This window comes from Staurois parvus, unplaced genomic scaffold (assembly GCF_062004578.1).
Source record: "Staurois parvus isolate SC_StPar_1 unplaced genomic scaffold, SC_StPar_1.0 ptg000227l, whole genome shotgun sequence".
In the NCBI taxonomy this organism is placed as follows: Eukaryota; Metazoa; Chordata; class Amphibia; order Anura; family Ranidae; genus Staurois; species Staurois parvus.
In genome coordinates, this window is record NW_028318023.1 from 1,282,927 (window position 1) to 1,427,105 (window position 144,179).

The window sequence follows — 144,179 nt, forward strand, 5'->3', positions numbered from 1 at the left end:
TAGCAGGAGAGAGGTCATAGACCGCATATTAGAAATGGGCTTCCATGCCGCAGATATTTTTGCGTTTATTGCTCCGGTTGGTACTGGAGAATATGACGTGTCCTTCATGCGGCCAGAATTGTTGGACCTCTTTTGGCAGAGGTATGAGGCCACCTTTGTCACCAGCGCTAGGTGGGTGGGCCTAACCCCGAGGCTCGTCTCTCGCCAGTCCCTGATTAAAAAAATAACGGTGCTGGTGAGAAATGAATCCATCCCTGCATCAGATATTGTGGTCTGGCTAAGCAGATATGGGGATGTGATGGGGCCCCTTGGGAAGATCAAGGATGAGAGGGGAATATGGACAGGTGGGTGGACGACCACCGTCCGCTTAAAGGTGGTTGGAAATGTGCTCCAGCACATTCCCTCTTCCGCTTTTCTAGGGAAGGACCGCCTGATAATTTTTTATGCGGGTCAGCCGAGGGTCTGCCACCGGTGTGGGGGCAAGGGGCATTTTGCGGCCACCTGCCCCGTCATTAGATGTTCCCTGTGTCAGGAAATAGGACACCTGGCCAGGGACTGCAATGTTGTCCGATGCAATCTCTGCGGGGAGCTTGGGCATTCATACAACCAGTGCCCGGAGGCCCTCCACAACCTTCCGGTGGGGGAGCTTGAAGCAGAGTTGGATCGGGTAGATGCTGAAGAGGCGGAGGCGGCATTGGAGAGAGCGGCTTCGGTTGCTGTGGCGGCCCTTGTGAGGGAAGGGGAGGTTTCTGTGGCCCCTCCTGTCTCTGTCCCCCCTGTTTCGTCTACCCCTTTGGAGTCCCCTGTTGTTCCCCCTTGTGTGCCGGTTCCTCCTCCCAGGACTAAGAAACAGCTGAGGGAGGCTGCTAAAGGGGCCGGGATGGTTGAGGCTAGGTCTAGTCCCTCAGTGTCTGCTCCCCCCTTGCTCTTGCCGCTGCGGCGGAGTAGGAGGTCCGGTAGGGAGTCCCGTGAGTCCCAAGGTTCTGCTCCGGTAGGGGCTCGGGTGGAGGAGGGGTGGTCCCTGGTGGGTAGGCGGAGTAAGCCAGTTTTGTCCTCAGCAGGGTCGGTGTCCTCTTTAGAGGCGGGGGAGGTGGCCCTGGGGAATAGGTTTGGGGCTTTGTCGGGGGAGGAGGAGGGGTCAAGTGATCCCGCTTCCCCGATGGAGGACGAGGATGCTGGGGGGTCTCTTAAGAGAGTGAGGGACCCTGCCAAGAAAGTCAAGAGGAGGATTAAGAAACGTCCCTCTCAATTATCTTAATGGCAGTTCCCGCTCCGATAAAGGTGGCAACCATTAATGTTGCCAGCATAAAGTCTGTAAGTGCTAGAGAAACAGCCTTATTTTTGATCAGTGGGATGGAAGCTGATATTTTCTTTTTGCAGGAGACCAGGTTGCCCACCTTGGCTGATGTCCATCTGGCCAAGCGTGAGTGGAGGCGTGGGCCCTCCTACTGGTCTCTTGCGGCTGAGCTTTACAGCGGAGTTGCGGTGCTTTTTACCGGCATGGTAACGTGTCGGCGGATAATTGAGGTAGAGATCGGAAGATGTCTGATTCTGGATGTTCTCGTAAGGGGGCATGAGCTCCGTCTCATTAATATCTATGGCCCACAGTCCAAGTGGGACAGGAAGAACCTCTTTGCGAGGATTAAACCTTACCTCTTTACATCCCGGCTGGTAGTCTTTGGAGGTGATTTTAACACCATTACTAGGCCCAAGGACAGGAGAGGCTTCACTGACGGGCTGGGATATGATAGCAATTTTCTAAATGCTATAGTCAGGGAGGCAGGTCTGGTTGACGCTTGGATTCAAAGTGTCCCAGACGGCACGGGTTTCACCTTTAGGAGAGGTAATAGCCAGAGTAGGATAGACAGGTTTTTTTTGAAGGAGAACTCTGCCTTCTCGGCACCTGAGTGTCAGGCGGTGGAGTTTTCCGATCACCTTATGCTATCTGTCACCTTGAATATTTCAGACACGCCGCTGAGAGGAAAGGGCATCTGGAGGATGAATTTGTCTCTGCTGGAGGACGAGGAGGTGAGACGATCTTTCGAGGAGTTCTTTCAGGCGCAGGAGACGGTGCTGGATTTCTGCGGCAGTAAGTCTGAGTGGTGGGAGCTCACCAAAGTGCGGATCAGCAGGTTTTTCAAGGCTATTGGTAAGAGACGGCAGTTTAAACAGTATAACGCCTACCAGCGGTTGCGGAGGAAGCTCGACCGTCTTGTTTCTAGCGGTGGAGATTCGGGGGCAATCTCGGAGGTGAAGCTTCTCCTTAGGGAACTCCAGTATGATCGGCGTGCCTCTTTGGTTCTGGAGAGGGATTATGGGAAATACCACTCGCCTGACCCTTTCCAGAATTGCAAACAGAGTGCAGCAGTTAAGACGATCTCTGCTCTGAGGGATAGTACAGGGTCCCTGGCTAAATCCAGGTCAGGGATTCTGGAGGTCTCCAGGTCCTTTTATGCGGATTTACTGAGTGAGAAACACCTTGACCGGACAGGGATGTCGAGCTTTTTGGAATCCACGCCTGGTCTGGACAGTGATGTCCCTCTGGCGAGTTTGACTGGGGAGATTACTGCAGAAGAGGTGTCCAGAGCGATTGATAGTCTGGCCATTAAAAAGACTCCTGGGCCAGACGGTCTGACTGCCGAATTTTTTAAGGCTTTTAAATCCCGCCTGGCACCTCGTCTCGCGGAAGTGTATAACAGCTGTCTGGATGAGGGATCTCTCCCTCCTTCCATGAGACAGTCTGCAGTTATTCTCCTGTCAAAGGGTAAAGATCCTTCGGCTATTGAGAACTGGCGCCCCATCAGCCTCCTCAATGTCGATAGAAAGGTTCTGGCGAAGATCTTGTTCTGGCGCTTGTCGTCAGTGGCAGACAGTTTGCTTTCTAGTCAGCAGCATTGCTCGGTCCGGGGCAGGAGTACCTTCACAGCGGTGTTAGCTGTCCGGGAGGCTCTGGAGCGATGTAAGGCTGAAGGATGGGGAAAGTACTTGCTAGCGGTGGATCAGGCAAAGGCCTTTGATCGAGTTGATCACAAGTACCTCTGGCATCTCCTGGACCGGTATGGTTTGGAGGGGAGGTTCATCGGCTGGTTGAAGACATTGTACCAAGGGGCGGAGAGCTTCATGTTGGTGAATGGTTGGGTTGGGCAGCCCTTTGAGGTTGGATCTGGGGTGCGCCAGGGGTGCCCGCTGAGTCCCTTGCTCTATGCCTTTGCCATTGACCCCTTCGTCAGGAGGCTAGATGGCGGGGCGGTGAGTGGGGTGCTGGTGGGTGCCACTGGAGATCCGCCTTTGAGAGTTGTGGCTTATGCTGATGACGTTTCTGTTTTCATTTCTGGACCGGAGGAGGCGCAGGAGGTGGTTTCAGTAATGGATCAGTATGCCGAGGCATCAGGTTCCAAGGTCAATCAGGACAAATGTGAAGTTCTCTGGATGGGTAGGGAGGGTGAGAGCTTCTCACTCCCGGACGCCTTCCCGGTGCCTCAGCCGAACATCAAAGTGTTGGGCATCAATTTTGGCTCTGCTGATTACAGCAAGCAAAATTGGGAATCCAAGCTGTCGGATGCCGAGGTCAAAGTGAGATGTTGGAAGGGGTGGCGGCTCTCCTTGAGGGAAAGGGTTGATTTGATCAAGACTTTCCTGCTCCCAGTCTTTTTGTACGTCAGCTTTGTTTGCCTCTTGCCAGAATCGCTCTATACGAGGATCTATAGCTGTTTCTTCCAGATGTTATGGGGGAATCGGCTGAACCTCGTCAAGAGGGACGTGACTTACTCATCCAGGCGGGAGGGTGGCCTAGGTATGGTCAACCCGGTGGTCTTTTTCTCTCTGATGTTCTTGAAACATAACTTTGGTAATATGCTGGCAGAGAGACCGCCTGCATGGGTAGGACTGTTCCGGATCTGGTTTGGACCCTTTCTGCACAGTTGGGAGAGTGGCGGGCCAGTGAGAAGCCTGCGGGTCAAGCATGGTAAGCTCCCGGCTTATGTGGCCCTGTGCCTGAAGTTACTCCGGCGGTGGCATGTGACTGCGGAGGAGGTCCGGTCCCTCCCCAGGAGGCTCCTGGGTGAGAGGATTGTGGCATCTGCTTTCCATGCGCCGCTGGCCTTGAGAGATTGCCCGGGCCATGTTATGAGGGAGGGTTTGCGGTTGATAAATCTGGAGCGGATCCCCCTGAAGTTGCGGGACCAGGCCTGGCTCGCCTTCCATGGCAGGCTCTACGTGAGGGGTAACCTGAAGTACCGTCCTGCGGATGACCGTGGTTGTCCGAGGTCGGAGTGTGGGGGTGAAGTGGAGACTATGGACCACTTCTTGCTTCAGTGCCCCTTTAACGTAGAGGTGTATAAACAGGTGGGAGGGGCTCTGGGTGTTCCTTTCCTCCATCGCATGTCGTATGCGGAGTGGGTGTACGGAGCATTCGAGAGTCGCATGGGTTTTAATTTGGACACCCTGTTTTTAGTCAGCTTAGTTGTCCGTTATTACACTTGGATGGCACGGTGTCAGGTCTCCATTCGGCAGAAGGTCCTCCCTGTTCAGGTGGTGGCGAGTGACATCCTTGGTGAGGTGGGGAAAATTCGGGGTCTTGAGAAAGACAGGCTGCGACGCAGAGCTTGGATGGAGGCGTGGAGGAACATCAAGCCTGTTGCTGCGGTCTGTTGATCTCGGGTGGTGGGATCTGTCCCTAGTTTCTGCCTTCAGCACTCCCTAGATTTTTGCGTTCGGATCTTTTTGGTAGCCTTTTGCATGGTAGGTTGTAGGGGTCAGACGTGGAAGATTTGCGGGTTCCTTAGCCCTCCCCTGTGGTGTATATAATAGTATGGTTAGGTCCTTTGTATATAGTTTAGGCCATATAGGCCGTAAGCAGCAGGTTTGAATATGGAAATTGCATATGGTTTATGTTTTTGTCTGAGCCATAAAGGCTCTTAGTCATGTGGTCTCGGCCATAAAGGCCTTGTACTGTAAATATTGTATATAGTTTCCGTTTTTTTTTCCTTTCAGGTTATGGACTTTTATTTATGAGCTGTTCAGGCTATGTTTGAGTTTTGTTTTTGTTTTTTTTTTTTGTTTTTTTTATTGTTTTTTTTCCCCAGGGACTGTTGGGACATTTTAGTTTCCTTTCTGTTGAGTTTTGTATTTATTTATTTATTTATTTATTTATATTTATACTTTTATGCATAAGTCTGATGGATATGTATGACATCAATACATAATAAAAAATCTCCATTCCTGACAGACGGCTGGGCAGCAAGTAGTTAAAAACACTCAGAAAGTGCTTCAAAAGCGCAATAAAAACACCTATGCATTTTGCTGTGTTTTTGCAGCGGATCAGTGTGAAAGTAGCCTAAGGAAAACATTTTTGGTGCCCATGCAGTTGGTTAAGTGGATGTTTTAGGCCTCATGCACACTGGATATTTTAAACGCTGCTCCTTTGGCATTTTTTCTACCTCTAAGCCCCCCTGCATGTTAGCCAGTGTGTCCAGACACCCATAGGCATTTAAAGGCAGGGACGTTTAGAAGCAGAAAAAAAACACTTTTCTAGCACATCCAGCAGCAGTGGCATTTTGGCAGAAAAAATGCCTGACACCTGTAAACATGTCTAAACACGCATTCATGCTAGGTGCGTTTAGTGCTTGAGCGTTAATTCATTTAAAAGGGCAGAATAAATTATTATTAAGGCCAATTAAATAAATTAAGCCAAAGTGCTTGATGTGCCTAAATGCATTATGTGTGTTTACAGGGCGCCAAGTGTTTTTTCTGCCAAAATGCCGCTGGCAGGAGGAAATGCAACTAGGAGAAACAGCAAAATGTCCAGGGGTATAAGGCCTTATACATAGACCCCTAGCCAGATGGTCTTGCTCACACCACCTACATTGGGATGCATTGGTCAACACAGTCCCAACGCATAGCCAAGGCAAAAAGCGTCAGTTCGCACCAATGCAGCACTGAAAAAAAAAAAAACTCAAATCAAATGAAATTTTTATGCAGCGAAGCACAGTACAATGCAACAGAGAGATGCACTGCAGTACATATTGGGCTCGGTTCACCCTAATGCGGGCCGTGTGGCCGGTGTTTGCTCAGGCACGGCAGCCCATTCATTTGAATGGGCTGCTGTGCCACATGAACCACAGAAAAAAGGTGCATGTACCTTTTTAAAAACGCGGCTGAAGGGGAACTGCATACCCCCCAACTTTTAAACTTCAGAATGAGGGACAATTGAGGGAGGAAGTGAGCTGCAGCGCATTTAGCGCCCCGCTACAAGATGTGGGTGTGGCCAAAGTCTTAACGGTGGGAGGGGGTAAGGTACATGGGTTAACAAAACCCAAGCTTGCTTGTGCCTATAAAATATGCTTTCATTGCTTTGTCTGAGCCTAACTTAACCCCTAAGCGTAAAACAAATCTAAATGCCTAAGCACAATTTTGCAACGTTGACACGTGTTATAAATCCGTACATATCATCACAACTATTTTGTACAGGTGAATTATACCGCGTTTATTTTCAGGACAAATTGGGCTTTCATTGGGTGGTAAATGGTAATGGTATCTCCTGATTTTTTTATTATCAAAGCTCTCTTACTAATGTCCCCCCAGCTCTCTCACCAATGCCCCCCCAGCTCTCTCACCAATGTCTCCCCAGCTCTCTCACCAATGACCCCCCCCCAGCTCTCTCACCAATGCCCCCCCCCCGAGCTCTCTCACCAATGTCTCCCCAGCTCTCTCACCAATGGCCCCCCCAGCTCACTCAACAGGCGGGAGCTGCTGAGAGGTAGGAAGAGGGAGCTGAAGTCGGGGGTGGAGCTGGGAGGTGGCCAGCAAAGTGTGCCATTGGTTGCTAGGACTCCGGCGTTCCTAGCAACCAATGACTGCAATGAAGATTGAGGAGGAAAGGAGGGGGGGAGCAGATATTGCCAGCAATCTCTTCTGACAGGAATCCTGACTTAGTGCTGTACGCAAGAGCACACATTGCACCCATCAAGGATACCACTATTGAATGGAGCCCAGTACTGGAACTTCTTCCAGCACTAGGCCCCAGGACTGCAGCACAGATCTGCGGGATCTTACACGACATCTCGAGACCCACGGAATCCAGGATGGTTGGGAGGTTTCCCTGCAGTTCCCATACCCACGATCGCACTGTGGGCTGAGATGCATGGGGATGCCATTCAAAATTAATGGCAGCCACTCACATCTCGCAAGAGCAGCGGCATTCGGCTGTGGGTCCGGGAATCGCAACCAGAACGCAGTGTGGGCTAGTATGAACCTAGCCTAAAAAATGGATTGCATTACAACAGAATGTAAAATCGCACATTCTCTATGGTTTGGATGAGTTGTAATTCTCAGGTTAATGTTTTTTGTATTTGAAAGTAACACTTATCACTCTTTAAGCTCTGCTTCTTACACATTTAGAGCTCACCATACAGGTTACAATCTGATGTACCTTTCTCGTACATGGGCAGGCTTGCTTGACAAAGGAGGCAGAGCTTCTGAAACACGTTGCAGCCCTGCCCACCAGCCATACATGGCACCTGTCACAGTACCTGTCAACCTCTCCACTGCCTGGTGGGAATTTTGAACAATCATCGCTGAGTTTGCTAGCTGCTCCCTGCTTGGTCCCGCTGCTATCACTGATCCATCCATCAGAGTGCATCAAGAGCCCCTGTTCTTCTAAACCACATGCTGACAGAAGGAGTTTTAGCTGTAAGTCTTCTGCAATAAAGCTTTTTACAGTTTTTTACTCATTCTCACCTGGTGCCCTCCTTTTCTTCTGATTTTCACGGCACCTGTCATGGCACCTGTCAACCTCTCCCTTGCCAGGCGGGAATTTTGACCACAGATCGCTGCGTTTGCAAGCGGCTCCCTGCATGGTCTTGTTGCTGTTACCGATCCATCCATCAGAGTGAATCACGATCCCGCTCCTCTGCTTGTCTTTCTACTCCACATGCCGACTGAAAGAGCTTTAGATGTAAGTCTTCTGTTTTAAAGTTTTTCACTGTTTTTACTCATACTGGCACCCTCCTTTTCTTCTGCTTACAATCTGATTTTACAATGTGCAGAAAAAACACTGTGTTTGGATGGTTTGGATGCACACAGCGTATAAGTTTTCTTTTATTTATAAATAGCATTTTTATTTTATACAATAACTTGTATAGCACTCTGTAGCAGGGGTGGACTGACAACCCATGGGGCCCCCAGGCAATAGGGGATCATGGGGCCCCTGTGTCCTTGCCCACACTTAAAGCACATCCAGAAAAGCCTATAAAAGGTACAAGGGGCATTTCATGGAGCCCCCTACTGACCCCGGGCCCTCGGGCAGTGCCCGGGTGCTCGAATGGTCAGTCCGCCCCTGCTCTGTAGTACCAAGATGGGTCAGAAAGTATTTGTTTTACAGAGGAAATAACACCTTCAAAACCATTATGTAAGCTCCAATGTCTATCGAGTAATATCAATGGTGAATTTAAAAAAACAAACAAACACCACATTGGGGAAAAGCAATACTCAGAGCTTCCACATGCATAGCATACAGTAGTAAGCGTTTAGTTTTGTGCGCACCAAAACGCAGCACTATAGCAATCAATGAGCCCATACACTCAGCTGTATCTACATGCAAAAATAAGTGCTGTATTAAAGTGCTTATATTTACTAAAATAATTGCACTTCCATGTTCTGTGTACTGTGGGGGACCAGATATAATGAATGCAGGGTCCTGGGTTTAGTAACACTTTAAGTGCCTCCCGCCAGCCATATAAGGAAATGACGGGCACAAGACGGTCCTCTCGTTCTGGGAGGACGTCATATGACGTCCTCCCACTGTAACTGCGTGTGCATTCCCAGAGGGTGCGCAGTGCGGCAATTAGTGGTGCATTGTGTCCCTGGGACACAGCTGATCTCCAATCAATGGAAAGAGCCGAAGACGTCGGCTCTGTCATGTGGTCAGCTGTGTCCAATCACAGCTGATCGCATGTAAATAAGGAAATGCTGGTTACACTGTTCAACAGGTAAAAAGTTTTGGGCATAAAATTAGCTAATCTTACATAATTTTGGGGTGCTGAAAATGAAAATGACCCTAAAAAATGTTGATTGGCTCTAGTTTCCATGATATATTCACCCATCTAATGACGTAAGCCATTCAAAATTATGATGCAACTTCAGCTGCATATTGCGCAATTGATACTGGTGACCAATAGAAAATTGCATGTGTACTGAGATGATGCAATATTAGCCTTTAATTGCATCACTTCACTGCATAAAAGCTGCAGTATCTGTAGCTGATTGTAGTTGGACAGCGTCTTTACATTTCGTTTTATGCTTATATAGGCTACTCAGTAATGCCTCGAACTTGTGTGAATAAAGCAGATAATTTCTGCTATATCTGCGGTGAAATAACTTTTATCTCACAAAAAAGGAGGATAACAGGAATGATTAAGAAAGCCTACAACTTGTATTTTGGCTGCAAGATAGGAGACCAGGACAAGAGCTGGGCACCACATATATGCTGCAATTCTTGTGGGACGGCACTGGAGCAATGGTTGAATGGAAAAAAGGCATCTATGCCTTTCGCTGTGCCAATGATTTGGAGAGAGCCAACAGATCATGTTAGTAATTGTTACTTTTGTATGGTGCCTCCAATTGTAAAAGGGCTAAATAAGAAGAAAAAGTTATCTGTGCACTATCCAAATATTCCATCGGCAATACGTCCAGTTCCTCATGGAGAGGGGCTACCAATTCCTAAAGCACCAGAATCCTTCGTGGTTGAGTCAAGTGAGGAAGAACCTGAAGCGTGTAGTCACGTGCAGTTGTAAGAGATAGCCCTTTCCTCGAATACAAGAGAAAAGCCAAGAGAAGCAAAACCGACACAAACTGAAGACAGAACTAGTGAGAATCCTAAGTATTAAAATGATTCAACTTAGCTTATGGCTATAATTTTTCTTGGTAATCCTATGCAATATATTATGCCATTTAGGCGTTGTTATGTAGTCAATATCACTTGCTTTATATTTGTGGAAAGACCTCTATCTATATAATTATTGTGCATTATGTAGTCATTACGCCTATAGCAGAAAACTTTCCGTTTACAGAAAAACTAGAGCCAATTGACAAATTTCATTGTTATATTTGAACTCAGAATGTGAAATTCATTAAGAAATGGATCCTTTTGTTTCCAAAACTGGCAAAAAATAAAAATTTGTTGAACAGTGTTATCGGCATTTCTATCCTCACGAGCTGTCACGTGAGGATCAGTGTGCCCTGATGATCAGTGTAACCCCCATCAGTGCCACCTGTCAGTGCCCATCAATGCCACCTGTCAGTGCCCATCAGTGCCACATCAATGCCACATATCAGTGCCTACCAGTGCATATCAATGCCACATATCTGTGCCCATCTGAGCTGCCCTTCAGTGCCACCTATTAGTGCCAGTCAGTGCCACCTATCAATGCCACTCAGTGCCACCTATCAGTGCTGCCAATCAGTGCTGCCTATCAGTGCCAGTCAGTGCCACCTATCAGTGCCAGTCAGTGCCGCCTATCAGTGCCCATCAGTGCTGCCTATCAGTGCGGCCTAACAGTGCCAGTCAATGCCACCTAAGAGTGCTAGTCAGTACCACCTATCAGTGCCAGTCAGTGCTGCCTATCAGTGTCACCTATCAGTGTCATATATGACTGCTGCTTTTCAGTGCCCATCAGTGATGCCTGTCAATGCCCATCAGTGCCACCTACCAGTGCCTCCTCATCAGTGCCCATCAGTGCCGCCTATCAGTGCCCATCAGTACAGCCTCATTAACGCACATCAGGGAAGGAGAAAAATTACTTATTTACAAAAACAGAAACTAAGAAAAAACTTTTTTTTCCAACATTTTTGGTTGTTTTTTGTTTGTTTAGCAAAAAATTAAAATCCCAGAGGTGATTAAATACCACCAAAAGAAAGCTCTATCTGTCTAAAAAAAATGATAAAAATTTCATCTGGGTACAGTGTTGCATGACCGCGCAATTGTTATTCAAAGTGTGACAGCGCTGAAAGCTGAAAATTGGGCTGGGCAGGAAGGGGGTATAAATGCCCTGTAGGCAAGTGGTTAAGTGTTGCAAAAAAAAAAAAAGTAAGGACTCACAGATTTGCAGATTTTAGGAATGTATGCACATTTTTTTTTGCAGCCCGGACTGCTTGGTTATCACCCTAAAACCATTCTCCCAGCTAGACATCTCTATGTGTGTCATTTTTAAAGTGTTACTAAACCCACAACAGTAAAATCAGTCTTTATATGCAGTAAAGCATGCTTGATATACTCACTGTGGAACCTAAGGGGTTAATCCTCTGCATTGTGTAAAAATGTTGTTTGCTCCTGTCTTCTCTGATCCTCCCCTTCTTCCAGTGCCCCCCTCTTATTTATTTATGGTACTTATATAGCGCTGTCAATTTACACAGCACTTTACATATATATTGTACATTCACATCAGTCCCTAACCCTTGAGGGGTGTACAATTTAAGGTCCCTAACTCACATACATACACATACTAGGGCCGATTTAGACAGGAGCCAATTAACCTACCAGTATGTCTTTGGAGTGTGGGAGGAAACCCACGTAGGCACAGGGAGAACATGCAAACACTCCAGGCAGGTGGTGTGACGAACGCGGCGTCAGACCCCTGACCTTCTCACCAAACTCGTGACCGAAGGACTAGCCAATCTAAAACCGCGATGTCATGTGCGTAACAATGCCACGCCCAGCTGCGCCCTACACAACGATTTTCCAGCTAATTGGACCACAATCTATGTACCGGCAGCCTGGGAGCGATTGTTACTGGGTCAGGTTAATTACGCAATTAACCCTTCACACTGTGTCAAGGATCCGGATATGACCAGAGATGTGTGGACTGACACAGGGAATAGCAGGCTTCAGGAGGGATGTAATAATATAATTTATTAAGAGCTATACAAGTATACAAAAACGCACAGTGCAAACAAAAACCAAACCTTCAACTAATATCTGTATGTTCAGAAACACAGGCGTAGTCAGGGCTGGAGAGGTAGAGTGGTCAGGCAGGCCGGGTCAGGAACAAAGGTGAGATCCAGGCTGCTGAAAGGCACCTGCTGGTAAGTCCCAGTACTGCAACCATAGAGCAGGTGAGCCACAGCACCACCAGCGATGAGTCCTTTCCTGACACACTGCCACCACCTCCTTTTTGTACAGAGAAAGAGGAAACTCGGCGATATCAGCTATAACACTATAATGGTTGAGATAATCTTCTGTATAACACGGTTACCACAGACTGGTTATACAGAGGGTTAAACAAACACAGTAGCGCTCTTTTTAGGGACAGGAATTCAGAAATTGCAATAAAGAGCTATAGAAACAGTTCAACGCTTTCAGAAGAAAAGATTGATTACTAAAAGGTCAAAGGGGTGCAATAAAAATATTTACAGAAAAAAGATGTAACCAATATATATATAAATATACAGAGAACAACAGCACAGCAAAGAGATAACAGAGAGAAGTTAGAGGGTTAAAGTACTTGCCAAAGTCCTGGGTTAGCAGATCAAGTTTCAGAGCGAAAGGGCACGGATCTCCCAAGTTGGTTCTGATGTTAAACGGGAGAATTCTTCAACTTAGCTTTCTTAGGCCTGACAACCCATTTTGTAGTTCCCCAGCAGGGGGTGTCTCTGAAGTCAAGGACCAATACCCCGTTTAGGGAGGGATCGTCTGGGTGTAGGCCTAAACTAGAGCCAAAATCTCTTATAGTTCATATTTTGGCTCATAACGTTCCCTGTGCACAAGTGACAGTCCGCCCGTGGGTAGATTATTATGCAGACACATCTGAAGAATGATTAGTTATGAAATTATACACTGAATGGTTCAAGAGATCTACTTTTCTGCTTTCCTATGTATTCCAGCCAAGGAGAGTGACCTATCAAACTGTTTGTCTCCTCGTGGCCAATTTGAAGTTATGCCTGGCTTTTATGTAAGGCTCTCATATTCCAAGATATGAGACATAGGGAAAAATGGATTTTAAAAGTGTTATCTGGTTCTGTCACATACGCTGAGTTAGGTTTATTAGCATAGTTATGTGTGCTTCCTTGGAATGTCTTTGAACTTCTGGGAAGGCTTGCGTTATCTTTTATGAGGTGTTATATTGCACAGCTCTCTTAGACAACCAGGCACTTTGGGGCTCCCTGCTGTGCTCTGGCCTGCCTGCTACTCTTCCAACACCCACACCAACCAGATGACACTGTGGCTCTCAGAGAAAGAGGGGGGATAATGCGGGGAGACATGGAGAATTCTTGACAAAATGGAGGGCCGTGTCTGTCTCTGATGTGCACGATTGCGACAGGTGGTGCTGTGGTTGGGATTTGAATGAACAACCCTTGTACTGCCAGGCAGAAGTGCTAACCATTTAGCCACTGTGTTGCCCTGTATAAGACAGTTTAGTGTGTATTGCTGGAGAGGTTTTATTTTCCTTGTGAGGTTGCATGTGATCAGCACAGGGCTAATCAGCACTGTCCAGACAGAGGTCAGGGGTTCTGCATTCTCCTAGAATGAAAACTCCTCCTACAAGCTTTAACATGTGCTCTGCTGGACACTGATAGAAGTCACAAGACTGCTCTAACTGCTGATGAGAAAAGGTATTTAGCAGTTTCTATTTACTAAAATAGTTGCATTTCTATGTTCTGCTGCTCTGCATGTCCATTAACATACACACAGCCTCAGCTCGGCCCTGCCCCCTTCCTCTCCTGATTGGCTTACTGGCTGTGATTCACAGCAGTGGGAGCCAATAGCTCCCTCTGCTCCCTCAGCCAATCATGAGATTTCCCAGGAGAACTGAGGCTCTCGTGGACATTGCTTGATCAAGTGGGGGCTCAGGTAAGTGTTAGGGGTGGCTGGGGGGGCTGCTACACACAAAAGGATTTTTTTGCCTTCATGCACAGAATGCATGAATGTAAAAAAACCTTGAGACTTTAGAACCACGTGCTACTAAACCCACAACAGGAAAATCAGTCTGTATATGCAGTAAAGCATGCTTGTTATACTCATTGCGGAACCTAAGGCTCCATGTACACAGGGCATTTAGAAAACACTTCTGAAGGATGGAAACTGACTAGTGGAAAACGTAGGTTAAAAAACGTCTGTTTAGCTGCGTTTGCATACCGTGTTTATGCGCGTTTATGAGCGTTTATGTTTAGAAGCGTTTTTTAAAGATAACCTCAGGAGGCCTTCCAAAATGCCCAGAACTCAATGAAAAACAGTAAAAACTGTACTATTTCAGACATTTTGAGGGAAATAGAGAGAGCAGAAGCAGAGAGAGCAGTATTTGTTGAGATTAGCTGTCTTTTTTTTTTTTGTGGTGTTTGGATGTGTTCCAGCTCATATCTGTGCAGGAATTATTGTAGCAGTGTCTAACATATTTTCTTTTCATGCGAAACCTCAAAGTGTGGTGTTCCAGTTCCATTTGAGTACCGGGAAAAAGCTTTGCATGCATTTTTCATGATAAAAAAAGGCTCTGCACAGCATCTGGAAATGGAAGAGTTAAAAAAAAATTTCCAAACGCAAACGCTTACGCTTATAAACGTGGTTAGCCGCATTTACAAGTGTTTGGCGTTTGAAACGCCAATAAAATCTACTCCTGAACGCAAGTTCGGTGCGTTCAAAAAAATGACTGTAAACTCAACTGCCTGTAAAAGACTGTAAACGACATAGTGTACATGGACACATAGGAAAACATTAGGGAGAGTTCAGGGGCTGCTGAAAAAACACACAGAAAAGCTCCTAAACGTGAGTTTATCAGTTGCAGTGTACATGGAGCCTAAAGCAGGCCATAGATGGGTCGAAAACCGTCCGTTTTTTAAAAAAAAAAAGAAGAAAAATCGGTAGTTCAATCGGCCCACGTTACCACCATTGGTAAAAAAAAAAATCGGCTGATTTTCATCCCGTTTACGGCCGGCAAATATAATAGTGGAGTGTCCCTGCAGAGAGCTCGGATACAGATGTTTCTATTCGGATACAAATAGATACAATGTTGCAACCGCTATACTTTTAAATGTCAAATATACAGTAATAGCGGAGCTCTCTGCAGGGACACTCCACTATTCTATTTGACATTTAAAAGTTGCGGTTGCAACATTGTATCTATTTGTATTCGTATAGAAACATCTGTATCCGAAATAGATACAAATAGATACAGATGTTCTTCTTTTTCTTTGTCTTCATCTTCTTCTGTTTCTTCTTTTTCTTCTTCTTGCAGGTCACAGCTCATGCGCATTTTTTTAATCGGTAAAAAGATCGGCCGATTTGCCCATCATTGCTGTGAAAATTGGCCGATCGACAAAATCGGCTGTTTTTTTTCCAACATAACTGATTAAAAAAATGTGTCAAAATCATGAAAAATGGCAGACAAATTCACCAACGATCCGAAAATCAACCGAATTTTTGGACGATTTTCGACCCATCTATGGACTGCTTAAGGGGTCATTCCTTTGCATTGTATAATAAAGCTGTTTGATCCTGTCTTCTTCCACAGTCCCCAATACATCTGCTGATAGCACAAAGTCCTAGGAGGCACTCTGCATGTGCTCAGTTTGGTGTTTATTGCTAGCAAGTTTTTTTTTCTTGGGAGGGTGCAGTCATGCCTCATAGGACAGTCAGAGGGGAAAGAAAACTCCTCCTACAAGCTTAAACCAGTGCTCAGCCTGACACTGATAGAAGTCACAAGACTGCTCTAACTACTGCTGAGAAAAGGTATTTAACAGTATATATTTACTAAAATAATTGCATTTCCATGTTCTGCACTGTGGGAGAGCAGATATAGTGAATGCAGGGTTCTGAGTTTAGTATCACTTTAACTAGTTGCCGACCGCAGATAGCCAAATGATGGCTGCACTGCGGCTGGCCAGTTCTGGGAGGGCGTCATATGACGTCCTCCCAGAACGCGTCTCCTTCGCGCCCCCTGGGGTGTGCACACAGTGATCTCCGTGATCGCTGTGTCCTACGGACCAGGGGTGGACTGACAACTTATGGGGCCCCTATATCCTTGCCCACACTCAATCCACACCCAGAAAAGCCAATGAAAGGAACCAGGGGCATCTCATGGGGCTCCCTACTGACCCTGGGCCCTCGGGCAGTGCCCGAGTTCCCAAATGGTCAGTCCGCCCCTGCTACGGACACAGCTGATTACGTGATGTGGTAAAAGGCCAATCACAGCTGCCTTTTACCACATGATCAGCCGTGTCCAATGGCACGCTGATCACCGGAAAAAGCAATTGCCGGTTCTCAGCTGCACTTTCCTCATGCTGTCAGAGCGTGAGGAAAGTACTGCCGAGAACCGGCAGTTGTCAGAGCAGGGATCGGCACCGATCATCAGGGCACTGATGATCAGTGCCGTGATGATCGGTGCCCAGCAGTGCCACCCACCTGTGCCCAGCAGGGCCACTCACCTGTGCCCAGCAGTGCCACCCACCTGTGCCCAGAAGTACCACCCACCTGTGCCCAGCAGTGCCGCCAGTCAGTGCCCAGCAGTGCCGCCAGTCAGTGCCCAGCAGTGCCGCCAGTGCCCAGCAGTACCCATCATCAGTGCCACTTCATCAGTGCCACCTATCAAAGCCACCTTTCAGTGCCACCTAATTAGTGCCGCATATCAGTGCCACCTCATCAATGCACATCAGTGAAGAAGAAAAGTACCTGTTTGCAAAATTTTATAATAGAAACAAAGAAACTTTTTTTTTTTCAAATTTTTTGCTTATAGCGCAAAAGGTAAAAAAACCCAGTGGCAAGTAAATACCAAAAGAAAGCTCTATTTGTGAGAAAAAAAATTATTGAAATTTCATATGGCTATAATGTTGCATGACCGCACAATTGTCATTCAAAGTGTGGGAGCGCTGAAACCTGAAAATTGGCCTGCGCAGGAAGGGGGTATAAGTGCCCGGTAGGCAAGTGGTTAATTAATGATGTTAGGTAACCAAACAAATCTACCAGTTTAGCAGGTTTTTTGTTTTAATGTTGTGTGTACTGTGGTAGATCAGATATATAGTGAATGCAGGGTCCTGGGTTTAGTAACACTGTAAGTATAGTATGTTTTATGCTCTTTTGATTCTTGTAAAAAGATAGCTGCACTCATGTTTGAAAATAAACTGGGGATTGAAGAAAATGTCAAAGGCAAACTTAGAAAATTGGAACATCTAAAAGGCAAGGCGGAGTATGGGAGGTGATCTGTACTGTTGCAGTTGTACTGTGTAAATAAAGTTATTGAGAAAAAAAGGCAGTCTGCAGCGTGTGGTTCACACCCCCATCTCCCTGGCAGAAGGATCTCATCTGCTGTGTGGAGTGGACTGTCACCTCGTTCGGCCGGCTGCTGTCCCTGCTGTCAGCTCAGCGAGGAGATGAGCTTCTTGTTGTGAGTGTCCCTGGGGCTGGCATTGCCTCTCTCATCCCTTCCTAGTTTAGTTGTGATCTGTCATCACTGCCTTCCTTCCTCCTACAATCTGTCATCTTCTCTATTGTCGCAGGGCGATGTGCCCACTGTCCCCCCACAGTTTAGCCGGTTAGCACCGATTCTGCCCTTTGTGTGTCTGGACATACAGCCGCCCTGTGACCGCAGCCTCCCTACACTGATCCCTGCATGCTTCTTGCTGGTCAGCACAGCCCACGGTGTTTTTGTTTCCCTGGCTGCAGCTGTCTTGGGTAGAAGGATCACAGAGGTGCTCCTGGGAAACTTTTCATGGCACCTAGGCCTGCCTTGACAACCATTCCCATTCCTAAAGCATTCTAAGGTTGGCTGCTTCATGCTAATTCTTCATAGATGCAGCAACACTGGAGCACTCAGGGGAGGTAGAGCAACAAAAAAAAAAAAACAGTTGTCAAGAAAGTCAAGTGTTGTCACATATTGGAGGTGTATAGGGAGCTGTCAAGTATTGGAGGTGTACAGGGAGCTGTCAAGTATTGGAGGTGTATAGGGAGCTGTCAAGTATTGGAGGTGTACAGGGAGCTGTCATATATTGGAGATGTACGGGGAGGTGTACAGGGAGCTGTCATATATTGGAGATGTACGGGGAGGTGTACAGGGAGCTGTCAAGTATTGGAGGTGTACAGGGAGCTGTCATGTATTGGAGGTGTACAGGGAGCTGTCATGTATTGGAGGTGTACAGGGAGCTGTCATGTATTGGAGGTGTACAGGGAGCTGTCATGTATTGGAGGTGTACAGGGAGCTGTCAAGTATTGGAGGTGTACAGGGAGCTGTCATGTATTGGAGGTGTACAGGGAGCTGTCATGTATTGGAGGTGTACAGGGAGCTGTCATGTATTGGAGGTGTACAGGGAGCTGTCAAGTATTGGAGGTGTACAGGGAGCTGTCATGTATTGGAGGTGTACAGGGAGCTGTCATGTATTGGAGGTGTACAGGGAGCTGTCATGTATTGGAGGTGTACAGGGAGCTGTCATGTATTGGAGGTGTACAGGGAGCTGTCATGTATTGGAGGTGTATAGGGAGCTGTCAAGTATTGGAGGTGTACAGGGAGCTGTCATGTATTGGAGATGTACGGGGAGCTGTCAAGTATTGGAGGTGTACGGGGAGCTGTCATGTATTGGAGATGTATGGGGAGCTGTCAAGTATTGGAGGTGTATAGAGAGCTGTTACGTATTGGAGATGTATGGGGAGCTGTCACGGAGGTGTATACAGAGCTGTTACGTATTGGAGGTGTACGGGGAGCTGTCACGGAGGTGTATAGGGAGCTGCCGCATATTGGAGGCGTACGGGGAGCTGCCGCGTATTGGAGGCGTACGGGGAGCTGTCGCGTATTGGAGGCGTACGGGGAGCTGTCGCGTATTGGAGGCGTACGGGGAGCTGTCGCGTATTGGAGGCGTACGGGGAGCTGTCGCGTATTGGAGGCGTACGGGGAGCTGTCGCGTATTGGAGGCGTACGGGGAGCTGTCGCGTATTGGAGGCGTACTGGGAGCTGTCGCGTATTGGAGGCGTACGGGGAGCTGTCGCGTATTGGAGGCGTACGGGGAGCTGCCGCGTATTGGAGGCGTACGGGGAGCTGCCGCGTATTGGAGGCGTACGGGGAGCTGCCGCGTATTGGAGGCGCACGGGGAGCTGCCGCGTATTGGAGGCGCACGGGGAGCTGCCGCGTATTGGAGGCGCACGGGGAGCTGCCGCGTATTGGAGGCGCACGGGGAGCTGCCGCGTATTGGAGGCGCACGGGGAGCTGCTGCGTATTGGAGGCGTATAGGGACCTGACAACTCTGGCAGACGTCATCAGATAAGAGATTCTATAGCAATGCTGTGTAACCTACTAAATATGTTTTTTTTTATTCTGTCAATACAATGTACACAGCTAATTATGTTGTTTTTATTATAGCAATCCAATATAAATAGCTAAATATGTTTTCAATATTATTTATTTCAGGTACTTATATAGCGCTGTTTTCGCAGTGCTTTACATATATTGTACATTGACATCAGTCCTTAACCTTCAAGGGGTGTACAATCTAAGATTCCTAAGGCTGGCCATACATTATACAATTTTCTTGAGATTTTTGGTTTAGATTTACCAAAAACCATATAATAGGAGGTCAAACCTGACAAAACTTTAAATTGTATCCAATTAGGCAGGCTCTTGCGCTACATAGTTGAAGGTAAATCTAAATAAATTGGGTAGAAAATTGTATAGTGTATGTCCAGCCTTACTCACTAGGGCCAATTTAGACAGGAGCCAATTCACCTACCAGCATGTCTTTAGGAGTGTGGGAGGAAACTGGAGTACCTGAAGGAAACCCATGCAGGCACAGGGAGAACATGCAGACTCCAGGCAGGTGGTGCTGTGGTTGGGATTTGAACCAACAACACTAGTACTGCCAGGTGGAAGTGCTAACCATCTAGCTCCTAGATTGTAAACTCGAAAGAGCAGGGCCCTCTAACCCCTCGTGGATTGTTTTGTTACTGTACTGTCTCGTGTACTGTCTCCCATTATAATGTATAGCGCTGAGCAAACCTTTTGGCGCTATATAAATACTGTATAATAATAATAATTTAGCCACTGTGCAATGTAAACAGCTAAATATGTACATATGCACTCTAATACATTTTCATTAAGAAAGGAGAATACAAGTATTGTGTATGTGATTATCTGTGAAAGGATTCACCAAGGTGGAGGTGTGTTCTGCTTGCACATTCTTGCAGCACTTACCCAGGAGTGATATCTATATATATATATATATATATATATATATCTCCAGTTGTATAGGACTGCTACATTCATGATTATATGGACTTGCTGTTTTATTGTTTATGATTGATTGTTTTTTTTTTTATCTTTCTGTATATTTGATGATTGCTGAAAACACATAGAACACCAGATTACAGACATTGGTTATTACTCAGAGATACATTATTGGTGATAGCGCATTTTACTCTTTTATATATGAAAATAAAAGTAGACATGTAGCAGGTACATGTCAATAAATACTTTATATACGGTGTATATATAAATATATACTGTGTGTAAAAAAAAAAAAAAAAAAAAAAAAAAAAAAAAATATATATATATATTATAGACATGCACTCGCTACACTTGAGATATTATATATATATATATATATATATATATATATATATATATATATATATATATGTGAGAGAGAGATTACATTTGTGCGCTGAATTTTTTTTCTGTGTTGCGTTTTAATACACATTTGTCACGCATTTTTAGGTGCACTGCCCCTAATTAGAACACACATTTTCAAGAAATGTGTGACCAGCTATGATGGTGTTTTCTCTTTTAGCAATAGAAATAGATTTACATCTGAAATCAGTTTTCTGAGTTCACACTGATACAATGCAGGGAACCGCATTTGATTCTCACAGGAATCGCATCACAATCCTGTTCAAATCACATGCAGTTCTGAGAGGTGCGACTTGAGCCCATTCATTTTGTGTGGTCAAATCGCATTGCATTTTGCACAAAAAAGGTGCAGACACCTTTTTTTTTTTTTTTTTTTTTTTTTTTTTTTTTTTTTTTTTTGTCACACTACAATTGGATCCATGGGTGTTCAAACCTATGCGATCCGATTCAGGCACTTGCACTATGTTTTGCAATCTGTTTTTGGGATGTTAACTTAAAATGTTACTAAACCCACAACAGTAAAATCAGTCTGAATATGCAGTAAAGCTTGCTTGTTATACTCACTGTGGAACCTAAGGGGTTAATTTTCTGCATTGTGTAAAAAGGCTGTTTGATTCTCTGCCCCTCCTCTTGTTGAAATGACCACCCGATACAGACTGAACCCGTGGTCAGATGCACATGCTCAGTTTGGTGTGTATTGCTAAAGAGGATTAACCTAAGGGGTTAATCCTCCGCATTGTGTAAAAAGGCTGTTTTATCCCGTCTTCTCTGATCCTCTCCTTCTTCCAGTGTCCCTTTCTTATCTCCTGATAAGACACATCATATGGAGAGATTCTGCACATGCTCAGTTTGGTGTGTATTGCTAGAGCTGGTTTTTTTCTCTTTGGAGGGTGTATGTGATTAGCACAGGACCAAACAGCACTGTCCAGACAGATATCAGGGGTTCTACATCCTTCTAGAGCAGAATGAAAACTCCTCCTACAAGCTTTAACATGTGCTTGGCTGGACACTGTTAGAAGTCACATGACTGCTATATATTGCTGATAAGAAAAGGTATTTAGCAGTTTATATTTACTAAAATAATTGCATTTCCATGTTGCGTGTACTGTGGGAGACCAGATAGAGTGAATGCGGGGTCCTGGGTTTAACACTGACACCCACAGCAGATCGCAGGAAATGCACAGGAATCGCTGCGAATCCTGCACTCACATGGCACCTATGCCATGATACAACTGTATCTTTCTTAAGTCTAGAGCTTCTGCTGAAATAATAAAATGAACTTTGGGTTTGACCACAAAAAAGAGACACGAGTGTGTACTAGACTTTGTATGTAGTCAGTCTGTTGTCTACCAGCCAGCAGTACAAAAGCCATCTGATTGAATGTTACAGTAGAAACAAAGTTTGAATCCATCTAATGTAGATTATTGATATTTTAGGAGAAATTGAGTCTGAATAAAATTCAGCAGTTAATTTGAAATGTACCTTTTTTTTTATACAATTTTAGCAAGAGTAGTCAGAGGTTAGAACCTCTGTTGGGTTTTTATTGCTGTGAGTGTTACCTCTGCAAAGATTCACTCCATCTGTGGGCCCTGGTGTTGCCGCAAAGATTGGCAAAGACAAAGTTGCTTTAAAATATAACTAAAGACAAATTTTGTTTTAGTTTTGGATAGAATTGAGATGGATTAGAACACCTGACAGTTTTTATTGCTGTCTGTGCCCCTATTAGGGAGATCCATCCTCTCTATATATTGAAAGTAAAGGAAAATCCCAAATTTTGGACTTATGAAAATAATTGAGGGGAAATCTTCCAATGGGGACACTAGTTCTGGTGGCCTGGAGAACCCCAAGGGATTCCCTTAATTTGTAGAGGTTTTCCTGTATGGCTATGGGACAGGAAGTAAAGGTAAATCTCCTGAATGGGACACTGCAAAAAAAAAAAAATAATAATCTGACGGTTTATAACCCTCCCTTACTCCATCCAAAATGAAAAAAAGTTTTGACTATAATTCTTTTTTAACAAGTATTTACCTATGGCATTTTAGCCGGACTAAAACACTCCAAAGTTTAGAGCTGTTACCAGAAAAGCAATTAAGAGGAAAACAAAGAAAAAGATTTTTTGACTTTAACTTCTTCCCATCCGCCCATTGCTGATAGATGGCGAACAGGGAAGCTTTGCCGATGCGGGCTAACGTACCTGCACGTGAGCCTTCACCAGTGGCTCCTGTGATGCTCACCTGGGACACAGCAGATCATATTACCAGGCGATTACCATGTGATTGCTGTGACCAATCAAACACTGAAAGTAAAGATCAGTTCTCTCTGCTCTCACTGTGAGAGCAGACAGAAGCGATGCAGCAGCTTGTGAGTGTACAGCAGCCTACGAGGCTGGCATCAGAACAAGTGTCTCTAATGGAAGATTTCTCTTTTTTGACTGGATTCACAAATGTGCGGGGCCGGTTTCAGTGTGATTTGTAAAAGAAGTCTGGTGCGGTTTCATTTAGCGATTCAGGTGTAAATTTTTAATCACACCTGAACCAGACTGAAAATTGTACCTGTATCTTTTTAAAATCACTGCTGGCCCACACATATGTGAACCGGCTCCATAGAAAGTCAGTTTGGCTCACATGTCATGCGAATCAGATGCAGTTCTGAATGCATATGTGTGAATCAGGGCTCATTTCTCTTCTCTACCTGCAAAAAAATGTGCATTTATTATTTTTGTCCAAAAGGTGAACTTTATCCCATCCGCCCTATAGCAGAAGTAGTGCTACAGGGCGGCCTGGGTGCGCCAAATCACGTATATATACGTGATTTTGCATTTCAGAGCAGGGGATGCACGCGCCCTACCTGTGCTGCCATTCACGGCCAAAGCTGTCAATCACCAGGTGCCGACCGGTGATTGCCGAGAATCTCCAACAGGGGAGGGGAGAGACCGGTTTGTAAATAAAACCGTTCTCTCCCCTTTCAGCTCCTGCACACTGCTTTTCATGTGCCATGCAGTGGCAAACACACAGCTTACAGTGAGGCACAAACACAGCACACAGTTATAAATGGCACACAGCTCACAGTTAACCCTTTGATCGCCCCACATGTTAACCCCTTCCTGCCCAGTGCCATTAGTACAGTGTCAGTGCTTTTTGTTAGCATTGATCACTATATTGGTGTCACTGGGGATGTCAGTGACACCAAGTCAATCCCCCCCAGTGTCAGAATGCCCACAGCAGTCCCGCTATAAGTCGCTGGTTGCCGCCATTACTAGTAAAAATTAAAAAAATTAAAAATCCCAGTATATATACCACCATTTGTAAATGCTATAACTTTCACGTAAACCAATTAATTTACACGTATTGGGATTTTTTTTAGCAAAGACATTTAAATAAATTTATGACATTTTAATAGCAAAAAGTTAAAAATATTGTTTTATTCTAAAAATTGTCTGTTTTTTTTGTAGTGAAAAAAATAAAAAACGCACAGGCGATAAAATACTACCAAAAGAAAGCTCTATTTGTGGGAAAAAAGGACATAAATTTCATTTGGGCACAGCATTGCATGACTGTGCAATTGTCAGTTAAAGTAACGCAGCGCCATAATGCAAAAATGGTCTGGTCAGGAAGGGGGGTAAATTGTTAGGAGGGCAAGTGGTTAGAGCAATTCTGAAATTTGCTCAGGTGGAAATGGGTAACACAACTCTGCTCTAGTCTGTCCCAGAGGCCTAAGTCCAAAGGTTCACATACTTTTTCCTCCCTGCACTGTGAATGTTTACATGTTATGTGCAATTAAACCATGGCAACATGTTTGTGTAGTATTATGTTCAGCAGACTGAGTTCTTCTATTGTTGTGACCTTAGATGACGTTCAGAGCACATTTTATGCCCAATTCATGCAAAACTCCACGTAATCCCAAGGGGTTCACATACTTTTTCTTGCAACTGTATATCAGCAGCCAGGGGGAGTGGTTAGATGCAATCTTAGGCGTTGACTTGCAACAAAGTCAACATTTGCATAGCAAATGCTAAATCTGCGTGTTTTTACATAAGAAGAAGTGGAAGAGAAACAGTAGATTACGAGGGTGCCACTATGTTTGCGTACTTAGTGAGTTTCACTTTAATGTAGTCAAACCTGCAGAAAGGTTGTTGAAGGTGAAGGAAAGAGAGATGTGTTTGCATTGAAAACAAATCTTCAAACACAATGCATTTATAGGTTGTCCAGACAGCTTTGTCATAAGCTCCTTACTAAAACCTGTAATGAGTAATCACTGTGGGTATTAGTCAGGTGTGACATGAATGTAACAAATGCCTACCTTCAATATGTTGGAAGCTATACAAGTACCATATAGAAGTGATTATACCTGTATGATTGTACAGTGCCCCAACTGTGTGCAACTAATCTCTACTGCATTCTACTTGTGGGCAGTTATTAGTGGTTGATACCCTTCGAACCACTGAGCTACTTTAAATGGCATGTAGCCATTTGAAAGAAAAAGTTATGTGATCATATTACTGTTTCTGAATAGTATGAATTGATAGACATTTCCTGAAGGGAAACTCTCTGTGAAAGAAAACTGTTGTCTGTTCTTTATCTATTTTTACTGCTGTAATGGCGCATTGGGGTTTATTTACTAAAGCTGGAGAGTGCAAAATTAGGATCAATTCTGCAGAGAAACCAATCAGCTTCTAACCTCAGTTTGTTCAACTATGCTTTGGCAATAAAACCTCAAAGCTGATTGGTTTCTATGCAGAAGTGAGCCTGATTTTGCACTCTCTCCAGCTTTAGTAAATAAACCCCATAGAGTTCTGTAAATAAGGAGCTTCTTTCGGGACAGGTAAATGTAATACAGTGCTTCATTTCTGAAAATCAGACTAGATCTTCTCTTGCTGGCTGGAAAAACGCTAAATAATAATAATAATATATAGGATTTATATAGTGCAGCACTTTACCATCTAAAGGAAGACAGTGCAGTTACAATTCAATAAAATACAAGAGAATTCGGATATTAAAGTGGAATTAAATCAAATTTTTTTTCTCTTGTTATTTATATTGCTTATGTCAGTACTTACACCTTTCTAAGGCTAGGTTCATATCTGTGCGGGTGGTGCCAATGCGAATCCGCACAAAAATCCGTGCAGCCGCACCACCCGCACAGAGGAATGCGGACCCGCAGGTGGGTGCCATTAGTTCTAATGGCACGCCGCCCACACTGGAAAACACAACTGTACTGGGAACTGAGGTTCTCGTGCGGGCAGCATTTTCAGAAGTGCAGGGACTTCTTCCCTGCATGTCACGGGCACGGGAGTCCATTCAGATGAATGGGCTCTCGCAGGGGCGGACTGACAACTCATGGGGCCCCTGGGCAATAAGGGATCATGAGGCCCCTGTGTCCTTGCCCAAACTCAAAAAAGTCTATGAAAAAGGTACCAGGGGCATCTCACGGGGCCCCCTACTGACCCCGGGCCCTTGGGCAGTGCGCAAGTTTCCAAATGGTCAGTCCGCCCCTGCACCAGTGGCTGTCAACTTGTGAGCTAAAAGGGGCCTCAAATGCAGCCCCTAACATTACAGAAGGGCTGCACATTAATGTTCAATATATGTAACGTTTGAGAGGACAGAGTCAGTCTCGGTTCACACTACTACGACCTGAAAGTCACGCGACTTATAGTGCGACTTTGCCAGGCGACTTTGAGTGCTAGTTTGAAGAGACTCTGAAGCGACTTTCAGGGAATGCCTGGGTAATCTTCCTGTAATGTTGGATCCAAATCACATCAATATAGATGAGGATCCAACTTGGAGGCGACTTCTATTAAAGTCTATGGGCACAAGTTGGATAGAAGTCTCCCTGAAGTAGTACAGGAATCTTTTCTAAAGTCGAAGCGACTTTAGTAGTGCTAATTAAGACAGCTCTCATTGACTAACATGGTATTTCACATGTCATGCGACTTGGGGTCTTACAAGTCGCAGTGTGAACCAAGCCTTAGAAACTGCAGACCTAATAGAGAAAATGAGAGTCTGAGAGCGTGGCTATGCTACATTTTTGGCTGAGGATATGCTGCAGAAGGCAATATGAAACTGGAAACATGTTACATGAGACTAGTAGCGATCAGTACTATTACCCTAATCAATGTAACCCCTACAAACTGCTGAGGTCCGAGGGCCACAAATTTGTATACAAAACCGAAAAAGAAAAGTGCTACAACCCAATTAGAAGTCCATACCAGCGACCCGGCAGGTCCATGATCCGCAGATGCTTGTCTGTTGAAGAACTCGGTGAAAAAAACCGATCCGCACTACCGCCACTGCACTAAAATCTTTGTTGTATCGACCCCCCAGAGTTATGACTAAGGCTGTGTAGCCGAAACACGTCAACCTACTGTATCTTTGATGTAATTTTTGTGTGGTCGATACAATAAAGATGATTTTAGCGCAGTGCCTGTAGTGCAGACCACTTTTTTCCGCAAATTGTATACCAGAGGGCTGTAGGTTAGGCACCAGGGACTTGCACTACATGCTGCTTTTCAATCTTGTGAGATCTTGCTTTTTCCTACCGCAGATGTTTCTTTTAGCGCTGTTCATTGTTGGTTGCCTCCTTTCCCTTGCAGGACCATATGGAGCCACCCTTGCATGTGTGCTTCTGCTTGGGACTACCACAGCAGAAACACTACTTGTGCGCACAACTTTGCTTCTCCTCCAATGTATGACTAAAGCTCGGTCTAGAAGGATGTTGCATAGTGATAGGGTGATGGAATATGTAGTTAAATAAAGATGAATATGTAACCTGCTCAGTTCAGGAAAGTGCTGCTGAGCAATCTGTATCGAATGGCTATGATCAGTGATATTTGTGCTTTCAAAAAATAATAGGGATTTTTGGAATACTGGTTAATGATCTATTACAGGGGTCTCCAGACTTTTTAAACAAAGGGCCAGTTTACGGTCCTTCTGACTTTAGGAGGGCCAGACTTTGGCCATTGGGAGTAGAAAATGTGCCAGCATCAGTGGGAGTAAACAATGCCCCAGCTTTGGTGTCATTGGGTCCCATTGTTGGTGTCATTAGGAGGAATTGTCACCCATTGATGTCATTGGGAGGAAATTGTGCCCCTTTGTTGGTGTCAATGGGGGGGAATTGTGCCCCATTGTTGATGTCAGTGGATAAAATATTGTCCCAAGGGCCAGATAAAAGCAAACAAAGGGCCACATCTGGCCCCCAGGCTGCAGTTTGGAGACTACTGATCTATTAGAATGGAAAAAACTGGGACTTTAGTACTACTTTTAATATGCAATGTTTAGCAAACAAAAAAAAGTTCTGCCCATAAAACAAGTATAAAATCCGTATATATTCCCTGTAAGTAAAATGAGCTGTGTCAGGATTTTCCCTTCAACATGTTTTGTCCTTTCCTCAATGACATCCTATTGATTCCCGTGAATGGTGAAGAAGCAGATTTCAGCTAACAAAGCAGACTCTTGAGCACATATTAAGGGCCAGGCTAATAAAACATAATTTATTGGACACTACATTGCTGTTAGAACATGCAGCCTTGGTCTGTCCTTTGTGCATGCAGACAGAATGGGCCAGGAAGGAGGTCTGAAGATAGACATATATTGCCTGCTTGTGTTTTGTACATACTTGGGTTGGTTAATTAAAACTGTACAAAGGAAGGGTTCCATGTACGTGTTCACGTTACAAAGTAATGCTAATAACTGATTGGTAGCTGTCATCCTATAATTCCTCCTGTTTTTATAAATCAGACCCAAAAAGTGAAACTCAAACTCAATATCCTTCTCCCCCCCCCAAAATAAATATACACATCCACTACTTAATGGCCCTGTAATCTGTTTTTCATTAAATCATTTCTAAGGCTAGGTTCATATCTGTGCGGGTGGTGCCAATGCAGATCTGCACAAAAATCCGTGCAGCCGCACTACCCGCACAAAGAAATGCGGACCCGCAGGTGGATGCTATTAGTTCTAATGGCACGCAGCCCACACTGGAAAACACAACTGTACTGGGAACGGAGGTTCTCGTGCGGGCTGCATTTTCAGAAGTGCAGGGACTTCTTCCCTGCATGTCACGGGCACGGGAGTCCATTCAGATGAATGGGCTCTCGCAGGGGCGGACTGACAACTCATGGGGCCCCTGTGTCCTTGCTTAAACTCAAAAAAGCCTATGAAAAAGGTACCAGGGGCATCTCATGGGGCCCCCTACTGACCAGGGCCCTCGGGCAATGCCCGAGTTTCCAAATAGTCAGTCCGCCCCTGGGCTCTCATGTGCGCGCAAAACACGGCCTGCACGGCAGTATATATGTGGACCAGGGCTTAGTATTTTTCTGCCTCCATGCAATGACTTCCATGAGCTCCACATCACATCCTTTTCTCCCTTACATCCGTTTGTTTGGAATGAGCAGTGTGCATTAGTTGTGGTCTTGTGCACTGCTCTATGCTGCTACAAATTCCATAGTCCATCTCAGGAGCAAGCAAGAAAGGGTGGTTATGATCCTAGGAATGTAGTCCCCCTCATAGGCCTTAGCACAACAGAGTAAAAAAAACAGTACGTTAGAAAATTTTACATTTGAATAATTTCCGCGTATATTTATTTTAGGTACTTCTATAGCGCCATCAGTTTACGCAGTGCTTTACATATACAGTCAGGTCCATAAATATTGGGACATCGACACAATTCTAACATTTTTGGCTCTATACACCACCACAATGGATTTGAAATGAAACAAACAAGATGTGCTTTAACTACAGACTGTCAGCTTTAATTTGAGGGTATTTACATCCAAATCAGGTGAACGGTGTAGGAATTACAACAGTTTGCATATGTGCCTCCCACTTGTTAAGGGACCAAAAGTAATGGGACAATTTGCTACTCAGCTGTTCCATGGCCAGGTGTGTGTTATTCCCTCATTATCCTAATTACAATGAGCAGATAAAAGGTCTAGAGTTCATTTCAAGTGTGCTATTTGCATTTGGAATCTGTTGCTGACAACTCTCAATATGAGATCCAAAGAGCTGTCACTATCAGTGAAGCAAGCCATCCTTAGGCTGAAAAAACAAAACAAACCCATCAGAGAGATAGCAAAAACATTAGGTGAGGCCAAAACAACTGTTTGGAACATTCTTAAAAAGAAGGAACGCACCGGTGAGCTCAGCAACACCAAAAGACCCGGAAGACCACGGAAAACAACTGTGGTGGATGACCGAAGAATTCTTTCCCTGGTGAAGAAAACACCCTTCACAACAGTTGGCCAGATCAAGAACACTCTCCAGGAGGTAGGTGTATGTGTGTCCAAGTCAACAATCAAGAGAAGACTTCACCAGAGTGAATTCAGAGGGTTAACCACAAGATGTAAACCATTGGTGAGCCTCAAAAACAGGAAGGCCAGATTAGAGTTTGCCAAACGACATCTAAAAAAGCCTTCACAGTTCTGGAACAACATCCTATGGACAGATGAGACCAAGATCAACTTGTACCAGAGTGATGGGAAGAGAAGAGTATGGAGAAGGAAAGGAACTGCTCATGATCCTAAGCATACCACCTCATCAGTGAAGCATGGTGGTGGTAGTGTCATGGCGTGGGCATGTATGGCTGCCAATGGAACTGGTTCTCTTGTATTTATTGATGATGTGACTGCTGACAAAAGCAGCAGGATGAATTCTGAAGTGTTTCGGGCAATATTATCTGCTCATATTCAGCCAAATGCTTCACAACTCATTGGACGCTTCACAGTGCAGATGGACAATGACCCAAAGCATACTGCAAAAGCAACCAAAGAGTTTTTTAAGTGGAATGTTATGCAATGGCCACGTCAATCACCTGACCTGAATCCGACTGAGCATGCATTTCACTTGCTGAAGACAAAACTGAAGGGAAAATGCCCCAAGAACAATCAGGAACTGAAGACAGTTGCAGTAGAGGCCTGGCAGAGCATCACCAGGGATGAAACCCAGCGTCTGGTGATGTCTATGCGTTCCAGACTTCAGGCTGTAATTGACTGCAAAGGATTTGCAACCAAGTATTAAAATGTGAAAGTTTGATTTATGATTATTATTCTGTCCCATTACTTTTGGTCCCTTAACAAGTGGGAGGCACATATGCAAACTGTTGTACTTCCTACACCGTTCACCTGATTTGGATGTAAATACCCTCAAATTAAAGCTGACAGTCTGCAGTTAAAGCACATCTTGTTCATTTCATTTCAAATCCATTGTGGTGGTGTATAGAGCCAAAAATGTTAGAATTGTGTCGATGTCCCAATATTTATGGACCTGACTGTATATTGTACATTCACATCAGTCCCTAACCCTCAAGGGGCATACAATCTAAGGTCCCTAACTTACATTCATACATACTAGGGCCAATTTAGACAGGATCCAATTAACCTACCAGCATGTCTTTGGAGTGTGGGAGGAAACCGGAGTACCCAGAGGAAACCCACGCAGTCACAGGGAGAACATGCAAACTCCAGGCAGGTGGTGCTGGGGTTGTGATTAGAACCAGCGACCCTAGTACTGCCAGGCGGAAGTGCTACCCATTTAGCCACTGTGTATATGCGTCTTTGCGTGTCTATAAGCCCTCATGCACACTTGACATTTTTACAGCTGCTGTTTTTGGCGTTTGACATTTTTTCTAGTCCATAAACTCCCCAGCATGTTCTCCTATGTGTCCATGCACACATAGGCTGCAATCAATGTTTTTTGGCTGGGACGTTTTTTAGCTGTAAAAAAACCCAGAACTAGTGGGTTCCTGGAAGAGTTTTTTAGTTGTAAAAACACTCTAATGCTAAAAAACGTTGTGAAACGCAGCAAACCAGAGTCTTTGTACTTTTTTTTTTTTTACACCCCCCCCCCCCCCAAAAAAAATTTCTTTTGAGTAAAAAAAAACTGCTAAAAAACACAAACATGGAAAAACGCGGGAAACTACCGCTAAACGCTAATGCAAAACCACAAAAAAAAAAAGCTGCAAAACTCAAGTTTTTAATGTGACTTTACACAGCTAATGTTACCAGTGTTATCAAAACGTCAAGTGTGCCTGAGGACTAGGCATGTTTACGTGTGTATAAATGTGTATATTACAGCACTGGCAATGAAGAAGAATTTTACTTGTCTATATATGCACCTTTGCGCACCTATTCACGTGTTTACACAAGGTCTTTATATTTAACTCAGGATTTGTCAACAAGATCCTGAATATAAACATCAGTAAATTATTACGCCTGTGTGCAACAGAAAGTTGGATGACAGCCGCAAAAAAAAAAAAAAAAAAAAAAGATTTGCAGGAGCCTGAGCGCAATAATCATTTTAAGGTCTACTGCTCATAGCTGCCTGAAAACACTCAGTTTTCATACACAGGCATTTTTTCTTTAATGATCTAGCTGCAGCCCATTGTTTTGAATGTGTCTGTACACACAGGAGTGTGAGCATGCTCTGCATATTAATCGGTAAGAAAAAAAATACAGAAATCAGAGTTACTGGTCGGTACTTTTGTGTGTATACTCGCAAATACGCATAAATGTCATGTTTCCTGCTTGTGTGTGCATGCTCGCAGATATTCTCAAGTGATTTACAGCCCATCCTTCTGTTTTTTCTGCCAGGAGTGTCTGATGATTCTAGATCAGTACAGTGTGTAAGAGGCCTTAGGAGTATATACTTGAATAGAATATATTTATTTCTAAACTAGAGATTAGGGTCACTTTAAGATTTCTGAGTCTTTTTTGCAGCACTGGGGTAGGTATGCAGTGACACCAGTGGCAGCGCCCTGTACGGGTACACACTCCTCTCTCGACTTCCATTCATGTCAGTTCACTCATTACGTGCATTAACATGCTTTGTGTTAACCTGTGTTTATTCAGATAGATAATAGAATACCCAGATGTATTATGGGCCTAACCTATAGAAGATGCGTGTTGATTCATGTTTAAATTTAGCAAAACAATGATAACATCTCATTCATATTTCTGCATAGAAGCACACTTACATAATACATGTTACTGCAACTTCAATTTCATATTCTATTTCCTAATGTGATTCAGGGAGTCATTTGTGTTCGTAATTGCTCAGACTCTGAACTGCTTTAGGCTAGGTTCACATCTGTGCGGGTGGTGCCGCTGCGAATCCGCACGAAAATCCATGCAGCCGCACCACCCGCACGCCACCCGCACGCCACCCGCACTAGAAAACGCAACCGTACTGGGAACTGGGGGTTCCCATGTGGGTTACATTTTCAAAAAAAGTGCAGGGACTTCTTCCCTGTGTGTCATGGAGCATGGGAGTCCATTCAATTGAATGGGCTCTCGTATCCGCACAGAACGCGGCCCATACGGCCGCATGTATTTGAACCAGGGCTGCAAGTGGAGTTACACTCGAAAGTGGAAGATCTGCTTATTTGCCATTTCCCCCCCCCCCCCCTTTTCCAATGCCATATTTGGCACCTTTTGGGGGGGAGCGGTTACCTGGTTTTGACAGGTACCCGCTCCCACTTCTGGCTCAGTTCACAGTGGCAAAGTGAGCCGGAAGTTCGGTCCACTCCTCCCTCCCTCAGTCTCCTGGGAACCTTCACAGGTCCCAGAAGACTGCCAGACCAATCGGGAGGCACAGCACAACTCGCACATGCGCAGTGGGCACTCGGCTGTGAAATCTGTCACAGCCTGGTACCCACAGTTGAGATGCCAGCGCCATGGAGAGAAGAAGAAGAGAAGGGACGGAGCAGGTGAGCACATCCCTGGACCCTGGGACAGGTAAGTGTTTGTTTATTAAAAGTCAGCTGCTGACTTTTAATAAACACAAAAACGACTGGAGCTCCACTTTAACTACTTTGGCTGTCATATCTGTTCACCCCCAATGGACCAGAGCAATTTGTACATTCCTGCTATGGGCCTGTTTATTCAGCTATAACTTTGTCATTACTTACGTAATATCCATAAGATAAAAAATTGCAGCGCTAATTGATTAGAAAATTTCCCATTCACAAAAATGGCAATAAATATATATAAATGACATGTGGGATTCCCATATATGAAAGCAGAAACTGGTGCATAGGAAAGAGAGTTCCAATCCAAGGAGGAGACTGTCACCTTCCACCCAAATAAATTGGCCTTTTACCAGAAATATTGACTGCCCAGCGGGTTGGCCAACATGAGCAGTGTAATAAATCCAGCTAGTACTGCAACTGGTCTTGCATGGAAAACACTCCGAGCAATCTGGGATATTTCTACAAATAAAACTTCAGATAGCAAGCTTTCCATCAGGCAACCACAACACCACACAAAAAGAATTGCCAGCTCATAGTGTAGTAAGTTAATTGCTCCAAACAATTTATTCGAATTGCACTTACATAGCAAGCATTTGAAACAGCATAACGATAACACTGTGGTAAGTTTCAAACCAACAAGATGGCCGCTGTTCCTCTAGAGCCGCCCCAAAAGTCAGGACTCTGCAGCTAGCCCAGCAATGGGCAAACTACGGCCCGGCGGACCTTTTAATCCGGCCCGCGGAGCGTGGCAAACATTGGCTGTCAGGATGTAGGCGGGGCAGCGTGACGAACTCCTCTCCTCTCACAGTCCGCCCTGAAGACCGGAACGGCGCGGGAACACGGCGAGAGGAACGCGCGGAGCAAAGGTAAGTGAATTGACACAATATGGGGAATGAATTACTATAGGGGGGATGAATTACTATATGGGGGATGAATTACTATATGGGGGATGAATTACTATATGGGGGATGAATTACCATGGGGGATGAATTACTATATGGGGGATGTATTTTCAGTTTTAAAAATGTGGCTCTCAAAATAAATTTCAATCGTGGTTTTGGCTCAGTTGAAAAAAAAGGTTGCCCACCACTGCTCTAGAGCATGATGACGTCACATGGCATGGCTCCACCCTATGCGTTTCGTCATCAAAAGACGTTATTGTGTGTGGTCAGTGCGACACATCGCTCGATATAAATAGGACTGGGAGGGACACTCCCCCGCATTGAAGAGCGTTCCATTGATGGGAAGTGCTAGCTCAAAGGAGACAAAGCTAAAAAGGAATTAAAAGGAACACTTCCACATACCGAGGTACATTACTTACGTAATACATATTTTTTTTTATGGACAAACCAGGCTTTCTTTTCGTGAATATTGTCTTGTAACAATGATTTTTTTCATCTCAATCCTTAAAATGAATGTAACAAAACGCTCTTTTTCTTTATTTCATCAGTGTTAGTGTTACTGCACATAAAAATTGTCCATTTTATTTTGTAATTTGTTTTGTTTAACCGCTTCCCAACCGCCCTAGAGCAGATATACTGCTACAGGGTGGCATGGGTGCACAAAATCACGTGTATATATACTTAATTTTGCATTTCTGGATAGGGGCACGACGCCATTCACGGCCACCGCTGTCAATCACCGGTCCCGGGTGGTGATTACTTGCCGACACCCGGTGATTACTTGCCGACACCCGGTGATTGCTGTCAGCTCGTGCACACTGCTTTGGATGGCTGTGTGATTATAGTGAAGCACAGACACAAGTAAAACAGCACACAGTTAACCCTTTGATCGCCCCTCATGTTAGCCCCTTCCTGCCCTGTACAGTGTCGGTGCTTTTTTTTTTTTTTTTTTTTTTTTAGCACTTTCCTCACTGTATTGGTGTCACTGGGGATGTCAGTGACACCAAGTCAATTCCCCCTAGTCTCAGAATGCCCCCCATAGTCCCGCTATAAATCGCTGTTCGCTGCCATTACTAGTAAAAATAAAAAATTCCAGTTTCTATACCGCCATTTGTAAACGCTAAACCTTTCAAGTAAACTATTTAATTTACACGTATTGGGATTTTGTTTATTTTGTTAAGACGTAGCAGAATACATTTCGGCCTAAATTTATGACAAAATTTGATTTTTTAAAATTTTTTTACTGGACATGTTTAGTAGCAAAAAGTAAAAAATACTGTTTCATTCTCAAAATTTAGTCTTTTTTTATAGCGCAAAAAATTAAAAATGCACAGGCAATCAAATACCGCTGAAAGCCTAATTCATGGGAAAAAAAGGACGTAAATTTCATTTTAGTGCAGCGTTGCATGACTGCGCAATTGTCCTTTACAGTAACGCAAAAAATGGCCTGGTCAGGAAGGGGGGCAAATCCTCTGGAGGACAAGTGGGGAAAATGACACTAAAATTATAATTCTGGTACAAAGCATTACAAAGTTATTCACAAATGAAATAAAGTGGGTTTTTTTTTTCAATTTTGCTCTTTTTTTTAAATGTGAAATTTGTAAATAAATGATAAAGGAGTAAAAATATTAACAAACAAAAAAAAGTTTAAAAATAATCAGTTAATAAAATAGATACTAACAATAAAAAAATCAGCAGGAAAATATTAATTGAATGGGGAGGGAGAATAAGGAGTTAATTAGGCCTGATTAGCATAAACTAAGGGTTAATAAGGGGTTAAGCGGAGGAACATTTAAAAAAAAAAACTAAACTTTTTTTTTTTTTTTAACTTATGTTGCTTTAACTGACTTCATCTGCAGATTGAAGTTTGTCCCTTTTGATTTGTAGATGAATAAACAGATAGAAAATGAAACAATGTTTCTTTTGATCAATGTTGTTGATAAACATTGCCAGACTGTTTTCTTTGACAAACGGCTTTAGCTGTCAGACCTTTCTCTGTGTACTCAGCAATGCGGCTTTGATGAATCAGAGCTGAATTGCCTTTGGACAGGGAAGGTCCTGATAGCAGGGCAGAAGGACTGGACATATTATACACACCCTATGTACAATGATAACATTTGTTATTTGCTATTGAGTCTGCAAATGGTTCTCTAAAGCTGAGCTCCAGATAACAGCTAACTAGTCTGCTTTAAATAAACCTGTCTGTGTGAAGTGTGAACTGTCCTATCTGTCAAAGATCTGTAATTCTGTTCAGCTAGTTTTGTGATTTATACACCTCTGTTAGACAGCACAGGCAGGAGGGTAAAACTACTTTCTTTCTTAGCTCTCATTCACATAGCGTGCAATTATTTTTTTTTTTAATCTGCGGTGGTGCGCAAAAACATGTGAGAAAACACACAAAAAAGTGCACATCAGGGTGTGTCTCTAGTCCACCTCCCGATGAAATAGGATTTTACCCTGCCCTCTTGAGGCGCAAGACTCGTGATGGGGCAAGGCTCAACATGGTCCACCTAGCCAAAAGGCCAAGTAGACCCTTCTATTCATGGTCAGTCGTAGCTGACCACTAAGTTCTAGGTGAGGGGCTCTCCTGAAAAGAGACCCCCCCCCTGGTTCAGGGGAGGATGGACCCTAATAGCTGTACATCCTCTCTCTAGACTTGAGGGTAGACCTGAGGACCACACCCTCCATCCAAGTGAAAAAAAACAGACAAAAGAGCGTAGTGAGAAACGCATGGAGAGTAAAAGAATGTAAATGAATACGTGCCAGTACAAGTGCATTGGCTAGGCTTTGCAGCCTGCTAACAAAAATTGGCCCAAACTTAGTCAAAAGGTCTTGCTTAAGCTTGTGTAGAAAAAGCAAAAGGTGACGAGGCCAAGTGCTCCTTCTCACCGTAGGTTTCCTGTTCAGCCGCTACAGGCATGCACAGGCAGGGTAGTGGCCCCCAATGCACACTGCTGACCGTACCTGTCAACTTGGGGTGAGCAGCTGTGTCTGTACAGCCACTGCATCCCATACAGTTACATAAACCTGCTGCACGCAGCTCCAGCCACATAAACAGATGGCCAGTTTAAGTTCAGGGGCGTATTTGCCGTGCAGCAAACAAGGCATTTGCCTTGGGTGGCATTTTTCAGGGGGGTGGCACTGCTCTCCGGAAGAAGGGACATCAGTGATATGTCACTTACTACAGAAGACCCCACACTGAGGGATACAGTGAGGACCAGGGGCGGACTGACAACTCATGGGGCCCCCTGGGCAATAGGGGATTGTGGAGCCCCTGTGTCCTTGCCCAAACTCAAAAGAGCCTATGAAAAAGGTATCAGGGCATCTCATGGGACCCCTACTGACCCCGGGCCCTTGGGCAGTGCCCGAGTTTCCAAATGGTCAGTCCGCCCCTGGTGAGGACTGGGTGTATCAGGCTTCCCCGATGACAATGCCATCCTCCGGGATCATCACCCAGCTCCCCACCACCAAACCCGGCAGAGAGCTCTGGGAGTACCAACCCTCAGAGCTGGCAACAGCCTGGCCGGGCGCACTGCGTGCTGGGAGTTGTAGTCCTTCCCCTGCCTCCGACCCGCTGCCTCCACAGGAGAGAACTACAATCCCAGCAGGCTGTGCAGGGCCGGGGCTCAGTCACCTCTGCTGTCACAGAGATGGAAGAGGGATGGGAAAAGCAGCTGTGAGGAGGATACATATCAGCAGTACATGGCTCCCCCCCCCTCACTCCATCAGGCCTGGTGAGTCATCTCCATCCTACTACTGTGCATACTATGTATACTATGTAGGGGGAGCTGACAGATTCTGACCGGAGACTGCAAGGTGACTGGCTCATATCACTGACTGCCACCTTCACACCACTCCTACTATTGACTGGCACCTTCACACCGCTCATACCATCGACTGCCACCTTCACACCACTCATACCACTGACTGCCACCTTCACACCGCTCATACCACTGACTGCCACCTTCACGCAGCTCATACCACTGACTGGCTCCTTCACGCCGCTCATACCACTAACTGACACTTTCACGCCGCTCATACCACTGACTGGCACCTTCACACCACTCATACCATTGACTGGCACCTTCATACCACTGACTGGCACCTTCACACCGCTCATACCACTGACTGGCACCTTCACACCGCTCATACCACTGACTGCCACCTTCACACCGCTCATACCACTGACTGGCACCTTCACACCGCTCATACCACTGACTGGCACCTTCACGCAGCTCATACCACTGACTGGCACCTTCACGCCGCTCATACCACTGACTGGCACCTTCACGCCGCTCATACCACTGACTGGCACCTTCACGCCGCTCATACCACTGACTGGCACCTTCACGCCGCTCATACCACTGACTGCCACCTTCACACCGCTCATACCACTGACTGCCACCTTCACACCGCTCATACCACTGACTGCCACCTTCACACCGCTCATACCACTGACTGCCACCTTCACACCGCTCATACCACTGACTGGCACCTTCACGCAGCTCATACCACTGACTGGCACCTTCACGCAGCTCATACCACTGACTGGCACCTTCACGCCGCTCATACCACTGACTGGCACCTTCACGCCGCTCATACCACTGACTGGCACCTTCACGCCGCTCATACCACTGACTGGCACCTTCACGCCGCTCATACCACTGACTGGCACCTTCACGCCGCTCATACCACTGACTGGCACCTTCACGCCGCTCATACCACTGACTGGCACCTTCACGCCGGTGGGAGGCTTGGTGCCAGTGGGAGGCATGGTGCCCCATCATTTGGTGCCAGTGGGGGGAACAGTTCCCTCATCATTGGTGTCAGTGGGAGGAACGGTGCCCCATCATTGGTGTCAGTGGGAGGAACGGTGCCCCATCATTGGTGCCAGTGGGAGCAACGGTGCCCCATCATTGGTGCCAGTGGGAGGAACGGTGCCCCATCATTGGTGCCAGTGGGAGGAACGGTGCCCCATCATTGGTGCCAGTGGGAGCAACGGTGCCCCATCAGTGGTGCCAGTGGGAGGAACGGTGCCCCATCAGTGGTGCCAGTGGGAGGAACGGTGCCCCATCAGTGGTGCCAGTGGGAGGAACGGTGCCCCATCAGTGGTGCCAGTGGGAGGAACGGTGCCCCATCAGTGGTGCCAGTGGGAGGAACGGTGCCCCATCAGTGGTGCCAGTGGGAGGAACGGTGCCCCATCAGTGGTGCCAGTGGGAGGAACGGTGCCCCATCATTGGTGCCAATGGGAGGAACGGTTCCCTCATCATTGGTGCCAGCGGATGAAATGGTGTCCCAAGGGCCATATATAGGCAAGTAAAGGGCCACATCCATCCCACGGGCCGCAGTTTGGAGACCACTGGCTTATGTGATGATCACTGTTATGAGCAACCATTTGAACTGTCATGAATAGATTTCATCCTTGACTTTGTGTTTACTATTGTGATGTTGTGGTGGGTCACATGTGTTCACTCACAATGGGGTTTATTTACTAAAACTGGAGAGTGCAAAATCAGGCGCACTTATGCATAGAAACCAATCAGCTTCCAGATTTTATTGCCAAAGCCTAATTGAACAAGCTGAGATTAGAAGTTGATTGGCTACCATGTACAGGTGCACCAGATTCTGAGTGAATCTGTTTTAGTAAATCTCCCCTAGTGTTCTCTGATTGGCCCAGGTATCGTGATCACTTGCGGTGACCAATCACACCATCACAACAGTAAGCAAAATGTCATGAATGAAAGTGTTCATGACAGTTAGTTTACAAGTTATCATGTGAGCGCTACAATTGGATGATTGGCAGCAAGTGGTTAAAGCAAACATTTTTTCATTTTGGGTAGAGTAAGGGAGGATTATAACCCCTGTCAGGTTTTCATTCTAGAGGTTTGGAAGTGAGAAGAAATCCCTCCAAATTGAGGGAATGCCTGGTAGTCATCAGGGTCACAAGAAGAAGAGTGTCCCCATTGGATGATTTGCCCTCTAATCATGTCCTGGTGACCTTTCAAAATTTGGGATTTTTTTCACTTTTGATTATAATGGTAAAGAGGACAACTAGAGAGGGTGAATCTCCTTAAAGGGGGCACACACGGCAATAAAAACCTGACAGGTGTTCCGATCCCTCTCCACTCTAAAACGAACATAAAAGTTTTGCCTTCAGTTATACTATAATATTTATTTGCCTGTTTGTGTTTAGTTTTGTGTGCACTAGTAGTAAGGAAAGGTTCAACTTCCATGTAGGCTTATAGCAGGAAATATTTATTTATTTCAGGTACTTATATAGTGCCATCAATTTACGCAGCACTTTACATATATATTGTACATTCACATCAGTCCCTAACCCTCAAGGGGTGTACAATCTAAGGTCCCTAACTCACATTCATACATACACATACAAGGGCCAATTTTAGACAGGATCCAATTAACCTACCAGCATGTCTTTGGAGTGTGGGAGGAAACCGGAGTACCCAGAGGAAACCCACTCAGGCACAGGGAGAACATGCAAACTCCAAGCAGGTGGTGCCATGGTTGGGATTCGAACCAACGACCCTAGTACTGCCAGGCAGAAGTGCTAACCATTTATCCACTGTGCTGCCCAAATAAAAGTGAGACTAAACAATATCCTTGTTCTCCAAAAATATTCCATACACATTCACTACTTAATGGTCCTGTAATCTGTTGCCTTGTAACATCCTCTGTGAGCTCCCCAACCTCTCCTTTCCCCCCCTTGCACTATTTAATTCATTACTGTACTAACAATCAGATTATCGTATGATCGCTTCGAAAACTGTATTTTTTCGTCCGATTTTCTAATCATGTATACTAGGCTTTAGCCACATCAGTATTTTTTTGCAGCCCATACTGCTTGGTTATCGCCTGATAAGCCATTCTCCCAGCTAGACATCTCTATGTGTGGAATTTTGAAAGTGTTACTAAACCCACAACAGTACAATCAGTGTATATATGCAGTAAAGCATGCTTGTTATACTCACTGTGGAACTTAAGGGGTTAATCCTCTGCGTTGTGTAAAAATGCTGTTTGTTCATCCCCTTCTTCCAGTGTCCCCCTCTTATCTCCTGATAAGACACGTTGTGTGGAGTCACTCTGCACATGCTCAGTGTGTCAAAGACGAATTCTCCTGCGCTCTAGGACTCAGACAGGTGGCGAATAGATGGAACCAGGCCTGGAGGGATCGTTCACCAATGCATAAAGGGCTGTGCGGCTCCAAAACAAGGCTGGGGAAGCCCAATCAACACTGCAGAATGAAATGAAAACGAGAAGCGCACCAACCGCTCAGTGTGTATTGCTAGAGAGGTTTTTTTTTTTTTCTTTGGAGAGTGCACGTGATCAGCACAGGGCCAATCAGCACTGTCCAGACAGAGGTCAGGGGTCCTGCATCTTCCTACAGCTGAATGAAAACTCCTCCTACAAACTTTAACGTGCTCGGCCGGACACTGATAGAAGTCACAAGACTGCTCCAAATGCTGATGAGAATAGGTATTTAGCAGTTTATATTTACTAAAATAATTGCACTTCTATGTTCTGTGTATTGTGGGAGACTAGATCGAGTGAATGCAGGGTCCTGGGGTTTAGTAACACTTTAATATTCAAAGCAAACTCCCCCATCCATCCATGCCTTCTTTGAAAAACACCCCCTAGCATTTCTGGATGTGGCCTTCTTAAGTAAAGGCAGTTGATTCATGTAGCAAATACGACCTGGAATCCATCTGCTCTTAGCTCAGGCATGCAGGCAGGGGGGTGTGCTTAGCTGAGAAAACCCCTACTCCCCCCTTGAAGACTCCTGGGATGTATGACATCATTTGCCTAGGCATGAAAACCAGGAAGTAACAGTTTACAACAAGTAAATACAATATACTTTCCTATCTATTAATACTATCCGCAAAAGGATTCAGAATAGTCAATGTTGATTGAGAGAGTGAATTTCAAATTTAGGTCAGGTTCACACCTATGCAGTTTGCGTTTGATCCGTTTCTGCAGTGCAGTCCATTTTGCGTTTTGCACATGCGTTTTTGACGCGTTTTTTTTCTTGCTAGGCAGATTAAAACGAAAATTGCATCAAAAACGCACTACATGCTTTTCTGCAGCATTTCCATTGACGTCTATAGAACCAAAAATGCAACTTTTTGTGTTTAACCACTTGCTTACTGGGTACTTTTATCTCCTTCTTGCCCAGGCCAATTTTGAGCTTTCAGCGCTGTCGCACTTTGAATGACAATTGCGCGGTCATAGAACACTGTAACCAAACAAAATTGTTATCATTTTTTTGAGACAGAGCTTTCTGTTGGTGGTATTTAACCACCACTGGGGTTTTTTGCTAAACAAACTAAAAAAGGCTGAAAATTTTGAAAAAAAAAAAAGTTTTTTCTTAGTTTCTGTTATAAGATTTTGTAAATAAGTAATTTTTCTCCTTCACTGATGTGCACTAGAGAGGCTGCAGTGATGGGCACTGATAGGCTGCACTGATGAGGAGGCACTGGTAGGTGGCACTGATGGGCATTGACAGGCATCACTTGTGGGCATTGATTGGCATCACTGATGGGCACTGAAAGGGAGCACTCATATATGGCACTGATGGGTGGCACTGACGGGCACTGATAGGTGGCACTGACGGGCACTGATAGGTGGCACTAACTGGCACTGATAGGCGGCAGTGACTGGCACTGATAGTTGGTACTGAAAGGCAGCTTTGATGGGCACAGATGTGGCATTGATGTGCACTGATGGGCACTAGTATGTGGCACTGATGAGCTTTTACAGGTGGCATTGATGGACACTAATGGGGCTACACTGATCATTGGTGGACTGATCAGTGCACTGATGATCAGTGTAGATGTCCCCACTGAGGAATGCCAATTACCGGCTCTCCTCTCCTCACACGCTGTCAGCATGAGGAGAGGACTGCCGATAACCGGCATTTCCTATTTACATACTATCAGCTGTGATTGGACACAGCTGATCCCATGACAGAGCCGACGTCATCTGCTCTTTATTCTGATTGGTGATCCACTGTTTCCCAGGGACACAGCGCACCACCGCTCGCCACAACACACACCCCGGGGTCATATGACGTCCTCCCAGAATGAGAGGGAGGCGGTTAACCCTTTGAGGACCAAGGGACGTATTTGTCCCATGTTTTTAATTGCGTGTATCATCTGATTAAGAACTTAAAACTCGTTTTTTTTTGTTGGTTTGAGTCAAAATATTAGTTCTTATCAACAAACAACAAATGGATCTAGCTTTTTGCCAATTTGTTCATGAAATGGCTTAGTTACAGCAACTGAAGTGTACGAACTTTAAAAACAAAAAAATTGATTCTTTTGGCGTTCCAAAATCTTACGGTCTTCAAAGGGTTAAAAAAGTCCCTGACCCTTTCCAAAAAACGCACCAGGTGAAAACGCGGAGATGTGAACGTGTCCCATAGGAAATCATGTTAAATGAACTGTAGTGCGTTTCTGCAAAATGCTGTGGAAAACGCTTAGGTGTGAACCTAGGGTTAGATAGATTTTTATGATTTCAGTTTAATGTCACTGTAATGGCCCAAACTAGCCATTGCATACAGTGCAATTCTATCCAGCAGTGAATGTACATAATATTGATCAAATAAAATAAATAAATATGGAATTTTGGCATGTACTGTATATAGTTACATATATAATGCTGCATTTATATAATGGAATCACTGTCACTGTTGACTGGGCGAGTTTAACTCCCTTGAGCTCAGGATTTGGCATGTATCACAAAGGGCCATAAATGTACCTCCGGCTACATATGCCTGGGGTCTTGGTGTGCAAGTGTTCCTTGACTTTAAGATCTTCTTTGTCGCTCATGGATACTGGGATCTGTGCTGTAGGCGAGAACAGCTGGGCCCCTCGCTTTCTTTTATTTCCCTTCCCACGTGCATTGTATGTGTGCTCAGCAAAGGCCATGTGTTTCCATTATTCATGCTTGTCATGCACGCTACAAAAGCAGGCTAGTTGTGACATATATCTGCTCTGACCAAATGCATTTGTGAATTAGTCAGTGGGGAAATGTAGATCGCTTGAATAGATTGTACCCAGCGAGGCTCATTTAAAACCCATGTGTGTGTGCGTGCGCCTCCCTGGTAATGCTCGATGAAATCACCCTTATGTCAGTATTTATAGTATGCCGACGTCAGGGTCATTCTTCTTTCTAATGGGGCTCATGTGCGTTTCATTTGGTGTCACTGGTGTGTGCTGTGTATTCAATCATTATATAACACCCTTCTGCTCATGTTATCTAAAATCTAACCAATCAAAAAGAGTACGTCATTGAAGCCTTCTAGATATTCTAACATAAAGCTGTGCCTGGGTCCTCATGGTCTTAATTGCCTTGGCTTCATTACACCCAGGTATTATATCATTGTGCTGTTCACAGCATTTTATTTACCATATGCCCTCCAGGGGTATGGCTTAGTTTGATAATGAGAGATGATTAATATTTAAAGTGCAATAAGTTTCCATTTTCATCTTACTGCAATTTTCATTTTATATCTGTTTCCCTGGATATGCATTTTGTGCTAACATTTTACAATTATCTCCAAGGATACATTGTTACCAAAGTAATATATCCAAAGTAGATTGCAATGTCACACCCCAGCACACTACAATCCCATTATGACATATTGATAAATACTTTTTTTTTGGTATATTGAAATTGCCATTTTGGAAATATTTGTGCTATATTCAGAAAATCTATTTGCTTTACCTTGGTTTACATTTTTTATAATTCGGCCACAGTAAGTCCTCATTCACACTTGACGTTTTTACAGCTGCTGTTTTTGGCTTTTGACCTTTTTTTTTTTTTTAAACCCCCCAGCATGTTATCCTATGTGCCCATGGCTGGGATGTTTTTTGGCTTGGAAAAAAACCCATGACTAGTGGGTTTCTAGAGGAGTTTTTAAGCTGTAAAAATGCTCTAATGCTGAAAAACGTGGTAAAACACAGCAAACTTGCAAAATTCCGCTAAACGCTAATGCAAAAACGCTTAAAAAAGCTGAAAACTCAAGTTTTTAATGTGAGTTTACACAGCTAATGTTACTGGCATTATCAAAACATTTTTCTCCTTTCCTCCTGGCAGTGGTGTTTTGGCAGAAAAAAAAACCTCTTGACGCTTGTAAATGTGTCTAAAGCTTTTAGGTGCACCAAGTGCTTGGGCGTTAATTTATGTCATTGACCAGAATAATAATTTATATTGGCCATTGAACTGAATTAAAGAAGTTGTAAAGGCTGAATGTTTTTTACTTTATGCATGAAGGTAAAAAACCTTCTGTGTGCAGCAATGCCCCAAGCCCCCTCAATACTCACCTGAGCCTCATCGCAATCCAGTGATGTGAATGACATCCTCAGCTGTCCCAGGTCTCTGCCTCTTCATTGGCTGAGACAGCAAGTGGGAGCCATTGGCTCCCACTGCTGTCCATCACAGCCAGTCAGCCAATGAAAGAGAGGGGTGGGCCAGACTGCAGCTTCGTATGTGAATTGACACATGGAGCAGCGGGTGCCCCCATAGCAAGCTGCTTGCTGTGGGGGCACCTTACAGACAGGAGGAGCCAGGAGAGCCTGCTGGGGACCCGAGAAGAGGAGGATCCAGGCTGCTCTGTGCAAAACCACTGCACACTGTAGGTAAGTATAGACACACACAAAAAAAATGAACCCTTAGAATTGCTTTAAATGTCAAGTTCTAATTGTGCTTATCGCTTAAGCGCTTTTAGATTCACTTACAGGCATCCTGAGATTTCCCTGCTAAAAAGCCACTGCTCCTGAGCACACTGGCAATGTTTTTTTTTTTTTTCTCTGCTTTTAAACATCCCTGCTGCCAAATTCCAAAAGCCTACGTGTGCTAGGACACATAGTGGTTAATTTACTAAAGCTTTAGAATGCAAAATCTGGTGCACTTGTGCATGGTAGCCAGTTGGCTTCTAACTTCAGCTTGTTTAATTAAGCTTTGACTAAAACCCTGGAAGCTGATTGGTTTCTATGCAGTTTTAGGAAATCAACCCCATGGGCATAATATGCAGTGACTGTTAGAGGCCTAATAAGAAACGTCAGACGGCCCTAAGAGGAGTGTCAAAAACGTCCAGTGTGCATGAGGCCTAAAACACCTATGCTAGGAACTGCAACCATTGATAGTCATTGGAGTTGATTTCCTGAAGGCAAATAGATTGTGCACTCTGCAAGTACAGTTGCTCCAGAGCTTAGTAAATGAGGGGGAGCTCTGCTGACTTCAATCCTACAATCATGTACAAGCAAAAATGCTTTTCTTTTATATTCCTTGCATTTTATTGGGTATTCTTTGTAAAGTGAAGCTGCATCTCATTTACTAAGCTCTGGAGCACTTGCAAAGTGCACAATCTATTTGCCTTTAGTAAATCTATCCCATTGTGTGCTACCTGACTGCCATCCCCAGTTTTGCTGCTAGTGCAACGAAAGACGCTATGCGGCCCAGCTACCAAAGGTACTGTGTGACCCAGCTTCCTGCATACTAGCTACGAATGTGCAAGCAAGGACACTATGGGGTTGATTTACTAAAGGCAAATAGGCTGTGCACCATACAAGGTGCAGTTGCACTCTGCAAGTGCAATTGCTCCAGAGCTTTGTAAATTAGATAAAAATTCACTTTGCAAGGAATAACCAATCACGTGCAATGAAAATTGGGAAAAAAAAACCCACTTTGATTTGCACATGATTGGATGATGGAAGTCAGCAGAGCTTCTGCTCATTTATTAAGCTCTGGAGCAACTGCTCTTGCAGAGTGCAACTGCACTTTGCAAAGGGCACAGTTTGTTTGCTTTTAGTAAATCAACCCCTATGCGGCCTGTCCGCCTGCATCCTAGCAGCCAAAGATGATGCGCTATCCAGTCGCCTACATCCTAGCAACCGGTAAAAAGACAAAGGAGATCAAACAGGGAACTTGGTGGGAAGCCTGTATCTGATTTTCCCCCTCTCTCAATGAATAGGAGGCAGTGGCAACTGAGCCCAAGGTTAGTAATGCACATAAATTGAGCTTCTAACAGGGAAGGAGCTGAGAAGCAAGGAATAAACAAGTGTTTGTCTTCACATTTTCATATTGTGTCATTGCAAAAGCTTATACAGGTACAGCGGATATAAAAAGCCTACACACCCTTGTTAAAATGTCAGGTTCTGTGATGTAAAAAAACGAGACAAAGATAAATCATTTCATCACTTTTTCCACCTTGAAAGTGACCTATAAACTGTACAACTCAATTGAAAAACAAACTGAAATCTCTTAGAGGGGAAGTAAACATAAAAAACTAAAATAATGCGGTTGCATAAGTGTGCACACTCTCTTATAACTGGGGATGTAGCTGTGTTCAGAATGAATAAATCACATTCAAAATCTTGTTAAATAGGAGCCAGTACACACCTGCCATCATTTAACCCCAAATAAAGTTCAGCTGTCTAGTAGGTCTTCTGACATTTTCTTAGTCGCATCCTACAGCAAAAGCCATGCTCCGCAGAGAGCTTCCAAAGCATCAGAGGGATCTCATTGTTAAAAGGTATCCGTCAGGAGAAGGGTACAAAAGAATTGCCAAGGCATTATATATACCATGGAACACAGTGTAGACAGTCATCATCAAGTGGAGAAAATATGGCCCAACAGTGACATTACCAAGAACTGGACGTCCCTCAAAAATTGATGAAAAGCTGAGAAGAAAACTGGTCTGGGAAGCTGCCAAGAGGCCTACAGCAACATTAAAGGAGCTGCAGGAATATCTGGCAAGTACTGGCTGTGTGGTACATGTGACAACAATCTCCTGTATTCTTCATATGTCTGGGCTGTGGGGTAGAGTGGCAAGACGGAAACCTTTTCTTATGAAGAAAAACATCCAAGCCCGGCTAGATCTTGCAAAAACACATCTGAAGTCTTCCAAAAGCATGTGGGAAAATGTGTTATAGTCTGATGAAACCAAGGTTGAATTTCTTGGCCATAATTCCAAAAGATATGTTTGGTGCAAAAACAACACTGCACATCACCAAAAGAACACCATACCAACAGTGAAGCATGGTGGTGGCAGCATCATGCTTTGGGGCGGTTTTTCTTCAGCTGGAACTGGGACCTTAGTCAAGGTAGAGAGAATTATGAACCTTACATGAAAGTGCACAGTGCCTAGGGCAGCTGTCCCTCCTCCCACCCCTTGTCCTGGCCTTGATGGAGGACGTCCATAAGCAACAATTTCATGAAAAAGAGATTACAGGACCAATATGAAGTGATTGTGTATGGATTATTTTTGGATAATAACTATAGGCTCCATGTACACTGCAGCTGATAAACTCACGTTTAGGAGCTTTTCTGCATTTTTTTTCATCAGCCCCTGAACTCTCTCTTTGTTTTCCTATGTGTCCATGTACACTATGTCATTTACAGGCAGTTGAGTTTACAGTTGTTTTTTTGAACGCACCAAACTTGCGTTCAGAAGTAGATTTTATCAGCGTTTCAAACGCCAAATGCTTGTAAACACTGCTAACCGCGTTTATAAGTGTTTGCGTTTGGAAGATTTTTTTTAACTCTCCCATTTCCAGATGCTGTCCAGAGCCTTTTTTCATCATAAAAGATGCATGCAAAGCATTTTCCATTTAAAATGGACCTGGTACACCATACTTTGAGGTTTTGCATGAAAGAAAATATGTTCGACACTGCTGCAATAATTTCTGCATAGAAATGAGCTGGAACACATCCAAACACCACAAAAAAAAGACAGCTAATCTCAACAAATACTGCTTTCTCTGCTTCTGCTCTCTCTATTTCTCTCAAAATGTCTGAAATAGTTAATTTTTTACTGTTTTTCAGTGCATTCTGGGCATTTTGAAGGGTCTCCTGAGGTTATCTTTAAAAAACACTTCTAAATGTAAATGCTCATAAACGCGGTATGCAAATGCGGCTAAACAGACTTTTTTAACCTACGTTTTCCAGCAGTCAGTTTCCATCGATCAAAAGTGTTTTACAAATGTCCCGTGTACATGGAGCTTTTTCCATAGTGTAAGTTTAGCAATTTTGGATGCGCGTAAGCCAATGCGACAGGACCTTCCTGTGATATTCCAAAGAGACCTTGTCACCAACTTAAAAAATTGCAGGTAAAAGCACAGAAAAAACAGTGTGTATATGCCTCTGAATGTGCTAGCGAATTTGACTACTACATATCGCCTTTAAGTCACCTGTCGACCATCTTCTGAAAAGCGATCCACTGTGGATTGCTTTTTAGAGGGGTGGCAAGGGCTTCTGCTGGTCTGCTCTCTTATGGAGATATATTCCCAAACAGTCATTATTTCTTTGTACATAGATCACAGTCATTCCAGTCATTTTCTCTTTGTGTACATTTTGTGTCCTACTGATAAGAATAAATAAAGTCCATTGTTTATAGGAATATACAGTAAAGGCTTGCATTCATTTTCTGAACGATCTTCATAAGAATGTGTCCATTTGCAAGGATTATTTTATGTCTGTGTTTTCTCTTAGCTGCCTTATCTCATTTTAGTTCTGCACTTCTACCATCAAGCTGAGGTTTTACGCAGATGATGCAGCGGCTGTCTGAATGCAGTTGCATACGACGTGCACTGCACAGCTAAACTTTGAGTTATTCCAGGTCAGGCAACGTGCGGCTCTACCTGACGGTATAAATATGTATGCAAGGGAGGGCAGTGCACTGAGCATCATCTAAAGGTTCAGGAAGACTGTACCATTTGACAGCAGTCACATTTTTTTACTTCCTTGCTGTTCCATGTTTTGATTTTTTTTTTTTTAATCTAATTATCACAAATCATCATATTTGTAAATGTTCCATTCTTAAGCTGCTCACATATTCCTATGCTGTCTTCAAAAAAAAATCTGAAGAGCTGAACAGTGATCCCCTGCTTAAGATGTATGTCAAGTCAAAGCTGGATAGAGATGGGAAGGATATAAACCCCTGCTAGGTTTTCCTGCTATCCAGGCTCAATTAAATAGACTGCTCCATGCTTAAAGTGACACTAAAAAAAATCAATTTGCTCAAGTATGTATTCTTAAAGCCGTTCTAAAGTCTAAATGTTGTTATACCTTAAATTGATACTAAAATCTTGTTTTTTTGTTTTATTTTTCTTAAAAAAAGTGTAGTGGTTTTACACAGAGCAGCCCGGGTCCTCCTCTTCTCGGGTCCCCTGCTTGTGCTCCTGGCTCCTCCCTCCTGTTGGGTGCCTCCAGAGCAAACAGCTTGCTATAGGGGCAACCGAATAAGCGCACTCTTGAGCCGCTGCTCTGGGCGTCCATTCACACACACAGCCATGGCTCAACCCTGGCGGCTCCCTCTCCTGATTGGCTTACTGGCTGTGATTGACAGTAGCGGGAGCCAATAGCTCCCACTGCTGCCTCAACTAATCATGAGTGAGAGTTCCCAGAGAACCGATGCTCTCATGAACATCGCTTGATCAAGTGGGGGCTCAGGTAAGTGTTGGGGAAGGCTGGGGGGGTTGCTGCACACACAAGGTTTTTTACTTTTATGCACAGGTAAAAAACCTTGAGACTTTAGAACCCCTTTAAAGTGTTACTATACCCACAACAGTAAAATCAGTCTGTATATGCAGTAAAGCATGCTTGTTATACTCACTGTGGAACCTAAGGGGTAATTTCACCGCATTGTGTAAAAAGGCTGTTTGATCCTGTCTTTTCTGATCCTCCCCTTCTTCCACAGTCCCCAATCCATCTGCTAATAGTACAAAGCCCTTGGAGGCACTCTGGACAGTTTGGTGTGCATTGCTAGCGAGGTTTTTTGTTTGCTTTTTTGGGAGGGTGCACGTGAGCGGCACAGGGCCAATCAGGGCTGTCCAGACAGAGGATCAGGGGTCATGCCTCATAGGACAGTCAGAGGACAATGAAAACTCCTCCTACAAGCTTTAACCAGTGCTCAGTCGGACACTGATAGAAGGCACAAGACTGCTATATACTGCTGAAGAGAAAAGGTATTTAGCAGTTTAGCAGTCCATGTTCTGTGTACTGTTGAAGACCAGATATGGTGAATTCAGGGTCCTGGGTTTAGTAACACTTTAATGCATTCCCTGCGTTAATTGAAAAAGCATCCTACTATCTGTTCTACTGTCCATCCCTAAACATTTACCTGGCTCCTCTCACTGCTGTCTTAGCTGCGGTATTGCTTCTCTCTCTTCCTGGTCTCACATTAGACACTGAGGGCAGATGAAGTCATAGGCTCCTGTTGCTATTAGTCAACTTCTGTGAAGAGGAAGTGGGGGCATGGTCTTCTGGTGCTGTGTGTATCTATGGATGCACAAAGCCCACGTCAGGAGTGCACACACATGGTTTCCTCCATAGCACTTGGCTTGCTAAGGAGGCATCTAAAGGAGGAAGAAGAGGACAGCTCTGGTGGGGGACTGCCAAAGAGGAAGTAAGGGACCGTTCTGAGTTTTGGTATGTCATCTTTTTATTTTTTTATCCTTTAGTATCACTTTCAGGCAAAAAAGTACTTGCTTCCAGCCTCTTCCAAATCTACAAATTACTTTTTCTTTTGTCTGCTGCTGTGATCTGACTTCCTTTTAGAGGGTGGTTATGTTCGTTCTCCATAGTCCTATTGTATGTAGGAACATAGCTACCTTCTCTTGCTTGTTTCCTAGATGCACTAGGGACTGTGGACTATGGGAAGTGTAGTGTGCATACATCAGTGCACATAACCACAACTAGTGTGCAGTGCTCATTGCAAACAAATAAATGAGGGAAGGAGAAGTTCTGGAGCTCATAAAAAACATTACAACGAGGCAAGAAACTAGTGAAAATAGATTACAGGGCCATGATGTAGTGAATGTGTCACTCTAAGCTGGCCATATACCATTATAACTTCATTTGAATTTTTTTTTTTCTTTAGAACTTTCATTTGAATTTCTAATGCTTATCAGGGTCAAATCGTCTTTCGTGTTCCACCGAAATGATGAAAAAAATGAGGAGCAGGAAGGAAACATTTTTTTAAGCACACAAAATTTTGAGATTGTGGTTTTTGTTCATCAAAAATTAGTGGTGCACTGAAATGAAAATTCTGGTGCTGAAACCGATACCGAAAATTCAGAATGCATAAGGTCAAAAACTGAACTGAAACTGAAATGTCTGCGTATGTGGGGGTGGGGAGGCTCCAATTTTGTTTATATTTTTTTTCTACTTTCATGTATATTTTTATTTTATTTTTCTAACTTATGATTTTATTGCTATCACATAGGGGACCAATAGGGATAGCATATGAGTGGCAGGCCACCTTTGTAGTGGGGAGGGACAGTATGTGCAAGGAGGGGCAGGAGAGGAGCAGGGTATACAGTGAGGGAGCAGAGTATACAGAGCGGCTCTCTCACTGGCTGTCACGATATGTCAGTGCCAGTTTTTAAATGCAATTGCTGGGTTTTTTTTTCTTCACTATAGCTCAGATAATGAGCTGTCACTTTCCCCGGAGCTAAAGGAAACTTTGTTTCTTTTAGCTCGGGAAAAAAACTAAAAAGAAATGTTTCTTTTAGCTCGGGGAGAGTGACATCTCATTCTCTGAGCTATAGTGAAGAAAAAAAAAGCCGGTAATTACATTTAAAAACCGGCACTGACATATAGTGCCAGTCAGTCACTGTATACACTGCTGCTCCCCTGCCTTTCTCCGCCGCGCTCCCCCCCCCCCCCATACACATCTGCAGTACACACAGTGCCCTGTATCGGCAGCTGTATCGGGTACATTTTTCCTATCGGCAAAATGTCGATAAGGCTTTTTTTGGCCGATATGTTTTGGTGGCCGAAATTTCAGTGCATCCTGTTTTAATATGTCTGGGATACCATTCAAGTAGCAGAGCTTGTAAGGACTAGCAGGTCACTGCAACTGCATGGACACAGCCGCTGCTCCCAATTTGACAGCCGCAGTGTGCATTTGGGAACTCGCATGCACCCACACCTGCATGAATGTCTCATTTGTCTTCATGTTACCCTTGTAGCTTATATGTCTGTATGTGCAGGGCCCGCACTCACATGGCTGTCAAATCGGGAGCTGCTGCTGTGTCTGTACAGCCTCTGAGTCCCAATTGACATCAATGGAACTGCCTACACAGGGATGCACAGAACACCTGTGCAGGCCTGTGCATACAAACTCAGCCTTGGCATTGACTTGGTGATGGTAAAGCCTTACATAATGTATAGCGAGTGAAGTGAATAGCCTCAGGTAATACACAGATATTAAACAAATCCTAATACATAAGAAGTACCTGTTTATATGCAGACTTTTTTTTTTTACATCTGTTCAAAATGCTGAATTTTTAAAGCTTGTCTGAGAGTTCAGTAAAAAGAGGGCGGAGGGCTGAAATTACACTCAGCGGAGCTCAGGGAGGAGAGCTCTGAGAGCTGATTGGAGGGAAGAGGCACACCCCTTATACACTGCTCAAAGGAACAGAGCTGAGGCTGTCAATTTGCTGGAGTTCCCTCCCCGTCACCATCTTTCTGTTGGTGTCAGGAAAACCTGTCAGAAGTGACTCATGCTGTAGTAGAGAAGAGAAGCAGCAGACAGAAATTACACTTGGCGCTTCTAATTGAGACAAGTACACACTATAGAGGGATATACTTTGTTCATGTTTTATGCCTGAGGTTTACAACCACTTTAAGTACGCCCATGTGAACAAGGCCTAAAACATATTATTATTATACAGTATTTATAAAGCGCCAATAGTTCGCTCAGCGCTGTACATTACAAAGGGGGACAGAACATGTGACAGAACAGTAACAATACAATGCAAAACATGGGGGGATCGAGGGCCCTGCTCTTTCGAGCTTACAATCTAGGAGGGAGGGGATGGTGGCACAGGAGGAGATAGCTGTGGGGGATAGAGTGGTAGGAAGAGTGGAGGTTGTCGGCAAGTTAGCAGGGGGTGGGGTAGGCTTCCCTGAAGAGGTGGGTTTTCAGGGTGTGCCTAAAGGAGAAGAGAGTAGGTGATAATCTGATGGGTTGGGGCAGGGAGTTCCAGAGGATGGGTGACACCCTGGAGAAGTCCTGGAGGCGGGCATGGGAGGAGGAGACCAGGGAACTAGAGAGAAGGAGGTCTTGTGAGGAGCGGAGTGTGCGTGTTGGGTGGTACTTGGATATTAGGTCAGTGATGTAGTTCGGGGCAGTATAGTGGACGGCTTTGTATGTCAGTGTTAGGATTTTGAATTTGATCCGTTGCGCAATCGGAAGCCAGTGGAGGGATTGGCAGAGGGGGGTGGCGGAGATGGAGCGGTTGGAAAGGTGAATGAGTCTGGCAGCCGTATTCAGGATCGACTGAAGCGGGGATAGCCAGTGGCGAGACAGGCCAGTAAGGAGGGAGTTGCAGTAGTCAAGTCGTGATATGATGAGGGAGTGGATGAGCTGTTTAGTGGTTTCTGGGGTTAGGAACGTGCGGATTTTGGCGATATTGCGGAAGTGGAGTCTGCATGAGTTTGTTAAAGATTGGACTTGGGGCTGGAAGGATAGGTTGGAGTCCAGAATGACACCAAGTACTCTGGCCTTCGGGGCGGGTTTGATGGTGGCATTGTTGGACATGGAGAAGTTAATGGGGGGTGGGGTCCGGGCTGGGGCCCATTCACACCTATGCATTGCGGTACCTTTTATTTTAGCTGAACGCATTAATACAACACAATGCACAGCATTGGCTGTTCTTACGCAACACATTTTAATATGCAACGCAACACAGCACATATATGTAAATGAGCCCTTAGCCTTATACAGGTATATGTACAGTAGAGCTAACTATTATCTATTATAACAATTGTGCTGTCAACCAGAATTACAGCCAGGTCATGCAGGTTGTATGTTGAATTTGCAGAACTTGTGGTGATGTACTAAATAGATGTCTGTTAAGCACTATTGCCTATGGCAGGGATGTCAACACTGCTGCATGTAAGCACTTGAAAGGAAAAGTATTTTTGGCTCACTACAATATAAAGGATTTCCTGACCTCTTGTGCTTACTCCTTTCAATTCACTGTCTGGGCCAAAAATACATCAAAATGTTTATGTAAGGAAACAGTATGGGACTGTATTGTTCTAATGATGATAAAACCGACATGTGGACCCACAGGGGGTAACCTGAAGACTAATGAGCATGTATCAAATTGGGGAATCCATGTCAATTCAGTGCAAGATTTCAGTTATTTAAAAAGGGGTTAAATACTTAATTGAAATACATATATTAGAGCTGATTTACCGGCAAAACTATTTGTGTCTATTCCGTCTTGAGATTTACACAGTACAGCCAGCATGGTGACCTGATCTTTCTATACTGCAGTTAAAGCAGGGTATAGATGGACTTAAAATTGCCTGGTTCTACAGGAACTGTCAAGTTTTGGTTCATATGTACCACTGACTGTTCAGTATACTGGCTTCTGTTGAATGGTCATGCTGGAAAACCGGCATTCAATCAGGGCTTTCAGCCAATGGCTGCAGCGCCGATCAGTGTATTTCGTTCAAAGCCCCAGTTGAACAAAATTAACTGAACAGCTAGGTCACCAACCTGCCCCCAGTCTATGACTAGACATTGAAGAAACAACAGCAGACTGATGAAGACATCCCCCTGCTCTCTTCTTCTGTAAGCATGTTCCTAGCACATGTGCTTGCAGGACACCTAATTGACTCCTAGTGCTGCCCCCTTATCTCCCAGTTTGAAAGCTATTATAAAGGAGATGAGAAGAAGCTGAAAGTAAATTCAGTTTTCTGGAGCATTTTAAAACCATTTTCCAGTCCAATGTTAAAACTATGGGGGGGCTGGATGTAAAATGACTTGCATCTGTTTACATCACACTACCTTAGATTTGTCCTGTTTATGTCCAAAAATACAGACAAGGATGCAGACCTTTTCCATTTTTCTTTCTGGATCTCGACAGATTCAGAGTTAAGCCATATGGAAATGCACACAGGTCCATTTTACATCCACTAGCCCACAAACTTAATTAATGTTTCCGATAAGGTCTGCCTGAATATCTGGCAAGAGGACCAGTGAAGTCGCACGATTTCAAAATCGGGTGACCTGCCGATTTTAGTTGCGATTTGCAAGACATCTGACGCAGATGTCTTTGAAAATTGCAACAAAAGTTGTGCATGTACTACTTTAGAAATTGTTGTGGCTCCGACCCAGTTGAAACCGCACCGATATAACTCTCTAATAGCGGACAATAGGGTGCAACGTGGCATCCGATTTGCCAGTCGCATGGCATGCAAATTGCATGCCAAGTCGCACCCAATGTGACTAGAGTGTTAAGCTCACCAGACAGGTTACAATCTGATTGTACAATCTCCTTTTAGACCGACCAATAGCTACAGGAGTTGGGCAAAAAAATGGAAACTCTACATGATTTGCAGGTGTGAAAGTGATGACATGTTGAAAGCGGACGTGATGTAACATTCTTTAACGTCCGCTGTGTGATGAGACACCTAGCTAACAGGTAGGAAGCCTCACATTCGTCATTCAATGCGTGTGATGCAAGTAATAAGGAATCATATCAGAGCTTACTGAGCTTTAAAGAGGGCAAATTGTTTGTGTCCGCTTAGCTGGTGCCTCTGTGACTGAAGTTGCCAATTTATTTGCCATGTCATGAGGTGCAGTATCAAAGGTTATGGTGGCATATACAGTTTCTGGGAAAATGTTGTCTGATAAGAATAAATGCAGTCGACTTGGTCAACTGACCGAAAGAGACAAAAGAATATTGTGCAGGATTGGGACCCGTAATAAGAAAACAACTGCTGCAAAAGTGACTGCAGAGCTCAATCTCAGTCTTCACAGGACTCGGTTTTCACAGGACTGAGATTGAGCTCTGCAGTCACTTTTGCAGCAGTTTTCATATTCCTCTTATGAGGCAGTATTGCCAACCCTCAACACCTTTTTTTTTTTAATTAATAAAACTTGTAAAATTTACTGGCAGAGCACATTTTTTACTAACAACCTGAAGTATCTTAAAAACATAAACCAATAGATATTTGAAATGTATAAACAATATGTTAAAACTCATAACAAGTATCCTGCCTGGTTTCACAGGTATAAAATCAAATCAAGCAAAATCCTGTCTTGTATTAAGAGGTATAGACTCCAGAGAGAGAGATATCATATTACCCCTGTGCAAATCATTAGTAACACCTCATCTGGAATATGCAGTTCAGTTTTAGGCACCAATTCACAAAAAGAACATTGGGGAACTGGAGAAAGTACAGAGAAGGGCAACCAAACTGATAAGAGGCATGGAGGAGCTCAGCTATGAGGAAAGATTAGAGGAACTGAATTAATTCTTGAGAAGAGGAGATTAAGGGGGGATATGATCGACATGTATAAATACATCAGTGGTTCATATAGTGAACTCGGTGTAGAGTTATTCACCCTGAGGTCATCACAGAGGACAAGGAGGCACTCTTTATGTCTGGAGGAAAATAAATGTAACACGGAAAGGTTTCTTCACAGTGAGAGCTGTGAAAATGTGGAATAGACTCCCTCAAGAGTTGGTTCTGGCCAGCTCAGTGGATTGCTTCAAAAAAGGCCTGGATTCTTTCCTATATACACAGAATATAACTGGATACTAACATTTTATAGGTAAACTTGATCCAGGGAATATCCGATAGCCTCTCGGGGGATCAGGAAAGATTTTTTTCCCCTGCAGGAGCAAATTGGATCATTCTCTGGATCAACTGTGGGTATATGATTATAACTTTTTTTTTTTTTTTTTAATGGTTGGACTGGATGGACTTTTTTGTCTTTTTTTCAGCCAGACTAACTATGTAACTATGTAAATCAGTGTACCAAAGGCCTTATTTAGTCAGACGCTGACACCTGTACTGCATGCTGGCTGCCTTTGTCTTGGCGTCTACATGAGCCCCAAGCTGCATGCAGGCTTATAGAAGTGGATGCAGTGGCTGCATGGACATATACACATGTTGAAATTTGACAGCCAGGCAGGATCAGGTGTAAGACCTGAATGCACACTGTCAACATTTAGGGCTGTGCAACCAGTCCTGCACAGTTGTCAAATTTGGATATGCGGCTGTGTACATACAGCCACTGATTCCGAAATGAAGAAAAAGGTTTGGTTTTCAAAATTGTCTAGCACAAAATAAAAAAAAAAACCAGCGGCGATTAAAATACCATTAAAAAAAAGATAAAAATTTCATTTGGGTATAGTGTTGCATGACCGTGCAATTGTCAAAGTCCAACATTGCTGAAAGCTGAAAAATGGGCTGGGCAGGAAGGTAGTGAAAGTGCCCAGTAGGCAAGTGGTTAAACCAGCAACTGTTGAGAAATAGAAAGAGAGGATTAAAGAGAGGGATAGGAGGGTTTGGGAGAGAGGGAAAGAAAGCAAGAATGATAGAGGATGGAGAAAAGAGAAGGAGAGGGGTATAGAGTGAAAGTGAGAGGAATGGGGAAGGGAGGTGAAATAAAGGGGGGAAAGCTGAAGGGATGGAGAGAGAGAATGAAAGTGCGGTGGAGGGGATGGAGCAGGAGGGGAAGGAGGTGTGGGTGGAGGGAGCGTGTCCCCATCAGAAAATCTTTAGTGCAGCTGAGCCTGGAGTCCCCACAGCACTAGAAGTTCTGCAGCAGGAAGAGGACAGGGCAGCATTACAGTGAAGATTTTACAGAACCCAGCAGCTTGCATATTGTGGGACATACTTTATTACAGGTAAGTAGTGTAACTAAAGCTGTAGAGAAAAAAATGACGTGAACTGGACACCATATAGGCAAGTTTGGCTCTAGCTGTTTTTGTAGGGAAACAACTGTCACTCCCCCCCACTCCTTGCTGTTTAGAAATCAATAACTGCCAATTTTCTGATTTGAAATATATTCTCAGTGGAATTATTGTGTAAATACTGTCTTTAACTGAGGAGTTGCAAGCGATACCTTGTAAGAACTAAATCTGCCTTATTTTAGAAACGAACCACAGGTATTACATGTATGTACTGTATGATATATGTCACTAAATTTCCAATATATAAGGATCACCCTACTGGCAATGTAGCAAGGGGTTAACATGTGGAACACATGCTCTACAATAACTGCTAGCTGTCTTTTCACTCATTTCATCCTATTCAACAGTCAACGTTCCAAAGAATCGCTCACATTTTTCCATAGCAGAAAATATATGCAAATGGAATTACATACTGCAGCAAGCTATTATTAGGTTTCTGTGTATGTAAAAGAAGCATTACCTTGGCTCATGCTGACAGAATTTGATCTCAAGTCATTTGTATATTTTTTAAGCTTTAGTGAAGGTTTTATGTATTATAAAAGTCTAGTGCAGATAGGCAGCAAAAAAAGAAAAGAGTCAAGCAAAATGATTACTGGAAGCTGGAAAGCAAGATGGAAGGGTAAAGAGTTTGGTACAATTCATATATATATAATATATTAAAATTTTATATATATATATATATATATATATATATATATATACAGTCAGATCCATAAATATTGGGACATCGACACAATTCTAACATTTTTGTCTCTATACACCACCACAATGGATTTGAAATGAAACAAACAAGATGTGCTTTAACTACAGACTGTCAGCTTTAATTTGAGGGTATTTACATCCAAATCAGGTGAACAGTGTACGACAGTTTGCATATGTGCCTCCCACTTGTTAAGGGACCAAAAGTAATGGGACAGAATAATAATCATAAATCAAACTTTCACTTTTTAATACTTGGTTGCAAATCCTTTGCAGTCAATTACAGCCTGAAGTCTGGAACGCATAGACATCACCAGACGCTGGGTTTCATCCCTGGTGATGCTCTGCCAGGCCTCTACTGCAACTGTCTTCAGTTCCTGATTGTTCTTGGGGCATTTTCCCTTCAGTTTTGTCTTCAGTAAGTGAAATGCATGCTCAGTCGGATTCAGGTCAGGTGATTGACTTGGCCATTGCATAACATTCCACTTCTTTCCCTTAAACTCTTTGGTTGCTTTTGCAGTCTGCTTTGGGTCATTATCCATCTGCACTGTGAAGCGACGTCCAATGAGTTCTGAAGCATTTGGCTGAATATGAGCAGATAATATTGCCCGAAACACTTCAGAATTCATCCTGCTGCTTTTGTCAGCAGTCACATCATCAATAAATACAAGAGAACCAGTTCCATTGGCAGCCATACATGCCCACGCCATGACACTACCACCACCATGCTTCACTGATGAGGTGGTATGCTTAGGATCATGAGCAGTTCCTTTCCTTCTCCATACTCTTCTCTTCCCATCACTCCGGTACAAGTTGATCTTGGTCTCATCTGTCCATAGGATGTTGTTCCAGAACTGTGAAGGCTTTTTTAGATGTCGTTTGGCAAACTCTAATCTGGCCTTCCTGTTTTTGAGGCTCACCAATGGTTTACATCTTGTGGTGAACCCTCTGTATTCACTCTGGTGAAGTCTTCTCTTGATTATTGAATTTGACACACATGCACCTACCTCCTGGAGAGTGTTCTTGATCTGGCCAACTGTTGTGAAGGGTGTTTTCTTCACCAGGGAAAGAATTCTTCGGTCATCCACCACAGTTGTTTTCCGTGGTCTTCCGGGTCTTTTGGTGTTGCTGAGCTCACTGGTGCATTCCTTCTTTTTAAGAATGTTCCAAACAGTTGTTTTGGCCACGCCTAATGTTTTTGCTATCTCTCTGATGGGTTTGTTTTGTTTTTTCAGCCTAATGATGGCTTGCTTCACTGATAGTGACAGCTCTTTGGATCTCATCTTGAGAGTTGACAGCAACAGATTCCAAATGCAAATAGCACACTTGAAATGAACTCTGGACCTTTTATCTGCTCATTGTAATTGGGATATGAGGGAATAACACACACCTGGCCATGGAACAGCTGAGAAGCCAATTGTCCCATTACTTTTGGTCCCTTAACAAGTGGGAGGCACATATGCAAACTGTTGTAATTCCTACACCGTTCACCTGATTTGGATGTAAATACCCTCAAATTAAAGCTGAAAGTCTGCAGTTAAAGCGCATCTTGTTCGTTTCATTTCTAATCCATTGTGGTGGTGTATAGAGCCAAAAATGTTAGAATTGTGTCGATGTCACAATATTTATGGACCTGACTGAAAATATATTGCTCAAAAAAATTAAAGGAACACTTTTTTAATCAGAGTATAGCATCAAGTCCATGAAACTACTAGGATATTGATCTGGTCAGTTGAATAGCAGAGGAGGTTGTTAATCAGTTTCAGCTGCTTTTGGTGTTAATAAAATTAACAGGTGCAATAGATGGCCAACAATGAGATAATCCCCAAAACAGGAATGGTTTTACAGGTGGAGGCCACTGACATTTTTTTCCCTAATCATCTTTTCTGACTGTTTTTCATTTGGCTAAGGTCACTGTCACTACTGCATGAGGTGATACTTGGACCCTACAGAGGTTGCACAGGCAGTCCAACTCTTCCGGTAGGGCACATCAATGCGTGCCATTGCTTGAAGGTTTGCTGTGTCTCCCAGCACAGTCTCAAGAGCATGGAGGAGATTCCAGCAGACAGGCAGATAGTCTAGGAGAGCTGGACAGGGCCGTAAAAGGTCCTTAACCTATCAGTAGGACCCGTATCTGCTCCTTTGTGCAAGGAGGAACAGGATGAGCACTGCCAGAGCCCTACAAAATTACCTCCAGCAGGCCACTGGTGTGAATGTCTCTGACCAAACAATCAGAAACAGACTTCATGAGGGTGGCCTGAGGACCTGACGTCCTCTAGTGGGCCCTGTGGTCACCGGCACCATAGAGCTCGATTGGCATTTGCCATTGAACACCAGAATTGGCAGGTCTGCCATTGGGGTCTGTGCTTTTCACAGATGAGAGCAGGTTCACCCTGAGCACATGTGACAGACGTGAAAGGGTCTGGAGAAGCCATGGAGAATGTTATGCTGCCTGTAACATCGTTCAGCATGACTGTTTTGGTGGTGGGTCAGTGATGGTTTGAGGAGGCATATCTATGGAGGGACACACAGACCTCTACAGGCTAGACAATGGCACCCTACCTGCCATTAGGTATTGGGATGAAATCCTTGGACCCATTGTCAGACCCTACACTGGTGCAGTGGGTCCTAGGTTCCTCCAGGTACACAACAATGCCCGGCCTCATGTGGTGAGAGTATGCAGGCAGTTCCAGGAGGATGAAGGAATTGATACCATTGAATGGCCCCCACGCTCGCCTGACCTTAATCCTATAGAACACCTCTAGGATATCATGTTTAGGTCCATCTGAAACCACCAGGTTGCACCTTAAACTGTCCAGGAGCTCAGTGATGTCCTGGTCCAGATCTGGGAGGAAATTCTCCAGGGCACCATCCATCGTCATTGTCAGGCATACATACAAGCATGTGGGGGCCATACAAACTACTGAGTACCATTTTGAGTTGCTGCAGTGAAATTTCAGCAAAATGGAGTAGGCTGCGGCTTAATTTTTTCACTTTGATTTCCAGAGTATCTTTGAATTCAGTCCTCTGTAGGTTGATAATTTTCATTTACATCAAACAATGGGGCATCCTTCCGTTCCTAACAAATTACCCAGTTCATATCAGTTTAGATATCCAGCATATTTTTCCCCATTGAGATCTGATGTGTTTTAAATTGTTCCTTTAATTTTTTTGAGCAGTGTATTTGCAGTATTATAGGACTATACAGCTCACCAATGCATCATTTTATGGTTCATACAGCTAAAGAGGGTGAGACCTTAAAGCAGACCTATATTCTTAGCTCCTGTTCACACCAATTTAATTTGTCCTGCGATTTGACAATTCATAATCTCATGTAGCACCCTATTTATGCCTATGGAACTATTCAAATCAGTGCAACTCCAACCTGACTGACATTGAAAGGTTCCTTCACTATTTTGGATGAATTCATGTGCGACTTGCATAGACATCTGTGCATGAAGTCGCACAGATGTGGGCAAACTGCACATGAAATCGCGCTGATTGGCGGCTTTGAAATTGCACAACTTCAGCTGATGTAGTGTGATTTCAAAGCTGCATTCGGTGTGAACCGGGGCTAAAGTTTGGTTCTCTACTTGAATGTACACTACCACAGATTGCTTAATTCAGGGTATTATGACAGTGGCTGTCAGAATACAATAGCGACAGTGGGATATTCATTCATCCACACTGTTTAGTGCGGATGGAGAAATTTTATTGGTGTATAGACAGCTTAAAACTTACTATCAAATTGGCTTATTTTATGACATGGCCACTACTCCGTACTATTCATTGGATCCTGTCTAAATTGGCCCTAGTATGTGTATGTATAAATGTGAGTTAGGGACCTTAGATTGTACGCCCCTTGAGGGTTAGGGACTGATGTGAATGTACAATATATATATATATATATATATATATATATATATATAAAAGCGCTGCATAAATTGATGGCGCTATATAAGTACCTGAAATAAATAATAAATAAATTACTACTTGACCTCTCCATGGGTTTTGATACAGTTGACCATCCCCTCCTCCTCAAAAACTCCACTCTCTTGGCTTCCGAGACTCTGCTCTCTCCTGGTCCTCATCCTATCTATCGCAGCGCTCCTTCTGTGTTACCTATAACTCTGGCTCCTCCTCTCCACTCCCTCTTTCTGTAGGGGTCCCTCAAGGTTCTGTCCTTGGACCCCTACTCTTCTCCGTCTACACCTCCTCCGTTGCACTTATCCACCTTACTAACCGTTCTGTATCTGCCACCCCTCTCTGCCAGTCCCTCCACTGGCTTCCCATTGCCCATTGGATAAAATTCAAAACATTAACAATAACATATAAAGCCATTTATAACTCTGCCCCAAATTAGATCATCAACCTTGTATTCAAATATCACCCAAACCATACTCTCTGCTCCTGGCACGACCTCCTGCTCTCTAGCTCCCTTGTCTCCTCCTTCCATGCTCGTCTCCAGGACTTCTCCAGACCTTCCCCCATCCTCTGGAACTCTCTACCCCAATTTATCAGACTATCGCCTACTCTGCTCACTTTTAGGTGATCTCTGAAAACCTATCTCTTCAGGGAAGCCTATCCTGCCCTCAGCTAATAATGGAATCTTCTACTCCTCCTACCAGTCCATCCCCCACAGTTATTACCTTTTGTACCACTAGCCCCTCCTTCTTAGATTGTAAGCTCCAAAGAGCAGGGCCCTCCTAACCCTCTTGTATTGAACTGTATTGTTGCTGTATTGTCTCCTGTTATATTGTAAAGCGCTGAGCAAACTGTTGGCGCTATATAAATCCTGTATAATAATAATAATAATTCCTAGTTCCTTTTAGAATATACAAACCTTTCCTCAACAGTTACCCTGTATTGCTTTTAGGGTTGCACAGAATTGGGTAAAATATGGCACACTAGGGTGGTCCTGCAGGTACAATGTAAATCCGGAAGAAAATCTAGCCTATAACCATACCTTCCAACCTTCTGAAATACACAGAGTATGTAGGCAAAGGAAATGTCCCTTTCACGGACCACAAACATCTAATATGCAGAAAATAATTGGCTATACCACACAAACGCATTTAGACCTCTGTTTTTCCTTTATATAGAACCAATCACATTTGCTCATATATTTGTGCTGGTCTGTGATGATGTTTTTTTAAAAATAATGCCTGCTGAAGTGCTGATGGTGGTTTTACTGTGGTGATGAAGACAGAAATGTGCAAAAAAGCGTATCAATGTATTTGAATAGGAGCTTTGGCTGTTCATGTTGCCCCGGGATATCCAGGGTAACAACATGCCTGTGCATCGTATCATGGATACAAAACTGCATTTAACTTAAATGCTGAATGCCAGAAGAAGTACATGAGAACACCAATGTTAATAGAATCAGTTATTGCAGCTGAATAATCTCCCATGTCAGCCATATACATGGCAAAATTGAACAACCACTTAAAGGATCAATCTAACTTAACAACACCAGTTTCTATCAATCAAAAAAAGGGAAACAGTTGGTGGTTTAATGCCTTGACCTTTTTTTGCAAACAAATGCTGATTGAAAATGGTTGATATTGCCATGAAAATTGTCCCTTGTGTGCTTTTGGTAGGCATTTCTAAAACTATCTTAAGCACAAGGATGGTTCTTTAGGGCCTCGTGCACACTGGACGTTTTTAATGCTGCTGTTAGGGGCATCTGGTGTTTTTTTTTTTTTCTGCCTCTAAATGCCCCTGCTGCATGTTAGCCTGTGCACACATACGCGTTTAGAGGCAGAAAAAAAAGCCCCCAAAGCCAACTCGTCCAGGAGCAGCAGCGTTTTGGCAGAAAAAAACGTTTGGTGCATGTAAACGGTCATTATTGTTAGACGCACTTCACTTGAGCGTTAATTTCAATGGCCAGAATTAATTATTATTTTGACCAATGAAATGAATTTATACCCAAGTGCTTGAGGTGCCTAAATGCACCTAAACGCATTACATACATTTAGTAGCATCTAGGAGAGATTAGCAAAAGTCCTGGGTTCATGAGGCCTACCACTGCTTTCCTTGGTTCTGTTTCTTTAATGTGTTGTGTTATGGTGCATTAAACATTTTTTTATTGTTGCAGTTCTAATCTTTCATAGGAATATATGATACTGCATGTATAGAAGAAAATGCTCCTCTATGGAAAGCACACACAGGAAGCATGTGTTAAAACACATGCAAGAGACTAATGGTGGACATACATTCTTTGATAAAGAACCAAATTCTTTTACAATCGATCTTCTTTAATAAGAATAATCAATCTATAGTCAACAACCCATTCAATCAATATGCCACACTCGGGGAAGTGAATTTCAATCAATAGTTAGAATATGATCAAAACTTACGATCTTAAAGTGTTACTAGACCACGGACCCTGCATTCACTATATCTGCTCTCCCACAGTACAGAACATGGAAATGCAATTATTTTAGTAAATATAAACTGCTAAATACCTTGTCTCATCAGCAGTTAGAGCAGTCTTGTGACTTCAACAGAACACTGGTTAACCACTTATACCCCCTTCCTGCCCAGGTCAATTTTCAGCTTTCAGCACTGTCGCACTTTGAATGACAATTGTGCAGTCATGCAACACTGTACCCATATGAAATTTTTATCATTTTTTCACACAAATAGAGCTTTCTTTTGGTGGTATTTACTCACTGCTGGGTGTTTTATTTTTTGTGCTCTAAAAAAAAAAAAAAAAGCAAAAAATTTGAAAAAAGAAAAAAGGTTTTCTTTGTTTCTATTTTAAAATTTTGCAAACAGGTCATTTTTCTCCTTCACTGATGTGCGTTGATGAGGCTTCACTGATAGGCAGCACTGATGGGCACTGATGAGGTGGCACGGATGGGCAGCACTGATAGGAGACACTGATAGGTGGCATTGATAGGTGCACTGATAGGCGCCACTGCTGGGCAGCACTGATGGGTGGCAATGTTGGGCACAGGTGGGTGGCAATGATGTAATACATAAAGTGCAGTGCTGCACTTTATTTATTTATTACAATTTTGAGGTTACTGTGGTTTCCTTGAGTGCTTCAGCTGCTACCTTTTTAAGAGCGCTCACTATATTACCATTATCTCTGGGTGGTAATGATGGGCACAGGTGGGTAGCACTGCACGGCACAAGTGGGTAGCACTGATGGGTATAGGGGGGAGGCACTGATGGGCACAGGTGGGTGGCACTGATGGGCACTGGTCAACAGTGCCCTGATGATCACTGCCAATCACTTCTCTGACAATTGTTATCAGCAGTACCTTCCTCATGCTGTGACGAAAGTGCAGCTGATAAACGGCAACTGTATTTACCCTGTGATCTGCTGTGTCATTGGACACAGTTGATCACGTGGTAAAAGGCTGCTGTGATTGGCCGTTTACCGTATTACGTAATCAGTTGTGTCCGTAGCCATCTTTCGGCTATAGCGCGGTAGGGAAGGGAAGATCTAAACTGAGTGTTAATTGATCAGAAGGGAAATTATGGCTATTCATAAAAAAATGTGTGTGTGGCAACCATTACCCCTACATACATACTCTTAGATTGTAAGCTCCAAGGAGCAGGGCCCTCCTAACCCTCTTGTATTGAACTGTATTGTTGCTGTATTGTCCCCCTTTATATTGTAAAGCGCTGAGCAAATTGTTGGCGCTATATAAATCCTGTATTATAATAATAACTAGAAAAGCTACAATTTCTGGGGAAATTGTGTGAAGTGTTCTTGCCTCCACCAGAAGTCTACAACTGGAGTGGGTGAAGTAACTGGGTGGAGTGGCTTGAGTAACTGTTGTGTGGTTGGAGTAACTGTGAAAAGGTTGGACTGGGCAGAGTAACTTTATGGAGTGGGCAGAGTAACTTTATGGAGTGGGCAGAGTAACTTTATGGAGTGGGCAGAGTAACTGTGTGGAGTGCTTGGAGTGAGTAAAGATAGAAAACATTACACTAACCATTTGATCAAATTTAAAAAGTGCACATGGCAAGCTTGATAGAGTGAGAAATGCATTTCAACTTTTAATTATTTATATAGCACATTTAATTGCAATGTTGTTGCCCAAAGTGCTTCACAGTTACATTAAAACATACATTTAAAAAAACATTAGCAGCATTATCACCTCAAATACTCTCTACTGTAGAAAACTTATTTCCAAACCTTTAACCAGAAGCCGGCCAAACTGTCATGAATTCAAAATTAGATTTCAAATAGGGCAGAGAAGAGCGGTTAAAAACAAACTGCTCCAAATTGCTTACTTCACTGGCATCTTCAAATGGTCGTAGTTTTAAAAACTAAGAATCCTACAGCGAAGAGCTTTATATTGTGAGAATCACAAGACCCAGACCTACATTTTGATGCATAGTATGTCTCTGAAATATTAAAAATGAAGGCACAGTCGCAGTTTAGAAATTGCCCTTCAAGTTTGAGGTGGCTAGAGTGGAGTTTCAATGAATGTCAATGGGCGGTGTGAGTTGCAAACAAATGGTCATATTGTGAAAACTATCAGGACTATGACTTAGCCGTGGACATTTTTAGTGGCACCAGGGATAGCTGAACGTTTTGATATAAGATTTGTGTAGGTGGGCTTGAAAATGAGGGAGTGATGGCAGTTTAGAAATCATGTCCTGATTTTTCAGCTCACACTCTAGCTTTTGTCAGCTCCCACTCTAGTTTTGAACATTCCGCCATTCATTCCTAGGGGACCAATTTCACCACAAAAACGCAGATATTTCCTGAACCATTCGGCGAAATGTTCCACAAAGTAATAGCACACCAATCGGGAACAATCCGCACGTTTTGGTATATTACTGTCTATGTAGTGTAAAAACTGTGGGAGGAGTTAGGGTGGTAAATTTGGCTATAATAATAAGAATATATATGTGAGATAACAGTAAGTGGTCTTGCCATGCAAGAACACTTAATAATACATTCATCAAATGGACAGGATTGCATGGAAGAACTAATCTTAAAAATGCACTTTAGTCTAGAGGAGGACTTGTGGGAATATCTAGAACAAGTTTGATTCAGTGAATTGATAGGAACAGTGGACAAATGAATCCAATTTAAATTTCATTGTCGGCTTGGTTATACTCTGGCCAAGCTTTAAATTCTTCATAGTAATGCCTGTAACTGCTGTTCCAACACTACTGCCGATATGCTTAGCATGTTCTGGGCCTTTCAACAAATTCCTACTGGAAGCATTGTACTTTTTTGTTCCGTGTAGATAGTGTGCATGTGTGTTGTATTTCTTTGTTGTGTATTAAAAAAGAATGGCAAAATAAATACACTTTTGTAGGCATTTAGATATGAAGGGGCCTTTGCGGTAATCTAATGTTACTGTTTATAGAAGGCCAAGAGTTCTGCAGCTGGGACAGTACACACTAGGTCACATTTTCCTGTTTTTGTCACCATTATCTCTCATTTCCTTATTGATTTTGAACAATATGCATCTGCTGTGAGAAGCCAAATAGTATTTCCTTGATAACCTCATCTTGATTCTTGTTGTTTCCCTTCTTAGGTTAGGGTATTTGGAAATCGTGGCAAAGAACTCGCAGTTAGTATGACTAAGAAGGATAATCTCAAAGAAATAGACTTCATATCTACGTCTGCACAAAATTAAAATAAAGCACATTTAGTACATTCAGAACAGCTCTGCAGTGCCATTCCCTGTTTGATAATCCTTTAACCCTTTGAGGACCATAAGATTACGGAACGCCAAAAGAATTAATTTGTTGTTTTTAAAGTTCGTACACTTCAGTTGCTGTAACTAAGCCATTTCATGAAATAATTGGCAAAAAGCTAGATCCATTTGTTAAGAACTAATATTTTGACTCAAATAAAAAAAAAAAAGTATTTTAAGTTCTTAATCAGATGATGCAGGCAATTAAAAAAATGGGACAAATACGTCCCTTGGTCCTCAAAGGGTTAAAAATGATGCAAGTACAGAAAAATATTTGTAATTCTGCCAGAAATTCAATAAACTGTTGACTTCCCGTTGAGCTGACAACACTGCTGCTGCACTGAAATCCCAGGAAATTTGGAATGAGATTTGGTGATGTCACTATTGTGCTGATCATTGTTTTCTTTGCTGGAGGCTCTGACATAAATAGGGAAAAATTCCTCTATCAAGATGGCTGACTAAACAAACAGACACCGTGTAGACTAAGGCACGGACAGATGTCTGTTTACATCTGGCTGCCCATAGACCTAACATGGGTCTGTTAGACTCCAGATGGAAAATACTGAACGAACAAAGTGAGTGAGATCTGTACTGTTTGGCTCTGATTCAATAGGCAATCTGTGCACAAATCTTCTGCTGATCCAAAAGCAGGATGCCCGTGTGAAAGGGGTCTTACTGTACGAACCCTACTACAAAAATACACAATCGGGGGTTTATCTCTCTATCCAGCAGTGGATTCAAGAGATTCTTGACTGCAAGTGCTTATTTAGGCAGTTGTGAATTATCTGAGTTCTCATAGAAACAAAACCTTTTTTTTTCTTTTTTAATTCCCCATCATTTTGTATTGCTGTGCTGGCCTGGTAAACATGGTACAGTGAGGAACAGAAGTATTTGAATACCCTGCAATTTTGCAAGTTCTCCCACTTAGAAATCATGGAGGGGTCTGAAATTCACATAGTAGGTGCATTCCCACTCTGAGAGACATAATTAAAAAAAAAAAATCAGGAAATCACATTGTATGCTATGAATGGGGAAAGGGGCTGGAAAAAGTGGGCATAGTTAGGTACTCTTGGTGATTGCCTGTCATAGCTCTGCTGGATCTCTTAACCCTCACTTCATTGGTAAAGTATGATGGTAAAGTACCTGCTTTGTGCAATGGTTTTGGACGGAGCAGCTCCAATTCTCCTCTTCTCAAGACCCCGCTGGTGCTTCTGGCCCCTCCCCTGTGCCAAATACCCCCAGAGCAAGCACTTTGTTCTGGGGGCATTTGTGTGTGCTCACTCCTGAGCCACCTCTGTGTGTCTATGGGATACAGAGCATGGGCCAGCCCCACCCCCCGCTCCCTCCTCACAGGCTGTGATTGACAGCAGAGGGAGTGATTGACATTGACCAATGAATATCAATGTTGTGTCAGCCAATGTGGAGAGTGACCATAAAATTGATCCACACCACTGTTGCTGCTCTTAAAATCTTGTTTATTGTAGAAACCATGGTGTACAAGCCAAAAACAGGGTGAGTTGACACATTTCAGCCTACAGAGCTTTTAGTCAATGAGGACTGAGAGACCTGGGAGAGCCTCAGCTCTTGTGCACATTGCTGAATTGGGATCAGGCTTGGGTAAGTATTAGGGCTGCGGGGGGAGCTGCACACTGAAGGCTTTTTACCTTCATGCCTAGAATGCATTACAGTAGAAACCCTTCAGCCCTTATAACCACTTTAAGCTTTACCAATAAATGGTACAGCTTTCCATGATGTTTGCATATTTTGATATACACTTTACTGCCAAAAGTATTGGGAGGCCTGCCTTTACATGCACATGAGCTTTAATGGCATCCCAGTTTAGTCCGTAGGGTTCAGTATTGAGTTGTCCCACCCTTTGCAGCTAAAACAGCTTCAACTCTTCTGGGAAGGCTGTCCACAAGGTTTAGTAGTGTGTCTATGTGAATATTTGACCATTCTTCCAGAAGCACATTTGTGAGGTCTGCCACTGATATCGGACTAGAAGGCCTGGCTCACAGTCTCTGCTCTAATTCACCCAAAGGTGTTCTATTGGGTTGTGGTCAGGACTCTGTGCAAGCTAGTCAAGTTTCTCGACACCAAACTCGCTCATCCATGTCTTTATGGACCTTGTTTTGTGCACTGGTACGCAATCATGTTGGAATAGCAAGGGGCCATCCCCAAACTGTTCCCACAAAGTTGGAAGCATGAAATTGTCCAAAATGTCTTGGTATGCTGACTCCTTAAGAGTTCCCTTCACTGGAACTAAGGGGCCAAGACCAACCCCTGAAAAACAACCCCACGCTAGAATCCCTACTCCACCAAACCTTACACTTGGCACAATGCAGTCAGGCAAGTACCGTTCTCCTGGCAACCAGCAAACCCAGACACGTCCATCGTATTGCCAGACAGAGAAGCGTGATTCGTCACTCCAGAGAACATGTCTCCACTGCTCTAGAGTCCAGTGGTGGTGTGCTTTACACCACTGTATCTGACACTTTGCATTGCACTTGGTGATGTAAGGCTTGGATGCAGCTGCTCGGCCATGGAAACCCATTCTATGAAGTTCTCTATGCATTGTTGGCCATGGAAACCCACTTCATGAAGCTCTCTCTACGCACTGTTGTTGTGCTAATCTGAAGGCCACACAGAGTTTGGAGGTCTTTGGCTATTGACTCTGCAGACAATTGCCAACTTCTGCTCACAGTACTCTTCAGCATGCACTGACCTTACTCTGTCATTTTACATGGCCCACCACTTTGTGGCTGAGTTTCTGTTGTTCCCAGTTGCTTCCACTTTGTTATAATACCACTAACAGTTGATCGTGGAATATTTAGGAGTAAGGAAATTTCACGGATGGACATATTGCACAGGTGGCAACCTGTCACGGTACCAAGCTTGAATTCACTGAGCTCCTGAGAGCGACCCATTCTTTCATAAATGTTTTTAGAAGCAGTCTGCATGCCTAGGTGCTTGATTTTATACACCTTTGGCCATGGAGGTGATTGGAACACCTGAATCCAATGATTTGGAGGGGTATCCCAATACTTTTGGCAATATAGTGTATATTATTACTACAAACTAAAGCTACCTTGGAGGAGAAATTGGCTTAGTGGTATCAGTGATGTTTATATATAGAGACAAGGAGTGGGTGTATATGCATATTAATAGCAGACTAGAATTCCTGTCTGACAGCTCAAACTAAAGCAAACACCCATCTTATATTATCAACAGGTTTCCGGAGCATTCATACACAAGGCTAGATTTCCTGCTTTCACACAACTCCTGACCTACACATGCATACGTGTATGTGTTGGGTATTACTGCAGTATACACTGATACAGAATCCTTTGACACACGTGTGTGTGTGTTCATACATGCGGTAACAAGCATTACGATGTGCAGTATATGTGTATTGTCATTTATTATAAATGGCACCTTAACTCACTTATTCACTGTAAAGCAATGCACAGAGCATTCACAATACACAGATGTGTATGTACTGTACATTGCAGTGCACTGTTTTAAAAAAAAAAAAAGGTCAGATGTGCTTTTTTATGCATTGATGGTTTTTGGGCCAATTGAAAGTGAATGGGTGTTCAATCCATGAAAAATATATGCATAAATGTGGCCAAAGCCCTCATTCACACAATTATTATTATTATTATTATACAGGTTTTATGTAGCGCCAACAATTTGAGAAGCGCTTTACAATGGCCCGTGTGTTGAAACTCTGCTTCTTCTATGCTCTCAGGCAGCTGTATATATTCCACACTTCCAGGTATATGGACTACCTGTTTCCCCTACCACAGGCAGTGGTTTCTCATCCATCTCTGCATATAAGTAAACTCTTGGATATGTGGTGACCATTGTACAGTTGCAGCCTGTTACTGATTTTCATAGACGGCTGTAAGCAAATGCCTGTTTTTCATAGTGTATAACTCTTTTCACCCATGTGAGTGAGCCCTAAAAGCCTTATTCCAGCCAAAATTGTTTGTATTTTAGTTTTGGATATAGTGGAGTAGGGTTAATCCCTGGTTCACACTGGTGTGACTTGGCATGCGATTTGCGACACTTGGGGGTTGATTTACTAAAACTGGAGAGTGCAAAATCTGGTGCAGCTGTGAATGGTAGCCAGTCAGCTCCTAACTTCAGCTTGTTCACTTAAGCTTTGTCAAAAGAACCTGGAATCTGATTGGTTTCTGTGCAGAGCTTCACCAGATTTTGCACTCTTCAGATTTAGTAAATCGACCCCATAGAGTTGCATGACGTGGCGTGAAGTGAAGACATTCATTTCAATGCTGGCCATTTCAATCAATGTGACTCCAGTGACTTTTAAAAATGTTCCTGCACTACATTGATGTAACTTAGAATCCCATATACTCTAGTGTCACATGAAAGACACAAGTAAACCACACTGCATAGTTGCACTGGAAATCGCACGACAATGGAGTCGCAGCAGTGAACTGAGGCTTAAACTTGTTTTTTGTTTCTGTCTGTAACACCATAGGGAGATTTCCTCTTCCCTACTGTGAATGTGATATCAATAATGCAGACAGCTATAAAAATTTGTAATACCAAAAATGTGTATTTTGCTTAGTTTTTGCTCCATTAGAGCTGTTTCCCATCACTTCCTGTCTAGAGGCTCCTACCAAAAGTTAAAGCAGACCTTATATAATGCAATGTCAGCTTATTAGGTGCAGGCCCTTCCTCCTGTACATATTGCTTGTATATGCCCCCAAGCGGTTGGAGGTAGTCATGACCAAGACTTGTGGTACCACTCTTATAGGACGCATTATAGTCTTCCAGCCAGTTTGCGAGGCATGGAACCAGCTCCCTCTCATATGCATTTTAAGAGGAGAAGCTCAAGCCCTACTACTCTCTCTTCACATACTCTCTCTTCACATATACAGAGTCCATGGAACCTTTAGATCATAAGGCAAGGCAGACACACACTACTATGGATACTTGAAATTATAACAGTTCAACAGAACATATTCTGCTCCCAGGTTGCTACAGCCTGCTTTCCAAATTAAACGAGAAGGGGTGCTGGGGTGTTTGTGTTTTCAGTAGTAGTGAAAAGCGGTACACAAGCTCTTCCAAGCTGTACAAGTCTATGGCTGAACAGTGAGCCAGAAGTGACCTACACTCTGGAGCCTTGTCACTTCATGAGCTAGACTTGTGTAGAGGACCTTATATGGGGACGCTACCACCACTTTACATTGCATATTAGTATTTCAGTCCGTGTGTGAAGGTTGGAATTGGCTCCCTCTCACTTTTCATTTCAGGAGGAGAAGCTCAAGCCCTCCTACCATTTGTCTTTACATACACAGTCCATGGCAGCTTTAAAATGGTTCTAAAGGCTTAAGATTTTTTACCTTCATGCATTCTATGGAGTGAGACGGAGCCGCGGTTCCGTGTGTGAATGGACTCACGGAGCAGCGGGTGCCCCCATAGCAAGCTGCTTGCTGTGGGGGCACTTGACAGGAAAGAGGGGCCAGGAAATCTTGCGGGGGACCCGAGAAGAGGAGGATCCAGGCTGCTCTGTGCAAAACCACTGCTCACAGCAGGTAAAGTATTGACATATTTTTTATTTTCTCTTTAAAAAAAAAAAATCCTTTAGAATCACTTTAAATGATAAGGCAAGGCAGACACAAATTACTATGGACAGTTGCAAGGCCTTGCTGTATCGTGGGTCCCAGACTGTGCTCTCTGATGCAGCCCAGAACCGATTACAGCAGCCCAGCTGCTAGGAGAGATGACCCTATAAACCTCTTCCTCAAAACCCTCTGGCACCTGACCACCACCGCTCCGGCCCTGAGCTGGCTGCTCACTATAACTTCATCCTCTTTTTAGTACTATAGGCTGTTCTTTGGCTTAAGGCGGAGCTTCACTCTCCCAATCAACATGGACTATTTGTAATCCTTATGCTCATAGCATTAGTAAATAGATAGGAAAGTGTATCATATTTACTTGTTTCAAACTATTGTTTTTTACATTACTTCAGTTACTTCCTGCTTTCCATGCCTAGGCAAATGACACCATACATCCCAGCAGTCTTCAGGAGGGGAGGGAAAGTTCTCAGCTCAGCCTATGCCTGAGCTAAGGACAGAAAGTAAAGTAAAGGAAGTAAATGATACATGAATGATCTGCCCTTACTCAAGATGGCCACTGCCAGAAATGCCAGGGGGTGTTTTTCAAAATTATTTCTCAGCAAAATAAAGCATGGAGACATGGATGGATGGGGAAGTTTGCTTTGAATATTAAAAATGAAGTAAATAGCATTTTTGGTTTGTGGTGCTCAGATGTAGTGCACTTCAACTTTATTGTGGCCCACTTACATAACTGTGCAACACAGAAAGAAGACAGTATAATGCAAGAGGTACATTATATTCACTTGACTTTCACTTTATAGTACAAACAGTGAAATCATGGCATTTATAACAGTTTAAAAGAACATAGCCTACTCCCAGGATGCTACAGCCTTCTTTCCAAATTAAATGTGCTCGCATGCTGAAGTGCTTATGTTTTCAGTAGTAAATGGTGATACACTAGCTCTTCCATACTGTACAAGTCTATGGCTAAACAGTCCCCCCAAAAGTGGCCTACACTCAGGAGCCTTCTCACTCCACGTGCCTGTTCTCAGGTACTCCCACTAAATGTCCTTGGCATGCCTATTGTAGGTACACTATATTGCCAAATGTATTGAGACACCCCTCAAAATCATTGGATTCGGGAGTTTCAATCACCTCCATGGCCACAGGTCTATAAAATCAAGCACCTAGGCATGCAGACTAGTTCTTTAAACATTTGTGAAAGAATTGATTGCTCTCAGGAGCTCAGTGAATTCAAGCGTGGTACCATGATAGGTTGCCACCTGTGCAATAAGTCCATCTGTGAAATTTCCTTGCTACTAAATATTCCAAGGTCAACTGGGAACAACATCAACTCAACGAAGTGGTAGGCCACGTAAAATGACAGAGCGGGGTCAGCACATGCTGAAGCGCACAGTGCACAGAAGTCACCAACTGTCTGTAGAGTCAATAGCTAAAGACCTCCAAACTTCATGTGGCCTTCAGATTAGCACAACAGTGCGTAGAGAGATGAATCACGCTTCTCTCTCTGGCAATCCAATGGACATTGTCTGGGTTTGGCGGTTGCCAGGAGAACAGTACTTGCCTGACAGCATTGTGCCAAGTGTAAAGTTTGGTGGACAGGGAATTCTGGTGTGGGGTCGTTTTTCAGGGGCTGGGCTTGGCCCCTTAGTTCCAGTGAAGGGAACTCTTAAGGCATCAACATACCAAGACATTTTGGACAATTTCATGCTCCCAACTTTGTGGGAACAGTTTGGGGATGGCCCCTTCCTATTCCAACATGACTGCGTACCAGTGCACAAAGCAAGGTCCATAAAGACATGGATGAGCGAGTTTGGGGTGGAGGAACTTGACTGGCCTGCACAGAGTCCTGACCTCAACCCGATAGAATACCTTTGGGATTGATTAGAGTGGAGACTGCGAGCCAGGCCTTCTAGTTCAACATCAGTGCCTGACCTCACAAATGCACTTCTGGAAGAATGGTCAAATATTCCCATAGACACACTTATAAACCTTGTGGACAGCCTTCCCAGAAGAGTTGAAACTGTTATAGCTGCAAAGGGTGGGTCAACTCAATATTGAACCCTATGGACTAAGACTCGGATGCCATTAACGTTCATGTGCGTGTCAAGGCAGGCGTCCCAATATTTTTGGGCAATATAGTATCTGTTTCAGGGCAATGACTAGCCAACCCCACTTGGAGCCTATTGAAAACTGCAGACTGCACATGATGTTGTCCTTTCTCTCTCGCATTCAGGACTCCACTCAAAAGGCATGGCACATGATAAATATCCCTACCATACCAAAATGGCTTCCCAAATATAGCGGGATTTCATTGCAAATAGTAGGCGCTGGATTCCCAAAGATGGCTTCTGAAGCCTAGTACAGAGGACAAATCAGTGCTTCACTTTGCTTCCATACTGCGTAGAGAATAGCAGAGGTCATGTTTACTGCATTGTGCTCCATAGAGTAACACCTTTTTTTTTTAAAGGGGAGACCCCGTAAGTGCACGCTATACAGCATAGGTCACAATCAAGGAAATAACCAATCAGAACAGCTTTGTGTTTACCGTGAACCAATTACAATGATTACAAGGGTAAACGCTGGCTGCGATTAGCAGCCAGCCCTCTCCTTTCTTTCTGTCTGTGTAAGAGGAAGGAGGATTGTTAAAGCATTTTGTGTTATTCGGAAGACACACTCTGTCCCCATCTCCCAGTTTCTTCCTATGGCCAAATGTCTCTCTCAAAACAACTTTCACATAGGCATGGTCCACTGTTGTCACCATCAGCAAACCCATTGCATGGATTCCATCAGGAATTGTCATATAGCCAGCCATCACTGGCAGGAGATAAGCAGCAATGAGATATACCAAAAGGATAAAAAAAAGTATAAACAAGTATGTTATTTAACACAGCACTTTAACAAATTAAGTTTAATTCAGTAAGAATTTACATTTATTTTAATAACAAAATTCTGGTTGAAGTTAGGCTTTTAGGGCTTACATGTTCTGTAAGGCAATCATGACACCTGGTGCTGTTGACGTAGATGGATCAATTGTACTACCAGGGGACTGATATTTCAGATAGAGGTTTGCTTCAAGAAACTACAATATACAGAAGCTATTGAGTACAGTGATTGCAGGGAGACACTTATGTGACTTAATCCTGAACAAATGTGGCAGCTGGAAAGAACCTTGCTATCCTGCTATATTCAGTGTAACTGAACCGCAGTATTCAAAAGGGCCTAAAATTAAATTTCCTCTTTAAGATGATGTAGCTGCAAATGTTCCATACTGTACATTAGGAAGAATATCTCCATTCACATTCTGTATTGTTCTTTTATTCTGAACCGGTAAGGCACCTTTCACACAGGCATGTCAGCAGTGATTACATGGATCAATAACAGACCGCGGTGTTTTTCTACAGGTGGTCAGATGTAAGTCGACATGGATCTACATACAGTCATGGCCAAAAATATTGTCACCCCTGCATTTCTGCCAGATAATGCACCACAAATGTTGCAATTACAAATGTTTAGGCATTCTTGTGTTTATTTCTTTTGTTCGTATTGGTTTGACACAAAAAAGTGGAGAAACAAAGACACATTGCACGCAAAAATCCCCAAAATGGACTGGATAAAATTATTGGCACCCTTAACTTAATATTTGGTAGCACACCCCTTGGAAAAAATAACTAAAAATCAATTGCTTCCTGTAACCATCAATGAGTTTCTTACACCTCTCTACTGCAATTTTGGACCACTCTTCTTTCGCCAGCTGCTCCAGGTCTCTCAGATTGGAAGGATTCCTTTTCCCAACTGCTGTTTTGAGATCTCTCCACAGGTGCTTTATGGGATTGAGATCTGGACTCATTGCTGGCTAGTTCAGTGCTCTCCAGCGTTTTGTCTGAAAACATTTCTGGGTGCTTTTTGACGTGTGCTTTGGGTCATTGTCCTGCTGTAAGATCTCTGACGGAGACCTAACTTTCTAATACTGGGCTCTACATTGCACCCCAGAATTCTTTTGGTAGTCTTTAGATTTCATAATGCCATGCACACCGTCAAGACATCCAGTGCCTGAAACAGCAAAGCAACCATCATCAGTGAACCTCCACCATGTTTGACTGTAGGGACTGTATTCTTTTCTTTAAAGGTCTTATTGCTTTTTCTGAAAACAGTAGAATGATGGGCTTTACCAAAAAGCTGTCATTTTGTTTCGTCTGCCCACAGCACATTCTCCCAAAAGGATTTTGCCAAACTCCAATCTGGCTTTTTTATGTTTCTGTGTCAGCAGTGTGGTTCTCCTGGGTCTCCTGCCATAGTGTCCTTTTTTTATTCAGTTGGCAACATGTAGTGCAAGCTGACACAATTGTACCCTGTGCCTGAAGGTCAGCTTGAATTTGTCTGGAAGCTGATCGAGGTGCTTTATTACCATTCAGACAATCCTGTTGCAATCTTTGATCAATCTTTCTCTTTCGTTCACATTCAAGGAGATTCACTACAGTGCCATGGCCTGTAAACTTCCTGTGTCCACTGTGCACAACATTGTCAAGAACATTAATATATCTGGAGATAGACTTGTAACCTTGAGATTGTCCATGCTTTTCCACAATTTTGGTTCTCAAATCCTTGGTATGCAATTATTTCTTACAATTTTAAGAAGGTGCCAATCATTTTGTCCAGTCCATTTTTGGAGTTTTGCATGGAATGTGTCAGATATGGCTTTTTGTTTCTCCACTTTTTGGGTCATACCAATACAAATAAAATGATAAACATGAGAATGACTAAACATTTGTAATTGCAACAGTTTTCTGGGTGAAGTGGTGCATTATTTGACAGAAATGCAGGGGTGCCAATATTTTTGGCCATGACTGTATCTCCACCCACATCAAGATCCATCATCAGTCTGAACACAATAAGTATGCGTCCGGGTTTGCTTTTATTGACCTTACTGGATGTGGGTGGAAATAGGTGGATGCGTGTCTGCTTATATCTAGCCACCGATAGGAATAACATGAGTACCCTTGTCCTCCATCACAAGATGAAAAAATCGCAACCAACATGGATGTCACAAATGTGGCATCCATTTCTGTTCTGATCCGATCACTCTAGGATCTCCTCTTGGGACAGAACAGTCAGTGCTTGTGAATTGCGGTGTAATTGTAAGGTTTTATATGGTTTAGTAAAGTCAGCTGCTTTGCACAATGCACATTTTCCCTGATACTGTTTTTTGAGTGGCGGTGTATTGCATTGGAAGGAATCGCATCCTGGCACATGTGAATGGTCAAGTTGGTGACAAGGTACATAGTGGGTTCAACAAAAAAAGTGCAGTGAGAACTATCTAGTAATAGAAGGTCCATCCATTGTGGTGAGTGCAGATCCATGTGGGGGTCACCTGGAGCACCTAGAAGTGGTCAGCTGTTTATCTGTTACTAATGGCACCAGCACCTCTTCACCTATCTTTTGTTTTTTAAGCAGCTAATATTTGAATGGGACTTATTGATACATTTGAAATTAGTTGCATTTTCAGATGTTGTTCATTTATTTATCTTTTTTGCACTTTTACATGTAGCAAACTGTTTAGTGATCTTGATTCACATTTTTGGCAGTGTAGTCTATATACGCAATATAACAATTGTTATTGTTAAATTTGAAAATATTTCTTGTCCCCCAAAAAGTGAAATTTCATATTTTTGGGAGGTCGTGGGTAAATCACTCATTGGCTTCTTACACTAGGACACAACATTTTCTTGTCATGTGAATAAATCAGTAACCAGAGAGAAACTCTGTAAGGGCTCATTCATACTGGCTCGCATGGTAAAACGCAGGATTTTACTTAGCAGGTAGCTGACAGTGTTTGGGATTGGAGGGGGTGGTGAGATGCACATTTAAGTGCATCACTCTGTGCTTTTATTTTCTTCTAATTCTTTTTAAATGTCAAAATCGCATATCATTCCTTTCTATCCACTGCAGCTTGACTGAAGTGCATAGAAACAGATGGCATATGGAGCCTTCAGGTGAGTTCCAGTACACTGCAGAAAATTCATACAGTATGCATGTTTCTGCACTGCACTGCTTGGCACTTACGGGCTCTGTTGCAGTCTGAACGGGGCACATAGAAATTGTTTTCTGTGTGCTCATTCTAATGTAGGTCTATGCACAAGTATGAATAAGCACTTAGAGGTGGAGCAATGACACTAGTAATGCTGTACTGTACAGAAAGGGCTGAAAATTATTTAAATCTCTAGACTCCTAAGGTCCTGTTCATGCCTGTGCGCTTTTAACCCAGATTTATAATATAATGCTGACAGGTAATTTAAAGTGGAAGTAAAAAGCTACTATAATTTAGGCTGAAAATGTTGCTTCCCCTCCTTACCATCCGGCAGACTGTTCGTAAAAGAGTTCAGTGTATATAACCATTTTATTTATTCTTGTTCAACGTGGTATGAGCAGGGGGAAATCAATGCTTTAAACTTGAATTATACACTGTTCATAAAAATTAAAAGAACACTTTGAACACATCAGATCTCAGTTGGGATTTTGCACCATGCAGTTTTAGTAAATAATCCCTGTGTCTATTTGAACTGCAGTGGGACAACAAAAACGTCACAGGAGGCATAGAAGCGGACAGTCAACAGCATTGTCAATGTAAATCCCAACCAAAACACTACCTGCACAGAGTTTACATGTTCTCTCTGTGCCTGTGTGGGTTTCCTCCCACACTCCAAAGACATGCTGGTAGGTTATTTGGCTCCTGTCTAAAATATCCCTGATGTGAACATACTAAATATATATTTATATATGTGTGTAAAACGCTGCATAAATTGACAGCGCTATATAAGTACCTGCAATAAATAAATAGTCACTGCTGATTTACAAGCCTGTAACTTGTCAATCAGCACCTGGCCACACTGGATTTGGAACTAGTTTAGAGTGTACTTTAAGAGAAAGGCAGCACTATGTAAATGGCATTTTTAGATCAAATGTTATATATGGGAATATTGTCTACAGTACTGTATAGTATAATATGAATGCTGCATAAATATTATCTCAATATTATCTCATTAAGAAAGTAACAATAAAATAACAAACATTACATTTGCGCGTTATTATTTTTAAATAAGGGGTCTGGAAATTGCACATTAAATATGTGTATTTCAGACTGGGTGGTTTCCTTTTAAAACCTGATTAAATTCATGTTCTTATTGTTATTATACAGCCAAGCTGCGTAACAGATTGAGAATGTGGAGTTTTTAGTAATATATTATTTATTATTTTTTCTTTTTTTTAGGTACTTATATAGTGCTGTCAATTTACGCAGAGCTTTACATGTATATTGTACATTCACATCAGTCACTAACCCTCAAGGGGCGTACAATCTAAGGTCCCTAATTTACATTCATACATACACATACTAGGGCCAATTTTGACAGGAGCTAATTAACCTTCCAGCATGTCTTTGGAGTGTGGGAGGAAACCACAGTACCCGGAGGAAACCCACGCAGGCACAGTGAGAAATTGCTAACTCCAAGTAGGTGGTGCCATGGTTGGGATTCAAACCAATGACCCTAGTACTGCCAGGCAGAAGTGCTAACCATTTAGCCATTGGGCTGCCCATTATGTGTTAATTTTTAGAACTATACTGTATGAAGTTGCTTTGTGCCAGCAGTACAATGTAGACCTGGACCCTTGTTCTTGCATAGAGCCCATTGGTCAGGTCTCCAGTGGTCTGACACCCCCCCTTATACTGTGCTTACAAAATAATAATGGTAAAACCTATGGCTTGATTTTTTATATACAGCGTGTGTGTGTGTGTGTGTGTATATATATATATATACATATATGTATGTATATATATGTACAGTGAAGGAAATAAGTATTTGATCCCCTGCTGATTTTGCCCACTCACAAAGGAATGATCAGTCTAAAAATCAAATGGTAGGTGTATTGTAACACTTAGAGACAGAATAGCAACAAAAAATTCAAAAGAAATGCATGTCTAACAAATTATGCACTGATTTGCATGTTCATGAGGGAAATAAGTATTTGATCCCCTTCACAAAACATGACTTAGTACTTGGTAGCAAATCCCTTGTTGGCAATCACAGAGGTCAGACATTTCCTATAGTTGGCCACCAGGTTTACACACATCTCAGGAGGGATTTTTGCCCATTCCTCTTGGCAGATTCTCTCCAAGTCTTTAAGGTTTGGTGGTTGACATTTGGCAACTCGAACTTTCAGCTCCCTCCACAGATTTTCAATGCGGATTAAGGTCTAGATACTGGCTAGGCCACTCCAGGATCTTAATGTTCTTCTTCTTGAGCCACTCCTTTGTTACCTTGGCCGTTTGTTTTGGGTTATTGTCATGCTGGAACACCCATCCACGACCCATTTCCAATGCCCTGGCTGAGGGAAGAAGGTTTTCACCCAAGATTTGACAGTAGATTGCCCTGTCCATCGTCCCTTTGATGCAGTGCAGTTGTCCTGTCCCCTTAGCAGAAAAACACCCCCAAGGCAGAATGATTCCACCACCATGTTTGACAGTTGGGATGGTGTTCTTGGGGTCATAGGCAGCATTCCTCCTCCTCCAAACACAACGAGTTGAGTTGATGCCAAAGAGCTCGATTTTGGTCTCATCTGACCACAACACTTTCAACCAGTCCTCCTCTGCATCATTCAGATGTCTAGTGGCAAACTTCAGACAGGCCTGGACATGTGCTTTCTTGAGCAGAGGGACCTTGTGGGCACTGCTGGATTTCAATCCTTGTAGCGTAGTGTGTTACCAATTGTTTTCTTGGTGACTGTGGTCCCAGCTGCCTGGAGATCATTGACAACGTCCTCACGTGTAGTTCTGGGATGATTCCTCACTGTTCTCATGATCATTGACACTCCACAAGGTGACATCTTGCATGGTGCACCAGACTTAGGGAGACTGACAGTTGTTTTGTGTTTCTTCCATTTGCGAATGATTGCACCAACTGTTTAATTGGTTTTCAATGCATTCCTATGGGAAACCGTGTTTCGGTTTACAAATTTTTCGCAATACGAAAAGTTCTGCAGAGCGCATTAAATTTGTAAACCGAGGTACGCCTGTATTTTGTTTGGTTTTTTTGTTCACTTTTTGTTTTAAATTGCCAATCTGCAGTTTTACATTGCAGGACTGAAGCGTTTGCCTTGCAGCTGTGGTGCTGGCCCATTGCACCCAGAGTTAAAATGCCACAGCTGCAAAGCATGGCATCGTGGCTGCAGAATGTGTACAGCCTAATATGGCTGTATTGTTACAATTATTGTGGCTGGACAGGGGGGTGTTTTGGCAGTAAAACCGCTGTTTTTACTGCTTTATGCCTCGTACACACTGTAAGAAAATTGTCCGAAAATTTTCGTATGAGGACCAATTTTTCGATAATCGGATCGTCAGTACACAGCTTTCGAGAGCCGATCACGACAATATCCGAAGGGACAAGTGCAAAAAATTTCTCGTACAACACCAGATTGCACGATTTTCGTTTAATCAGTACAGTAGTCATCTGAAAATACAATACAAATGCCACGCAATACATGACATCACTTTCGAATTTCTTTTCTTTCAAAGGAGAATTTTTGTATCTTTAGTAACCTTTTCCCTTTTCGATGTGAGACTAGCAGGCGAAAAAAAACGGCCGATCGTTTGTCCGATATTCTCATCGTGTGTACGGGGCATTAGGCTGTCCTTCTGAAAGAGCCTGAAGGTTTTCTTTTTGTTTGTTTTTTTGCAGATGGTAGTAGTAGAAATAGCATTTGGCTGTAAATGTTATTCCTTTTCTCCAGCTTTTATACATAAAGCGCACTGCAAATCCTTTTAGCATTTGTATGGTAGATTTAGCTGGAGTTATTCCTTAATACAAAGTGGAGAAATGTCAAACACGCAGCAAACTCTTTTTTATATATAGATTTCTAGGAATAAATTGGGTGAGGAAGGACATCACTTACATCTCTGAGATCTTCTGAGAGCAGGACCAAATGCTGCCCTTTGCACAGTGCTGTGTTCTATAAAGAGAAACTCATCTAGTGCCAGTTCATCAAGTAATAACAGTGTTTTGTGTGTTCACACAGCTGGAAATATTCAGGAACTAGTGTGCCAAAATGTGAGCTTAATATTGGATTGTCAGAGAGGGAGAGCTGCTAAATTCTAGCTATTCTGCTGTTGTGCCGCCTCGTGCCCACATATAGTTGCCAGGTTTCTGACTCACCACGATCTCTAGCTTCCGCAGAAACCAACATAGAGTTTTGTGCGTATATTATGAAGTTTGCATGTTCTCCCTGTGCCTGCGTGGGTTTCCTCCGGGTACTCCGATTTCCTCCCACACTCCAAAGACATGCTGGTAGGTGAATTGGATCCTGTCTAAATTGGCCCTAGTATGTGTATGTATGAATGTAAGTTAGGGACCTTAGACTGTACGCCCTTTGAGGGTTAGGGACTGATGTGAATATATAATATATATGTAAAGTGCTGCGTAAATTGATGGCACTATATACAGTTGTGTTCAAAATAATGACAGTGTGTTGAAAAAAGTGAATAAAGCTCAAAATCCTTCTAATAGCTTTTATTTCCATACACACAAATGCATTGGGAACACTACACATTCTATTCCAAATCAAAACATGAAGAAAAATATATCAAATTGGTGTTGTTCCTCTAACAAAATTGAAGAAAAGTGAATATTAGACTGTTCAAAAAAATAGCAGTGTTTGTATTCTTCTTTACAAACTCAAACATTCACTATATAAACTGAAAAATGTTTGAAGATTTTGCTTTCCTTTGAATCACTTAATTAATATTTAGTTGTATAAGCACTGTTTCTGAGAACTGCTGTACATCTGTGTTGCATGGAGTCAACCAACTTCTGGCCCCTGTGAACAGGTATTCCAGCCCAGGATGATTGGACTACATTCCACAGTTCTTCTCTATTTCTTGGTTTTGCCTCAGAAACTGCATTTTTGATGTCACCCCACAAGTTTTCTATTGAATTAAGATCCGGGGATTGGGCTGGCCACTCCATAACGTCAATCTTGTTGGTCTGGAACCAAGATGTTGCACGTTTACTGGTGTGTTTGGGGTCGTTGTCTTGTTGGAACACCCATTTCAAGGGCATTTCCTCTTCAGCATAAGGCAGCATGACCTCTTCAAGTATTCTGATGTATTCAAACTGATCCATGATCCCTGGTATGCGATAAATAGGCCCAACACCGTAGTATGAGAAACATCCCCATATCATGATGCTTGCGCAACCATGCTTCACTGTCTTCACAGTGTACTGTGGCTTGAATTCAGTGTTTGGGGGTCGTCTGACAAACTGTCTCCGGCCACTAGACCCAAAAAGAACAATCTTAATTTCATCAGTCCACAAAATGTTGCGCCATTTCTCTTTAGGCCAGTCAATGTGCTCTTTGGCAAATTGTAACCTCTTCAGCACATGTCTTTTTTTCAACAGTGGGACTTTGCGGGGGCTTCTTGCAGATAGCTTGGCTTCACATAGGCGTCTTCTAATTGTAACAGTACTCACAGGGAACTTTAGACCTTCTTTGATCTTCCTGGAGCTGATTGTTGGCTGAGTCCTTGCCATTTTGGCTATTCTTCTATCCATTCGATTGGTAGTTTTTTGCTTTCTTCCACGTCTTTCAGGTTTTGGTTGCCATTTTAAAGCATTTGCGATCATTTTAGCTGAGCATTTTCTGCACTTCTTTATATGATTTCCCCTCTCCAATCAACTTTTTAATCAAGGTACGCTGTTCTTCTGAACAATGTCTGGAATGACCCATTTTCCTCAGAATTTCAGAGAGAAATGCACTGGAACCAGCATGTACAACATTTGCTGCCTTCCTTCCTTAAATAAGGGCAATAATTGCCACCTGTTTTTCAAAGAATGAATGACCTCACTAATAGAACTCCACACTGCTATTATTTTGAACATGCCCCTTTCAATTAGCGATTCAATTACACAGAATCAGCAGCATGTATGTCATGACTGTTGGGTCTGTTGGATTTCTATTACTCTACTACACCTGCTAGGAAATTATTTGCCATGTAGAAATATCATTTCTACCAAAAACAGTGATTGATCAGGTTAGTGATGTCTGACTGCTTTTATTTTGAACACAACTGTAAGTACCAGTAATAAATAATAAATGTGGCGCTGCAAGTGTACATTTTTATAGGGTAGTTTATCAAGCAACTCAAGCAACAAAATACAGAATACAGGTAAACTGCAATTGGTATTTAGCAAGATAGATTAAGTTGCAAACCTCTGAGATAGATTTACCACTGTAGATGAGACAGAAGAAGAGGTAATGGACAGGTGTTGTGTTGTTACAGTGGAACTTCAGAGCAGCAGAGGGAAGAATTTATTAATCCAGCTGTAATCTGGATAGTAAATTTGTTTTATAATCGAGGCTTGGAAAGAGATATAGATATATAGTAGATGTCACAATGCTCTTTAACCCCTTCTTGTCCAGCATGTGACCACTGTGATTGTCATTGCTAGAGACCTGGAGCTGTCTATGACAGCTCAGTCACTGTGTAGTAAATGCACTCACTACAGAAGCCTTGGCCATCCAATAGACACATTTATGCAGCGTGTTCATGTTTAAGCCCATTATCTTTGCTGCCGTACATGTGTCATGTGGGTGGCAGGGGGATAAAGCTGAAGATATGGCTAATTTTGCATAGTTACATTGGTCTAGCTCGGACCAATGTAACTATGATTATGCCATGCCTGGCCGATCCCCATGGAAGCTGATAATCACTGCAGTTGGCTTCATTACTATAGCGATTGCTGCTGGCATTTAGGTCCTGTTATTGCTATTTTTCTTTGCCGTGAACACAGAAGGTTGCATGGGTGCCATTTAGAGAATGCTTTACATTTTCTGAATGGATGCAAAGCATTCTCTGATTGTATTAGGTGGAGATGAAGACATCACCACCTCGCCTATTCATATCATCCAATCCTAAAACGCTTTGGAGTTGATTTGAGAGTGCAAAATCTGGTGCCGCTGTACATGGCATCCAATCCGCTTCTAACTTCCGCTTGTTCAATTAAGCTTTGACAATAAAACCTGGAAGCTGATTGGTTTCTGTGCAGAACTGCACAAGATTGTGCACTCTCCAGTTTTAGTAAATCAAACCCATTGTATTCATTGAGAATAAATAAACTGCAAGGTGATCAGTGAATGGTGAGCTGGAAGCCAGCTTCCAAGAGGATTGGCTAGGTATGGCACATGCATGGTTACATGGTCCAAGGTGGACTAATGTAACTATACCAAAATAAATGTCCCTGGAATTTACTCTTGATGACAATTGAGGCTAACTATAAACTATATTTGCCACAGGCACTTCTCTCAACATTTGGTGGCACTAAACTCTTCGTTTACTAGTTTGTTTGTTTGCTTTACTCTTTGTTTACTACTTTGCTCGTGTTCTAGGCAAAGATCAGCCATACATTATACATATTTCTTGTTCAGTTTTCTTTAGATTTACATTCAACTATTTCGTGCTAGGGCTGAAAATTTGCATACAAATTGAAAGTGTTTAGGCATTACCTCATATTATCTGGTATTGGTAAATCTAAAGGAAAATTGTACAAAAACATTGTGTAATGTATGGCCATCCTAAGCCCTACTCAAGCTAAAACCAGAGGAATGAAAATATAAGTTTACATTTTAAAATGTCACTGCAAACGGATCTTAGCCAAGGTCTAGCAAAATGTCATGATACCTTATTATTGAGAAGTATACCAAACCTTTTGTAGGATCATAGGAGTACACTTATTTTTGTTCTCCTATGACCCATAGTCCGCTTATAGCACGCTGTTGCCTGCTATCAGCTGATGGAGCAGAGCCACACCAAGCTCAGGATGGATCTTGAAAATATTGTCCGGATTCTCCCAGATGCCCAATCGACAGATACCAATGCCTTTCAGAGCCAGAGCCAGTTGTGTCTCCCAAGCCTAGCGTTCCAGTGAGCACTGGAGGAGAAGAGCAATAAGCAGTGACTAACAGTCACTGTTCTCCACTGCGAGCTCAGCAGTTACACTATGTGATCGCTCAGTTCTTAGTCTTAGAGCTGGTGTGGGACACACCAATGCAGCATGGAGGTTAGTATGTAAGTTTGTTTTTTGTGTTAACGCCTCCTTCAGTGAAAAACATTAAAATAAGCCATTCTACACTAATCAATTAAACATTTAGGATGGACTGGCCCCCAAGATGGAACTTGAAATGCTACACTGTTTTTTGACATTATTTTATATGAGAAAAATAGAGATGAAACAGAGGAAAAACTTGTGGATTTAGCTTAACTATTTCACTCACCAATATCTTTAAGGACCTTGCTTTGTGCACTGGTGCGCAGTTATGTTGGAAGAGGAAGGGGCCATTCCCAAACTGATCCCACAAAGTTGGGAGTATGAAATTGTCCAAAATGTCTTGGTATGCTGATCCCTTTAGAGTTCCCTTCACTGGAGCTAAGGGGCCAAGCCCAACCCCTGAAAAAAACCCCACACCATAACCTCCCCCCCACCAAACTTTACACTTGGCACAATGCAGTCAGGCAAGTACCATTCTCCTGGCAACTGGCAAACCCAGAGACATCCATTGGATTACCAGACAGAGAAGCGTGATCTGTCACTCCAGAAAACATGTCTCCACTACTCTAGAATCCAGTGGCGGCAGGCTTAACACTACTGCATCTGACGTTTGGCATCGCACTTCGTAATGTAAGGCTTGGATGCAGCTCTCTACACACTGCTGTTGTGCTAATCTGAAGGCCACACGAAGTTTGGAGATCTTTAGCTATTGACTCTTCAGACAGTTGGTGACTTCTGCGAACTGTGCACTTAAGCACGTGCTGTCCCCGCTCTGTCTTTTTACATGGCCTACCACTTTGTGGATGAGTTGTTGTTGTTCCCAGGTGTTTCCACTTTGTTATAATACCACTAACAGTTGACTGTGGAATATTTAGAAGCAAGGATATTTCACAGATGGACTTATTGCACAGGGGGCAACCTATCACGGTACCACGCTTGAATCCACTGAGCTCCTGAGAGCGACCCATTCTTTCACAAATGTTTGTAGAAGCAGTCTGCATGCCTAGGTGCTTGATTATATACACCTGTAACCATGGAGGTGATTGGAACATCTGAATCCAATGATTTGGAGGGGTGTCCCAATACTTTTGGCAATATAATGTATTTCAAGCATTTCTTTCTTTTAATTTTGATGATTATGGCTTACAACTAGTAAGAACCCCAAACTCAATAACTCAGAAAATTAGAATATTACCTTAGACTAATAGAAAGAAAAAAAGATTTTTAATACCGAAATCTTGTCTTACAGACAAGTATGTCAATGTACAGTATAGTGTGTACTCAATACTTGGTCAGGGCTCCTTTTGGATTAATTACTGCATCAATGCAGCATGGCATGGAGGCGATCAGCCTGTGGCACTGCTGAAGTGGTAAGGAAACCCAAGTTGCTTTGATAGCAGCCTTCAGCTCATCTGCATAGTTGGGTCTGGTGTCATTCATCTTTCTTTTGACAATACCCCACAGATTCTCTGTAGTGTTTAGGTCAGGTACATTTGCTGGCCAATCAAGCACAGTGATACCATGACTGTTAAAGCAGGTATTGGTACTTTTTACAGTGTGGGCAGTTACCAAGTCCTGCTGGAAAATTAAATCGGCATCTCCATAACACTGGTCAGCAGAGGAAAGCATGAAGAGCTCTAGAATTTCCTGGTAGAGGGCTGCATTGACTTTGGATTTGATAAAACACAGTGGACCAGCACCATCAGATGACATGGATCCCCAAATCATCAATGACTGTGGAAACTTCACACTGGACCTCATGCAACTTGGATTCTGTGCCTCTCCACTCTCCCTCTAGACTCTAGGACCTTGATTTCCAAATGAAATGCAAAATTTACTTTAATCCAAAAAGAGGACTTTGGACCATTCAGCAACAGTCCAGTCCTTGTTCTCTTTAGCCTAGGTATAATGCTTCTGACATTGTCTCTGGTTCAGGAGTGACTTGACACAAGGAATGTGACAGTTGTAGCCCATGTCCTGGATACGTCTGTATGTGGTGGCTCTTGAAGCACTGACACCAGCTGTAGTCTACTCCATGTGAATCTCCCCCAAATTCTTGAATGGCCTTTGCTTCACAATCCTCTCAAGGCTGCAGTTATCCCTGTTGCTTGTGCAACTTTTTCTACCACACTTTTTCCTTCCACTCAACTCTCCATTAATATGCTTGGATTCTGCATTCTGTGAACAGCCAGCTTCTTTAGCAATGACCTTTTGTGACTTACCCTCCTTGTGGAGGGTATCAATGACTATCCTCTGGACAACTGTCAAGTCAGCAGTCTTCCCTTTGATTTTGTAAGCTACTGAACCAGACTGAGAGATCATTTTAAAGGCTTGAGAAACCTTTACCGGTGTTTTGAGTTAGCTGATTGGAGTGTGACACCATGAGTCTAGAACAGTGGTTCTTAACCTTGTTGGAGGTACTGAACCCCACCAGTTTCATATGCGCATTCACCGAACCCTTCTTAATTGGAAAAATAAAATATGATTTTTAAAATTCAAAACATAGGTATATATTTATACATAGGTGCACAAAATGAACAAAACCGTTAAGAACAAAGAACAAAACCATTAAAACATGATTTTCACACAAAAACAAAAACATAATAATGAATATTTACTGCACGAATCATATGAGTCGGGTGTGGGTCTTCACCTCTGCCGAACCCGCGAGACTGACTCACTTAACCCCTGGGGTTCGATCGAACCCAGGTTAAGAACCACTGTTTTATAGTAATTCATCCCCCATAGTAATTCATCCCCCATATAGTAATTCATCCCCCATAGTAATTCATCCCCCCTATAGTAATTCATCCCCCATATAGTAATTCATCCCCCATAGTAATACATCCCCCATATAGTAATTCATTCCCTATAGTAATTCATCCCCCATAGTAATTCATCCCCCATAGTAATTCATCCCCCATAGTAATACATCCCCCATATAGTAATTCATCCCCCATATAGTAATTCATCCCCCATATAGTAATACATCCCCCATATAGTAATTCATCCCCCATATAGTAATTCATCCCCCCTATAGTAATTCATCCCCCATATTAATTCATCCCTCATATAGTAGTAGTAAGTAAGTAGCAAGTAGTAAGCCAAGTCCCCCCTGTGTCAATTCACTTACCTTTGCTCCGCGCGTTCCTCTCGCCGTATTCCCGCGCCGTTCCGGTCTTCAGGGCGGACTGTGAGAGGAGCCTAGCTCCTCTCACGTTCGTCACGCTGCCCCGCCTACACACATCCTGACAGCCAATCACTGGCTATCAGGATGTGAGTGGCAGCGAGACTGGCCAATCATTGCATTTGAGCGCGCTGTCCTGGCTGTTTTTTTTTTTTTGGATCACGCTGCAGAGTCCCTGCCGCCCGAGAGGAGGGAGGGGAGCGGGCGCCCGGCACACAAGAGCCGCATTAAAGCGTGTAAAGAGCCGCATGTGGCTCGTGAGCCACGGCTTGCCGACCACTGGGCTAAGCGATGTTGCGTGACCACCTGCAGCCAATGATGGACAAGCGGGGCATGTCATCACGAATCATATGAGTCGGGTGTGGGTCTTCACCTCCGCCGAACCCACGAGACTGACTCACCGAACCCCTGGGGTTCGATCGAACCCAGGTTAAGAACCACTGGTCTAGAATATTGAGCTTTTTCACAATATTCTAAAATACTTTTCTGAGATACTGAATTTTGGGTTTTCACTAGCTGTAAGCCATAATCCTCAAAATTAAAATAAAGAAATACTTGAAATATATCACTTGGTGTAATGAATCTATAAAATAGATTTTATTTACTGAAATAAATGAACTTTTTGATGATATTCTAATTTATTGGGATGCACCTGTATATGCATATCTGCTGTACATTTACATGTTGAAATGGTATTTTTTTTTTTTTTTTTATATAATGGTATATTCCTATTCTGTAGCATGTTATTATACACTAATTTTTTAAGAATTTTGTCACCATGCAGTGGTAACCTAAAACACTAACTTACTCTTTTTCTTCTTTGTGGTTATTTCACATGTAGTGGCAATCGCTCTTCGAAGACCTTCAAACCAAAGAAGAGTATTCCTGAAGGCTCCCACCAGTATGAGCTGCTCAAACATGCAGAAGCCACTCTGGGCAGTGGAAACCTCCGCATGGCTGTCATGTTACCAGAAGGGGAGGACCTCAATGAATGGGTGGCTGTGAATAGTAAGCACTGATATGTTCTAAAATCTAAATGAAATATCCTAGAAGGTTTTTCCTTTAAAACACTGTATCGCTATAAAGCGTACAGGAGCTCTGTTTGAACATAGCGTTTTTATATTAAAGCTCAACACCAAAAAAAATATATCAAATGATGTTTAAGTTCAGCAGTTGGTGTGTTAGAAGTTTTGTAATCTAATGGTTCAGTTGGTAAAATCAAATTAGGGAAGAAAGCAAACAAGCGGAAGGGCAACCATAGTGTAGTATTCAAAACAAACACTGTATTAAAAAATTGTAAGTTGCACAAGAGCAAGTAGGTGACAGGCAGAAGTGATAATAATCGCAGCACCAGGGATCAGCCTCTGGTCAAGAGGTGACAGCCAGGTGTTGCTGTATAGAAGCCGGGACTCATCCGTCCAATTGAGAAGTGACCACGATTGCAGCAAACTTCCTCCTCTGCCTGGTACCGACATCACTTCAAGGAGCATGCATAGTCAATGGACGCAAAAATCAAATTACATGAACTGCATTTTAATTCACTAAACCACAAGTAAACAACTACTGCAGGAAAACAAGTATGGTTCGGCCTTTAAAGGTTTTCTCCATTCAAACAGCATAGCACACAGGAGAAATACCATGTTTTTGTATGTGTATATTATATATATACTATAAATGTATATATACAGTGTGCAGGTTTAATGTTTCACCTTCCAATTAAGGTGCAATGCAGTTATAGTGATGCAGACATACCTACCAGATAGTACAACCATGTCCTGGACCTCTCCACATGCTACACTACCATTAAGTAATGCAGCTTGGTCCAAGAACCACTAAAGCCTGTAACTGGACACTTAAGGAGCACATGCTGATGTCAGCTGGCCTTTTGGCTAAGATCAAGTGTAGTATCTGTTCATATCAGTGTCCAGAAGAGGTGCTCCGCCATCGGTCTTGCCTTTTGGTGAGAATGGCTGGCTGTATTGTACCTCTTCTAGTATGATGGGGGCTCTGAAGGCTGATACTGGCTGGAAGAGAAACTGAGGTGCCCACAGCCTGTTGGGGCCAGAGAGTAATTCCCCTGGGAAAACCAGATGGGCCCAGTTCTGCCTGGTTTGAATGAGTCTACCTTGTCTAGCCAGGAGCTGGGAAGCCAGGAGCTGGGAAGGCAGAGATGGTCACGGATGCCAAACACTTTTTTTGCACTGCCCCTTTTTAGGGCTAGGCCTTTTGGCTAAGTCCGGGGCAGTTTTTGCTACCAGGCCCCAGGGCCTAGTCAGCTTACTATTGTACAGTCACTATTTATGCGATTTATTTTATCCCCACTGTTTTGTCACTTTCACTTATGTTTGTGTTTTGTTTTTACTTTTACAGTATGGAGGTTGTGGGTCCCCAGGACTACCCTGAAGTCTAGGGGAGGATGTGTGGCCCTTAGGTTCCCTCCTCCCCTGATCCCGGGGGGCGGTCTCTCTTTGGGAGAGCCCCTCGACCTAGTAATCGGTGGTCGGCCTCAACTGTCCACGAGGAGAGGGGTCACCCAGGCCTTTTGTCTAGGCGAAAACCTTTTCCCTGTCAGGAGCTTAGCACCCCGGGGGGTCAGGGTAGAGAACCGACCCCTTTCGGGGGGGTAGACAAAGCACACCGCTAAGTGCACTTTTTGTGTGGTGTCTTGGCACTTCCACATTTTTTTGTACACTTACTGGGTTTTAGTTTTTTTCACACCACCGTGGACTTTGAAAAAGCGCTCTCTTTCCTTATAAGCATTTTGGTTGTAAGCAGTGCCAGGACAAGGTCATTGAGTGCCTGGGACCAATGCAAAGATGCCAGACTACAGAAGAAAGCTTGGTGGCATAGGGTAGACACAGCATGGCAGACAAAGGAGTGCAGAATAGGTTATGTGCAATATAGCAAACAGAATGAGGAGGTGCAGAATAGAGAATGTACAGCACCGCATATGGAATAAGGGGGTGCAGAATAGAGAATGTACAGCACTGCACATGGAATGAGGGGGTACAGAATGTACAGCACTGCATTTGGAATGAAGAGGTGCAGAATAGAGAATGTACAGCACTGCATATGGAATGAGGAGGTGCAGAATACAGAATGTACAGCACCGCATATGGAATGAGGGAGTGCAGAATAGAGAATGTACAGCACCGCATATGGAATGAGGGGGTGCAGAATACAGAATGTACAGCACCTCATATGGAACGAGGGGGTGCAGAATAGAGAATGTACAGCACCGCATATGGAATGAGGGGGTGCAGAATACAGAATGTACAGCACCTCATATGGAACGAGGGGGTGCAGAATAGAGAATGTACAGCACCGCATATGGATGAGGAGGTGCAGAATACAGAATGTACAGCACTGCATATGGAATGAGGAGGTGCAGAATAGAGAATGTACAGCACCTCATATGGAATGAGGAGGTGCAGAATAGAGAATGTACAGCACCTCATATGGAATGAGGGGGTGCAGAATAGAGAATGTACAGCACCTCATATGGAACGAGAGGGTGCAGAATAGAGAATGTACAGCGCCGCATATGGAACGAGGGGGTGCAGAATAGGGAATGTACAGCACTGCATATGGAATGAGGGAGTGCAGAATACAGAATGTACAGCACCGCATATGGAATGAGGAGGTGCAGAATAGAGAATGTACAGCACCTCATATGGAATGAGGAGGTGCAGAATAGAGAATGTACAGCACCGCATATGGAATGAGGAGGTGCAGAATAGAGAATGTACAGCACCGCATATGGAATGAGGAGGTGCAGAATAGAGAATGTACAGCACCTCATATGGAATGAGGAGGTGCAGAATAGAGAATGTACAGCACCTCATATGGAATGAGGAGGTGCAGAATAGAGAATGTACAGCACCGCATATGGAATGAGGAGGTGCAGAATAGAGGCATCACAGGAAAGGGAATAAATATCTGCGTAAGACAGTGAAGAGTAGTTACAAATTGCCTTACAAATGGAATACATCCGCTCCTACTGTTCAAGCTGATCACCTCTGGATCTCAATAAGCAAATTGGGAGGGGGCGGGGCATATGTCAGGACCCCAGGGATGAGAAGTGTTGGGTGTGATATCTCCTGTTGAGCCAGTGACGCTGGGCCACCCAAGCACATCCAGACCTCCATCAAAGCAGGACCCCCCAGGATTTGACAGCTCACCCAATCACTGCTGTCAATTGCAAACACAGAACCTGGCAGAGGAAGTCTTCCACTTCTCGCTTCCTCTGCCAGGCTTTGCAAAACATGTCATCAGTCAGAGCCGCAGATGATGTGAGTAGTGGAAGACTTCCTCTGTCGGCTTCTTAATTTACAAATGACAGCAGAAATCGGGTGAACTGTCAAATCCTGTACATGTCCAACGCTAATGAGAGCCTAGATATGCGGGCAATAGCAAGTGAAATAGGGGTATTGCTCGTAGTAACTAAATAGGTGTTTATTTGTCATTGCAATAGAAAACATTCCTGGTTACTATGAGACTGAAAATGAATCGCAGGCATTGTTTCAATGTAAATGTTATGTAATTGGATGTAATTTTAATTTTATCCAAATACTTAGGTGCCTATGTAGTAAATGTTAGGTTAGATCAGCATATGTGCACTGTGTACCTTCTTGTCAGCACAGTTTTATTGTGATCAAACAACTGGGAGAATAAAATGCTTGCATGTCTCCGGTCTGTTCCCATGATAAGTACAGAATAAAAAAAGAGAACTTTTGGGAAGATACACAAAAATGTATATGAATATAATTTCTATCTTTCCAATATTTGTACTGCAGTATTTGAAGGGATCGACTTTATCTTATTACAGCGCAGAATTTCTGAATCGCAATTTTCCATCTACACACATTTAGGCATCTAATAGTTTGTTGATTTCACTTTCAGCTGTGGATTTTTTCAACCAGATCAATATGTTATATGGAACCATTACAGATTTCTGCACAGAAGAGAGTTGTCCAGTAATGTCTGCTGGACCCAAGTAAGACTTTTTTTTGATGTGTTTTCTTAATGTCCACATTATTAGTATGCATTCTTTTTTCAGTGGGACATCTTTTTAGTTAAGTGGTAATAACTTTATATACTCAGAAGTGCTTTATCCCAAAATCTGCCCCAGAAGCATGAATACCTGCTTCAGATCTACTCTGCTGTTACATTTTAATTCAATTGTTTTTTGGAGTTTTTTTTTGTATAATTTTTGTAGTTAACCACTGGCAGACTTTGGGCATACAGCATGCACCCAAAAAATTTCATTGAATTTAACATGACATATGCCATAGACATGGCTCCCAACAGTCCCTGATTTGGAAGGACTGTCCCTCTTTTGGAACAAAGTCCCTTTCTCTCATTTTCTTCCTCATTTTGGTCTGATCTATTTATTTTACGTAAAAATGCAACATGTATCTATCAAAAAGTGTTTTTCCTTTCAATTAATTTTTAATGAAAAGTTTTAAAGAATATAGCTTGTGACCGCTGTCAGGTATACAGATAGAAGCATAAGATCGCAGGCTTGCCGAAAAGTATTTTTCAATGCTAATTCTTTCATCCAATATTTAAATCGTAAATGTGAAAAGCCAGTATAAAGAAATAGAAGTGGTTGAAAAAAAGTACTTGTGGGTTAACCAATCCTTTTTTTTATTTTTTGTCATGTAATGGAGGTGGGGACAAGGGTGTGTCCTTTGCCTACATACTTTTTGCCAATAGTCAGTGCAGACAATGTCATCCAGTGCCCAGGGCAAAGATGTCAAGCTGCACCCCCTCCCCGATGGAGGAGGGAATGGGTCAATAGTGGCACGTGCAGCGAAATGTATGTAATGTTTGTGGCATGTGCGGAAATTGTAGCAATGGTTGTGGTACACTGCAATGAACTGAAAAGTTTAAAATCGGTTCATAAATGTAGAGTTAACTATGGCGATTGGAAAAATTGGAGTCACTGAAAAGAAAAAATGATCTCAGTATCAGTGTTGTCATTGAAAGAAGAAAGGGTCCCAGCATTGGTGGTGCCACTGGAAGGAAATATGTCCCTACTTCTGTGGTGTCACTGAAAGGAAAAATATCACAGCACTTGCGTTGTCACTGAAAAGAAACAATGTACATGAGGGGTGTAAAACTCTGCAGTCAAGCTGCATTTTTACTGCCTCTCAACCGCTTATCCTTTTGCTGTGCTTTTAAAAAAAGACCTTTGTCCAAGATTACCTAATGTGTAATAGAGGGCGACGGAGACAGGAGAAGCTATAATTCTCTTTGGAGAGCCTGTGTAAAAAATTAGCTCTATGAGGCAGTTATAATGGTGGCTGTGTACTGGAGGATTCCTTATTATAGCTGTCCCTTCAGCATAAGGACACTCACCTTATCTGTAATCTCATTGTCAGCTTGGTAGGTTTACCGAGAGGACAGATTTACTTTTAAGGGAATGTATGAAGTGTAAATATTTATTCATTTTGTTTATTTTATTAAGTATATTGTACATTTTAAAACTATTTTTTGTGTGGTAAATTTGATACATTGTTTATGAATTTTTTGTTTCTACATACCTAGTGAGCTGGTGGAACTCACTCACTGGGTGAGATTATGAATTGATGTTCCTAAACTGTAGAGCTCAATAGCAAAGCTGAAATAAAAACACAACTATTAACGTGTCATTAACCACTTGCCCTTCAGAGGATTTACTCCCCTTCCTGACCAGGCCATTTTTTGCGTTACGGCGCTGCTTTACTTTAACTGACAATTGCACGATCAACGCTGCACCCAAATGAAATTTACGTCCCTTTTTTCCACAGAAGTAGAGCTTTCTTTTGGTGGTATTTGAGCGCCTGTGCATTTTTTTATTTTTTTTTATAAGAAAAAAAAGAATGACAAAAAAAACAATATTTTTTACTTTTTGCTATTAACATGTCCAGTAAAGAAATTAAAAAAAAATCAAATTTCATCATAAATTTTGGCCAGAATGTATTCTGCTACATGTCTCTGCTAAAAAAGAATCCCAATACGTGTAAATTAATTGGTTTACGCAAAGGTTATAAAAGTTACAAATGGCGGTATATATACTGGGATTTATTTTTTATTTTTACTAGTAATGGTGGCCATCAGCGACTTATAGCGGGACTGCGGCGGGCATTCTGACACTGGGGGGAACTGACTTGGTGTCACTGACATCCCCAGTGACACCAATACAGTGATCAGTGCTAATAAAAAGCACCGACACTGTACTAACGGCACTGGGCAGGAAGGGGTTAACATGTGGGGCAATCAAAGGGTTAGTTGTGTGCTGTGTGCCGTTTTACATAGTGTGCTGTGTGTGTGTGCTTCACTGTAGGCACACTGCTTTGTATGGCTGTGCTATGCAGAGCCATGCAAATCGGAGTGCAGGAGCTGACAGGGGAGAAAACTATTGTTTACAAGTAATTCTCCCCCCCCCCCCCCGTTGGAGCTCCTCGGCAATCACGGTCAGGACCCGGTGAGTGACAGTCAAGGCCGCGAATGGCAGCGCAGGTAGGGTGTGCACGCGCCTCACGTGCACCCCCTACCTGGAACTGAAAAATCACATATATATTCTTCTGCTATAGGGCGGACGGGAAGCGGTTAAACCCAGGCTATGAAAAACTCTTAACTGTTCTATCAAATAGTGTGCATACTCACAAAACCACGATAGCATTTTTTATGTATAGAGTGAAAGATACTAGGTTGATCCTGCCATCAGCTGTCCCTCCCATCTTCTCTGTGTTCCCATAGCAGGCTGAGATTGTATAGAACAGCTGTTGCCATCTACTGGGCATGTTCCTGTTTTAGTTCCCTTCTAAGCTCTTCATTTCCTCCCCCTTCTTATCTGTTAACACATATGGGCATATACACAGTGGTAAATTACATTCCCCTCCCTCCTTCTCCGTGTTTTCCGGTTGCTAAATACTGTATGGGTGAGATATAGTATTGTGATTGATTACATTCACTAAGAAACTCACAAAAAAGCTTAGTTTTAATATAAATTTGTTTTAAATATATCAAATGTAATTGGTAATACCTGTAAGGTGGAAAAAGAGCCTTGGATGCAGATGCTGGCTAAGCAGAAAAAAAATCTAATGTCAGTCATCTTTGATTCTGCCTGCACCATATTAAAAGAGAAGTATAAACTTATAAAAAAAATTATATTCACCTAGGTTGATGCAGCATCAGTCCAGTGCTGCATTTGTCACTTGCCGTCTCTGCAGTGAGAACTGAGCGCTCAAACATCGTGATCTCTCAGTTCTGTTCTGAATAGAGAACTGGGTCTGTCTCTCTGCTCTGCCCCTCCAGTGCACAATGGAGCACTGGGCTGGGACAGGAGTGGCTGGCTCAGGTTCTCAGCAAGTTGCTGAGAGGCTGAGCCAGGCGCCAGTCCAGGTTTATAGGAGGATCCCGACAATATGGTCAGGATCTTTTCAGAGCCTGGACTGACTCTGTGAGTGAACTGTACTCATGTGACCCATAGGAGAAGTATAGCCAAAATAGCTTTGCCTATACTTCTTCTTTAATGCACAACAAAATGCACATTTGATGTTCAGTAAAGATTTATAGGGAGCTATAAAAAAAGTCTTTTTTAATAGTTATAATTCAATTTGAATTGCATTTCTGAAACTATTTTCTTTAGTCATGTGTCTGGCACAGCACCAATCAGGGCTGTGCAGACACAGATTCATATTGCAGTAAAAGAAGCCCCTCCCAAAGATCTTTCCCTGTGGATGCCAAAGAACAGGGAAAGATCATGTGACCACACAACACTGCAGATATAAGGTACTTAACCACTTGCCGCCCTGCCACTGTAGAAATACGGTGGTAGGGCGGCACGGGCAAGCAAAACCACGTTTTAAAACGTGTGTTTTGTAAACGGGGGGGGGGGGGGGGGCGCGCCGCCGCCCTATCTGTCCCGCCGATCACCGCTGCGGATGTCAGTCGCCGGGTCACAGCCGGCTGTTTCCCGGCGATCGGCGGCAAACAGTGACAGACAGCACAGCTGCAGTAGTTTTTGGGGATGTCAGTGACCCCAAGTCAGTACCCCCCAATGTCAGAATGTCCGCCGCAGTTCCGCCATAAGTCGCTGGTCGCTGCCATAAGTCACTGATCACCGCCATAATTCGCCGATCGCCGCCATTATTAGTATAAAAAACCCCTAAAAATCCCAGTATCTTTCCCGCCATTTGTAAACGCTATAACTTTCACGTAAACCAATTTACACATATTTTTTTTTTTTTTTAGCAAAGACATGTCGCAGAATGCATTTTGGCAGAAATTTATGACTAAATTTGATTTTTGCATTTTTTTTTACTGGACATGTTTTATAGCAAAAAGTCCAAAATATTGTTTTTTTTTCCTCAAAATTGTCAGCCTTTTTTTTTTATAGCGCAAAAAAGAAAAACCGCACAGGCAATCAAATACCACCAAAAGAAAGCTCAATTTGTGGGGAAAAAAAGGATGTAAATTTCATTTATGTACCGTATTGCATAACCGCGCAATTGTCCGTTAAACTAGCGCAGCGCTGTATAGCAGAAAAATGGCGTAAATTGCAGTATTTATACCATAGATTGTAGACGCAATAACTTCCACACAAAGCAATCAATATACACTCATTGGGATTTTTGAGTTTACTATATATTTTTTATAGCTGAAAGTAAAAAATGTTTTCCTTCAAAATTTTTAGCCTTTATTTGTTTATAGCGTGAAAAATAAAAAGCGCACAGATGATCGGATACCACCGAAAGAAAGCTCTATCTGTGTGAAAAAAAGGAGGTAAATTTCGTTTGGGAGCAGCATTGCATGACCGTGCAATTATCAGTTGAATTAGTGCAGCGCCGAGTAGCAAAAAGAGGCCTGGTCATTAAGCGGGGTAAATCCTCAGGAGCTCAAGTGGTTAAAGGATTAAAAAAAAATTACAGTGGCATTATTTATATGATTTATGTGAGAAGTCTAGCAATTGCCACTGTTTAGTATCACTGTAAATGAGCTAAATCAGTGATTTATCCTACCCCCTCTGCCTATCATGGCAGGTCCAACAGAGGTTCAATCAGGGTGAGAGAATCTGAAGGCAAACATTGTCTGCTGTGCCCCTTTTTTGGAAAATACATAATACTCAGCAACATCAGTGTGATTGGCACACCCTGTATTGTATTGCATTTTTATTGGTAAAATGTAACATTCATCTCTTTCAAAACTAAAATAAAATCTATCATTCTGATTACTGAGATGGAGTTTTTTTTTTTAATTTTTCACACACTGACATGGGGGCCCATCTGTTTGGTCATCACATTAGGGAGAAGTTGTTTTAATAAAATTGCTTTGGGTTTGCTGTATTAGTTTTAGATGTAGATAGTGCTTATTACGGTTCTTCATTATGTGTAAGAATCCACAATGTCTCTCTTCTCAGCATTTCCTTGCTGAATACTGATTTGGTCCCTAATAATAAGAAACCTGGAAGAAATTTGATTTCATTTTGTATAGAGTGCTAATGACCATGGCTGAGAACATTTGCAAATTAGCATCGCGTCCAGTTGTACATTATTTTCTTTGCCTGCTGGACAAACCTGAGATTCCCCATAAGATCTGACTGTATACTATACTGTGTTCACTATATTAACAAAAGTCCTAAAACGTTTTTTTTCTTAACATTGTTAGAAATTCATCATGATGTAAAGTGAATTAAGCTATTATTACTTTGATTTCTACTTTCTAATGGTATTAGTGCTGGAAAATCTGCCAAAGTTCCTGCAGCAGAATGTAACTGAAAAGAAACAGGAATCAAAATAGATGGTCTTGTTTAGTCTGTCGTTGTTACATCCTGTAACATTTAGAGCTTATTAGAATGGACATCAACAATCCAAAAACGTACAGAGCAATATTTCTGCTTTTAACATTATAAATCTAATTTATACAGGATCCTTAACTACAGTCAGGAAATTTAAAGAAAAGAGTCACAGAATAGGGTATGAGGCAATGACCAGGACCATGAGGAACCTTTTGCTCATTGTTCAAGTGCACTGAACAATAATCCTGTACTGCATACTACATACCAAACAGCAGAGGGCGCAAACGCACACTTAGAAACTACCTTACATATTGGCCCCCATGAGATGTTACCTGGTTTAGTAGTGGAGTCAATGGACAAGTGGTAGCCATCAGTTCTCTATAGATTCAAAGGGCAAACATCTACATATTGCATTGAAATTATTTACTGTGCATATGAATGTGAACATTTTGCTACTCATTTGTTTTATCACCAAGGTAACTGTGCCCTAAGAATTATTTATTATTATTTATTACAGGTGCTTATATAGCGCCGTCAACTTACGCAGCGCTTTACATATTGTATATGTATATTGTACATTCATATCAGTCCCTAACCCTCAAGGGGTGTACAATCTAAGGTCCCTAACTTACATTCATACATACACATACTAGGGCCAATTTAGACAGGATTCAATTAACCTACCAGTATGTCTTTGGCGTGTGGGAGGAAACTGGAGTACCCGGAGGAAATCCACGCAGGCACAGGGAAAACATGCATACTCCAGGCAGGTGGTGCCGTGGATGGGATTCCAATCAATGACCCTAGTACTGCCAGGTGGTAGAGCTAACCATTTAGCCATTGTGTTGCCCATATTAGAACTTTCTGTAGATAGGCATAAACAGTACGAAGAATGATGTGCAGTAAAATATCTACCCATCCTCAGAAATATACCGTACCACCAACTCTCACTGTTATCTAGTCTCTGGCTTGACTACCAGGTATATATGGCGCACAAAAAGGAACAAAATTGTGCCACATTTACTCACAGGTCAAGTAAGAGACTAGGAACCAGAGGATCCTGGCATTACAGTGACCAGTCTGAGGATGGGCAAATATTTAATTATACTCCATTCTAAAGTGGTCGCAAAACACACACACACACTTCTGCATTTTTTTTTTTTAATCATCTCAGTTTGTTTGATATATTCTTTAAGTCTTGAACAATTCCGCATAATCCTAACAAATTGACTTTTAGGTATACTGCTGATCCATGTGGGATGGTGGCAGCTACTTGTCGGTATATAGCCGTTTCTGTCCGTTTCTTTAAAATAAGTTTTAGTGAATAATTTTATTCCCACCTCTCCATAATTCTGTGGTATTTTGTCTATACCACAGAATTTTAGAGACACCGGATCACAATTGTGTACGTCCCTAAAATGTCTGGAAAGGCAATGATCCTTCTTCCCTTTTTTAATATTTCTTTGATTTCAGTAGGTGGAGATCGTAAAGTGACCGCCCCCACCCACCGCTCCACCTTATCCAATTGGAGATCATTTTGCATTAATTGAGATAAATGCAAGGTGTTCTGTGAATGGTGCCTGTGCTGAGTAGGCAACCCCCTCTGGCTACTATGCAGCAGCGCAGTCCCCCTGCACAGGACCTGGAAGGTAGTGGCAATTACTGTAGTAACAGAAACTAGCTGGACCAAAGTAACTGTGCAATACAAAACATACTTGGAATTCAGCTTTACAGACCACTGCTATAGATAATGATGGCACAGGGCTGTGTTAGATTAGATGTACGGTGCAGAAATACGTGGGCAAGAACACGGATGTGTCCAAAGATCATTGTGTATTTTTTGTTTAGATATGAATATCATTGGGCTGATGGAACCAACATAAAGAAGCCAATTAAGTGTTCTGCCCCTAAATATATTGATTATCTGATGACTTGGGTGCAAGACCAGCTTGATGATGAAACTCTCTTTCCTTCAAAAATCGGTAAGCATTCACTCATGGAAAAGATATCTTGTAATTTAGTAGTAGTCACATTCAACAGAACTTGTTTTGTAGTGTTGAAGATGTTGTGTAGCTTGTCCAAGCCATTTCTTCATTCTAATGAGTGTTCGGAAAATACACAAGCACTTACAGTATATGCAAGCTGGTAGCACCAACATTGATCCAGTTACAATAAGAGAGGGCAGATATTTTTGTCTAAGGGCAAGGTAATTGGTGAGAAAATTGTGGAATCACTCTGTAGTAGTTCCATAATCTCATTCTTGCTTTCCGGAAAGCTATTTAAATGCTTCGAATTTCATGGTTGAAAGAGTGATTTGTTGTCAAAATGCTGTGGTAGAAATGTTAAAATGGCATTATATGTGGAAGACAAATGGCATTGAAAGCCTCTGCTTCTGTTAAATAATAGTTGTTCCAATTTGATGTACAGTAGATGGCCTCTTTCACTCTTCTCTCTGTTCAAAAGTTGCACTTCACTATCTTCAAAAGATTGTTTTTTTCTTAGAAGGGAGGGAGTAAATGTGTCTGGTAGGCAAGTGGTTAAAGCGGAGTTACAACTGAAAATAAATAAAAGTCAGCAGCTACAAAAACTGTAGCTGCTAACTTTTAAAATACAGACCCTTACCTGTCCCTCGGTCCAGCAGTGTCCTCACCACTGCTGGTTTCACTGGCTGTCTTCTCTCCCTGATGCCAGCATCTTTATGGTGAGCACCCGGCTGTGACAGCTTGTGGCTTCACAGCTGGGTGCCCACTGCGCATGAGCAAGAAGCGCTATGCTTTGTGAATGGCCCCGTAGTCTTTTGGGACCTGTCACGTGTCCCAGAAGACTACGGGGAGGGAGGACAACTTCCGCTTCCGATCGCCTAGGCGATCGCAGCGTAAGTGGGAGCAGGTACCTGTCAAATTCGGGTACCCGCTCCCCAAAGGTGCCAATCCTTCATGGGGAGTGGGGGTCAAAGCATTTAAAGCGGAACTTCCTCTTTTGGGTGGAGCTCCACTTTAAATATCTATCATTTTCACGGTGAACCTTCATTTGCTTTAGACATCCAATCATTAGCAGAAGTTCATACTTGTGATTCTCCTGCACATGCTTTAATGATAGAAGTGAGCACAGGCTCTATTTACTTCACTTTTTAGTACATCAGGCCCCTATTGTAAACTTGTTTTATACTTAATCCTAATAAGTGGTAGATTTTGGAGATGTAATGACATTCTTTTAATTTCCTTTTATTTTCTAGGGGTTCCATTTCCAAAGAACTTTATGTCTGTAGCTAAAATCATATTAAAACGACTTTTCCGGGTTTACGCCCACATCTATCACCAGCACTTTGACTCAGTGATCCAACTGCAGGAAGAGGCACATCTCAACACATCTTTCAAGCACTTTATATTTTTTGTCCAGGTAACTGTATGTTCTTTTTATGCTGAAACCTGAAAAGGCCTACGTATCGTATAGTTTGTTGTAACTGCCAAAATAATATGCTTTGACATTAAAGCTGAACTCCAGAAAACTAAAAAGTCCACCCTTGCAGTGAGTCATTTATGCCTAAGAGACCATGAAAATCAGTTTTTACTTATCTGATTCTCCACTCTCACAAGTTCCTCAGAGCTGATAGTCCAGCCTCTCTCCCCTCCCCCGCCGAACTCAGGGAGTCTACGGTCCTCTGGCATCATCAAAACTGATGCAGGAACCATAGCCCTGCATTGGACATGAGGACTCCATGGGACAGTCCAATGCCAGAGCACAAGGCAGCACCATTTGCTGTGGGATCAGGTAAGTAAAAGTGCTCTTACCATCCCCTAGAACAGGGATCTGTAAATTTCTAAGCAAAAGGCCAATCTACTGTCGTTCAGAGTTTAGGGGGCCGGACTGTGCCAGTGGAAGTAGAAAATACCCCAGCGTCAGTAGGAGTAAACATTTCTTTAGGCTTGGTGGTCAGTAGGAGTAAAAAAATGACAAATCGTATGTGGTTAGTAGGAGGAGAGATAATGCCCCATCTTCTGTATTGGTGGGAAGAATAGTGCCCGATCATTGGTGTCATTGGTAGAAGTAGTGCCCCATCATTGGTGACATTGGGAGGAATAGTGGCCCATTGTTGGTTTCAGTGGAAGAAACAGTGCCCCATCATTGATGTCAGTGGAAGGATTTATGCCCCACAACTAGTGTCAGTGGTAGGAATTGGGCCGCAACCTTGTTGACAGTGGGAAGAATAATGCCTCTCATCAGTGGGATGAATAGTGACCCCAGGGCCAGATAAATGCAAGCAAAAGGCCACATCCGGCCCACAAGCCACAGTTTGGTGACCACTGCTCCAGACCAAGTAAGCCGTCGCAAGCGCACTGCAAAGAAGGACTTTTTTAGTTTTCTGGAGTTCAGCTTTAGGAAAGTGGCAGGCATAGACTGCAGAGGGGCCTGTGTAAAGGCACAGTTTGGAGCCCTCACTGATGCTGCTCATACACGCCTTTTTACCCCAGTAATAGTAATAGTCCACCTGGCCAGAATTTGCTTCATCAGGGATTCTCCCTATTTCAGATTGTATTTGCAGTTCTAGTTGCCCATTTGTCCATTACCTGTCAAGTCTGAGTGTTCACAACTCAAACTATTATTGCAGCTATGTGCACTCCTATCTGTGAAAAATTACTGTCAGTGGCAGTACTTGGTATCTAAAAACAATCAAGGACCAATCGGCATAGTTTATTTTAATGTGATCAACATGTTAGCTTTGACCACATGAGCTTTGTTCGCAAACAAACCCATAAGAAATATTTAAAAAAATTAACAAATGTTTTTGTCTATTTGACAGGTTATAATAATACATCTGAGCAGGGTATTTATTAAAATATTGTACTAAAAACACATGTAAAACGCAATGATAAATATGTAACAATCAAGATATATGTCCCAGTAATTGAGATAATAAAACAATATGTGGCTTCATGAGTTGTAAGAACGTACTCTATTTTACACTCTAATTTTTCTTTTTTTCTTTTTTTTTTTTTAAGGAATTTAACTTAATTGACAGAAGAGAACAAGCTCCCCTGCAGGAACTAATTGAAAAGCTGACCTCAAAAGACAGATAAGATCCCAGTGATATGAGCACAGTTGCCTTTCATTCAAGCAAGCTTTGTTTTATCGTTTCTGGCCCATTCATATAACAGCCAAAACCTGTATGATTTTCTTTTTGCGTGTGTGCTTACAGAGGGAACGTGATGTATCTATTTTCTTACCTTCTAGTGATTGCAGTTGATTGTATTTTTACATAACCTGTTTGCAAAAGGAAGAGAAGTGTGAATCCCCTGTAATAATTTGCACACCCTTTACTGCACTGAAGAGGTTGACAAGTATAATGTGCCTAATTTAAATATGCCTCAATTTTTACTCAACCACTAAATATATTGTACATTTTAATGCTTGATAATTTACTATCTATGTAGTAGTGCAGAGAACAAGGGAACAGAACGTGAACTTTGAGAACAGACCTCTGATAGGCAGAGTGTGGCCAAGTAGGTGTAACATTAAGAAAACTTGGTCATAAGTTACAAATCCAAAAGCATTATAATTGTCTCTATTTAGGTCACAAAATCCAAACTTGTGTCGCTTTCAGTACTTTTCTGATCTATGCTCCAAGGAAATAATTTTCCCCTATTTCAGAACTGAGGCAGAGCTTGGAATGTCAGTGTTCGGTAAGAACATTAGAGCTTGAGCAGCTGTTAATAATAGTTTGCCTTATGGTATTTTAGCTCATACAGATTAGAAAGCAGCTTAAATTTGAGCTGCTGAAATAATTTGTAAATTGACTTTGTAGCAGTTAGGAGATATCCTATGATAGGAATGTAATGAAATCTAAAGATTGCACATATACCACTTAAATACAAAAGCAATATTTTGGATGATTTTGTATAAAAATATAAGCGATTACTTAGTTTAGATATCTTCCCTGTGTATTTGCAATTTAGGAATATAGAATTAAGAAGGAGTCTGCCCACTTCTTGGTTATCTGTCAGGAACCAGCAAGACACTTGAACAGACAAGGAATGAACCATGTTTTCTCTTGTGCACAGAATGGAGCATGACATGCACTATTACACCCTATGCTTGCTTTATCAAACATATTAACATTGATTGATGTCTTTAATTATTACACAAATCAAAAATATCTTTGAAAAAAACCATTGTTTTCTTTTCAGCAAATGACTGTGCATATACCCTTAGCCTATTGTTGTTTTCAGGCAGCAAATGAGGGTCAAGCAAAAATATATAAAAAGTCCATGAAACCTAACATCTATGTTATAGCATAAATTCTGTAATATTCTCAAACACATGAAAATAGTCTAAACAATTTATCTGTTCATCTAAAACAGGGGTCTCCAAACTTTCTACGCAAAGGGCCAGTTTACTCTCTTTCAGACTTTAGACAGGGCTGGACTGTAGCCAATGGGAGTAGAAAATGCCCTGGCATCAGTTCCCCATCAGTTTTAATAGGAGGAGTAGTGCCCCATTGTTGACATCAGTGAGAAGAATAGCGTTCCATTGTTGATATCAATGAGAAGTATAATGCCCCATTGATAGTGTCTGTGGAGGGAATGGTGCTCCATCACTGGTGACAGTTGGTGGAATAGTGCCCCTTGGGCCAGATAAGGGCAAGCAAAGGGCCACATCTGGCCCTCAGGCTGTAGTTTGGAGACCACTGATCTAAAGTAATGAGAACTATTAGTGGCAGACATGGACTGCTGAGGGACCTTTTGCTAATAACTGTGTGGCCCTTCTCAATACTCCTCCATGTGACTCTGTGGGAACACGTCACCAGAGTGTTCTGTTTTGCTGGAGTACTGCCTGGTGTATCTAATAACCTTACTTCTGCTCCCTGTTACTTTCTACCACTCACCTCCCTACAGGTGCCAGTCATGCTCCTACAGTTTCTACCATGCCACTTTCAGTGCCAATGGACCCATTCCTGTACCACTTGAACTTAAATGTCACAGAAAAGGTCTTATTTAACTATAGTGTTCCCCACTTCTTCTACATGTACCTCTTAATGACAGTCTTATTTGAACCGGTGGATTTTTGGAATCTGCCTTCAGATGACTCCACTGTACAGGCAATATGGCTTTTTCTGCTTACAATTAACCATTACAGCCACCTATTTTAGGATAATGTTACAATTCGTATATGTAGTAACTCTATGCACCAGTAGTAAAAACAAAAGGTGTAAGCAAAAGTGGATGAATCACCCAAAATTAATGAGTGTGAATATGCTGTGCTAAATTAAATAATCTAAACATATAATTTAAAATAAATCAACCAAGACTGTGTACCATATACAGTATATGTGTTCAAAGTCCTCAATGTTAACATAAATGTCCATGCGTGAATCTGTGATCAAATTGTATATGTCTTCAATCCAAACTTCAATCCAGTGAAAAAGGTGTGGAGTAGTAGACACCTCCACCATACTTTTGGGCACACTTTCACCTTATAAGTTTGACTCTCATAACAAAGGTCAAATTGTGCCTCCAGATAGGTCTACTAGATCTATGTTACCCTGCTGGAGTCTCCTCAGAGCTCACAATATCCTTCTCAGAACTCCATCAACAGCTCAGATAATGCAAGGCAGATCAATGCTCAATGAGACAAAGGCTGACATAGTGTTCACTGTAATATTTTCTTGTTAAAACTAAAATAAAAGCTTGAGGTCAGTGTAAAAGGTAAGTTAAACTGATCTCAAATCTGAGTTGCTGAGTTGTTCTGAGGAGGATATTGTGAGCTCTTAGGAGAGTTCAGCTAGGTCAACATAGATTTTATTGACCTGGAGGTGCAATTTTACCTTTGGGAGCGTATGCCCAAAGGGAAGTATGGTGGAGGCATCTACTATTACACATATTTTTTAGTGGATCAAACATATTTATGGACTTGATCAAGGATTCACACATGGACATTTATACTAATAATTATTGATGACCTTGAGCATATATATATATATATATATATATATGTATGTGTACACAGACTTGATTGATTTAATTTGAATTACATGTTTATATGATTCAATTTAGTGCAGCATATTCACATTCAGTAATGTTACAACTGTTGTTTTATTTTGTGGAAGAATATGATAGCCTGCATTTTACGCAACCACCAAGGACGCTGCCCCTCAAGCTGTCAATTAAAGCCTGCTAAAGTGGCCTATCGATTGGGAGAACACTTTAGCACGCTTGAAGTACCATGTCAGCTTGCGAAATTACAACCCAAACTCTTATTATTATAGAATAATAGGTATAGTATCAGATACCTAAAAACATGCAGTAAGTGTATGACTATACAATGCTTATCTAGGTTAAAAAAAAAGGTTTTATATTTGGCAGGAGAATAGACACAACGCTTTTAAAAATGTTTAATTTAATTAGGTTTTAAAAAAGACAAGAATATAACAGATACAAGACAGCAATGGGAATAGTAGAAAAGCAAAATACTCAGCTACAGGTAAGGGGAGGCTCAGTTCCATGGTTACAGCATATATGATGAGATGTAGAATATAGTACGGGAAGCCTGTGACCACTGAACGCTTTTAAACTGAATGACAAATGATGTAACTGTGTAACTGCTACTAAAATGTATTGGAAATCTTAAAAATGTTACAAAGATGTTTTTTCATCCCAGATGGGAAGTGTTTAAAAAATGAAAGAGCCGGAATAATGTAATTTCCTTTAAGCTGATTAAGCAATATCTGTTAATGAGCATGTTTTCCAAAGTCGTCGTATAAGTATTAGAAGGTTACGTCCTTTCAGATTTGAGGTCCGCTGCATACAAACCTGAATACATACAAGGTGATCATAGCAGATGTAAATGAAGTCTATAAAGCTTTACACAAGAGAAAATAAAAATACAACGCAAACCTGTATTTCCTATATACTCTAAATAGAGAAAATGAACTGTACAAGTAGGGAATACTTTTTTCTACTCCGCTTCATTCTCCATTTAGCCTAATACATTGTTTTGATAGCTTCTGAAATTAGTTGAAAACAATTGATTGGGACTATGTGGATACCTATTTTACAAAGTTGATTAAGACTAGAGTTTAGGTGAGGCGCAAGGTCCTCTGGCACCCATGGCAAGGATGCCCAAGTACAGCAGTAGCTTTATTTTATAAAGGAATGCAGATCAGGACCCAAGCAGGCAGTCATAGCTCAGTCATGACGATTACACAAATGTAACTCTCCCAGTGCAATCATCAGATCTTTGTGACATCTGGTGCTGTACTTTGTTTAATAGGCTGCTGAAACATAGTGGACAGATGCCACAATGACAGAGGAGCTGCTGGTTACACAGGGAAAACCTCAATCTCCCCGTGTAACCTGCAGGACTGAGATATCAGTTTGACTGCTCAGTCCTGCATAGGAGAAGACACAACTGCTTCTACTTGGCCCTGAGGTGCTGATATATACAAAAGACACATTTACTGTATGTACTCCTTAAACTAGATAAATAATAGTCATTTAAAAGAAGAATACATCATCAAGGTTTGAAATATAGGACCCAGAGTTGTCCTTTCTCTGATTGGGCTTTAAATCAAAAAGCATAAAGATGGCACGATCATTCCGATAATTTACTTTGTTCCAACGGGAGCAACCTTGTGAGGCTGGAAGCTGGGCAGATAAACACCAATTTTCTGGCTTTAGCTTCAGAATGCTAGAATAAAGATTAGGCGACCACTGTAATCATCATCTCATCATATTTGGTTTACAGTACGTACATGGATGTAGAAGAACCTCTCTTCATCTCTAGAGTCCTGTATCACATTTTATGGGGCACACACTATACTTTTATCCCAAACTCGGGCAAAATCCGTCATAGTGCTAATGCTGTGTGTTCATTTCAACCTCTGGAAAAGGTTGTAGAGCTCAAATTGGTGAAAAGTAAAGAAGGTAGTAAAATTTAAAACTGAACTGTTCCAGGTTAACATGGCTTCACTGAAAATTTGGAACAACACTGCAGAGAGAAAACATGTACTGATTTTGGGGTCCTCAAAGATCCTTTCATATAGAGCAGAGTTAAAATAATCAGCATTCCCATGTGGTTCCTCGTTTGCTGCATAGCATAGCTGGTCATGTTTTGGTAATGCAAAAATAATATGAAGACCAGCATCCTCTACCTCCTCTCCAGTGTGAATCTGCAGTGTATTCTTCATCGAGCCTAGCGTGTGGTTGTGCACATGAAAGAAACAACAAATCAGCACAAACAGGAGATGGACACATTGATGAGGTCCTGACACACCACATAATTCTGTTTTCCATCCATGGTTGTGAAACAAGTCATTAGTCATGAACTAACAATAAATTGAGTTGTTGGGTGTGACTGGGAAACTTACATATGTAGACAGATTTTTAAAAAAATCTTAGCGTTATGATTTAGGACAAGATGTCCGATGGGTAAACCCATGATTATACCAGGGGTGTTACCTTCTTTTTGATCTTTTAGGTATAAACATGGAAGACCGAAATATACAAATTTATGCCCAAAGCTGAAGACCTATGAATTCTAGGGTTGCCTTAACCCCAGTTTTATTATACTGTGCCTGGCAGCAATCTTTAAAGCTATAGGTATTTTATTCTGTTTCCAATTAGACACCGTTTACACACTTTTCTACACATTATAATTGTACTGTAATAAAAAGTGTGAATCCCAAAGCTGTAACTTACTTTATCTAATGGCATCATTCCGTATTCTCTAAGGCTAAGACAGCTACACAGAGAAGACCATTAATGGTCATGGCACACTTTTATGCTTTATAAGCCATATTCTTAGTAGAATGTATGTAACTTTCACATGCTAATACTATACAGAATGTCTCCCTGCCGCTTGGGAAAGCTTCTGTTGTTGAAGTCTTATTTCAGTGCCTTGACAGGTGAAGCATTCCTATATAACAAAGAAGCAACACTTCCTACACAGTGTTATGGGTCACTGTTACACCTTTTAATATCTATAGAGCAGACTTGTTGCATGAATAGATATGTCCTGTATGCTAATCATAGATGCACTACAGTGTAAAGCTTTCAAACTCCCTTACTCTACTATTATTGGAGGAAGCAGCCCTTTCATCTTTAAAGTTTTTTCTTTAATAACATACATGTCATACTTACCTGTTGTGTGCAATGCACAGAGCAGCCCTGATCCTCCTCTTCTCAGGTCCCCCACTGGTGCTCCTGGCCCTTCCCTCCTGCCGAGCTTGCTATGGGGGCATCTGAGCAGGCTCGATCCATGCCGCTGCTCTTTGTGTCCATTCATTCAAGGAGAGCAGCTCGGTACCACACCCCACCCCCGCTCTCTCCTCATTGGTTCACTGGTTGTGATTGAGAGTAGTGGAACCCAATGGCTCCTGCTGCCGTCTCGTTAATGAGGAGGAAGAGTCCCTGTAGAGCCGCTACTCTCGTGCAAATCGCTGGATTGTGAGGAGGCTCAGGTAAGTATTAAGGGGGGCTGCTGCACACAGAAGGTTTTTTTACCTTCTTGCATAGAATGCATGAAGATAAAAAAACTTTGAACATTTGCAACCACTTTAATGTTGTGGTGTACTGATACCTACAGGTGCGATGGACACTATACGACACAAAAACAGAGGCTATCACCCTCTAGTGACCATAACACTATACCTGCCCAAAAGATTGGTTAAACTTTTTTTCCGACATCATGGCCTTGGTTTCCTAGGTTTGGAAAGCCACTACCTGATCCTTCATCCACAAATTTACAAAGTTCTAGCACGTGGATGTGGATGCACTGGTATGCTAGCTTTGGACATAAAGCCCAATTTCCAGAGGTTCGATCTTGCAATGGGGCCCCCAATGTCTGGGGGTGCACAGTGCAGGCTCTATCACATACCTTATACCATGCCCCAGCCAGCTGTGGTGCTATCCTCTGCCTGAAGCTCTGGTCTGTGGGCTGGGCTTTGGCGTCCGCTGTACAATACAGGGCAATTGCCCAGCATTGTACATTGAGAAGGCAAGAATGTGTGGGTAAGAAGTAAGATTAGAATTTGTTCCCTTTCTATGCACGCCTGGACATAATTTAACCCTTGCAGTGCAGGGAGGGGCCCCACTGCAAAGGTGAATTTTGGGCTTTAAGGACCTGCAGGCAGCTATGGGTTGCAAGGTCTGGCCCCTTCTTTTCTGCTGGGTGTCTTTGCCATTTTTTGTTTTGTATAGTGTCCAAACCTTCTGTAGTTGACCGTAAACCCACATGTTGAGGACTAGAGTGCTTTATCCTCCAATTAACTACTGGAGAAAAGGATTTTAGTGAATACAAATAATATTTTTAATCTTTTGTTTATTTCTTGATTATTGGTTTTGGATTATACCATTCTAATTTCACTACAACTAGGAAATAAAAGTTTATTTAAAATAGATACACACAGAAAAGTGAAAAGCAACACACGTCGGATAGTGTTCACAATGAGACATGTTATAACAATTTCTAGGCATCTTACAGATTATCCTAAAATGTATTTTCTGCATTTTTTACAGTTCTGTACTTAGCTCATTACGTTGCATAGATGCTCGTGTTCAAATGTGTTTGATAGCATTGCAATGAAATTCTTCCTAGAATCTCTGCTTTAAACTTAACTGTATCAATTTTTAAATATTTTTTGTCCTGCAAATAGGATGACCCATAAAGACTTTATTCTTTTTATATGTTCAATAACAATGATACATTTTCCTTGGTTTGCTGAAAGCTGGTAGAACTCTAATAGTGATGTATCAAATAAGCTGTGTGTGTGCCAATAGTGTTTCAGGTTTTTAAAGACTAGTTCCATTGAACTAAACTTTGGTGGGAATTAAGAGAGGTATAATGAATTTATAAGACCAGCATGCCCTCCAGTATTCCATACTGGCATGATATATGCTCTGTCTGCTGATGGTACTGTATATACTCACAATAGACACTAGATCTGGTCCTCTAAGAACTTTGCATGGCCCTTCTCTGTGAACCTTTTATTCTTATGAACATCATAGAGGAGGATCTTTAACAACATGGATCCAAGAAGCAAATTGCCAAATCCATTCATACTTGGTGAAATAGCAAAAAGCAGGGCGCTGAGGTTAATTCAAAGCGAAAAATACCTTTATTAAAAGCAGCATAGTTGCATATCAGAATTCACATATCCTCCAATGGATAATGGCACAGCAGGTTGAAATACCAGATCCGATCTGCTGAAGGTACACAGAGGCAATAAATGGCCACAAAACATGCAGCAGCAGGGGCTCCAATGGGCCAGCAGATAGTGTGGATAAATAGAGAGCTGGTGACATCTCCAGCTGCAATGTGAGGATGTCAGAATCCTTAGGTGATGTCGGGGGTGGGGGGCAAGCATAACGTATTTCAAGGGTCTTAGCCCTCTTTTTCAAATGCATAATTGGTGATGAACACTATTATTTACTTTTTACCACACTTAATTCCACTGAAAACTATGTTTGGTATTAGTCTTTAACTTGACCTAAAATGTAAGTCTAAAAGCAACATTTTAAAGTCTGAAACAGAATGTTTAAACTCTACAAAATGTAGATTGATGTACATAATGTGTACAGATTGTACTTGATGGCTTAAAGTATTTAAACCTCTTTTCTTTAGTGAAAACTGCTGTTTTTATGAAAATTAAATAAATATCTTGTTTGACCAACTTTTGTGTTGACCTGGTTATGAAGTTCACTTTTAGGAATGAATGAAGACTTAACAATGTGCAGAATTGTCCGCTGTATATAACATAAGACCACTTACTATGACAGGCGTCACCTAAGGCAGCACATAAAATGCCGTGCCCAAATTTGGTGAACAGTCTGTCCCTCTTCTGAATGACCCGGTTATTTTTCACAATCTAAAATCATTCTGGTAAGATAAATGGCTTGTCAGCACACAATATACTTCTGTGTAACTGCAGTAAGGGCATGCAGTTCTTGAAATGAAACCTGCTATTAATTGACAGGTGCCAGAGAAAAGAAGTAGGAAAAGCTGGCAACTAGAAATGCACATTAGCAATACATTTCAAACCAGCAAAATAAAATGTGATGCAATCAGATTTTCAGGAAATTACACAATGGCAGAACTGGCGTAGTAGTTTCTGAAAAGTATTTGTCTTTTAAACTGTGTGATAATGTGGTTGTTTTTGGAAACAATGCAGTCTGTCTGGAAACAAGCTAAGTGAAAATACCTGGGCAATAAACTTACCGGGTCGGACAGTGAGGTATAGGAATGTAAGGCAGAGGCAAACTACAAGCTGAGATCAGTTCACAGCTAGGAAGCAAGGTACCAAATCAGGACATTTATTTATATAGGCACTTATATAGTGCCGTCAATTTCCGCAGGACTTTACATATATATACTGACCTCGAGCTTACAATCTAAGGTCCCTAACTCACATTCATACATACTAGGGCCAATTTAGACAGGAGCCAATGAATCTACCAGCATGTCTTTGGAGGGTGGGAGGAAACCAGAGTACCCAGAGGAAACCCACACAAGCACAGGGCACAGAGTTCAAACACAGGCCAAGGTCACAACAGGTAGACAGGAATCCAAAGACAGGTCAAAAGAGAGCAAAGTCATATACAGGAAAGCAAATGTAGCAGGTCAGGTCCCAGATAAAGTTAGGGACTAGTTGAAGAGTACTCAGCAATCTGTTCATGTCATAATCCAGCTTAATTACGATGTTTGGTGCCAATACCAGGGACAAGTGTGTACATGCGCCTACAAACACTATGAACACACTGCTTAGTGTGCCTGCTGATGCATTTGCATACTAATGTATTGCAATGAGCCTTTGCTCAGAATTATGCAGTTTTTAAATATTGTTCTTGTTCTAGCACATACTGGGGCAGATTTACAAAACTGGAGCACTCAGAATCTGGTGCAGCTGTGCACAGTAGCCAATCAGCTTCTAACTTCAACTTGTTCAGTTAAGCTTTGACTGTAAAACCTGGAAGCTGATTGGGTCCAATGCAGAGTAGAACCAGATTTTGCACGCTTCAGTTTTAGTAAATAACCCCCACTGGACATTTCTTACAATTTTGCAATGCATTACCCCAGGTTTAGTGCATCTACTGTATTTGAGCATGAAATCAAGTCAGTGCTGTTTGTTTCAGCATCATATTGCTATGATTTAATTGTCTACAGCCCTGTTACTAACAATCTACACCTTTAAAAACTTTTTTCTAAAATGTTTTGGCTACCCCCCAATGTGCATGTGACACTAGGGCCATCCAATCTCCTGCAGAATCTTAGACTTCTGGCAATATGGATTTTCCCAAATATGATAATTCCTCATAATGTGGCAGCCCCGCTGATGACGCAACACTCTGTAATACAATATGACCCTCTAATTAACCAGCTGCAGACTCTGGACAAGTTAGACACGCCCCAAAAAATGTCAGCATTATACAGTGGGCATGAGTAACACCTCCTGTCTTTCTGCCCTGCTTCCAGGACCTCCCCGTCACAGAATTTGGCAATTGAGCTCTGATTAATTAAAATGCATTGCAGAGTACAGCTGGAGCTGTCAAAGAAAAGCAGTCTGGCAGTGTTTATCAACAACATTGCTCAAAAGAAACAATGTTTCATTTTGTATCTGTTTATTCATCTATAGTTCAAAGGGATGAACTTCCATCTGCAGATGAAGTCAGTTAAAGCAACCTGAAGTAAAAAAAAGTTGTTTCTTATTTAATTAAATATTCCTTTGTTTAACTCCTTATTAACCTTTAGTTTACTCTAACCAGCTCTAATTAACTCCTTATTCTCCTCCATGCAATTATTTTCTTGCTGATATTTTTTTTTATTAGTTTCTATTTTATTAATATTATTATTAATAATAATAATAATAATAATATTTAAACTTTTTGTTTTTACACCTTTAACATATATTTACAAGTTTCACATTTTTAAAAAAGCGCAAGATTGAAAAAAAAAACAACCCAATTTTTTTCATTTGTAAATGCCTTTGCAATGCTTTGTACCAGAATCATAATTTTAGTGTCATTGTAAGCTCGAAAGAGTAGGGCCCTCTTACCCCTTGTGTGCTGTTTGATGTTACTGTACTGTTTCATGTATTGTCCCCCCTCTATTGTACAGCGCTGAGCAAACCCTTTGGCGCTATATAAACTCGATAAATAAATAAATAAATAAATTTTAAAACAGGACAGATTACAGAATAAAATGGGCACTTTTTATGTGCAGTAACACTATTTATTTTTAAACTAACGCTGCTCCAAAAAAGAAAAAGTGTGTTTTGTTATGCTTAATTGTTTAAGGATTGCGAAAAAAAAAATTGTTGCAAGATAATCACGAAAAGAAAGCCTTGTTTATCCTCAAAAAACAATATATGCATTATGTTTTTATCTTAAAGTGTTTCTAAACCTAGGATCCTGCATGTACTATATCTGGTCTCCCACAGTACACAGAACATGGAAATGTAATTATTTAATAAACATAAACTGCTAAATACCTTTTCTCATCAGCATTTAGAGCAGTCTTGTGACTTCTATCAATGTCCAGCTGAGCACATATTAAAGCTTCTAGGAGGAGTTTTCATTCTGCTCTAGGAGGATGCAGGACCCCTGACCTCTGTCTGGACAGTGCTGATCACAAGCACTCTCCCAAGAAAAAAAAAATCTCTAGGAATACACACCAAACTGAGCATGTGCAGAGTGACTCCACACAATATTTCTTATCAGAAGATAAGAGAGGGAAACTGAAATAAGGGGAGGATCAGAGAAGTCAGGATCAAATAGCGGTTTTACACAATGCAGAGGATTAACCCCTTAGGTCCCACAGTAAGTATAACAAGCATGCTTTACTGCATATACAGACTGATTTTACTGTTGTGGATTTAGTAACACTAATGATGGGCTGCATGTTTGAGTCGACCATAAGTTTGACTTGAACATGGGCCGTTTGTGTGTTCGTTGAACACACAAATGGTACAGACGTTCAGTGGGCTATTCGCCTGCTGTGTCCCACAATGCACTGCACCCTGACAGTGCATTGCGATTGGCTAAAGCATTACACCTGACCACAGGTCAGGTGCAATGCTTTCGCCAATCACAGGGCATGATAATGTAACAATAGGGTGGGGTTATTCCACCCCCTTGTGACATCATCACCCTATTTAAGAACTGTCATTGCGGTGCAGCTGTTAGCCAGTGGGAGCCAGGGTCGAGGGCGGAGTGGATTTTTTACTTTTCTTTTTTCGGGTCGGCATTGGCAGCGGGCATCGTGATTGACATTGGACCTACTTCAGGGGACATGTTTTTAAAAAAGGACTTGTCAAAGACTGTCTCATGTCTTTTTTTTTTTTTTTTTTTCTTATACTACACTTTTTTTTGGAATGGGTAGTGGTACCATGTACCGCATACTCATTTACAGTCAGGTCCATAAATATTGGGACATCGACACAATTCTAACATTTTTGGCTCTATACACCACCACAATGGATTTGAAATGAAATGAACAAGATGTGCTTTAACTGCAGACTGTCAGCTTTAATTTGAGGGTATTTACATCCAAATCAGGTGAACGGTGTAGGAATTACAACAGTTTGCATATGTGCCTCCCACTTGTAAGTTACCAAAAGTAATGGGACAATTGGCTTTTCAGCTGTTCCATGGCCAGGTGTGTGTTATTCCCTCATTATCCCAATTACAATGAGCAGATAAAAGGTCCAGAGTTCATTTCAAGTGTGCTATTTGCATTTGGAATCTGTTGCTGTCAACTCTCAAGATGAGATCCAAAGAGCTGTCGCTATCAGTGAAGCAAGCCATGATTAGGCTGAAAAAACAAAACAAACCCATCAGAGAGATAGCAAAAACATTAGGCGTGGCCAAAACAACTGTTTGGAACATTCTTAAAAAGAAGGAACGCACCGGTGAGCTCAGCAACACCAAAAGACCCGGAAGACCACGGAAAACAACTGTGGTGGATGACCGAAGAATTCTTTCCCTGGTGAAGAAAACACCCTTCACAACAGTTGGCCAGATCAAGAACACTCTCCAGGAGGTAGGTGTATGTGTGTCAAAGTCAACAATCAAGAGAATACTTCACCAGAGTGAATACAGAGGGTTCACCACAAGATGTAAACCATTGGTGAGCCTCAAAAACAGGAAGGCCAGATTAGAGTTTGTCAAACGACATCTAAAAAAGCCTTCACAGTTCTGGAACAACATCCTATGGACAGATGAGACCAAGATCAACTTGTACCGGAGTGATGGGAAGAGAAGAGTATGGAGAAGGAAAGGAACTGCTCATGATCCTAAGCATACCACCTCATCAGTGAAGCATGGTGGTGGTAGTGTCATGGCGTGGGCATGTATGGCTGCCAATGGAACTGGTTCTCTTGTATTTATTGATGATGTGACTGCTGACAAAAGCAGCAGGATGAATTCTGAAGTGTTTCGGGAATATTATCTGCTCATATTCAGCCAAATGCTTCAGAACTCATTGGACGCCGCTTCACAGTGCAGATGGACAATGACCCAAAGCATACTGCAAAAGCAACCAAAGAGTTTTTTAAGGGAAAGAAGTGGAATGTTATGCAATGGCCAAGTCAATCACCTGACCTGAATCCGACTGAGCATGCATTTCACTTGCTGAAGACAAAACTGAAGGGAAAATGCCCCAAGAACAAGCAGGAACTGAAGACAGTTGCAGTAGAGGCCTGGCAGAGCATCACCAGGGATGAAACCCAGCGTCTGGTGATGTCTATGCGTTCCAGACTTCAGGCTGTAATTGACTGCAAAGGATTTGCAACCAAGTATTAAAAAGTGAAAGTTTGATTTATGATTATTATTTTGTTCCATTACTTTTGGTCCCTTAAGTGGGAGGCACATATGCAAACTGTTGTAATTCCTACACCGTCCACCTCATTTGGATGTAAATACCCTCAAATTAAAGCTGACAGTCTGCAGTTAAAGCACATCTTGTTCGTTTCATTTCAAATCCATTGTGGTGGTGTATAGAGCCAAAAATGTTAGAATTGTGTCGATGTCCCAATATTTATGGACCTGACTGTACATAGTGGGGGGCCATGATCTGTGTGCCCCCTTGTAAAAGGGGGCTTCCAGAGTCCGATAAGCCCCCTACCCACAGACCTCACAACCACCAACCATGGGGACAAAGTGCTTTGGGGGGGAAAGCCCCCCTGCCCAAAAGCACCCCACCAGGTAGAGGGCATGTGGTCTGGTATGGTTCAGGAGGGGGGGCACTCGCTCACCCCCCCTTTCCTGACCTGCCGAGCTGCATGCTCAGATAAGAGTCTGGTATAGATTTTGGGAGGGGGGACCCCCACACCATTTTTAAAAAATGTTGGCGTGGTGGCTTCCCCTCAAAATCAATACCAGACCTGAAGAGCTTGGTATGGATGGGAGGAGTGACCCTATGCTGTGTTTATTTGGACAATACCGACAATTTTTTTGACATTCATCTGACAGCTGGGAACTCCGCTGACAGCTGAAACATGAAAGAATGTTTCACTACTAAAATACCACATGACCTAATAATATAACTCATGTGGGATTTTAGTAGCTGAGCTGTATCTTACTAGGATACCGCTCAGTAAACTGTCTCTGTTCTAAGTTTGCAGTTGAATTTTTGGTAGGTTCAAATGTTTGACTGCAAACAGAACGGGGGAGTTCAAATCATCACTAAGTAACACTTTAGGTAATGAGAAAGTTATCACCAAACAAACACGCCCATAGCAGAAATGTAAAAATTGTGTCAACAGGTGTGAGAGGCGTAGTGGTTAATACCTTTTCTTTGACAACACCTATGACATCTGTTGTTCACCATTTCCAAGCACAGCAGTTTAAAATGAGATTTCTATTGTTCTGACTGTCATTGGGTATTCCATACACACTGGTTATTCCATGTGACATTTCAGATCTCTTTTTTTTGGAAGGCAAGCCCCTACACAAACCACAGCCATGAACCGCCAAGGCTCACAGCGCACCTCACTTTGCGATGGATGTGTAAAATGTTTACTAAAAGTAACAATTTTTTATATTCCAGGCAACCAATTATTAGCTCATTAGACTGATTTCAAATCTTTTCTGTATAAATGACAGGAAAAAAAACAACTGGTGGCTGTAGACAATAACAAAATGTTTGCACCTTTAGCAACTTCTAATTGACACTTCCAGAAACTGTGTAGGTTCCTCTCTTCTAATAGTATTGTTACTAATGGTTGACCCCCGACATCTGGATTCAGAGCCCCCCCCCCCTTCCACACACACACACACCATTCTCATGAAGGCCACCATTATGCTGCATTTGCTTTGGTAAGAAACCAGAGGTGAAAAACTCCAGCCACACAAATCCAGGGTCTCAAATTATCACCTGGTCTGATTTTGGTCAAAATAGAGAGGGGATGTTCTTCCCATTCTGCTAGCAAGGTGAATTCTATAGCCGCATAAAAATTTCCATTTTTCAACTTCCCCCAGTATAGAGTACTGGGGGGCCATCTAGTGGTGCCTTGCTATTATGACTCTTCTCTTGTTTTCTAAAGTTAGAATATATTGTACGTAGTACATTGTAGCTTTCCTAACCTCAAAACAATTGGATAAAACAATTATATGCACATTTGTTAAATCTATTCTAGTATTTATGTATAGGTTTGTATCTTTTTTTTTTTACTTTGTCTATATGTGATATTTTTCTTGTTCAAACATTTTATTGGTATTACAACATAGGGAGGTAGACATTAACAGTAGGCATTGAACATCATATTAACAGCAAGATACAGAGGGAAAAATATGTACAGTATCGATGCCCTAGTATATAGAGGGAGAGCAAGGGTCAAGAAATTAGGGCAGCACAACTTATAATGTCAGATGGATCAAGATTATTAACAAAAGGTATTAACATATCACAATGAGAAAGATCAGCGGGGGTAATGACTCTCCCATGCCACATGAGGGGTTAGGGGCAGACAAAGAAGGACCAAGGAAGGGAAGGGGGTGGGTAGGGGGTGACGGGGATGACTCCATGGTTGTCAGGGAAGAATATAGTAATTTGCACGTTTGGTTGGTAGTGGTGCCAGATTTGTGCTAAAAATGTATAGTAGGCATATTACGGAAGAAGTGAGACATCAAAATTTTGCGGGAGAAAACACTCTACCCAAGGATTCCAAACATTCAGGAACTTAGGGATTGTATCATGGATTGTGGCTTTCACCTTTGCGTGTATCATGGCTTGCGTTACCCTAGTTTCTACAGCGGCAATGCTTAGGGTGGGGATTTCAAGGATTTTGCTATAACCTGTTTGGCTGCTGTGGTTACTTGCAGGATGAGTTTGAATTGTGATTTATTTACGCCAGGGGGGCGTAGATTGAGAAGAGCTGTTATCGAGGTGGTTTGGAGTGGGTTTGCACAAAATTTGGATATCATAGTAAAGACCTCAGCTCAAAAGGTTTGGGCTATTGGACAGTCCCACCATACATGATAATGTGTTCCCGGGTCTGCACAGCCTCTAAAACAGTTAGGGGAGTAGTTAGGGGTGTATTTTGCGATTCTCGCTGGAACCAGGTACCAACGGGTTAAGACTTTGTAATTGGTTTCCAAGGCTACAATATTCTGTGAAGATTACTTAGTGTTGGCCCAGATGTGGTCCCAGTCAGTTGGATTTATTTGTCTGTTTAGGTCTGATTCCCACCTGCGGGTGTACGAAGGAGGGGGCGCCGTGGCCGAAGTTGTAAGAAGGGAATATAGGCAACTCAATCTTGGTTTCATCTGTCCACAGTATATTTTGCCAGTAGTGCTGTGGAACATCCAGGTGCTCTTCTGCAAACTTCAAACGTGCTGCAATATTCTTTTTGGACAGCAATGGCTTCCTCCGTGGTGTCCTTCCATGTACTCCATTCTTGTTTAATGTTTTCCTTATTGTAGATGTGTCAACAAAAATGTTAGCATGTGCCAGAGATTTCTGTAGGTCTTTAGCTGACACTCTAGGATTCTTCTTTACCTCATGCAGCATTCTGCGCTGTGCTCTTGCAGTCATTTTTACAGGATGACCACGCCTAGGGAGAGTAGCAACAGTGCTAAACTTTCTCCATTTGTAGACAGTCTGTCTTACCGTGGACACATGAACATCAAGGCTTTTGGAGATACTTTTGTAACCCTTTCCAACTTCATGCAAGTCAACAATTCTTGATCGTAGGTCTTCTGAGAGCTCTTTTCTGCAAGGCATGGTTCACATCAAACAGTGCTTCTTGAAACCAGTAAACCCAAAACAGGTGTGTGTTTTTTAAGGGCAGGACAGCTGTCAGCAACACATCCAATATCATCACACTGATTGGAGTCAAGGTTGGCTCACTCCTGGCTCCAATTAGCTCTGGGAGAAGTCATTAAGCTAGGGCCTCACATCCTTTTTCCTCCCTGCACTGTGAATGTTTACATGTTATGTGCAATTAAACCATGGCAATATCTAATGTTTGTGTAGTATTATGTTCAGCAGACTGTGTTCTTCTATTGTTGTGACTTAGATGACGTTCAGAGCACATTTTATGCCCAATTCATGCAAAACTCCACGTAATCTCAAGGGGTTCACATACTTTTTCTTGCAACTGTATACAGTATATTGCTCTTTAGGTGGCGCTGTAGTTGCTCTATACCAGGGGTGTCAAACCCAATTTCTTTGAGGGCCACATCAGCATTATAGTTGCCCTCAAATTGAATCTGTAAGACCATATAAATGTGTATCTACTCTATATAATTTTAAATAATTGCCTCTGCAATTGGTTATTATTGGTTATAGTAATCACCTGAAAGAGAAGTGCAAACTTTTATAAAAAACAAAAACTCATATACTCACCTAGGTGGATGAAGCATCAGTCCAAGGCTGGGCCAGCTAAGGGTCAGGCATCTGGGTAAATCCCGACATTAAATGTGGGATCCCTCCAGAGTCTGAACCAGCTGAGTGACATCAGCTGATAGAAGACTTTAGCCTGCTGTTAGCTGAATATGAGTCGCAGGAGTGCAGAACAAACTGCAAGTGGTTAATCATCAGACAAATGTTACCATGCCCTGTTTATTACATTAACCAGGGAGGCAGGGACGAGGGGGTGCTGTGGTTGCACAAAAAAGGGCAGAAACTGTAAGAAGAGTTCTGTCCTCTTCACTGCCGCCAATCGTTAAGACAAGGTGGAGGTGGAGACAAGTGGGGTGCAGCAGCAGCAAGAGAGGTGTGGGTTCCACAAGAAATGGCCTGGCGGGCCGCGTGTTTGACACATGTGCTCTATACTAAGACGGAAACTTTAAAATGTACAGTGAGCAGGAACGTGCTGTAGATGATTTTCCGATCCATGATCAGGTTTACAGGGGAATTATACAGCTAGTATTTAGCTTTAACTACTGCAGGGGCTGCTTATTTTTAGGGTAGGACAAATTTTGTCAAGATCTGGCATTTGTTCCTTGGTAACAGTAAAATCTTCATATGTTCTTCTGACAATTCTTCACTGAAAGTGCGATAAACATTTTGTTTTGGAAAAAGGAAGTCCCGATCGCCACACTCCAGAGAAACCTGATGGTTATACATGTAAAAACAGCCTCAGCCTAGCTCTGTCCAGGTCATGCCTCCAACGCATTTTATTCTACCCCAGAGGCTTAGTCATGGAGGCCCTCCTCCAGGACCTCCATGACTAAGCCATGGAGGCAGGGCAAAATGCGTCAAAGGCATGGCCTAGACAGAGCTAGGCTGAGGCTGTGTTTACCTGTATGATCATTGAGTTTGTCCAGAATGTGGTGATTGGCACTCCTTCTTCCAGTATATGCAGAGCAGGGATAAGCCCTTTACTCCGAGCCAATACCCACAGTGTGAGTCCACCAAATTTGGACACAGGGACCTGAGCACCATTCCAAAAATTTCCATTTAGATTCATAGTGCAAACATTTGATTTCACCACTATGTTTCTGTTTTGTGTTTCATAATAAAAATTTGAAGAAGCTTGGTCTTATTTCTATGTTTTTAAATATACAGTAACATTTTCCATACCTAATAATCAAGAAATCTAAATGTAATATTTAACAGCATTCATGTCCAGCCAAGAAACCAGTTTTAAAACTAAAAAGTATACATCCTATGTTTGTTAGCTGTCATAAGATGATAAAAAAACAAGTTTTCTATGACTAATATAACAAATATGTAGACTTCACATTTATAAACTTTTATATTTAGGTATTGACATTTAAATGTCACCGTATAGCACATTCCAAACCGGGCCCTGTTTTTAAATTGAGCCTAGCTTATGCAACTCTGCCAGGTCCTGCTAGATCAGCGGTTCTCAACCTGGGGGTCGCGACCCCTTCGGGGGTCGAACGACCATTTCACAGGGGTCGCCTAAGACCACCGGAAAACACATATTTCCGATGGTCTTAGGAACCGAGACACCGCTCCTGTCTCAGGCGATCTGTGGGCGGGATGATATGCTGCCCCTGTAACCTGGCCACACCTCCGGGATCACTCAACAGCTCCGCCTCCTCGCCGCTGATTGGCCACCGGAACTGTAGCTCAGGAGAGGCACACAGGCGGCCAATCACCGGCGAAGAGGTGGAGCTTGGAGAGGAGGAGCCGAGCGGCAGCGCGCGGAGATCGAAGAAGATCGAGGGAGCTGCAGGAACGAGTGAAGAGAGAGGCCAGAGAAGGAAGACAGCTGACAGGTAAGTGCAAATTTTGCTGCTGCAGCCAGGTATGCAGGCTGTAGATGGGAGAGGGAGAGAGCGAGCCCAGGCTGGAGCAGGAGTCAGCAAGGTAAGTATCATTGGTGTCAGTGGAAGGGATAGTGCCCCATCATTTGTGTCACTAATACCAACGATGGGGCACTATTCCTCTCCCCACTGACACCAACGATTGGGCACTATTCCTCCCCCCACTGACACCAATGATGGGGCACTATTTCTCCCCCCACGGACACCAACGATGGGGCACTATTCCTCCCCCCACTGACACCAACGATGGGGCACTATTCCTCCCCCCACTGACACCAACGATGGGGCACTATTCCTCCCCCCACTGACACCAACGATGGGGCACTATTCCTCCCCCCACTGACACCAACGATGGGGCACTATTCCTCCCCCCACTGACACCAACGATGGGGCACTATTCCTCCCCCCACTGACACCAATGATGGGGCACTATTCCTCCCACTGACACCAATGATGGAGCACTATTCCTCCCACTGACACCAATGATGGGACACTATTCCTCCCACTGACACCAATGATGGGACACTATTCCTCCCACTGACACCAATGGTGGGGCACTATTCCTCCCACTGATACCAATGATGGGGCACTATTCCTCCCACTGACACCAATGATGGGGCACTATTCCTCCCACTGACACCAATGATGGGGCACTATTCCTCCCACTGATACCAATGATGGGGCACTATTCCTCCCACTGATACCAATGATGGGGCACTATTCCTCCCACTGATACCAATGATGGGGCACTATTCCTCCCACTGACACCAATGATGAGGCACTATTCCTCCCAATGACACCCACAATGGGGCACTATTCCTCCCACTGACACCAATGATGAGGCACTATTCCTCCCAATGACACCCACAATGGGGCACTATTCCTCCCACTGACACCAATGATGGGGCACTATTCCTCCCACTGACACCAATGATGGGGCACTATTCCTCCCACTGACACCAATGATGGGGCACTATTCCTCCAAATGACACCCACAATGGGGCACTATTCCTCCCACTGACACCCACAATGGGGCACTATTCCTCCCACTGACACCAATGATGGGGCACTATTCCTCCCACTGACACCAATGATGGGGCACTATTCCTCCCACTGACACCAATGATGGGGCACTATTCCTCCCACTGATACCAATGATGGGGCACTATTCCTCCCACTGACACCAATGATGGGGCACTATTCCTCCCACTGACACCAATGCTGAGGCACTATTCCTCCCACTGACACCAATGATGAGGCACTATTCCTCCCAATGACACCCACAATGGGGCACTATTCCTCCCACTGACACCCACAATGGGGCACTATTCCTCCCACTGACACAAATGATGGGGCACTATTCCTCCCACTGACACCAATGATGGGGCACTATTCCTCCCACTGATACCAATGATGGGGCACTATTCCTCCCACTGACACCAATGATGGGGCACTATTCCTCCCACTGACACCAATGATGGGGCACTATTCCTCCCACCGATACCAATGATGTGGCACTATTCCTCCCACTGACACCAATGATGGGGCACTATTCCTCCCACCGATACCAATGATGGGGCACTATTCCTCCCACCGATACCAATGATGGGGCACTATTCCTCCCACCGATACCAATGATGGGACACTATTCATCCCACTGATAACAATGATGGGACACTATTCCTCCCACTGATGCCAATGATGGGGCACTATTCCTCCCACTGACGCCAATGATGGGACACTATTCCTCCCACTGACACCAATGATGGGCACTATTCCTCCCACTGACACCAACGATGAGACACTATTCCTCCCACTGACATCAGTGATGGGGCGCTAGTCCTCCCACTGCAAAATTACAGTTATGAAGTAGCAACGAAAATAATTTTATGGTTGGGGGTCACCACAACATGAGGAACTGTATTAAGGGGTCGCGGCATTAGAAAGGTTGAGAACCACTGTGCTAGATGCTGATGCTGGAACTGCCAGCTGTCATTGAAGGCTAGGATCCAATGTGAACCCCGGAAGCTGAATCATTTAGCTGAAATTACATTTTAGGATATTTTATAGGTATTAAATGTGCTGTAGTATCCCATTTAAAGCCTTGACCATCCACAGGATTGTGTGATAGATTTGATGCAAAATAATGTAAGATTAATGACTATGATTATCTCTAGGCATTTCAGGTTCTGCTGCAGAGCATGTGTGCAAACAGTAAACATAGTGACATGGGGAAAGAGAGGAGTGATTGGGATAATCACATCAGTGTGCTATTCCTTCATTTTTTAATCATCAGGCAGCAGGCAAAGTACAGGGCTGTTCTGTCTGGCAGGTGTTGCTGGACACAAGGCTGGCTGAATGGAGTTAAAAATGCTTTGACAAGTAAAATGGGCAGCACAGTGGCTAAATGGTTAGCCCTTCCACCTGGCAGTAATAGGGTCGTTGGTTTGAATCCCACCCACACCACCACCTGCCTGGAGTTTGCATGTTCTCCCTGTGCCTGCATGGGTTTCCTCTGGGTACTCCGGTTTCCTTCCACACACCAAAGACATGCTGGTAGGTTAATTGGCTCCTGTCTAAATTGGCCCTAGTATGTGTATGTATGAATATAAGTTAGGGACCTTAGATTGTACGCCCCTTGAGGGTTAGGGACTGATGTGAATGTACAATATATATGTAAAGTGCTGTGTAAATTGACGGCACTATATAAGTACCTGTAATAAATAAAATAGGTTTTGTATACAGTATTTATTACTGTCTCTCATGAGGGTTCTTTTTAGAGCTGAACTACACAAATTCAACCAATTTCAAAAATATGCCTGCTTATTATGGATTAAAGTGATAATTAAACTCTACTTATAAAACATACTGTATTCTATTCAAGTATGCATTTCTAACTCAGAATAGTCACTTCATTTGCTCTCTACCTTCTCAAAATCTCCAAATTCTTTTTTTTTAATTTTTTTTTTGCTGTTGTGATCTGACTTCCTGTTAGAGGGTGGCTATGCTCCTTCTCTGTAGTCCCACTGTATGTAGGAACATACAGTTGTGTTCAAAATAATAGCAGTCAGACATCACTAACCTGATCAATCACTGTTTTTGGTAGAAATGATATTTCTACATGGTAAATAATTTATTAGCAGGTGTAGTAGAGTAATAGAAATCCAACAGACCCAACAGTCATGACATGCATGCTGCTGATTCTGTGTAATTGAATCACTAATTAAAAGGGGCATGTTCAAAATAATAGCAGTGTGGAGTTCTAATAGTGAGGTAATTCATTCTTTGAAAAACAGGTGGCAATTATTGCCCTTATTTAAGGAAGGAAGGCAGCAAATGTTGTACATGCTGGTTACAGTGCATTTCTCTCTGAAATTCTGAGGAAAATGGATCATTCCAGACATTGTTCAGAAGAACAGCGTACTTTGATTAAAAAGTTGATTGGAGAGGGGAAAACATATAAAGAAGTGCAGAAAATCATAGGCTGCTCAGCTAAAATGATCGCAAATGATTTAAAATGGCAACCAAAACCTGAAAGACGTGGAAGAAAGCGAAAAACTACCATTCGAATGGATAGAAGAATAGCCAAAATGGCAAGGACTCAGCCAACAATCAGCTCCAGGAAGATCAAAGAAGGTGTAAAGTTACCTGTGAGAACTGTTACAATTAGAAGACGCCTATGTGAAGCCAAGCTATCTGGAAGAGGCCCCCGCAAAGTCCCACTGTTGAAAAAAAGACATGTGCTGAAGAGGTTACAATTTGCCAAAGAGCACATTGACTGGCCTAAAGAGAAATGGCGCAACATTTTGTGGACTGATGAAAGTAAGATTGTTCTTTTTGGGTCTAGTGGCCAGAGACAGTTTGTCAGACGACCCCCAAACACTGAATTCAAGCCACAGTACACTGTGAAGACAGTGAAGCATGGTTGCACAAGCATCATGATATGGGGATGTTTCTCATACTACGGTGTTGGGCCTATTTATCGCATACCAGGGATCATGGATCAGTTTGAATACATCAGAATACTTGAAGAGGTCATGCTGCCTTATGCTGAAGAGGAAATGCCCTTGAAATGGGTGTTCCAACAAGACAACGACCCCAAACACACCAGTAAACGTGCAACATCTTGGTTCCAGACCAACAAGATTGACGTTATGGAGTGGCCAGCCCAATCCCCGGATCTTAATCCAATAGAAAATTTGTGGGGTGACATCAAAAATGCAGTTTCTGAGGCAAAACCAAGAAATAGAGAAGAACTGTGGAATGTAGTCCAATCATCCTGGGCTGGAATACCTGTTCACAGGTGCCAGAAGTTGGTTGACTCCATGCAACACAGATGTACAGCAGTTCTCAGAAACAGTGCTTATACAACTAAATATTAAGTGATTCAAAGGAAAGCAAAATCTTCAAACATTTTTCAGTTTATATAGTGAATGTTTGAGTTTGTAAAGAAGAATACAAACACTGCTATTTTTTTGAACAGTCTAATATTCACTGTTCTTCAATTTTTTTAGAGGAACAACACAAATTTGATATATTTTTCTTCATTTTGATTTGCAATAGAATGTGTAGTGTTCCCAATGCATTTGTGTGTATGGAAATAAAAGCTATTAGAAGGATTTTGAGCTTTATTCACTTTTTTCAACACACTGCTATTATTTTGAACACAACTGTAGCCACCCCCTCTGGATCACTGCCTAGTTGGACTAGGGACTAAGGAATTTGTATTGTGCATAGAGCAGTGACAATGACTGCTATTGAAGTGCATTTTTCGTTCCATACAAATTATAGTTGGGAAAAGGATAGATTAAGGAGCAAGGAGACAAAAAAACACAGTAAGAAAGGATTTCATGAAAAACTGATTACGCAGATTACAGGACTGTTAACTGATGGATGTGTATAGATTATATCTGGAGGATAAGGATATTATTTAGTGTCCCTTTAAGAGCGCTACTTTCTAGATCAAAACTAGACAGTGGACTGAGTTTTATCTGGTTTCATGTGCATATCCACAGATACAGTGATAAAGTGATACTTTTAGGTCCAACCTTGCTATATTTGCAGCACCCCAGCAACTACTTGCCCTCCAGGGGATTTACCCCCCTTCCTGACCAGGCCATTTTTTACATTACAGCGCTGTGTTACTTTAACTGACAATTGTGCGGTCATGCAATGCTGTACCCTGATGAAATTTACATCCTTCTTTTCCCACAAATTGAGCTTTCTTTCAGTGGTATTTGATTGCCTGTGCGGTTTTTATTTTTTTGCACTATAAGCAAAAAAAGACCGACAGTTTTGAGGAAGAAAAAACAACAATATTTTGGACTTTTTGCTATTAAACATGTCGAGTAAAAAAATTTAAAAAATCTAATTTTGTCATTAAATGTAGGCCAAAATGTATTCTGCGACATGTCTTTGCTAAAAGAAAATCCCAATACATGTAAATTAATTGGTTTATGTGAAAGTTATAGTGTTTACAAATGGCAGTATAGATACTGGGATATTTTTTTTTCCCTATTAGTACTGGTGGCGATCAGCGACTTATAGCAGGACTGCGGGACTGCGGTGGGCATTCTGACACTGGTGGGGCAATTAACTTGGTGTCACTGACATACCCAGTGACACCAATACAGTGATCAGTACTAAAAACAGCACTGACACTGTACTAATGACACTGGGCAGGAAGGGGTTAATGTCAGGAGCGATCAAAGGGTTAACTGTGTGCAAGAAGTGTTTTAATAGGGGGCAGGGGTGTGTGCTTCACTGTAAGCACCCTGATCAGGATGGCTGTGCTGTGCACAGCCATCCCAAGCAGTGTGCCCGAGCTGACAGGGAGGAAGATTGTTGGTAATCACCGGGCGCCGGCGGGTAATCACCGGCCGGGACCTAGTGATTGACATCCGTGGCCGCAAATGGCGGCGCAGGTAGGGCACACGGCCTATGTGCACCCCCTACCTGGAAATGTTAAATCGTGTATATATACGTAATTTTGCACACCTGTGCCGCTGTGTAGCAGTATACAAGCAGTTAAACTGTCAGTTGTAAATTGAAGAGGTAAGTTCACGAGAAGAAATAGTAAGCCAGCACATTTTAGAAAGTGCGGCTGAGTTCAGGTTTTAGTAAAGTTGAGATAAAGTCTGGTAGTTGTCAAGCCCAGGGGCGGACTGACCATTTGGAAACTCGGGCACTGCCCGAGGGCCTGTGGTCAGTAGGGGGCCCCATGAGATGCCCCTGGTACCTTTTTCATAGGCTTTTTTGAGTTTGGGCAAGGACACAGGGGCCCCATAATCCCCTATTGCCCGGGGACCCCATGAGTTGTCAGTCCGCCCCTGGTCAAGCCCATTTTTTGGGCCCTATGCAAGCTGTTTTTTTGTAACACACTTACAGCTCTCAAGCTACAGTAGGTGTATGCCCAGCATGTCAGACTTTCTTCATGCATGGGCACTGTTTTTTGTTTGACCAAAAGAAAAATAAAACCTGTTAAACTGGTGGATTTGTTTGGATACCTAACATCATTATTTAAAATGTTACTAAACCCAGGACCCTGCATTCACTCTATCAGGTCTCCCACAATACACAGTATATGGAAATGCAATTTTTTAGTAAATATAAACTGCTCAATACATTTTCTCATCAGCAGTTAGAGCAGTCTTGTAACTTCTATCAGTGTCCAGCAGAGCACTGGTTAAAGCTTGTAGGAGTTTTCATTCTCTCCTCTGAGGTTGCAGAACCCCTGACCTCTGGACAATGCTGATTGGCCCTGTGCTGATCACATGCTGATCTCAAGGAAAAAAAAACCTCTCTAGCAGTTCACACGAAACTGAGCATGTGTAGCTTGCCCCCAAGGTTCTGTTCTATCAGCAGATGGATTGGGGACTGTAGAAAAAGGGGAGGATCAGAGAAGACAGAATCAAACATCCGTTCTACACAATGCAGAGAATTAACCCTTTAGGTTACACAGTGAGTATAACAAGCATGCTTTACTGCATATACAGACTGATTATACTGTTGTGGGTTTAGTAACACTTTAACCACTTAGCCACTTGCCTACTGGGCACCTATACCCCCTTTGTGCCCAGGCCAATTTTCAGCTTTCAGTGCTGTCGCACTTTGAAAGGCAATTACGTGGTCATGCAACATTGTACCCATATGAAAATTTTATCATTTTTTCACACAAATAGAGCTTTCTTTTGGTGGTATTTAATCGCCACTGGGTGTTTTATATTTTGTGATATAAACAAAAAAAAATAGCAAAAAATGTGAAAAAAAAATTTTTCTTTGTTTCTAATATAAAATTTAGCAAATAGGTAATTTTTCTTCTTCACTGATGTGCGTTGATGAGGCTGCACTGATAGGCAGCACTGATGGGCACTGATGAGGTAGCACTATCTGTGCCGATCTCCTCTGCGACAGCTGCCAGTTAGCAGAAGTACTGTACTTTCAGCGTGAGGAAAGTGCTGCAGATAACCGGCAACTGTATTTACTCCGTGATCTGCTGTGTCATTGGATACAGCTGATCACGTGTTAAAAGGCCACTGTGATTAGCCCGTGGGGGTGTGCAGGAGGGCGCGTTCTGGGCGTGTTCTCGGAGGACGTCATATGACGCCCTCCCAGATCTGGGTAACCATGCTGTAGCCGTCATTCAACTATAGCTCGGTTACCAAGTGGTTAAGGTCCACCCTATAGCAAAAATACTGCTACAGGGCGGACTCCCTGTGCAAAATCATGTGTATATATACATGATTCTCGCTTCTGCTGTGATTGGGGGCGCGTGCCCGCTGACCCACTGGTGCCGTGATTCGGTGCCCGACCGATCAGTCAACAGATTCAGGCCAGTGATGTTAGGCCCGGATCTGCTGATTGTTCCCTGGTTTATCACACATCATCCTGTACCTGTGTTTACATTTACACAGGTACATGAAATGTTGCACATTTCATCCCAAAGAGAGAAGAAAGCAGATCCATGAGTAAAAACAGCACACTTTTACAGTAAAAACACATATAGGTCACATTTAACCATCCTGATCGCCCCCAGTTAACCCCTTCATTGCACTGTCACCAGTGCCATTAGTACAGTGTACAGATTTTTTTTACTGATCACTGTATTAGTGTCACCGGCGACTTCAGATAGCGTTAGCGCCCCTCCCAGATAGCGTCAGATTGTCCGTCACTACACCAGTCATCACATTTAACTCTTGATTGCCAGGAACATGCTCACATATACAGTAAAACCTCCATTGCTAGTATAGTGTCTAAACGGATCAATATCTTTATCAGATCAGCAATATACCAGCTTTCACAATAGTATAGTGTCCCCAAAAATGCAGCGTTAGTGGGATCAGCCCCGGCACCTACCAGCACCTGCGTTTAGCCGCTACCCCCCCTCCTCCTTCTCCCCCAGCAAGTGCAGTATCAGTAGTTCACTGTCACTTGATACATTGCACACAAAACCGCTGTGTTCACAGAATCAGACCTGATCTCTGTTAGCACTTGCAGGTAACGGTTTAAGCAGTCCCTGACAGCGAGGTGCTATTTTTCCTGTGAGTCACACTAGGTACCTGTAAATTTAGTGGCCAAAATGTCCAACGAAAGGTACTCTAGTGAAGAGGCCTACAGGATTCTGAGCATGTCAGATGAGAGCGAAGGGGAAGCCTCACTGACAGAATCTGCCTCAGAATTCGAACCTGTAGACAGCAGCGGCACCCTGACAGATAGCTCAGATGATGGAGTTGAGGTCCCTGATAAGGTCAGGCGTACCCAACCCCGTTCCCAGGTTGGTGAGATGTTACAATTGCATGATGATTCTCATGTGCAGCAGAGTGCCAGTACTAGTGCCGCTCTACCTTTTGGTGAACTGGCGAGCACCAGCGTCCTAGTACATCCTGGTCTTATACAAACCAGCACTGCAGTGTCACTTAGTGACGTGGCGAGTCCCGTAAGTGCAGTACAAGCTGGTGCAGTGGCTACCACAAGTAGTGTCCCGCAACCACCAAGAATTTGAACACAGATCCATAGAACCCATAGTGTCCTTCCGGATGTGCTTGCAAATCCTGATTGGCAGCCCACAAATTATGCAGCACCCATACGTCCCCCATTCACTGCCCAACCCGGAATTCAGGTTGAAACAGAAAATTAATTTTTTGGAGCTGTTTTTCACGAAAGATCTGTATGCATTGATAGTGGATCAAAGCAATTTATATGCACAACAGTTTATCACTACATACCCAAATTCAAACCTTGCCAGACCATTTGCATGGAAACCTTTTGCGGTTCCAAATTTAAAGTTTTTTTTGGCCTAACCCTCAACATGGGCATTAGTAAAAAAAATTAATTGCGGTTGTATTGGTCTACAGACCTGATTCATTATAAGCCCGTGTTCTCTGCTGTCATTGCCAGGCATAGATATGAGAATATAATGCATTTCAATAAAAAAATACACTGTGACGTCCTCGGGGTGACCCTGAATCTGACCAGCTCCACAAAATTCGGCCCCTTGTAAATCACCTTAACCAAAAATTTGCAGATATCTATACTCCCCAACAAAACATCTGTGTTGATGAGTCCCTCATTAGTTTTTCTGGCCGCCTTGCATTCAAACAATTTCTCCCCAGGAAGCGTGCCAGATATGGGGTCAAGATGTATAAGACCTGTGAGAGGGAAACATGCTATACATGTAAGTTTTGAAATTTATGAGGGAAAAGAGCCCCCCGGATGCCCAGACTACATACATACTACGTACCACTTATAAGTGGACAATTTTTATTCAAGCATGCCACTATTTAGACATTTGTACAATTTACAATCTTGAAATTAGCGCATGTGGCATCGTGCGACCTGATCGCCAGGGCTTCCCCAATGGCTTGTAAATACCCATTTTAGAAAGGGGGAAAAGCCTGCTTGAGAAATGATGAATTGCTCACAGTGAAGTGGATGCTTTCATCCTGTTTTCCATTCACGCAGACACGACCATCCATATTTCCATGGCAGCTGGTGTTGTTGAGATGCCCCTCTGTGTCCACAACTATAACCTTAACATGGGAGGGGTGAACTTCAACGAGCAGACGATGAAGCCATACTTAGTTTCCCAAAAAGCCAGACACTGGTACATAAAAGTGTTTATTTATTTCAGTTGGCTCTATATAATGCTTTTGTGCTTTACAAAGCAACTGAACGAAGTGGATCCATCCTAAAATTCCAGGAAGAGATCATCAGCCCTATTGTATCCAGAAGGTGCTGTGACCCAAACCCCCAACCCAGGTGCAGTTAGCCGGCTGCATGAGGCATATTCCTGATGCCATTCCTGGTACCCCAACCGAAAGGACACCCCAAAAAAGATGTGTGTCTAGCAGACACGGAATTAGGTGGGACACTTGATTTTTTTGTCCCTCTTGTCCTGGCCAACCTTGTCTCTGCCTCAAGGACTGCTTATGTCACTACCATTCACTAGTGGACTATTAGTATAGGGTACAGCATAGCACCGTTCAGGGCACATAGTTGCACAGGGTCTCAAAAGATGTCAGGAAACTGGCTATCGCATTTTGAGAGACCCTACAATCTGGTTAAAGTTTAAAAAAAGGTAAAAAAACCATAAAAAATAAAAAGTAAAAGTAATAAATAAAATTAAACAATTTTTAAAAAACAAAAATAGTTGTCTTTTTTTTTTAGTTGTTGAGTTACTATTTTACTGTTACTGTTTTATTGTTAACCATTGCTGTTTTCTTTGCAGGAATGCCAAGAAAGATTTTTTCATCCGCAGTTAAAAAAAGAGCATATATGTCCAAGCATGGGGGCCTGGGGTGGCCAGTGGGTAGATGGTTCCTATGCTCCAGCATATATATTTTATAATATTTTTTGGCACATATTTAAATAAAAAAGTTGTTTTATTGAGTTACTGTTTTATTGTTCACCATTTCTGTTTTCTTTGCAGGAATGCCATTCAGCTGCAGCGCCAATCTGTTTATTCTGACAGAAACAGGGATCTTGCTCTCAGAATATACGTAAGTGTGTGCAGCGCTGTTGGATGAGATTTTTCATCCGCAGTTAAAAAAGAACCTTATGTGGCCAGTGGGTGGATGGCCCTTATGCTGCAGTATATATTTTTAAAAATGTTGGGGGGTAGAGATTTCTTCATCCACATCGATCGATGTGAATAGAGGAATCTGTTAGGTTCCTTTTTTTTTCATTCAACCCACGGGCTAAACGACAAAAAAAAAGAACATTTCATGTGTGCCCACCATTAGAAGTGGGTGGATGCAGGGTATATTCTAATGGCGGGCATACCACACACTTTTTTTGGCAGAGATTTCTTCTCTTTTTTTCATTCAGCCCACAGGCTGCATAAAAAAAAGAACATAGCATATATACCCAACAAGGACCAGCAATGTACTAGTACATCACTGGACTTTGAGTGGTTATACTAGGATGATGCATGGCAACATTGAATACCTGTCAATGCCTATTGCAATCACATTGGATATTTACATTCCTTGTGATATCAATAAAAGTGCTTAAAAAAATGAAAGGGACAGTGTAAAAATAGTAAAAAAAAATCAAAATAACAAAAAAAAAGCAAAGCATCCTTTCTTGTTTCCTAGCTGTAGTTTCATTTTATTGTAAATGGATTCACCTTATATTGTACTCCTCAGCCATTTGTAGTTTCTGTTCTTCATGTATCTACATTTAAGAATCTTACTATGCAGCACATGACAGCACAAAGGGCAATTGGTTATGAAGTAATTTTGACATCAACTGCTATTTTGGAAGTGGAATATGCAGGTTCTAACTCAAGTCCCTTAGCTATTTTAAATTGTTTGTTGGGGATAAAGGGTGAAACTGTTATTCCGCCCGAGGAACATGACTGTGTTCAGGTAATACATGAGGACACCACTCCCAGAATAGACATGCAACAAACACCCATTCCGGAAGCTCTGGATATATTTGTAGATGCTTCTGTAGCAATTGTGCATACAGAGATGGACGCGGTCACCCATCTTGCTAAGGATCCTCCATCTTGTATCTCTCTCTCCTCCAAATCCCCCCTTCCTCTCTGTTGAGTGACACATGGTCCCTGGATGCTGAGTTCAAAAAGGCATCAAGGCCCAGCGGGAGAGCTCATGGTTATAACCCCCAATTAGCCTGGCCCCCATATGTCTGCAAGACTCTTGCTGGAAAAGGATCGTAAAGCCATAAACCAAGTCCTTCACTGAGCTCAAAGACATTCCAGATAAACTGTAAACCAGACATCACATTCAAAATCCATTTTCCCCTATGATTTTATATCTTGGAATATGAAAGACACATAAAAACCAGGCATAAATTCAGATCAGTCACTTTAATATAAGTCGCCTAATATATTACACCCCCTAGCTGACATCTACAGGAGAGCAGAAAATGATATCTCCTTAACTGTCACAGCAGGTATGTCATTTTTCATATCTAGACGTTCAGCAGATGCGTCTGCATATTAATCTACTAGTGGCAAGGCTGCTAAATGCACCAAGGGTAAGTTATGGGTAATGATATAAGCTGCGAGGGATTTTGGTTCTAGCCGGGGTCTCCACCTACAACTCCCTCCCCAAATGAGACGATTGGTTCTCTGCTTCAAGGAGACACCCTGCTGAGTTCCTAGAAAAGCTGTTATGCTTGGAGCTAAGCTAAGCTGAGTTGAGTTGAAGTTGAAGAAGCTCCCTTTTAACACCAGGAGCCAACTTTGGGAGATAAAGGCCCTTTTGCTCAGGAAACTTGATCTGCTTAAACCAAGGCTGACGGCAAGTATTCTACCTCCCTAAACTTCTTTCTGTTATCTCTTTGCTGTGTTATTGCGCTCTGTATATTTATATATACTGTATATATTGGCTACATATTTTTCTGTAAATATTTTTATTGCACCCTTTTCACCTTTTAGTAATAAATCTTACTTTCTGAATGTGTTGAACTGTTTCTAAAGCTCTTTAATGCAAACTAAGAACCCCTGTCTCTGAAGAGCGCTACTGTGTTTATTTAAACCTCTATATACCCTGCCTGCGGTGACAGTGGTATACAGACGATTATTCAACATCATAGTGTTATTGCTGATATTGCCGAGTTTCCTCGTTCTCTGTACAAAAAGGAGGTGGTGGCAGTGTGAAGGGTTAATTGCGTAAATAACCTGACCCAGTAACAATCACTCCCACGCTGCAAGTACACAGATTGTGGTCCATTAGCTGGAAAATCTTTGTGCAGGGTGCAGCAGGGCGTGGCATTGTTACGCACGTGACAGCGCAGTTTTAGATTGGCTAGTCCTTCGGTCACGAGTTTGGTGAGAAGGGCTGGGGTCTGACGCCGCGATTGTCACAGCTTCTTGTTCCAGACTTTCAGATGATACCTTTTTAACAGGATATGCAGTGGTTCAGTTACCTGATATTGTTCATAAGGCACTACTCCTTCCTTACAAGTCCGCAAAAGCAGCAGAGCTGATAGCTTTAACCAGAGCTTGTGAACTTTTTGAGAATCAGGATGTAAATGTTTACACAGATTCTAGGTATGCTTTCTGGGTTATTCATGACTTTGGAAAAATATGGCAGAGACGGGGATTCACTACTGCAGATGGAAAAGGAATATCACATGCGGACCTAGGTCCATAGCGGTAATCAAATGTATGGCACACATATCTTCCTCTGTTTTTGTAGCCAAAGACAATGCATTTGCTCACTGCACTGCTAAAAATGCTGCCCTACTGAAGCAACTTTTACAAAACTCCCAAATGTCTATGGCCGTTTTTGATCCACCTATGCTACCGAAACATTTTTTTCTTAAGGACTGCAATATATAGCAGCTGAGGAAGATGTAAAATACTGGCAAAAAAAGGGTTGACATTAGACACAAAGGGGTTTATTTACTAAAGCTGGAGAGTCCAAAATCAGACTCCCTTCTGCATAGAAACCAATCAGCTTCCAGGTTTCATTGCCAAAGCTTCATTGAACAAGCTGAGGTTAGAAGCTGATTGGTTTCTATGCAGAAGGGAGTCTGATTTTGGACTCTCCAGCTTTAGTAAATAAACCCCAAATTGTCTACTGTCAAAGGGAGGTATAATAGGACTCTCACATCACAGTGCTCCTCTTATCATAGCACAGTTCCATGGCATAGGTCATCGGGGTTGGCAGGTAGTGATATGAAATGAAGAAAAGATTCTTTGCAAAGGAAATCATCCCTCGATGGGGATGTCTGGTAAGTACAGACTCAGGCAAAGGACCAGCATTTACCTCAAAGGTTACACAACAGGTAGCCAAACTGATGAGCATTGACTGGAAGTTCCACATACCCTACCACCCACAGAGTTCTGCTCAGGTAGAATGGGCAAATAGGACCCTGAAGGAAAAACTAAGGAAGGCAACAGGTGGGACATTTAAGTAATGGGAGGTGTACCTGCCAGCTATTCTGGCTGAGATGAAGCTGACACCTAATAAAGTCACCAAACTTTCCCCTTTTGAAATTTTTATGGTCAGGCCATTCCCCACGCCCTGGACAAGAGGCCCTTTTGAAGTTATGCCAGGTGATTTTGAATTAATCCAGGAAAGATATGTCCAGGAATTGATTAGGGTGTTGAATGGTGTATACGGTGATGTCTCTCTCTCGTTCCCACAGATGATCCAACCTACCTGTGCAAGCCAGGAGATAGGGTAGTGGTTAAGGAACTTCACAGACACAAGACTATAGATCTGCCGTACGGGGAACCCACCATAGTGATGTCTGTGACCAGAACCTCTGTTCTGACTGCTGATTCCAACATCTTGATACATGATACTAGAGTAAAGAGGATCCTGCAACCAACAAAAAACCAGCAGCAACAGAAGGAAAAAGGAAAGGAGACAGACCTATCAACGCCCTCCAACCTTCAGGATGCTGCTTCATCCAGAGATGGCTTGAAATAACTTCCTTTTGATCGGTTGTCTCTCAGTGATAACTTTTTCAGTGGCTTACTGGGCTAGCCACTGCTACTATCACCCAGAAGAATGGCCACCAATTTGTGGCCACAACAGCGAGATTGTGAATGACACTGAACTAATAAAAAAGGAGCAGGAAAGATCATTGACTGAAAATATGTCACTGTTGAAATTTAAGTTTAGGTATGCAAAGCTCTCTGTATTCAAGAGTTGTTGGGTTTGCAGTATGCTCCACCCTGAAACCATGAACATTCCTTTGTATGCTGCACCAAAAAATGTGACATCAATGTTTATTGGTAATCTGAGTATTATCTTTACAAATGTTACTACAAGGCCTAAATTTGAAGTGCTGTGAGTTATGATGGAACCTGAATGGTATTTTCATTTAGGTAACAACTCAAATGAAGGGGAAGTATTTTGTAGTAAGTCTAAACTGAATGTCACTGGGAAGGCACCTGAGGATGGTAACTTTGTACAAGTAAAAACCACTAAGAATAGATGGAAAAAATATATAGGAAACATAACTAGAGGTGGGCCTTTTGAATGTTGAATTTGAATGTCTTTTGAATGTTATATTGAGGAAACAGTTGCTCATAAATAAAATGAAAATATAACAAATGGGTGCAGCATTGCCTGGGCTGTGTGAGTCTACTACTATGAGTGTTGTACATGGATACATAACACATCTGCTTAGATTCCAGATTACTATGAAGTCATTGAGAATCATAGAGCCCGGGTAACTGCTAAGTCGAGGATGGCTGGAACCCTTTTAAAGGGTTGGGAAATTTTGGTGATTTTTTTGAATGGTTTAAGAAAGTAGGCATGCTGATTTCGTTATGTCTTTTACTAATATTTATGTTCTATGTTGTTGCTAAACTTTACATGTGCATTTTTGATAAGTTTTTAAAGAACCTGGATGCATATTGCAACCAACAACTATGAAATTTGTTGTTACAAAAGAGAGGAACTGTAAGGAGATATATCTTTTTAACTGGCATCCATTTTGTTTAATGCCTCCATTTCTAGATGTGTTAGTTTTGTTTTTGAGTTTCGCTTCCTAACTGCTCTCTCATTTCCTAGCTGTAGTTTCATTTCATTGTAAACGGATTCACCTTATATGGTACTCCTCAGTCATTTGTAGTTTCTGTTCTTCACATATAAGAGTATAATATTTTATTGGTCATTCTGACTGGTAACACCTGTTGAGTTTCTGTATAACACTTCTTGTTTTGCATTAAACGTTCGGAGATATAGCTCCTACACTTCGGTTATTTCTCCCAGGCCTGGTGGTGAACAAAAACAAGGACAGGTTGGGCTACAGACAAAAATTTATCCTATCAATGAGTATATGTGGAATTACTCCCCAAAATACATTCTGCTACTTCTCTCAAGTATGGGGATACCACATGTGAGAGACTTTTTGGCAGTCTAGCCGCAAACAGGACCCCAAATTCCAATTATTATTATACAGGATTTATATAGCGCCAACAGTTTGCTCA

General features: G+C 42.6%; 1 protein-coding gene across 1 annotated transcript; it reads left to right on the forward strand.

Moving 5' to 3' along the window:
- Positions 1 to 17,240: 17,240 nt before the first annotated feature.
- On the forward strand, positions 17,241 to 116,697 carry MOB1B (MOB kinase activator 1B). Its single transcript, XM_089679578.1, has 6 exons — positions 17,241 to 17,366; positions 93,087 to 93,253; positions 97,148 to 97,241; positions 104,880 to 105,013; positions 106,267 to 106,430; positions 108,032 to 116,697. The coding sequence occupies exons 1-6, from the start codon at positions 17,353 to 17,355 to the stop codon at positions 108,107 to 108,109; spliced, it is 651 nt and encodes a 216-aa protein (XP_089535704.1). The 5' UTR covers positions 17,241 to 17,352; the 3' UTR covers positions 108,110 to 116,697.
- Positions 116,698 to 144,179: the final 27,482 nt, after the last annotated feature.

Bases quoted from the DNA above. Each gene is read 5' to 3' on its own strand.
- MOB1B (XM_089679578.1), top strand. The intron at 97,242-104,879 runs GTAAGACTTTTT...TTTTTTGTTTAG, and splicing joins GTAATGTCTGCTGGACCCAA to ATATGAATATCATTGGGCTG. The intron at 105,014-106,266 runs GTAAGCATTCAC...TTTATTTTCTAG, and splicing joins TCTCTTTCCTTCAAAAATCG to GGGTTCCATTTCCAAAGAAC.